This window comes from Loxodonta africana, chromosome 1 (genome assembly GCF_030014295.1).
Source record: "Loxodonta africana isolate mLoxAfr1 chromosome 1, mLoxAfr1.hap2, whole genome shotgun sequence".
In the NCBI taxonomy this organism is placed as follows: Eukaryota; Metazoa; Chordata; class Mammalia; order Proboscidea; family Elephantidae; genus Loxodonta; species Loxodonta africana.
Window position 1 is genome coordinate 32,800,885 of NC_087342.1, and position 144,179 is coordinate 32,945,063.

Below are 144,179 nucleotides of genomic sequence, written 5' to 3' on the forward strand. Positions count from 1 at the left end.
TCCCTATAAACAAAAGTAGACCGTGCTGTCACCAGCCAGACACACCAGCTAATTGGAGCTGTCGACAGACACAATATTCTATGTCAACAGCTCTAGTTACAGTTTGAACAGCAATGATATGTTGGTCGATGGTGAGGATGACACATAGGTCTCTAATAGCATGCTAGAAATCTGACATAACTAGAAAAGAACTACCAAAATGAGATTCCTGGCCTCTGGTTTTCCTGTTCAGCTCACCAATCTCTACAGAGGTTGGGGGTGGGGGTGTTGGAATACGTCCTTCTCTGTATCATTTCACATGCTGACAGCTTAATTTGATACTCATAATGCCTAACTTTAAAATTAATCTTGCTAAAAAGATTTGTTTCAACAAGCCACCAAATCTTAAAATCTTTTGGGAACGCATTAAGGCAAAAAAAAAAAGAAAAAAAAATTTTTTTTTAAATTTGTGTGGCTTTCTCAGTTGAGACTGAAATGGAGGAGAGACATTTTGTCCATTAACCATTTATGTGACTATAGATTCATACTGATCTTCAGGAAAGTAAATTTTTTTTTCCGAGTTAAATGTATATACACACTCACGAGCGGCCATCTAAGATACTCCACTGGTCTCACCCCTCCAGGAGCGAGAGAGAATGAAGAAAACTAAAGACACAAGGCAAGGATTAGTCCAAAGGACTAATGGACCACATCTACCACAGCCTCCACCAGACTGAGTCCAATACAACTAAATGGTACCTGGCTACCACCACTGACTGCTCTGACAGGGATCACAATAGAGGGTCCCAGACAAAGCTGGAAAAAATGTAGAACAAAATTCTAACCCATAAAAAAAAAAAAAAGACAAGACTTACTAGCCTGACAGAGGCTGGAGAAACCCTGAGCGTATAGCCCCCGGACATCCTTTTACCTCAGTAATGAAGTCACTCCTGAGGTTCTTAGACAGGCCCATAAAACAAAAGGAGACTAAAGGGCACACCAGCCTAGAGGCAAGGACTAGAAAGCGGGAGGGAACAGGAAAGCTGGTAATAGGGAACCCAAGGTCTAAAAGGGAGAGTGTTGACATGCCATGGGTTTGTTAACCAGTGTCATAAAACAATACACGTACTAACTGTTTAAAGAAAAGCTAGTTTGTTCTGTAAACCTTCTCTAATGTAAAATTAAAAAAAAGAAAAGAAAAAAAGTATTACACACTCACTGATGTGGAGTGTTCTTGAACTTCATTTCATCATAGACAAAAGATTCAATGGCTCAAAACAGAGTTTTGACAAAGCTTTGAAACATAAATGCATATTACATATTAATCTCTATGTAAATTGTACCTGCTAGGACAGCCTTATATTATACATTATATCAATGAAAAGTCAGGAAGTCCCTTTTTTCCTTTCCAATAATTTTATTTATCTTCTGAATAATTTAATCACTTGTCTGTCCAGGTTTGAATTTTAGCTCAGACACTTACTAGCTTGAACAAGTTAGTAAACCTCTCTGCGCCTTTATTTTCTCTGTAAATCTCTCTATAAAATGGAAATGAAGATAGTATCTTCCTCACAGCATCCTAAGGATTAAATGGGTAATTACATGCAAAGTGCTTAGAACAGTGCCAGGTACATCACATAGCAAGCAGTCAATAAATGATATTGTTTCATTATGACTACAACTACTGATGGCTTATTTCCAAGGAGAGCTCTTGGTGATAAATGAGAGCAAGAAAATAAATCAAAACAGTTCAAATGCCAAAGGACAAAGGCTTGGGAGTCAAATAGGCCTGGGTATGAATCCTTGCTCTGCCATTTACTAGGCTTTGTGACATTGGGAAAGTCACTTAATCTCTCTGAAGCTTGCTTCTTTATCAGCAAAGGAGTTTATAATACCTGCCTTAAAAAGATAGTGTGAAGATTTAAGATAATTTATTTAAAGTGCCCAACACAATACCTAAATACACTAGATATGCCATAGATTATAGCAAGACTTATTACTACTACCTTGCATTGTAGAGCACTTTGATTTTTAGATTACCCCATCTTATCCCCTTATTTATTCCGTGAAGTAAAATATGATGAGCACTTTATAAAGGTAAGAGTGGTGCTCAGAATGGTAACACAGAGGTCCAGTAGATACGGAGTCATTAAGTCTAGGGGCTGAGGTTAGGTCACTGTCTTCCAGTTCTGGGGCCAGCCAGCTCTTTCCATTGCCTCTTTGCCAGATGACCAAATAACTAAAAGCCTCTTCTTTTTAATCCATTCAGGCCCCAACATTTGATGTCTTCAGAGACCTCGGCCCCTCATATTTAGAACCAGCATTAACCATAAATTACACAAACCTCATCAATCTTTCCATATTCCTTCACCCCTTATAAAGATGAGTAAACTGAGGCACCACCAACAACAGCAACAGCAACACAAATGTGTATGCACATTGGACTTGAATCATCCTGCTCTTTGAAGATATGAGAGAGATAAAGAAAAAAGCTTTTTCTGATAGGCCTGGTAAGATACTTTTATAGCAAATACACCCCAAAGGATTCCATGTAAAAAGCATTTCCAGTGATTTGGATCCACAATCAACGCCCAGTGATTTGGATCCACAATCAACGCCCATGGAAGCAGCAGTCAAGAAATCAAACGATGGATTACATTGGGCAAATCTGCCACAAAGGACTTCTTTAAAGTGTTGAAAAGCAAAGATGTCACCTTGAGGACTAAGGTGAGCTGACCCAAGCCATGGTGTTTTCAGTCACCTCATATGCATGCAAAAGCTGGACAATGAATAAGGAAGACCAAAGAAGAATTGATGCCTTTGAATTATAGTGTTGGCAAAAAATTGAATATACCATGGACTGCCAAAAGAACAAACAAATCTGTCTTGGAAGAAGTACAGTCAGAATGCTCCTTAGAAAGGAGGATAATGAGACTTTGTCTCAGGTACTTTGGACATGTTAACAGGAGGGACCATTCCCTGGAGAAGGACATCATGCTTGGGAAAGTAGAGGATCAACAAAAAAGAGGAAGACCCTCAACAGGATGGATTGACACAGTGGCTGCAACAATGGGCTCAAACATACAACAATTGTGAGGATGGTGCAGGATATGGCAGTGTTTCATTCTGTTTTACACAGGGTCACTACGATTGAGAACCTACTTGAAGGCACTTAACAACAATAACAATAGTCAATGACCTATAATAACAATATACTCTTCCTAAATCTTTATGCTGCCAAATGTAAGTGAATAATAAAATAACCTTACGCAACAGAGCTTTGTCCATTCAGTTGTTCATGTCACATTCCCTCACAAACATGAAATGTTTAACCATCTCTTCCAGTGATTAAGATGGTAACAGAGCTCTGCCCTCTGATGTGCTAGACCGGCAGCTGAGCTATGACCACAAGACCTGCTTTCTGGAATTAGCTGGGGCTGGTTTTTGAAAGTGTGAGCAGAGCAAAGTTAACCTTTCTACCTGGGAATTAAGGCTTCTTACTGGGTTTCTTCTTTCACCATGCCTGCGTCTCCTGAACCTGCCAGCTGAGCTGCTGCCACCAGGGCACCTGCTTGTTGCTTCTATCCATAGAGTTTTGTTACTCCATCCCTAGATTTTCCCACCTTTGGGATTTTATTCATAGCCCCTGCCTGACCTACTGGTTCTTTCATATCTCCAAATGACCAAAGACATCAAACCCCATCTGTCCTTCAAGGACCCCACTACAGTGGCTGCCCCTTCTGGAAGCTTTCCCTATTTTTCATCATACCTGCCCCAAGCTATGGGTAAATCTCTCCCTCTTCTGAATTCTCCTTCTTATAGCATTATAATTTTCTCCCATGCATTTTAATTAGTTATATGCAAGCTTATTTTTCTTCCTGCACTATTAGCTCCTTGATAGAAGGATTCAGGCCAGGTTCATTTCTGTTTCCATATGGAGTTTAGTTTGTAGTAGGCACTCTCTCTATAGATTTGGTGTTTACTTGAATGAATAAATAAATAAATTCCCCCATCCCTTTTCATTTCAGATACTTGAACTGCATATGCTTAAATGGATAAAACAAAAACCACCCAACACACCCAGGAGAAGGAAAGGGTTATGGTGGTGATTTAACCTCCACGGCTTAAGGTACTTTTTTCACATCAGTGCCATTCCTTCCTGGGCAGCTTGAGAATATGGTTTGTAGCAATGTATCTGCTTTAACCAGCTCCATTATTCCAAAATAACCAGAATGCTTTAACTTCTAAAAGAATTTTTCACCTGTATGGTCATTAAAGGAGCCCTAGTATTTTTTTTTTTTTTAGTGGTGCAGTGATTAAGAGCTCGGCTGCTAACCAAAAGGTTGGCAGTTTGAATCCACCAGCCACTCCTTGGAAACACTATGGTGCAGTTCTGTTGTGTCCTATAGGATGACTACTATAAGTCAGAATCAACTCGACTGCAATGGGTTTGGTTTGGTTTTGGTTTATGGTCATTAAAACTCATTCACATTAGTGTGACATCTTGGTTAATTACTCATATAAAAGTAGTTAAGTAAGCGTAAGCCTTGGCAAATCACTTTGCTTTTCTACACATAATCTGTAACTGAAGAATGAATCTGGAAAATGCAATTAATGCCACTGAATTATACACGTAAAAAATGTTGAAATGGCAAATATTTTGTCGTATATGTTTTACCACAAATGAAAAAAAGAACAAATCTGAGGTAAATGGCTTTCAGGAAATGGAGCAGAGGCGCACATGGCACAACTCTAGGGGGCTTCATTCCACAGAGCACAATGCGAGTGGCACCCCTGGAGTTGCACAGCACCAACCCTGCATGGCTGTATGAAGGTCCCTGAGTGGGGGGAAATCTCAGAGAAATAAACTTAGCCCATAGGACATAAAGCATTTTCATTCCCATGTTGTTTTACTTATCTGGTGCTGCCAAAACAGAAATACCACAAGTGAATGGCTTTAACAGAGATTTATTCTCAGTGTAGGAACTCTGGGTCCAAAGGACATGCTCTGCTCCAGGGGCTGCTTTCTTGGTGTTATGAGGTCCCCATGTCTCTCTGCTCACTTCTCTCTTTTATATCTCAAAAGAGATTGACTTCAGAGACAACCTAATCTTGTAGACCAAGTCATGCCTCATTAACATAACTGCTGCTAATCCCACCTCATTAACATCATAGAAGTAGGATTTACAACACATAGGAAAATCACATCAGATGATGAAATGGTGGACAACCACACAATGCTAGGAATTATGGACCAGCCAAGTTGACAGATATTTTTGGGAACCTCATACCACCATGAAAGCAACACCAGGAGCAGAGCATGTCCTTTGGACCTGAGGTTCCTGTACTGAGAAACTCCTAGTCCAGGGGAAGATTGACAACAAGGATCTTCCTCCAAAGGCAACAGAGAAAGAACGATTTCCCTTAGAGCTGACACCCTGAATTCAGGCTTCTAGCCTACTAGACTGTGAGAGAATAAACTTCTGCTTGTTAAAGACATCCACTTTTGGTGTTTCTGTTATAGCAGCACTAGATGACCGAGACATATAACAAGGAAAAAAAAAAAAAAAACTCATTGTAAACATTTTAAAAAGTACAGGCAAATGAGTAGCACATAATTCCTTATCTTAGAGATCATCACTGTTAATGTTAAAGTGTGTTGTATTCCCTCCCAATCCATCTATATTCACATAAGAAAAAAATATATATGCATACTTGAGAGCATACTCTCTATGCTACTTTAAAAAAATTAACATTATATAAAAGAGCATTTCTCAAACTAATCTGTTGAATAGAATAATCTGAGGAACTTGTTGAAAACACAGATCTTGCAGAACTCAGTTCAGCAGGTCTGAGGTGGGGCCCAAGGATTGGTGTTTTAACAGCCATCCCCCACCACGTGATGTTTATGCTCAGACAAGTTTGAGGAACGCTGATTTAACGGATATATCCTCAGGTGTACAGGTGATTTCTGAGCAGAGGAAAACAGTTTAACCAACTCCTCCAACCCTCTCAGGTATGCGGATAAGATATAGCAATCTTGTAAAACCAGAAACTTGAGAGTGCTGGACAAACAAGGACATGGTTCCAATGATCCAACTCTTCTTAATATTCTACCCCGGCCCTAGGGCAGGATAGACTCTCCAGTGGTCCAGATATTCTTCATGAAGATGGATAGGCCAGAGATGATGTTGGATATACCCCTTGGAGCCACACTTCAGCGATTCTCCAGACAAAATCAGTCCCCTTAGGTAGGTTGGTGACCATAGGTGCCAGTTTACCTGTTCAGTCGTCCCAGTCGATACCTGTTGTTTTCGTGGTTGTTATTATTAATAATATCTTCTTTTACTCAGAAAAGTGCCCTAGTTTGGACAATAAATTATACGGTCACCTACTTGTAGGATTACCTCCAACCTCCTCTCTGAACTAACTTTCCCAGTATTGTCACATCGGAAGTAGAGCTTGCTTCTTATTGGCTCTTTCATGTCTAAGACCCTCCCTTTCTTTTTATTTTCCAAGTGGAAATCTTATTAATGAATCAACCACTCTTTTGAGTAGAAGAACAATACTTAATGACACTGGAAACCAAACCATTATAGTGAGGTCTCCCTGACCAGTTGAAGGCTATTATTTTTGTCTTTTTCTTAAAGCACTTGCAGTTCATCAACAGGTTAAGACGTGCTCTCCTTACCTCATCGCTCCCAGGAAGATAAACCAAATTTCAAGAAATCTAAATGCTCCGCTATCAAAAATTCTGCAGTAATTCCATTTTAATTGCTACGAGATATTCCACTGAACATAACCATTTCCTGCTATAAACAACCAGTTATTTAACTTTCACTACGATAAATATTTCATTCTGTTATACATAAGGCTGCCATAACTGGAGCCCACATAATGGCAGCTGGAAACCCTGGTGGTGTAGTGGGTAAGTGCTATGGCTGCTAACCAAAGGTTTGGCAGTTCAAATCCACCAGGCACTCCTTAGAAACTCTATGGGGCAGTTCTACTCTGTCCTATAGGGTCGCTATGAGTCGGAATTGACTCGATGGCAGCGTGTTTTTTTTTTTTTTAATGGCAACTAACATGACAAGGTGATAAATATAATTATTATTAATATCTCCATTCATGGATCTTCGATGTTTTAAAGGAACGCTCCTTCGTCAAAGCAAAACTTTTTTTTTCTTTTTTCGGTTAGTGATGGTTACAAAGAATTCAGGACACAAAATTATCTACTACTTTCAAGATTAATAACTTACCACAAGAATTGGGTTAATGGAAATAACCTGCAAAACTAAAGTTTAAGGTTTAAAAGTCACTTCTGTCATTGGCTGTGCCTAAGAAAATACGGTGGACACAGATGAAATCCAGATGTTTCTGCTAAAATCTGGGGCCACAGAAATATCAATCTTGCCCTTAACACACCAGGAATGTGAGTCATGTTGCTGTCCAACAAACGTGACAGCTCCTGGGTCTTCCCTCTGCTTTTTCAGATGGAATACAAAGGAATGACTGGATCTGCCCTGAAGTGGCTGCACTGGAGAGTGGCTGCTCACCATTGTCCTTCTGATTGCTGGAGATGGGATTCTATAGCCACAGAAAGGTCAGGATGAGGCATAACGCAGGCATGGAAAACCAGCTGCCATTGGGTCCATTCTGACTCATGGTGACCTCATGTGTGTCAGAGTAGAAATGTGCTTCATAAGGATTTCAATGCCTGATTTTTCAAAGGTGGCTCTCCAGACTTGAACCTCTAACATTTCAGTTAGCAGCCAAGTTGATTAACCATTTACATGACCCCGGTACTTCCCCAAGCACAGAAGGATTAGTAAAATCAAATGAGGATCGATGTTCAGACATGGTGCAACCAGTTAATGGGAGAAAGGTCACTTTTTTTTTTTTTAATTGTGATAAAAGCATATGCAACAAAAATTTGCTCTTTCAACATTTTTACATGTAAGGTCAGTGACATTAATCACCTTCATCGTGCTGTGAGAATATCTGCCTTTAAGTAGCTGCAATTAAAATAAGAATGAGAACAATTACTCATTCACTATTCATTCATTCATTCCTTCAACAAACATTTATTGAGCACCAACTATGCATAGACACCATTCTAGGCAGTGGGAACAGAGTAGTGAAAAAAACAGACTAAAATCACTGCCTTCCTGGAAACTACATTCAAGTGGGAGAGATGGGTTTAAACAAGATACCAAGAAAATACAACCCACTGCCATGGAGTCCGTTCCAACTCATAACGATCCTGTAGGACACAGTAGAACTGCTCCCATAGGGTTTCCGAGGCTGTAAATCTTTACTGAAGCAGACTGCCACATCTTTCTCCCGCAGAGAGTGGCTGGTGGGATCGAACCGCTGACCTTTTGGTCAGTAGCTGAGCTCTTCAACCACTGTGCCACCAAGGCTCCTAAAACAAGATAAAGAAGTAAAATATTTAAGATGTTAGTGACAAGTGTGAAGGAGAAAAAAAAAGAGAGAGAGAGAGCAGGGAAGGAGAATATGAAGACTGGGAGGTGAGGTTGGAATTTCAGTTAGGGTTTCCAGGGAAGATTCCGCTGAGAAAGTGACCTTTGAGTAAACACCTGAGGAAGTGAGGGAGCTAGCGAGGTTGCTATGGGAGGAAGAGCATTTCAGGAAGAGGTACTAGAAAGAGCAAACACTCTGTGGCAGGAATGTGCCTAGGGTGTTCAAAGGACTGCTGTCGTGGGGGCGGGGGGGAGCATGTGGCAGGGAATTAGGCCGGAGAGGTAAGGGGCAATTGTGTGGGCCTTTGTAAAGATGCTCTGAGTTTTACTGGAGGGTTTTGAGTGGAAGAGTAACATGATTTTACATCTATTGTAACAGGTCCCTTCTGCTTTGAGAGTAGAACTGCAGAGGAGGGAGTAGGATGGAGGTGGAGAGCAGAAGCAGAGAAATTAGCTAGAAGGTTAATTTGCAATAAGGCAGCCCAGTGGTGCAGTGGTTAAGTGCTAGGTTGTTAACCAAAAGGTTGGTGGTTCAAACCCACCAGCTGCTCTGTGGGAGAAAGACATGGCAGTCTGCTCCGTTAAAGATTACAGCCTTGGAAACCCTATGGGACAGTTCTACTCTGTCCTACAGGGTTGCCATGAGTCAGAATCCACTCCACAGCAGTGGGGGCAGGGGGGGTAATTTGCAATAAACCAGATGATGATGACTTGGACAAGGTGGTGGCCGTGGATGTGGTGAGAAGCTGATGAATCTAGGTCTATTTTGAAGACTAAACCCAGCGGATGTGCTGACAGACAAGATGTGGTACGGCAGAAAATGGGAAGAATCAAGAATGACACTGGGGTTTTTGTCTTGAGCAACTAGAACGATGGATGTGCCACTACCTGAGATAAGCCTATGAGAGCTCAGTTATATACAGGCAGTCCCCAACTTACTACGCGGTTTTCTGTTCCGACGACTCAACTCTAACATAAGTCGAATTCCTCTTTGTTTTTTAAATTTTCATTATTTTAAATTTTCATTATTGCCTTTTATTATCAGTATTCTTATAAATCATAACATTGAACGTCTGCAAGTAAACATCTGAGAATGATAACGTCAGCAAACTACACCCTGCAACATTATACGCAATACATATTACTATAAGATGTACAAAAACAAAAAAAAAGACAGTGATAACTGTGGTTCAGGGTGAAGTCTGGACTTCCTGTACATGTTTGGTTGAGATGCCTATTAAGACATCTGAGTGGAGACTGCAAGCAGGCAGGTGAACACAGAGGTTCTGGAATTCAAGGGAGTGGTCAGGACTGAGGAGGTACTTTTGAGCATCATTAGCATATGAATAAGCGCTTAAAGGCATTCACTTGAAGAGAGCACCAGGAGAATGAGCCTAGACAGAAAAGAAGACCATCTGAGGACATGCTAACACTAGGGTGAAGTCAGAGGCTAAGTTTTAAAACAGAAAACAAAGAAAGGTATTTTTCTTGTGCACGTGCGTAGTATGTTTCTCAGGGGTATTAGCTAGGGTGCATGCTGGGTGCAGGAAGCGAATGACTCACAGTTATGTCGCCCACAACATCAAGCATAAAGACTTGAACACAGTAAGCTCTTGATAAAGATCTGTTGGGTTGAACTGAATTGAATTGGCAAAATAAATATCATATTGATTTATGGATTCACTTTCCCTTTTCTCTACCTGGAATTCTTAAATTTCAAATTTCAGAATTCAAAACAGTTGTTGGTAAAATCATTCAAGTACAATGACTCTCACATAACCCAAAACTTTAGAATGTGAAATAATTAAATACTTTCATAAGGCTCTGTAGGGATTTCACAGCTGCTGCAATCTGAAGTTGGACTGTTTTTCATCGGGGCTTCACCCAGGCTGACCTTAAATGACCAATGATCAGATTTTTAGAAGCTTGCTTTAAAAAATTATAAAAAGAAAAAAAAAATTCATGGTTGTCCTGAAATAGTATAGACATATTAAGAACTGAAATAGTATAGACATATTAAGAAACTGTAGATCTTAACTGGCCCATTAAAAAAAAAGAATGTTGTAAAATAGACATATCAGACTATGCTGTAAAAATAAGAGCCTCAAACATCATTTGGGGAGTACTGATTAGGGTCAAAAAATAAATAAAATGAATGTGATTGGTTCCCAAAACAAAAAACCCATTGCCATCGAGTTGATTCTGACTCATAGCAACCCTATAGGACAGAGTAGAACTGCCTTACAGGGTTTCCAAGGAGCGCCTGGTAGATTCGAAAGGCCAGCCTTTTGGTTAGCAGCCGTAGCACTTAACCACTGCACCATCAGGGTTTCCTTGATTGGTTCAGAGCCTATAAATTGAATATTTCTATTGCAAGGGGTAAAGTATCACTATAAAGGGGAAATATTCCCCTGGATAATCTGCAGCCTCAACTGGTCCAGAAAAGGTAACTCTGACTTTAAATTTGGCATGTAAACTGTATTCCTGGGAATAAGGAAAGTTTTTTAAAAATCAAAAGTACGAGAATAGAGAAAAGAAAATTCATGCAAATCTGTTGTAATCTGTTTTAGCATAAGTTTGCTGATCAACCCTCCATTAATTGCTGTCCCTCTACCTTTTAAGATGTTATAAAACTGATGTATTAGATTTATAAACAGTGTGACTGATGACATTTGAAAATAATCTTTAAATGTGGAAATAAAAATTGTCTAAACTATGAAGTTTTTCACGTAATTGTTTTTAAGCAGTGAATATATTTAGAAAACATATTCACAGTCTAAAGATTAGTCAATTGAATTAGACGACGTCAAGATAATAATGAGCATCCCTCTCCATCTGCAAATCTCCCTCCATCATTAGACTCTGAAGCACGGATTTACGCTAACAGAGTGATGTGCATTTTCCCACAAGTGTTTGTTCATGATGTCCGAAGATGCAAGCAAAGATTCCAACTCAACGATTTTCTCCCTGGAGTTGTGCAGCAGGCTACAGAAGGCCCCAGGCGGAATCAGCGTAAACACTGTGACCGTTATTTACCCTAACTGGGACTCCAGCAGCTGGGCTGTTTGCATGATATGCAAATGGCCATATCCTTCCAGGAAGAAAGGATGAATGCCCTGGCACTTGCAGGGCAAACATGAACTGCGGTGGGAAAGGGGCCAGTAAAAGGGAAACCAGACAGAAGCGGGTGGGTGGTGAGGGGCAGGACGAGAAGCATCTTCCAAAGAGGCAAATTCTGGGGGCAGACCCTGCTTGCTGGGAACTGTTGAGCCTTCTCAGCCTCAGTAAACACCAGATGGGTGTGCCGCAGCCGTCTCCTGCAGGAAAACTGCGTTCTTCTCCCCAGTTTCTCCCTCTGGGTCCCATTCAGAAAACACTTTATATGTTGAAATCTTCTGAGGCATAAAAAAAAACGCATTGCCGTTGGGTTGATTCCAACTTATAACGACCCTACAGAAGCAGACTGCCACATCTTTCTCCCACAGAGCAGCTGGTGGGTTCGAACCGCTGACCTTCCAGTTAGCAGCCGAGCGCTTTAACCGCTGCACCACCAGGCTCCTACCGAGAGGTGTACGGGGAAGACACTGGCTGAAAGAGCAAAGACAAGAAAAGAATATGTCTGGTGTCAGACAGACTTCAGTACGAATCTCAATTCTACAACTTAACAGCTCTGTCTCAGCTTCCTGATCTGTAAGATGGCCGTAATAGTAGGATCACTGCCAGATTTAATAGACCTTCTTGAAGCAAAGTGCCTCCTACCAACAGGACACTAACTGGTTAGAATCAGAGCCGAGACTTGAATTATTCTGGTTTTCTGGCCCAAAGTAATTGCTCCTTTCCCCATGTCACCCTGAGGTGTAGCCGTCCCAAGGAAATCTAGAAAGCTGGAGATTGTGGGGACCCCAAGGAAGTAATCCTGTGGCTATCCTACTTCTTAAAGGCTGCTTGGTTCAACAGGGAATATTTACATTGTTCTGACGCAACTCTGGAGCCTGGTGGCGCAGTGGTTAAACGTTTGGCTACTAACCAAAAAGATTGGCAGTTTGAATCCACCAGCCGCTCCTTGGAAACCCTATGGGGCAGTTCTATTGTGTCCTATAGGGTCCCTATGAGTTGGAATCGACTCAACAGCAAGGTTTTTTTTTTTTTTTTTCTGGATTGAAACAATGATACTTGCAAACAAATAACAGGACCTGTGGGTGAAATCCACTTTTTTAAAACTAGCTTAAGCTCCTCGTAGAAACTTACAGGCTCCGATGCATTCGTTGCTTCAGTTACACCCATGTGCAATGTGTAAAGAAAGGGAATGCATCTAGAATGAACATCTGTGTGCCCACCAACACTACACGTGCACACCTTCCGGCCCTGCCTACTCAGGAGTAAATCCTCCTGAATTGTGTTCTTATAACTCTTTATAGTCTTTAAACTTTTACCTCATATTTTGTATCCATAAATAATGTTACCTAGTTTCACAAGTTTCCAAAATGTATATAAATAGATTCATAGTGAATATGAGTGTACATTTTTGACACTTGGCTGTTTTGGCTCAACATTAGGTTTTGAAATACGTATTATAGATGACCTATTTTGATTGCTTCTATAATATTCACCTACATAAATACTCAGGGGTCCCTGGGTGGCACAAATCATTAAGCGCTCAACTGCTAATCAAAAGGTTGATGGTTCAAACCCACCCAGAGGCGCCTCAGAAGACAGACCTGGTCATCTACTTCTGAAAGGTCACAGCCTTGCAAACCCCACGGAGCAGTTCTGCTCTGCACACATGGGGTCGCCATGAGTTGGCATCGACTCAACAACAGCTAATAACAACAATAACATACAAATATTCAGCAATTTATTATCCAGTTTTTTTGTTGATGTACAGCTAAGGTTTTCTGTTTCTTTGCTTTGTTGTGTCATTGTTTCTTCCTACTACAAATTTTATTATGTCGCTGTCAGCACTCTTGTAAATGTCTCCTACTTCAAGAGTTTCTCGAGGCTATAAGCCTTGAGTGGGGTTGCTGAGTAGTTGGATATTTAATTCGATGAGTTTTTCTCTGCGTCGGGCACTGTTTTATATTCTACACATTTAGGCTTTTTCACATTCATGAAAAAAAAAGGGTAAAATCTCTGCCGTGATTGTGCGCACATTCCAGAGAGAGTTAACGACAATAAGCAAAATAAATATGTAAATAATAGCTGTTGGAAGGTGATACACATTATGAAGAAAAATGAGGCAGGGAGGAGAGATGGGAAGTGCTCAGGGAGCTTCTAATTTTAAATAGGGTGGTCAGGACAAGCGAAGCAATGACGAAGCGACAGGTGAACAAAAACTTGAAGGAGATGAGGCAGAAGCCACACAGATCCCAGGGGGACAGTGTTCCAGAATGTGTACATCGTTCATTTTATTAGATAACGCAAAATTGTTTACCAAAATGGTTGTATCAGTCTGTATTCTTGCCAGAAAGGCATAAGAGTTCCCAAAGCCCCAGATCCTTGCTACCTCTTGATATCGTCAAACTTTTTACATTCTGCAAATCTAATAAGTAGTATGGGGACTCTCATGGTTTTGAGTTTTCTCATCACTAATGAGCCTGAGCATCTTTGCCAATGTTTGGAAAGTGCCTCTTCAACTCTTCTTTTCTCTATGTTTTCTACCTACTTAACAGATTTATGGAAATCCTGGTGGCGTAGTGGTTAAGAGGTGCAAAGGTCAGCAGTTTGAATCTACCAGGCAGGTGCTTCTTGGAAACCATATGGGACAATTCAACTCTGTCGTATAGGGTCACTATGAGTTGGAATGGACTTGATGGCAGTGGGTATGGATTTATAGAAGTTCTTGTGTGTTTTTCATTATTAATCTTTTGTCAATCATGCATGTTACTAACATCCTCTCTCACTTTGTGGCTTATCTTTTCACTTTGTTTATTGTGTCTTTTGATGAACAGAGTACCTTAGGTTTCATGCAGTTGAATTTGTCTTTATTGTGGTTAGTGTTCTTTGCTATTTTTTAAAATCCTTTCCTACCCTTACCTATCTTGTGTTAGGTAGGGAGTCCAATTTAATTTTGTTCTGTGTGCATTATCCCAGCACCAAGTATTGAAAAGCTGGTTATTTCTTCACTGGTCTGTAACACAAGTATTTTTTACAAACCAAGTTTCCATATATGTGTTATTCTTTTTTCTAGGGTCTCTGTTCTGTACCATTGATCTATTTCTAACCTCAGGACATTATCGCACTTTCTTAATTGGTATGACATTTAAAAATTTTAGAACTCTGGTTAGGCAAACGTCCTCATCTTATTTTTTTCTTCAGAAGTAACTTGGACATTCTTGATCTTTGTTCTTCCATATAAATTTTAAAATCAGGTTGTCAAGTTCCACAGAAAAAATGTTGGAATTTTTACCAGAATTTCATTGAGTCTAAAAATCATTTTAGGGAGAAATTACATCTTTAAAACCTTGAGTCTTCCCAGCCATAAACTTGGTATATTTCTCCATTTACTTAGTTTTTTGTTTTTTAATGTTTTCCAGTGAAATTGTATCCTTCTCTGCATAAATGTCTGACACACCAGAAGCTATTTTTAACTTAATTGTATTTTCTGACGTTATTATAAATGATATTTTTAAATTAAATGTTTAACTGCTGCTTGTTTATAGAAATGTATGGGTTTTTGTTTATTGATTTTTGTATCTGTTGCTGGGTCCTGCGCCATCCTCACAATTGTTGCTATGTTTGAGCCCGTCGTTGTTTGGTTGTTCTACTAATTACTGAGACCAATCCGTCTCATGCAGGGTCTTCCTCTTTTTTGATGACCCTCTACTTTACCAGATATGATATCCTTCTCCAAGAACTGGTCCCTTCTGATAACATGTCCAAAGTATGTGAGATGAAGTCATGCCATCCTCGCTTCTAAGGAACATTCTGGCTGTACTTCTTTCCAGACAGATTTGTTCATTCTTTCAGCAGTCCATGGTCTAGTCCGCCAACACCATAAATCAAATGTACCAATTCCCCTTTAAAATGCACCAAATTTCCCTTTATATACCAAATTTTTAAGTTGTGCTTTCATTATACTTTATTTCTAATGTTTATTATTTCTTCTTTCATCCAGACAGTACTTAGAGCATATTTCAAAATTTATGAAGTTTTTCTGTATTTTTTGAAGTTTATTTATTGTTCACTTAATTCCATTGTGTCCAGAGAATATAATCTGTATGATACCAATCTTTAGAATTTGATGAACTAGTTTTATAAATTACAATGTGTTTAGTTTCCTAGATATTGCACGTGTGATTGAAAAGACTGCATACTTTCCATTTATTGGTTACAATATTCTATACGTGTTCATTGGGAATAGTTTGCTATTTACACTGCTCTAATTTTCTATAAGCCTTATTTATGTTTTGTTTGGTTGTTCTACTAATTACTGAGACCAATGAATTAAATTTCTCCAACTATGGTGGTGGATTTATTTGTATCTTCTTGCAGTGTTATCAATTTTATTTTATGTATTTTGAGGCTATAGTATTAAATGTATACTAGTTTTTTTTTTTTTTTTTTTTTTGGCAATACCAATACTTCTTTTTAGCTCCCCTGCACCATCTTTTTCCTAATGGCTGGCAATTTTATTTTTTCTCCAAATTTTACTTATTTTGTTGTTGTTGAGAATATACATAGTAAAACATATACCCATTCAATGGTTTCTACATGTACAATTTAGCGTACATGATTACATTCTTCAAGTTGTGCAACCATTCTCACCCTCATTTTCTGAGTTGTTCCCCCCTCTTTAACATAAACTCATTGCCTGCTAAGGTTCCTATCTAACCTTTCAAGTTGCTGTTGACATTTTGATCCCATATAGATTGTTCTTAAAAGAGCATACTGCAGGCCTTTTGTTTAATAGTTAAGCTAAACTACTGTTTGGTTTTAAGATGCAAAAATAAAGAAAGTTAAAATAAATTACAAAATGAAGCGATCACTTGATCACTTCGCATACCTCTAGGGTGCATGTAGGCCCTTCAGTTGTCTCTGGTGATAGAAGTCTAGGGATTCAAAGGGGATTTCTGGCTTTTCACTGATTGGGGGTAAATAACCATAAGCAACAGACATAAATATAATGAACTAAGGGGCACTGGTGGCTCAGTGGTAGAATTCTTGCCTTCCATGCATGAGACCCAGGTTTAATTCCAGCCAATGCACCTGATGCACAGCCACCACCAGTCTGTCTGTGGAGGCTTGCGTGTTGCTATGATGCTGAACAGGTTTCAGTGGAGCTACCAGACTAAGATAGACTAGGAAGAAAGGCCTGGTGATCTACTTCTGAAAAATCAGCCATTGAAAAACCCTGCGAAGCACAGTTCTACTCTGACACACATGGGGTCACCATGAGTCGGAAACAACTCAACGGCAGCCTTTTAAGAGAAGCTTGCAAAGAACACTAGGGAATGGTAAACAGTGGCAGAGTGTCGTTGTTGTTGTTGTTGTCTCAGTCTGGAGGACTGTTGTCTCAGATGAGAAGAAAGTCGTTTAAGGTAGTCCAAAAAAAAAAAACCCCCACTGCCTACTCAAGGTAGTTAGAGACACGCAGACAAAAGGCGGGCAAGCAGAGCTGTGTAACTTCTACTTTCACTTCCTGCCCGCTCCATTCCTTCTAGTATTATGGGAGAAATAACATGCTTGGACTGACCTGAAGGTTAAAAGGGGTTGGTAAGGTCTACTTGGTAGAAAGTAGATTGCATACTGTTGGCTTAAAAAAAAAAAAAAAAAATTTTTTTTTACCTCCTTGAAATTGAAAAGTAGTAACATTTAACACAGTACCAAGCTGACAGTAGGTGTGGGAAAGGACTCAAATCACATTTGTTTGTTGAATTCTTTTCTTTTTTTCTTCCTAAGTGTGTACCTTTTATTAAGAGAGAAATATAGATTTGAGATGGGGTGGGGGTGGAGGGTGGAGGGTGAGGGGTGAACAAGGGATGGTGGAGAGGGAGACAGAAGGAACCGTTTGCTTGAAAACCTAGTGTCTATTACGACAAAAAAAAAAAAAAAATTTTTTTTTTTTTTTTTTATTACGACGCTTCTCTAGCTATTGTTGCTCCTCATGTATCAAGAAATCAATACGATTCTACACTGGATTCAGTCAATCAATCTTTCCTGGGCATATGTTCTGTGTGACTTTACAAAGCTGAAATAGCTTTCCTTTCAGCACATAGGATTTCTTCATCGGAGGGCTATGGGTCTTTAAAAGGTTTACATGAAGAAGTTTATATAAATGGTATCTGGTCTTGACAAACTTTAAAAAGTTTGACACGGGTTACAGTTCCTTACAATAAGCAGGTTGGTGGAACTTTTTTTTTTTAACTTGAAAAAAAAAAAGGCACACAAATATACACAGAAACACCGGAAAGATAAAAATTGTGCACTGACAAACAACAAAAATAGTCTTTTTAAATATTTGCTGGGTGCTTATAACATTGATTAAATTACCTTTCGCATGCAGTATGCCTTTTACTTAAACACAAATTCTGAGAGTATAATACTTACCACGCTTTGTAATTACAGTTGATGTTTAGAGTAATCTACTCATGAATTTCAAAGGCAAAGACACTATTTCCTGGCCATGGGTATAAAGAGAATCAACACTGAGGACAAGGAAGGATCTGAAGGGTCAAGTCGGTCAACGCCTTACAAGGCTTGAAAACGGAAATGGTAAAGGACTTGGAGCAAAAACAGCGGCTCCCTTCTCCAAAAAGATAAGTTGTTCTGAAAGCCCAACTATAAATGAGAACAAAATGCCAATTCAAACAAAAATGCCTTCAAGTCTAGTGCCAATAATGAATTTTATATAGATATTCCTACCAATAAAGGGTTTTTTTTAGAGATCTGAGTTAACATATTAGATTCTTATTATATTTAAAATTCACCGCCTAATATATAGAGGACAAAACAGGTCAAATCAATTCAGAACTTCTCTCTGTTCTCATATAATTTCTGGCCCTTTCCCCCAACCAAATGAGTCTCATAAGTTTTAGACAAGCGATTTATCTTCCGGGTATTTACTGAAGTCACAGCAGTTCCTTTCACATACTACCCGGTATCCAACAAAATTTAGCATGTTCATCTAGTAAAAAGAGCTGATAAGTGTCTTGAAGAATGACAGGCAGAAAGGAAATATTTATATGACTAATTTTTTTAAAGATTGCTAGGAACAAAGCAAGGACGGCATACCTTTGATCTGGACAAGTGACCCTAGAGGCCAGCAGCTTACTCAGTTTAAAAAGCACTGTGTGAGAATCAAGCTTGGGTAGAATCCTGCCTTTTCTAAACAAACTGTACCACTGAGGAACAAAATGAGGGCAACTGTCTCTGCAGAGATGTATTTCAGCTAATAAACGGAGAAGGAATGAGAGAATGTACTTTTCTCAACCTCTAATTAATTAACAAATCTAGGCAATGAGCACCCATTCCTGTTAACACCACAGAAACAACTAAGTATTATGTACTCTGGATGGAAGCACACACCATTTTCTCTGAAATCTAAACAGAATCTTTTCAAGCCTCTGGATCCAACTACCAGTTTAGAGCAAATACAGAGGACGGGAGAATCCCAGGAATACAATCAGCAAAATCCTGACTGTGGGAAACTCAACAGGACAAACAACCTGGTTTCTTCAACAAATAAATTGCAAAGGAGGTAAAAAAAAAAAAAAAAAGAATAGAGAGGGAACCTGTAGATTAAAAGAGACTTAAAAGAGACCAACCAATCACAATATGTGGGCATTATTTTTAATTCCTTATTAAATGTGAAAGTTTTTTAAAAATTATGACATTTACGAGAATTGGGAATTTGAATGGATATCCAGTCACATTTTTTAAAAAGGTCATTTTTTGGAGCGATGGTGGCATTTAGTTAGGGTTTTTGTTTGTCGATTTGGAATTCCCTATCTTTTAGAGATACATACTGATATATTTATAAATGAAATGATACGGTGTCTGGGGTTTGTTTCAAAGCAATTTGAGGGAGTGGGGAATAGATGGGGTTAAATAACCTTGGTCTTGAGTTGAGTATTAAAAGTGGGTGATGGATTCTTGGGAATTCATTACACTATTCTGTCTACTTTTATATATATTTGAAAGTTTCCATTATAAAACTTTTCTCTTAAAAACTACGTCAGGTGAGCTAAGATCAGAAAAAGATATAAAGAAATCTCAATCAGCAATGTGCTGGTAAATCTTTAACACTTGGCTGCAGGGTGAGAGGGGGGACCTGATTTGTAGTGCTTGCTGATTTCTGTGGTGTAAATACTCCCCCTGCCCAGTCTGAGCAAGGCAAAGGATGGACAGAATCAGCTCTCACACCCCCTGCGAGTAACCCCACCCTACTGTTTTCTTGCTAGGCTTCCTGTGTGTTTAGAATATTTGAGGTACAGGAAGCCAGTTTGTCAGAAAGAAGCATCCATATGCAGAAGGCGTGACTAGCATTTATACGCAGTTACAAGCCTGAAAATAAACCATCGTTTAGAAAATGGGGACTCATCCAGGTGACCCCAAATGAAGCTACATTCTTAAGTAAATATTAAGTGACTTAACCATAGAGACTTTCTTCATATTGTGAAATATTAAATCCTGTGAAAGCATGGAACTTTCTACCGTTCAAAAGCAGCACCGTGACCATTTGCACCAAAGTAGTCCTTGATTTTTCTAGAAATTGCTTCTTATCTTTCTCTTTCTACCTACATGAATTTTCTTTATAACTGAACTTCACCTTTTTAGATAACCAAACTTCTCAGTAACTTATTTTTTTGACAGAGATCTTTCTAAAATGCATTTGACACTTCTCTGTATTCTTTAACAGAAGATATTGAACAGAAATTTCCTCAACAAACTTCTCTATTTTGGGCTGAGTAAAAAAGAATTAACACTGCTTTGATATAGTGGGATAATTCTTATAAACTGATTATTATAGCCACTCTCAGGGGTGGTTCAGGTCTGTAAGGGATTTGTCTCTACAAAATGTGTGGTTTTTGCTTTTTTGTGTTTGATTTTTGTAGCCTGTCTCTTTCAGCTCTTGCTATTAGGCCATCGCTCCCTCCTTCTAATCTTCTATGGGCTTGAGAGGCAAACATTGAGCGTCCTCAAGTTTTGTGATGTCTGACATTTGTACACTGGCTGCCTTCCATCAATACACGTTGACAAAGTTAACTGTGTGTTTAACATGGACTTTTGTACCTCAGGTAATAAATGACTATTTCTATTTAGTAATATTATCTGCTAAGCAAGAATTGGAACCATGGTGGCACAGTGATTGAGAGCTATGGCTGTTAACCAAAAGGTCAGTAGTTCAAATCCACCAGCCACTCCTTAGAGACCTTATGGGGCAATTCTACTGTGTCCTATAGGGTTGCTATGAGTTGGAAATCAACTCAAGGGCAATGGGTTTGGTTTCCTGGAAGCAAGAATTAAGGTGCCTGGTGGCTCAGGCAGTTTGCAATTAGCTGCTAACCTAAAAGTTGGCAGTTCAAACCCACCCAGAGGCTCTGTGTGCCTCTGGCAAATTGCTAACATATAGATTACAACCAAGAAAGCCCTATTGAGCAGTTCTACTCTGTAATAGAAAACCCCATGGGGCGGTTCTACTCTGTAACACATAAATTCGAACCAACTATGGCAACCAACAACAACAACAAGCAAGAATGGGGTTTCAGCAGCATTGTCTTTGCGTGGCAGGATTTATGCAATTATTTAATTATGTGATCATTTAAATTTTTATTGTATTTAACACATAATATCATTTAGAAATCTGAAAATGGAAGTGTGAAAGTGCTGATGCTAGTGATAAGTGTAGTTCTCATAAGTACAACACGAATGATAAAATGACTACATGAACTATGACCATAACAGAGATGAAGCATACACATTCCCAATTTTTTAAATGTCATTAGGGTTCTGCTTATAATTAGTGTTGTGATTTCTATCGATATGAACAAGAATGGCAAAGTAAAAATGGCGTATCCTTCGTGCAGCTATTTAATGTTGTTCCTGGTTTACTAAATGTCTGTCAGCTGTGCGAAGACAAGCCCTTTAAGAGAACTAGCAGAACCTGGGATTAATTCCATGAAATTCAGCTAATCTGTGCTCTAGGTCTGACATTCTAAATGATTTAACTACTCCTTATTCCCACATATCTTTTAAACGGGAATAACTTTATAAGTCTTGACTAAATTAATTGTTTAATCTTCTCTTCGTTTGACATTGGACTTTTGTCATGATGGCCAGGCCTTGAGCCCTGAGAGAAAAGGTTCCATTTGAAAACATTTGAATATCATTAAGGCCCTTCCACTGAAATATCCTTAAAGCTATTCATTTCCACTTTATTGTTCTTGCTGAGGTGAGAAGGGAGCTTGCTCTCCCACACCTGAGTCACTATTAGGCATTGAATCAGCTTCTCCTTACACTCAACACATACTCGCTGCCATTGAGACAGTTCTGACTCATAGTGACCCTATAGGAAAGAGTAAAACTGCCCCATAGAGTTTCCAAGGAGTGGCTAGTGGATTCAAACTGTTGACCTTTTGGTTAGCAGCTGAATGCTTAACCACTGTGCGACCAGGGCTCCCTAGTGTGTGTGTGTGTGTGTGTGTGTGTGTGTGTGTGTGTGTGTGTGTGTGTCCATTTATATATATGTGTAAATTTATATATGTATCCATTTATATATATATATATTATATATATACATTATTCATTTGACTAATTTTAATTTTTTGCCAGCATGGGCATTGTGATAAAGCACGCCCCCTCAGAACAGTCACCCTCCAACTGCCACTTACTTGGGGTTATTTTCGGCAGCCACTAAGTATCAAAAAAGTGCCTATGGGTAGGAGGTAGGGGCGAGGGGTGTGGTTAGATGGTAAGAGAGCTCGTTCTCTTTCAGATGCAATGACCATTCTCTCTAGCACGTTCCTGTGATACAATCCGCAATACAGCAAAGAGCCCTTCCAAAAGAAGCAGAGCGAGAAGCAGCAAGAGCGGACTCGGAAGACTTAGCCTGCATAGAAGGCCATCCTGCCATTAACTCTCTGAACTGGAGCAAGTCACTTAGCTCCTTCGGGTCTCAGTACCCTCAGCTGTGAACTGAAGAGACTACCCTCTGCCCAGCAGACCCCAGGAGACCTTGGTGAGACTCAAGTGAGCTAACGTGCATTCTGCGTGCTCAAACTTGCTAAACCCAGGGCACTATTACCATGGTTTCTGAGTTGTTTGTTTTTTAGGAATTCCAAATTGAAGCACCAATCAACATCCCAGCATCTGCCATGCAATATTCTGGTCTTTGTTATTTGAAGGGTGATTCCAGGCCAAAGCAGCCTCCCTCTCTCTCTCCCACAGGCCCTCATGGACACAGACACACACACGCACATTGTTTCCCTACAAAAAGAGAGTTATTTTCTGACTTCGCTAAAGGACCTTCCCCTCTTCAGATGACACTCGCCCTCCAGTCTCCTGAACCACCAACTTCACTGCTGGCCCCAGATGCTGCCTGCAGAATCCCTCTAATTGGTCATCTTACTCAGCTGAGTCTTTGGTCCAAGCAGCACCTTCTGGGCTCTACTCTGGGCATCCTTGAGAAGCCCCTGTCCCTAAAACCTGCCCCCTCTCCTATGTGGCACAGAGGTTCTGTTCCCTTGTGTACGTTCCCTCTGCCTCCCGTTTCCCGAGACCCATTTCCTCACCTGAGTCTCTGGCCCATCATTTCTCTCCACAGAACCTGAGCTTTAGCTTTATCACATCTGCGTTTAATCACAATGCCATTTTTCTCTGGCTCAAGTTTCCCTGTACACACCCAGACACCTCAGTGGTTTTTGGAGAGTTGCTGGAAGCAAATACCCTTAGTAACATTACCCCAGTTTGAATCTGTCTTCTGTCCACTGGAGGCATCCCTTCAGATCACTTGTCACAAGGCAAAGCCCCGTGAGTCTCAAAATCAGGAAGGGCTGTGCTCTCCTCAGGAATTGCTCTCATTTTCACTCTTGGACACGTGGATTGTGCAATTGGTCAGCTGTCCCTGCTCATGTTAGTGGCAAGAAAGCTTAGAATCAAATTTTTCCCCAGTCTTCACCCTTAGCAAGTACAGAGATCTTTATGATGTTGTTGCTAGGCACGGTCAAGTTCGCTCCAACTCACTGCCACTCCATGTACCACAGAATGAAACACTGCCCAGCCCTGTGCCATCCTCACAATCCTTGTTATGCCTGAGCCCACTGGAGCAGCCACTGTGTCAATCCATCTCATTTAGGGTCTTCCTCTTTTTCGCTGACCTCTGTAGAACATGTATTTATCCTGACCTGATCCCTGTTTTATTTCTCTTCTTTTTATTCCTTCCCACTTATATTTAATGTAATCTAATCTACTGCATTCTGTGTAGTTCTGTGAGCCAGCTTACACCCTCTAGAATGAGGAAGGCTGTAATCAAACCACAAACAATCTACCCCTTGGACACTATCACTTTTTTCTCAGGGCTCTGATCTTCACTACAATGAATAGATGATGCCAGGAACCTTGGTATATATGAAGCAAATTCGTGGGACCAATTTTTTGCTAAGCTTTTTATAGGATAAATTTGGACTGTGTATACCAAATATGGAAACCCTGGTGGCGTAGTGGTTAATTGCTACAGCTGCTAACCAAAAGGTCGGCAGTTTGAATCCACCAGGCGCTCCTTGGAAACTCTATGGGGCAGTTCTACTCCGGCCTATAGGGTTGCTATGAGTTGAAATTGACTTGACAGCAATGGGTTTGGTTTTTTCATTATACCAAATATTCTACTGGCATCTTCACAGGACTCCGTTATTCCTCCTATTATTCTTATTGCTTTATCTTTAGTAAAAATTAACACTCGGTGCCAGATTCATCGATGAACATTTTAAAGCAGCTCTGGAGCTGACTTCTAATTGTCTTTTATAGGATGATGGAAGGTAGGTTTTTTCATAAGAAGTATAAGATGTCAATGGTGTGGGAGACAAAAAGGAAATGGGAGGATCATTTCAGCAGGAGAAATAAGGCAGAAGAAGGGGATAGAGAGACACAGCCTTTTTATGGAGGTTTGTGGAGAAGTGGTTTAGCTCCCAGCCCTGTGTGCACCTTGAAAGGCCTTAACCCCTCCAATCTCGGCAATGATACTCATGGATACCTGTTGGTTCGTACAAAGTATAGCTGCAACAGTGGCTGGTGCAGGCTACACACGGCACCATTTGTGAATAGCACACACACGATCAGCTGTTGCACAAATTTGTTTCCAATATGTTTGTGGGGCAAAAGTACTCCTCAGAGCAGCAACTGTTGTTGTTTGTTAATGACCCAGTCATTAGAGTGTTCTGCAGAAATTATCATCAAGGCATACAGTGTGCCAAAGCCACCTTTCTTTAAGAGATAATATTGGTTCACAGAGATGCTGCAACAATTTCCTTTTGGATTAAAAAAAAAAAGGTAGGCTTGCTACTGCTATAAACTTCCAAGTAATTTTGTCTTAAACCAGGTGTAATTTTTAAATAGGGCCATGGGACAGGGTAGCCACACCCAAACATGTATCATGAAGCTGCTTCTTTCTCTTTCCAATGTTTCGCTAGAATTTTCTACCTCATTGTGTGTAATAATGCCTACCAGACTGTATTATACTAAACCGTGTTCTTTTCTTTCCTCCAGCTGTGGTAATGGAAAATAAACAAGGCTGATATTTACAACTCCATTTTCTTACTTACTGAAATATTCTGTGATTTTGTTCCCTGATTGGATTCACACAATTACTGGTTTGCTATTTTCCAAGCTATTGAGCTCAGGTTGCAGCTAGATCAGAATTTGACAGCCAGGGTTGCTCACTGAAACTCTATCTTCCTGCGGCATAACCCCCACATTAGGGTCACTGATTTCCGATAGCAAAGGGCAACCCAAGTTTTATTTAGAGCTCAGAACCCACTTACATACGTATACCCCACCAAATGCGCAAGATTTGTTTGCAAAGAAACTATAAGGAAGCAAGGGAATATTTGTTCATGCATACATCACCCACATTGTTCCTTAGGATGTTCCTGCTTCTTCCCAAAGTGGAAAACTATGTGGATCTACACATATTTTATTCTGACATTCCGATACCATAAATTTTGGGCAAATGGGGTGATTCGGCACTCACACAGAGCTTGAACAAATAGCATTACCTTGTTCTGGATATGCACAAACTGTTTGTACTAAATGCCATAGGTAAAGCCCTGTTATGTCTACAGAGATGAATTTGTCACATTTGTAGTAAAAGGGTGCTGTTCTTCAAACTTGCTATATACTTTGGTGTTGAGAAAGACACTTTCGGGAGACTTCTAGGTGGCAGGAATAATTGTGGTGTGTGTGTGTGTGTGTGTCAGTTTTGAGATGACTGAAAGAGTCAATATTGCTGAAATATATGCATCTCTTCTTTGCCGCCAGGTTGACTTTAGAAAATGGGTAAAAAAACTTAAAATTAGAGCTTGAAGTTACAAATAGAAATGAAGCTGAGTAGCTATCTCTACTCAGGCAGATTTGGAAAACGCTATTGTTTGGTCCACTAGACGCTGAAGGACATGGTGTACTTTTGTTGGTATGACGAGCCTGGCTTTGTTCGAGGGTTCTGAGGAACTGTCCAGCACTCTTTGAAGTCCTGAGTGGCATCAGTTCATCTCAAAGATCACTTGTGTCTAGTGGCTAAAGGTCCAAAAGTCAACTTCTGATATATGTAACTTTAAACTGCAAAAGAAATGAACTGTCTTCATTCCGGGGCTCATGTGGGGTTATCTAAATGCTCTGATACACTCTTGAGTCAGTATGATCTTTACAATGTCTTCAGTGATGAGGCTGAGAAAAGCAGCAAAAATGCCACCGAAAACATTGAACGCCTATTCTTTTACTTTTTTAGTGTGCTGTAGCGTGATCTGCAAGTGCATTTCATATCATACCAAGAGTTACTTGATATTGTTAGAATCCTCCCCTCGGTTTTTAAGATTTCATGACATAGGTTCTTCTTCCCAGACCCTCCTAAGCCCTAATTCCCATTCTCACAATCCCCAAATTTAAATTTCAAGCCATAGGTATCCACAAACTTCAAAATAAGAAAGTCTATTTCATGTCCTTGAGTAGAAACACCACCATCAACCAAGGTTTTTCATTTACACACTTCAAAGTCTGCTAAAAACCAGTATTTCCCCAAGTGGAAGAAATAGAAAATCATAATTTCTGAGTTGGTGGTAGCCCCTTCAACTCCCATAGTTCTGAATTTATTGCTTATTCTGCATTTTTAAAGCTTTTGATTCAGTTGCCAAAAAAAATGCACTGACAGAAATAAATCCTTCTTATAAGTCCCCTTAGTCTCCATCATGAGCACTTGAAACAATCAAATTTCCCTGAGAGTGTATTTTTCCATTGTTATTGGGAGAAATGGGTAAAATAAGAAATAGGAGGAAAAATCAAAATAATTAAAATCAGTTGTCTTAAACCATACATTTTTAGAACGCATTTCCAAAAATTTCATAAGTAGCATTAGTTTTTAACTTCCCAATTTTAAAAGAAAGATGTTGTACATCCTGCACAGGCCTTCATAATCTGAAGGTGCTACAGACAGTATTGTTTTCTATGTCAGACTTTCCGTCATCCAAATTCATTATCTTATGCTCATTACAGGATGATGGTGTTTCCTGAAAAAATACAATCTGCTCTATTATCACGTATACTTAAAAAAAAACAGGTCTGCATTGTGAGATCTGACAAATAGCCCTATGAATAAACTGCTTGTCATAGATTGAATTGTATCCCCCCTAAAATATGTGTATCAGTTGGCTGGGCCATGATTTCCAGCATCACGTGGTTGTCCTGCATTTTGTGATTGTAATTTTATGTTTAAAAGGGTTAGGGTGGGATTGTAACACCCTTACCCAGGTGACATCCCTGATCCAATGCAAAGAGAGTTTCCCCGGGGTATGGCCTGCAACACCGTTTATCTCTCAAGAGATAAAAGGAAAGGGAAGCGAACAGAGAATGGGGACCTTATACCACCAAGAAAGCAGCACCAGGAGCAGAGGGCGTCCTTTGAACACGGGGTCCCTGTGCCTGAGAAGCTCCTTGACCAGGGGAAGACTGAGGACAAGGACCTTCCTCCAGAAACGACAGAGAGAAAAAGGCTTCCCCTGGAGCCAATGCCTTGAATTTGGACTTGTAATCTACTAGATTGTGAGAAAATAAATTTCTCTTGGTTAAAGCCATCCACTTGTGGTATTTCTGTTATGGCAGCACTAGAAAACCAAGACACAGCTCCTTGGGGCAGGATCTGTGTTTTATTCATAATTGTAATGCCACCCCTAGCTTCTTGTGTGTAGGCCCTCAATACTTATTTTTTGAGTGAGTAAGTCAGTCCTGTTTTTATCTATAACATCCTAACCTAATTGCTAAAGCTATCTTCTTAACTTGAACTACGTATATTTGTATTTTTCCTCCAAGATTTTACACAAATTTGACATTTTCTTAGCTTGGGATTAAATTCAAAAATCTAAAAACTCTTGGGAAACATTATGGTTTTACAGGAAGATTTCTCTGCAGACAATTTTCCCAAGTTGTTACAGTAAAAGTTTTCATTTGCCTTAGTGGACCTTTGATCAACTTGACATGGCGTTCTTCTGTGTCAATTTTCATGCTCCCTCTTGAGAACAAGATGGGTGATGTTATTAAAAGGCTTCCGGTTAATTCATAACCTTTGAAAGCCACTGGGTCTCAAATACAGTGACCATGTCCCTAGAATTCTGCTTTTTGATCTACAATACATTTTATAATTAATTGGCACAGAATAAAAGATAAGCATTCAAATCAAGTCTTTCTGCATATGCAAACTAAGTAAGAAAAAAAGTTCAAATTAAATAATCTAACGTTCTTCACTGAATCAACTACAGCCAATTGCAAACTACAGTATTCAAAACGGTCAAATCATCAAAAAAAAAGAAAGAAAGAAATCAACACTAAGTATAGTGAGATACAATTATGGAAAACTTGAATTATTGTCTCAGTAAGGAAAAACCCTTTGATATTACAAACAAACAAAAACTCTGTTGAGTAACAAAGACTTTAAAGTTGTTGAGTTTTTTTCTGCCTTTACTTTCATGTATTAGATTCCCTGAATAACAAAACTAATATCTTATTAATATGAAAGCACTAATGCCATAATGAGTGTTATGAAGTATTAAAATCATTATTCACTGAGAGAATGCTAGATAATCACCAAGCTGAGTGAATGCTTCAGCGTCAATCAATAGTGTGTGCGGTACATCCATCTGGGAAGATTGGTCCCGCGTGGTTATGGCCTATTTCTACAGCATGTTTCCATGACAAAGCCCCCAAATAAGCAGAAATGACCATCTTTATCTTATCTCTTAAGCCTTTTGTGAACCAATTATTTTCTGCTTTGAGTTTTTTGTTGATACCATGTGTTTTCATTAACGGAAGCATGCTAAATCACTGAGTGTATCTGAATTTTTGGTAGTAGTATGGATTTTTTTTTTCCTTGTCCCCTCCCACAAGCCTACCCTAAGTGTTCACTAGTGCCTAAAAGTACCTGTGGAGCCCTGGTGGTGCAGCGGTTAAGAGCTACAGCTGCTAACGAAAAGGTTGGCAGTTTGAATCTACCAGCTGCTCCTTGGAAACCCTATGGGGCAGTTCTATTCTGTCCTATAGGGTCTCTGTGAGTCAGAATCAATTCGAAGGCAGTGGGTTTGATTTCGGGGTGTTATGAAGTACCTGTAATTATACCCCAGAGTCTTCACGGGGTCCACTGATACATATGTGTAACAAAAAAATTTTTTCAGAATTTCTATTTTTCCTACCACAAATTCAGACACCTCATACAATACCCTGTAAAAACAGTAATTTGTGGCACACGCCCATTTCTTTGGTTTCTAACAGTCATAAAAGCCCCGGCCTAGAGCAGCACGCACTGTCAGTGGTACAGCAGCTGCCCAATAAACCTGCAGAGGCAGAAAAACTGCTTAATCCCTAGAGGTACCCGTGAGCAGGAAAGGTTAAGGGAATGATAAGCAGAAAAGCATGATTCACTTACCAGTACTCATAGGACCAGGAGAAGACTAAATTTGTAATGAAAGCAGTTGCTTGGTTCAGGGCAACTGGTTGACTGTTTTTTCTTTTTGTTTTAGTCTTCCAGATACAAGACAGAGTTTAAGGCAGAGCACTGCTGCTTGACTTTGGAAATTAGATGACACAAATGGAAGCTGACAGCGATTCTGAATGCTACAGCCTCACGAAGCATCGTTTACGCGTTCTGCTCTTACTAACACTGTTACACCTCTCAGTAGGCCAGAATTCCCTTTCAGGCGAGCAGAAGTGTCCTGTGACATCCCGGTCAACCCTGTCCTACTGGTGCCTCCATTTCCTCAGGTAAAATGGTCATTTGTTCCACATGGCACTACAGGCTAAGGAAACCAACAACTAGGGGGCAACTGGGACTTTGAAGTCAATAAGTTTTGCCTGTAAGCAAATTTCTGAGAACATCACTTGTGCCCTGACATAATGCCTTAAATCTCTCTCTCTTTCTTTTTTTTTTTTTCTTTCTCTCTCTCTCTATCTAGGGAGACTTGCTGGCACAGAGGTTAACAGCTATGGTGAGCCATGGCTGCTAACCAAAAGGTTGGCAGTTTGAATCCACTAGCCACTCCTTGGAAGCCCTATAGGGCTGTTTTACTCTGTCATATATATGGTATGGTCACTACAAGTTGGAGTTGACTCAAAAGCACCGGGTTATCTATCTATTTATGCATATAATGTATATAATGACACCCTGGGTGTTGCAAACAGTTTATACCCATCTACTAACCCACCCAGGGGTGCCATGGAAGAAAGGCCTGGCGATCTGCTACCATAAAGATTACAGCCAAGAAAACCCTATGGAACAGCTCTACTGTGTAACATATGGGGGTCATCATCGACTCTACAGCAACAGTTTAATATAATGTTAAAAGTAACTTAATAGTTCTACTTATACATCAGAGCTAATAGCACATTTTATATTTTACAATTAAAAAGATTCTAATACACTGAAGCTTTTTACACAGTGTCATAAAAATTTAAAGGCCTAACAGAGACTACAGAAACCCTGAGAGTACGACCCCTGGACACCCTTTTAACTCAGTACTGAAGTCACTCCTGAAGTTCACCATTCAGCCAAAGATTAGACAGGACCATAAAACAAATAAGAACACAAGTAGTTCAACCATGTAGATGACACTCAGTGGGCACACCAGCCCAAAAGCAAAGACGAGAAGGCAGGAGGGGACAGGAAAACTGGACCAATAGAAATGGGAAATCTGAGGTCGAGAAGGGGAGAGTGTTGACACATCGCAGGGTTGGCAACCAAGGTCACAAAACAACTTGTGGATTGTTTAATGAAAAACCAATTTGCTCCACAAACCCTCACCTAAAGTACAAAAAAAAAAAAAAAAATTGAAGTCCAGCTTTTGTTTTGAGATAATTTATGCTACAGTGAATATTTGCATGATGTTTCTTCCCATCTTCTACTAAAGAGTTCACATTTAATATTGTGTGAGATTATTGGCAAAGGGAGAATGATGAAATTGAACCACTTAGCTGGAAAAGTTGAGGCCAAAGTTGTCTTCCTCTCAATTTTTGGAACTTTTCCCACTGTCTCTATGTTTCATTTGGGGGGGAAAAAAAAAAAAAAACCTACTTATTATATAACACAGAGCCTCTTACAAAGTGTCTACAGATGAAGCGTATAAATCCTTTAGGGAATTCTTGTTCCCTTCAGCAAACCTTAAGTCAGGCAATATTTACCACGGTCAGAAATTGTTGCTGCATTCTCACAATGGACGAGCCACGTAAAACACTGCCGGTCATAAAGCAAAGAGTGGAATTGTAAATATTTGAGTTCGCTCAGAAATCAGAACTGAGGAGGAGGCTAAGCTCCCTGTTGAACACTTCCAAGCACTGGATTAGCCGTTAAAATGAGAATCACACTTTGAGCGTGTGGGAACACGTGGTTACAGCCCCGAGGCTTTGAGTCATGTAGGTTTTACCACTTCCTTTCACTCTGTAATTTCGTATTTTTGACACGAGAAAAATAGACCCCTAACAAAAAACACTTGCTTTTAAGCAAATCCGGTCTATTTTCAGAGATTTCTGCTGGTCTCTCACATCTGACTTATTATAAATGACAATAACAACTTGGGTTAATGTCCCTCTCCCCCTCCCCGCCCCGATTCTGCCAGGAAGCTGACAAATTCTGAAGGCACTGGAGTGCACTGTGATACCACACCTTTAGCTGCCAACTGAGATTTACCCCATTGCAGGTTTTCTACAAACTGCCTGAATGTCCACGGCTCCTGTCACTCATTGTGCTTACATTTTTTTCTTTTCCTCTTTTGTTTTCTTTGTTTGTTTTTGCAACACTTAAGTAAAAGGTCTTTACCACTGCCTAGCCTTTTGTCATAATTACCTGCACCCAACAATGTTCACTTTGGTCCTTACTTTCTGTACTTTTGGGCACTCAGTTCTTATATGAGAGGGTGTGTTTTGTTTTTAGGTGCATGCTTTTTTATACTTTTTTTGATGCTGGGTATATTTTAACTTTTTGGATTAAAAATATAAATTTATTTTTTTAGAGGGAGCTAGGCTAAGTCAAAAAAACAAAACAAAACAAACCCTTTGCCGTCGAGTTAATTCCAACTCATGGCGACCCTATAGGACAGAGTAGAAGTGCCCCATAGAGTTTCAAAAGGAGCGCCTGGTGGATTCAAACTGCCAACCTTCTGGTTAGCAGTTGTAGCACCTAACCACTGCACCACCAGGGTTTTCTCAGCTAAGTAGATGGAGGGAAATGGGATTACACTCCCCTTTCAGAATGTTTCACTCAGGGACAGGAAATGAGAGGGAAGTTCAGAGAGGCATTGCCCAGAGAGCAGAAGACCAGTGTAGAGAAGGCTGAACACAGCAGTCAGACCCCTGGTGCTTTCTCAGTTGCCTCAGTCGTTTTGCGGCTCTAGCAGTTTCTCTCAGTTTTGCTCACATTGTTTATTTTATTAGTTAGCATTTTCACTTCATCTGGTTTCACTCAATACTGCCATTCCAGCCAATCTCATCACTGATCAAGAAGCCAGGGAGATAGATGAACTGACCAAAAGGTTTTAGAGGGTAGTGGGACTAACATCAGAGTCACATGTTCCCATACTAGAGTTTTAAATGACACTTGTATGCTTATGGAGCCCTGGTGGTACAGTGATTAAGCATTTGACTGCTAACCAAAAGTTCAGCAGTTCAAACTCACCAGCCGTTCCTTGGAAACCGTGTGGGCAGTTCTACTCTGTCCTATGGAATCACTATGAGTTAGAATCAACTCTATGGCAAGGGGTTTGGTTTTGGTTGGTTTAACATACTCATACCATACAAAACAAGATAGATTTAGATTCATCTAGATATTCAACGGAGCCCTGGGGGAGCAGTGGTTAAGAGCTTCTGCTGCTATCCAAAAGGTTGGCATTTTGAATCCACAAGCTGCTCCTTGGAAATCCTATTGGGCCGTTCTACTCTGTCCTATAGAGTCATTACGAGTTGGAAAAGACTTGACGGCAGCAGGAGGTATTCACTATATCCTCAACCACCCATCCCACCTTGGCTGTTGTGTCATTTCCTGGGAATTGTGAAACAATTGGGTTCTATCCCTTATAATTATGGTGACCAGGCATCCAGTATTGTCCGATAGTTCCAATTTATAACATTCAGTTCAGTCTCCACAACTGTATTATGATCAACATTTCAAAACACACAACAAACAGACACACTGTCAATATGTAGCTTGAATAGTACCGTCAGCATAAAAGCAGTCCTTTCTCTTGAGAAACGACTTACGAGCTTACTTCCCACCCCTCTGTGGGGATCCTGCAGCTCACCATGGAACAAGGGAGACCAAATAGAACTAAGACGATCACATAGCGATCAGGAGCATCTTAAAAGCACCTTAGGACTGGATAGACCTGGGTTTAAATTCCCACTTTTCACTTACAATTATGCGAACTTGGCCTTGTTACTTATTCTCTGAACTTTATCAATCTGTTAACTAGGAGTACCAACCTCTGCCTTATGATGTTATGGGCATTAAATGAGAAAATAGATACAAAGGACAGTGCCTCACAGAGTAAATGAAAATTAAAGCTACAATTAATTCTCTAAAATGAAATAATCTCAAATTTATGAAGAACTGAAAAGGCCTATTTATCGGGGAATATGATAGAGCTTTTCAGGCAGCTTTATGCAAGCTCATCATGCAAACAGTGCTCCTTCTCATCTTTGCCCCACCACCATTTTGGGGATGAGAAGAAATGAAACATTTGAACCCCATTTAGTCACCTGCCCCTCCTATGCTAACACTAGCGGAAGTGCCCACTTTTTAAAAATAGGAAGAAGCAGGCAACGGGAAGTGTTCAGTGGTGGCTGGCAGCCTCAGGTAAAGGCAATATTCTGTTACCCTAAACACAAAACAAAAAAAAACCAAGCCTATTGCCATCCAGTCGATTCCCACTCACAGTGCCCTGGAGGACAGAGTAGAACTGCCCCCTAGGGTTTCCATGGCCGTGAACTTTATGGAAGCAGACTGCCACACCTTTCTCCCGAGGAGCAACTGGTGGGTTCAAACTGCCGATCTTTCAGCTAGCGGTGGAGTGCTTAACCTCTGCACCACCAGGCCCTCTCACACTAGGGGTTAAATTCTCAACACCCTAATAAAACCCCCCACACATACAACCTTGTAACTAATCGCAACCTCCGGTAGCTGCAGACATATCCTATCTTAAACTTTATGAATTTAAACCTAGGCAGCTAGACTCACACCGCAGCAGAAAGCTGGTCCACAGATGCCTTCTGTGCTGATGCAAAGCCTTCGCGGAGAGTTTCGATAGCAGAAGGCTTTACTGTCATGCTTGTTATCGTCTTGCTCCAGTACACAGAAAAATTGATTCTTTTAGCAGGTCAAATTATTTTTGTATTTTTCTGTTTTCATGCACCATAGCCCCATTCTTTTACCTGGTCAGTTCCTTTAAGAAAGATTCGGTTAGAGGAGCTGCATATTATTATCTTCTGCCGCCAATGCATGGTGCAAAGACAGTTTAATTCCTAAGGAGAGAATTATTTAAGTGTGACCTATTGTGTGAGCCTGGATGCTTTTCATATCAAGCACGGGGAGTTAAGGAGGTCTTTAATTTGTCTAAACCACATCGATAATTTACATTGAACTTAAAGCACCCACTGGCTTTTCCAATCAGCTCGGCTATTCCCAAATCTAAAGTGCATTTTAAATAATACAAAATCTCCAGTTAATGTCTCTAAAAAAGATGTCTGGACTGACACAATGGCTCATAGGAAGACTGTCACATGGCTAAAATGGTTCTCCAAAATTGTACGCTAATTTTACCTGAAAAATGTTCCACCTAACTAGGCCTCTTAGAATTTAACTTCAGCTGGCCTGTATTCACCCGTTAACTGCATCGTTGATGTTGACCAAATACACAAAAACTGTATAATCCAAGAACTCTGGCCCCTGAGTGCGGTTTTGGTGCAATACTGCACTTCCTGGATGAATAATCTGTTATGAAACCAAAACCAGTTGCCACTGAGTGGAGCCGACTCTGACTCATGGCGACCCTGTGTGTGTCAGAGTAGAACTGTGCTCTACAGAGCTTTCAGTGGCTGATATTTTGAAAGCAGACCAACAGGCCTTTCTCTGCGGTGTTTGTACCACCCAGGGATTCCAGATATGTTCTTACCAACCCTAATGAAGAAAACAATGAAACCCTTATGGAAAAGGAGTGATAGCAACACGATTGGTAATAGATGTAGAATCCACCTGCCCATAAGTCATAACTGATCCTTTGGAATATAGGAGGGTTAGCAGAAAAGCATAATAATAATAAGAAGAAGAGCTCTGGCTGCTAACCAAGAGGTTGGCAGTTCGAATACACCAGCTGCTCCTTGGAAACCTTATGGGGCAGTTCTATTCTGTCCCATAGGGTCGCTATGAATCGGAATTGACTTAACGGAGACAGCTTTGGTTTCTGGTTTAATATTATTGAGCACTTACTGTGACAGATGTTTTATCAACACTATGTTATTGAATCCTCAAGATGCCTGGGAAATATATACTATTTTTACTCCCATTGGAAAGTGAGTCTCAGAGAGAATTGAGCTGCCCAAACTTCCAAAGATAGGAAGAAGTAGAGCCAAGATTAAGGCCCATTTGATGTCAATGTCCATGCCTGAACCCACAATGCCAAACAGCCAGTGTGAACTCTGGGACCTTGGTGTGCACAACCCAGCTTCTGTTTGTAAACACCGACGGCAGTGGGCTAGATCAAACGTGGTACATGGTCCTAAGTCATACACCTAGTAACTGTAATGCACCTTCATCTAGCACGACCCTGAAGAAATTTGCCAGGTATGTTTGCTTCTCCGCCAAGAAGGAGCTGTCGCGTTGTGCTTCCTGGTGATTCCTCCACAGCAGCTTCATTTAATTTGAATCAGTTATTGTGACTGAGATAAACATCAAAACATATTTAAAATAAAGTTGTCTGGGGGAGTTTTGGGCTTTCAAGTTTCTTTTTAAAAAGCCCCTATGGGAGAGTCCCTGATGGAGCAGGAGAAATGTGGGGTGCAGAACTTAAATTCTAGTAAAAAGACCAGTAATGGCCTGACTGAGACTGGAGGAACTCCAGAAGACATGGCCCCTGGGCTCTCTGTTAGCCCAGAACTGAAACCATTCCCAAAGCCAGCTTTTCAGACAAGGATTAGACTCAACTATAAGACAAAATGATACTGGTGAAGAGTGTGCTTCTTAGCTCAAGTAGATACATGAGACTAAATGGGCAGCTCCTGTCTGGAGGCAAGATGAGAAGGTAGAAACGGACAGGAGCTGGTTGAATGGACACGGGAAATACAGAGTGGAAAGGAGGAGTGTGCTGTCACATTATAGGGAGAACGCTAGGGTCACATAACAATGTGTGTATAAATTTTTGTACGAGAAACTAACTCGAACCGTAAACTTTCACTTAAAGCACAATAAAAAAAAAAAAGCCCCTGCGTGCCCACAGCCTGCCATTCATCAGCTGCTGCGGTGTTGTATAATATTGTCATTCAGCTAGTTCTGATACAGGGAGGGTAGACAAGAAGGGGAAAACAATCACGAGAGACCCCAAAATGTCTTCTGCTTACAGTGATCCTCTGGAAAGCTTTCTCATGCAGAGGTTACTTCTGCTAGATGTCAGACGAAAGGATTCAGAGCCAGGCCCTGATATAGCCAGGACATTATCTTTTATTCATTCTCCCCAAAGGTAACAGTAGCCTTTCCTCTCCATGCAGGTCTGTGTTTATATACCAAAAAAAAGAAAAAAAAAAAAGAAAACAAACCCGTTGCTGTTGAGTTGATTCTGACACATAGCAACCCTATAGGACAGAGTAAAACTTCCCCATAGGGTTTCCAAGGAGCAGGTGGTGGATTCAAACTGCCGACCTTTTGGTTAGCAGCCAAGCTCTTAACCACTGTGACTCTGTTGCTCTGATCCAAAAATAATGGAAATAATTAAAACAAGAGCAGGGTTTTAAAAAAATTAACTAGATATCCCAGAAACCAACATAGCTATGGTAAACCTGCCCTGTGTCTAAGGGATCCTTCAGCACTGAAAAGAGTCTAAATGTACTAAGAGATTAAAAAAAAGTAATAATAAAGGCTATAGTTCTGTGGACCACACATGAGGCCCTCAGTAAACAGGCATGGAGCTTCATTTCCATCTCACATCCTCTGGTCGCTCTGAGTTAGAATCAACTCAACGGCAATAAAACCAAACCAAACCCATTGCCGTTGAGTCAATTCTGACTCATAGAGACCCTATAGGACAGAGTAGTACTGCCCCATAAGGTTTCCAAGGATCAGACGGTGGACTTAAGCTGCCCACCTTTTGGTTAGCAGCCGTAGCTCTTAACCATTGCGCCACCAGGGCTCCTCAATGGCAATAGGTACTGGCAATCTTCTAGAATCACCCAGTCCTCAGCCAGCTCCACGAGGATCTGAAGTAGAAGGAGCAGAAAAGCTAAATTCCTACCACCTCCCCCCCTTTCTGGTTCCTCCAGGCTTTATCCATCTTGGGCAAACTCTAAGACTTTTTTTTTTTTTTCTAAGACTGGCAACACTGGAAGGCGAGGGAGGTGCACCTAGTGGGTTCTGATATTTAGATGTTTCTGAAGCCAAGTACTACCATCTTCCAGGTTATTCTTCTAGGTGTGCCCTGGGAGGCAGCTCGACAGGCAGTCTCCCTGGGTGGAAAGCTCAGTGGGCACACTTCACAGGCTGATGTTTGAGAGTGTGAGCAACGCCCTGCACGGCAGGCAGCTGTGCTCTTTTGAGCTTTTACGTGGTTTGGTGTTGCATGGGATCAAACTAGGAGTTTTACGGATCTGTTCAGTAGGGAGCCCTATTCCAATGATATTTGAGCTCTCATCAGATGGCTGCCTCCATCTTATTCTTCAGATCTCAGCTGGAAAGTCAAATCCTGAGAGGATTTTATAGCCCTGGTGGTACAGTGGTTAAGAGCTCAGCTGCTAACCAACAGATCAGCAGTTCGAATCCACCAGCCGCTCCTTGGAAACCCTATGGGGCAGTTCTACTCTGTCCTATGAGTTGGAATCGACTCAACAGCAATGGGCTTGGGTTTTTTTTTGGGGGGGGGGGTGGCTTTTCTAATTTCTTTCTGTTAGAATGAAACCCATATGGAAAAGAAGCGATAGCAACACAATTGATAATAGATACAAATATCATTCGGCCATAACTGGCCCTTTGGAACACACATACAAGCATAATACAATTTCATAATTATTCATTGTTTGTTCTTTCACTTGCTTATGGTCTCTCTTTTCTGCTAGAAAGTAAGCTCCATAAAGGAGGGCATGTCTCTCTTGCTCACCACTTTTTACCAAGACCTGGGATATGGTAGGTGCTCAAAAAATATTTTATCCATAACAAAATTGAAATAACCATTATAATGATGCATTATACTTCTGTGGTCTTTCACATCTAACTTTCACATCCATTATGTGATGTAATTCTCACAATAGCACTATCAAACAGGCTGGACAAACGTTATCTTAATTTTATGAATACAGATCTAAGTAGGGCACTCAGGCTCCTGGTATTCACACTCTTGTGTAGTCTCCTCCCACATTGAATAGGTCTGACGTGTATAACCAATAGGATAGTGCAAAAATGACGAGTGTGACTTCCAAGGCTGGGACATGAAATACATTGAGGCTTTCACCTCCCTTTCTTGGATCACTTGCACTGGGGCAAGCCAACTGCCATGTCATAAGGACCCTCAGCAGTCCTGTGAAAGAGGTCCACGTGGCAAGGAGCTGAGGCTGACTGCCAACAGCCCATACTAATTTATAAGCCATGTACATGAGCGAGCTAGCATGGAAGCAGATTCTCCAGCCCTGATCTTCAATGATCCTGACTGCAAGCCCCCAACAGACCCTGTCCCCATGAATTCCAGATACCTCTCGGCCATGCTCCAGGGAGATAAAGTGGGTAACAAAAGAATTTCAGCTGTACCACTGATAAACCATGTGATCTCAGACACAGTATTTAATTGCCCTGAACCTCAATTTTCTCATCTACAGGCATTTAACTTGCTCACCTCACAGAATCTTGGGAGGATTAAATACGATTGTGTTTGTGAAAGGATTTTTTAAATGAGAGGGAGAAGTATGAGATACATTGCAGTAGTTGAATGTTTCAGTAAAGCTGTGAGCAAGACTTATTAGTGAATAAATGGCAGGCTCTGTAGCAATAAACGTAAGTCCATCTGTCCATCCATCTGGTATTCAGCATCATTAGGAGATGTCATGACTTATCGGTGATGAGGCACATTGATAACATTGCACCCCGATATGATGTGAGGAGAAAGGCCCTTTTCCTCTGAGACCTTCCTACCAAAGACCTATAACTACAATGGAACCAGGAGAAAACATTACAGATAAATAAGTAGACAAAATTGAGGGCTTTCTACAAAATACTTGACCAGTACTTCTCAACACTGTCAGGCTCATCAAAAACCACAGAGTCTGAGAAATGGTCGCAGACCAGAGGAGCTCAAGGAGACATAGTGGCTAAATGTCATGTGTGTCTTAGATGGGACCCTGGAAGAGAAAAGGGACGTTATGTTTAAAACTAGTGAAAGTCGAGCAAAGTTTAGAGTTTAGTTAACAGTGGCGCAAACAGAACTCACCCAGTGTCTCTGCGGGAGAATGACCTGGCAATCTGCTTCCGTAAAGATCACAGCCAAGAAAACCCTAGGAGGGAGTTCTACTCTGTCATATGAGGTTGTTATGAGGTCAGAAGGGACTTGACGGCACCAAACAACAACACCAAAGTACCACGTTGATTCCTTTATTGTGGCCAATGGGCCATTGTAAGTAATTTAATGTAAGATATTCCCAGCAGGGGAGACTGGATGCAGAACACATGGGAGCTCTCTGTGCTATCTTTGCAACTTCTCTGTAAACCTAAAACTATTCCAAAATTACAACTTTATTTTAATTTAACAACAAAAAGTAAGTCAGTTGTTTTTGGTCCCAAAGCCCTCAAGCAGTGTAAGATCTTCAACTCTGACACGTTATAAAAATGAAGGTCTATCCATTCATAAACCTGAATTCTAAAGCGTTTAAGGTCACGGTCAAGCAATATCTTTGGTAGGCAGTACAGGCAATGACTAAAAAAAACTTCAGTTACAATGAAAACAATTCCTTCAGTTGAATCTAACCTGGCTGAAGTGTAATTTCCTCTAAGAAATTGTCTTGGGGTGGGGTGAAAGGGTTAAGTCTGTGAAGCGCTCCATTTTTCAGCCACTAGCTGTGGTATCCTGGGTAATTACTGCAGCTTAAGGTGACCACGCCTTAGATAAACCTGTAATGCTGGAGTTTTCTGCAAACATTTTCTTTCCTGCAAGCTGTGGCTTGTCTCTTTCATATATTTGTCCTATGTTTTCAACTTGATTTTCCAGTGGCTAATACTTGGCTGAGCCGACAAATCAGGGTCTGTTGATTTAACTTCATATCTTCTTGGTGCTTGCATGAGACAGCCATGCCAGCTATGTGGTCATGAGCACAGTCAGGCAGGATGAATTATTTTCCTACTACAGGAATAAAGTTATTTTATTTATTTTTTTTTTTAAGGAGAAACTTGTCAGGTAAAGGTTATGATTTAAATTTCCTTGGGACTGCAGTTTTATTTTCATTTCTCTTCTTAAATGAGTTATTTTTCCTTTTCTTCACATTGAGAAATGCTGGTTTATAAACCAAGCCCAATATAAGAACAGAGTCGAAAGACAAGGCATGTACTTGGGGTGACAAAGGTGAGCGTGTCCTCGAGGGAGGCCAAGTCTCCAACATGTTACTTTATGGAGAATGGAATGGGGGTCATGTCGGTCTACAAAGGGCACGAGGCAAAGTAGTTCCTGTTCTAGATTTTAGTAGTTACCAACTACCAGTTACCTCCTGCAGCTGCATGTCCCTTTGAGAAAAGAAAAACTAATGTAACATCTAGCTCAATGGGGACATATCTTCTTCCTTTGTACAGAAGGTGGTGTTCCTTTCTCTCTGTCTCCCTGCACCTCCCCCCCCACCCCCCACCAGAGCTGGGAGAAAAATGCAGCAAATAACCACAGACTAAAAAAAAAAGTCTTTTCAAAGCATTTCAGTCTTGTGGGGTAACCGAGACTGGAAGTATTATTTTCTCAGTTTTGCACGTAAGAGGAAAAATGAGGCCACAGCTACAGACCTTGGTGCTCTGAGTGACTGTGATGGCTAACAGCGATAGTGGGACGGGATTATCACCAGGCTCACGTGTTCTCCAGGACGCCCTCTGGCCACTCTTTAAGAAAATTGTCAATGTCAACATCACCCACATTAGTGGAATTACCTTAACCAAACAGTTTGATCACTATCTAGCTGAGAAGGCAGTATTCGGGAAATAGAAATTTTGACCTTGCTGGGGTAAAACGAAGAATCCAGAAGGCCGGGGATGGGGGGCAGGGAGGAGGAAATCGTGTATATTAACTTTTCTTAATTTCAAAAGTAATATATGTTTAATGTAACAAGTAAAAGATCCAAAGATACATAGACTCTTTAGTGAGTAATATCCCTCCACCCCATGGCCACTCCCCTGTATCTTTCATGTCTTAAAAATCCACAGAGGAAAACACAGACAGAATGAAGAAAAAGGAGGAAGAGGCAGGAGGAAAAGGGATAAAGATTCAGGAGGAGAGGTGGGAAAGCCCCCTCTAACAATTTGCACTCAAGCTGTGCTCTGGCCATAGCAGGATGCTGAATTCTGTGTTCAGGTGTGTGGCAGGGCTAGTTGGGAAGGCTGTAATTTCGGTTTCCCTTAGGTCAGCCTGTGTGCCCCACTCGTCCTGGTTTAAACCAAAAAAAAAAAGTCGCCATCAAGTCAATTCCAACTCATAGTGACCCTGTAGGGCAGGGTAGAACCGCCCCACAGGGTTTCCAAGGAGTGGCTGGTGGGTTTGAACTGCTGACCTTTTGGTTAGCAGCCAAACTCTTAACCACTGCACCACCAGGGCTTGTGAAATCCATCTTCTCCGTTTGAGCCCATGTTCTCCCAATCTCATCTCTGCTCTGCCCTCCTCCCACACACTCGCCTAATATCCCACCACCACCCATGAGGACAGAAAAACAGAAAGTGACAAGTGACAGATCATGGTTCTCTTACGCTATTCTCTGAAAGGAGTATGTTGGGGCAGCGAGCTTCCTCGGGTCAAGCTAAGACCTTGACACACTCGCCTTGGAATTTCAGGGTTTGCTGTTTCCCAAAATCAGGGTGGTCACAAAAGTCTGATGGAATGCTGCTCATTGTGTTTGCAGGCCAAACGCTTCAGGCCCTGGTGGGGCCTGGCCCTTTAGCAGAGTTACCAAGCCCAAAACGTTACCTTGGGATTGTTGGTCATTGAATTGTGGTTGTTTCTGGAAAAGTTTTTGGTGATCAGTTTCAGAGTGAGCTGGCATATCCACCACCACCACCCACACACACACATCCACCCACACACAACACAACTTTGAGCAATCTGCCTTCCTTGCTGCTACAGATCTGGATTTGATTTGCCCTCTTGTAAAACACCACTTCAGACTTCAGCCCATCTGCCAAGTCTTGGGCAACCGCTGGAAGACATGGTTCTTTTGTAGCAGGTTGTTCAGGACTAGACAGGGCAGTGAAGGAGCTATGAACTGATGACAAGATCCTGAGAAACTCAGAATGCGTCCTTGAGCCTAGAGGGGAGCTGCCAGCTGAGACTCGTGTTGACTTTTTGGGAGCCCAGATGATGACAAGCCCCCAGAACCAAGCCCAGTTAAACTCATACTTTTCTTACTGGCGTGTAGGTGGTGCCAGAGCAGGGCAAGCCAACGCCCCTGAGAAGTGCTGCACTGGATTGTCTCTGCAGAATAAATTCAATAAAGGAGGGAGACCCTTCCATAGCAATCCATGTTCTGGAGTATATTGCGTATCACACACTGGACAGCAGAGCAGCTACATGAGCAGTGGTTGGCATGGCCTTCCACTTCCCCCTCATTTTGATTTGAACAAAATCTAGAGGCTTGCTTTAGCAGTCTTACAATTGCTTTTATTTATTCAGTGCTTCCTTCTTACTATGCCGGAAACTCTGGTAGTGTAATGGTTAAGAGCTATGGCTGCTAACCAAAAGGTTGGCAGTTTGAATTCACCAGGCGCTCCTTGGAAACTCTGTGGGGCAGTTCTACTCTGTCCTTTAAGGTCGCTGTGAGTAGGAATTGACTCGACGGCAACGGGTTTGGTTTGTTTTTTTTTTTTAGTGTGCCAGGTTCTGTAGTCAGCACTTCACAAACATTGAATTGTTTAATCCTATCCGACCTTTGTAAAAAGCTCACAATTTGTCCATAAAGTCAGGGGCAAGTTCATTAGACCCTGAGTTTGGGGAACTTGGGTGAACACTTTACAAGCATCAAACTACTCTTCTTATTTTAAGACTGGTTATTTATTCCAGCCTCTGCTCTGACACTGGGTGCTGGAGTGAATATCGTATTCATTCTCTTGATGGTTGTTTGTCTGCTGAAAACCTTGGCCTTGCCAAGTCTCCCAAAGTCTGCCTGGAAGAATGACGTATGCGGTAAAGGAGGGAATCTAGCTCAAAAAAGCAAGGAGATCAAAAGTTCTGATGAAGCCCAAAACTAGATGGTGCCCAGCTCCCACCACTAACCACTCTGACAGGGATCACGATAAAGGGTCCTGGACAGGCGGATGAAACATATAGAACAAAACACTAATTCACACACACACACACACACACACAAATATATTTACTGGTCTGGTAGACACTGGAGGAACCCCTGAGACTATGGCCCCTGGACACTCTGCTAACTTAGAACTGAAGTCACTCCCAAAGTTCACCTTTCAGTCAAAGATTAGACAGGCCTATAAAACAAACAATAACACAAGTGAGGAACATGCTTCTTAGTTTAGTCAAGTATACGAGACCAAATGGGCAACACCTGCCTGAACGCAAAGACAAGAAGGCAGAAAGGGACAGGAAAACTGGATGAATGGACATGGGGAACCCGGGGTGGAAAGGGAAAGAGGGAGTGTGCTGACACCTTGCAGGGATTACAACCAATGTCACGAAACAATTTGTGTATAAATTTTTGAATGAAAAACAACTAATTTGTGCTATAAACTTTCACCTAAAAACAATAAAATTTTTTTTAAAAGTTCCGATGATACAGTGACTTATTACTTTATTTTAAAATAATAATCATGTTAATTAGAATTCTTAATCTGTAAAAGTTAAAGCTTGAAATAAACCAAAAAGAAACACGTGTCATAGCCATTTTCCTCAAACAGTGACTTTCAAAAAGCAAATTAGTTATTTTCCGAAAACCTTGCAAATACCTAAAAATACTTACAAAAAACAGGTGGCTCTCATTTGGACAACAACTTATTCCTTGCATTTTAATTTTACGTAAGAGTGTAAGGGCGTTTTTCATCAGGTCATGATGCTGGTGCCATCATGGTGGACACCTCAACAACAGGCGACAAGCAGAGTTCTCTGCCCATGGAAATAATCTTTTGAAACCACCTCTTTCTTAGATGTCAGCCGATTCATAGGGCAACCTGGGCAGTATTCACATTTATGATTGTGAAGGTATCTTCAAATGTTTTAACCTGGCCACTGCACTGGGTGAACAAACAGAACTTGTTAAAGAGCTGTACTACCTCGTTGCTCTGGTCTACACTTGCTGTTAGGATATTCTGCAATCTCCTGGTGGCACAATTGTTTAAGCACTCAGCTACTAACCAAAAAGGTTGGTGGTTCAAATCTACCCAGAGGCACCTTAGAAGAAAGGCCTGGTGATCTATTTCTAAAAATCAGCCATTGAAAACCCTACAGAGCACAGTTCTCCTCTGACACACATGGGGTCCCCATGAGTTGTGATTGACTCTATGGCAACTGGTTGGTTAGATCCGAACTTTTAAAAATTTTATTCATCCTCTTCCACCTCCTCACAATTAGCCCAAATAAGTGGAATTTTACCATAAATCTGAAATGAGGAAAACAGAACACATCCTGGTTAGAAATATTGGCAGTTCATTCCTTTGTGCAGAGAATTCTGACTCCCAGGGGCGTTAAGTAGGTGTGACTAAAATGGCATTTGACGGAGAGTGATGGAAAACCTGGTGAGGGCCCAGAGAGAACACTCAGCACAGGGGGGTTGGGTCAAGGGATGGTCCAGGGAGCAGCTCACTTGCCTGGACCTGTGCCTCCTTCCTGACCTGGGATAGGGCTGTGCGCACACGCAGACACAGCCTGCCGGAGGCCTTTAAAACCCCAGTGATCCTAAGGCGATAAAGTCAACACACCAGCCTGCCAAAGTGAGCAGCCTGAGACGGACCTATTATTTTTCACCGCACACATGAAGATACCATTCCTGTTCAAATATTTATTTGGGCTTGGACTCCAAAAACACTTATTCCTCTGTTAGGTTTAGGCACTTCCCCATTCCTTTCTCTCTCTTTTTAAGGTCGTCTGAGGATTTCCTTATCATCCATCCTAAGGGGCTTATATTTTTTATCCGCTGAAATGGTAGCTGGAGCCTGCAGGCAGTGAATTCAGGGACACATAAATTAAAGGTTGTAAAAGTTTACCTTATCCAACATACCCAAGCCATGTAGTGAAAGCCTCAACTTGCCATTCTAAAAGTTTGCCTTTTTTTTTTTTTTTTTTTTATACTTAAGAGTGCTCTGTAAGATTTTACACCATTAATTTCTCACTTGAAACTTCACTTGGGATAAACTTTTTCCCCTTAAGATTAAATTCTTTAAGAGCAAATTAGCTTTTAATATGAATAGTACCACTCCAGGTATAAAAAAGCTACAGCTACACAGCACTCCCTGCCCAAAAAAAAAAAAACCCTCATGAGGAGGGAGTACATTTTAACTCATCGCCGCCCCATGTGTTACAGAGTAGAACTGCTCCATAGGCTTTTCTTGGCTGTGATCTTTAAGGAAGACAATGTCAGGACTTTCTTCCATGGTGCCGCTGGGTGGGCTCCGCCAACCTTTAGGTTGGCAAATAAGCACGAACTGTTTGCTCCACCCGAGATCTTTTACATCTGCATGACAAACCAAAACCCGCTGCCTTGGAGTGGATTCTGACTCACAGCCACCCTGTAGGACAGAGTAGAACTGCCTCGTAGGGTTTCCAAGGCTGTAAATCTTTATGGAAGCAGACTGCCACATCTTTCTCCCAAAGAGCTGCTGGTGGGTTCCAACCGCCAACCTTTCACTTAGCAGCCCAGCACTTAACCACTGCGCTACCGGGGCTCCAGCTGCATGATAGATTGCAGAAATGATTCAAGAATTAGCTCAGAATTATAGAAATTATGCAAACATGAGCTTTCAGGTAATGCGATTGTTAAAATTGTGCGTCTAACTTTTTTTTTTTTTAACTTGGCTGGGCCATGATTCTCGGTGTTTATATGTGATCACCCCCATGATGGAAGCTGTTGTGAGTAGCCAATCAGTCGAAAGGGAGTTTCCTTGGGCCTGTAGCCTGCCTCCGAATATAAGTGGATGTTCTGGCTCTTGCCCTCCCTAGATCCTGCAGCTGCCTCCTGTTCGTCTGACCTCCGGTTCTTGGGACTTGAGCTAGCAGCTTACCTGCTGATCCTGTGATTCCTCAGTCTTCACAGTCTGTGAATAAAAGCCCTGCTCTCTGACCTGCCGATCTTGGGTTCGCCAGCCCCCGTGGCTACATGAATCAGGAGGAGCCTCTATTCTGATCCACAGGCTTGGGATGTTCCAGCCTCTACAACCGAGTGAGCCATTTCCTTGATATAAATCTCTATATCTGGAAGTCCTGCTGACGTAGTGGTTAGGACCCACAGCTGCTAACCAAAAAGTCGGCAGTTTGAATCTAGCAGGTGCTCCTTGGAAACTCTATGGGCAGTTCTATTCTGTTCTATAGGGTCGTTATGTGTCGGAATCCACCTGACAGCAATGGTTTTTGTGTGCGTTTGTGTGTTCTATGTATGTTTATACGCTCTACTGGTTTTGCTTCTCTAGAGAGCCCAGCCTAAAACAGTTAAGAATCTTAAATGGCCCTTACACAGGGACTTCTGGATGCTTTGGCTAAAAAAGAAAATAAAGGACAAAGTATTTAGCATTCTCTCCAAGACATTGGTCATTTAATTCTTATAGTTAATCTGTGATGAAGGCACTGTTATTCCTAGTTTACAGGTAGGATTACTGAGGTCAAATGATTTGTCAAAATTGCAGAGCCAAGAAAGCACCAGGTGATTCATTACTTAAATCAAATCTTCTGATTCAAAAATTGATATTCTTTTCTCCACATTTTAGTGCCTTTTAGGTATGAAAGGAGCCCCGGTGGTGCAGTGGTTAAGACCTCGGCTGCTAGCCAAAAGACTGGCAATTTGAATCCACCCGCCACTCCTTAGAAACCTTATGAGGTAGTTCTACTGTGTCCTATAGGGTTGCTATGAGTCAGCATTGACTCCATGGCAACAGCTTTGGTTCTAGGCATGAACATTAAAAATTCTAATGGTTGCTTTTGAATTGAGAATTAATTTAAATTTGCACTTTCCCATATGCCACCCTGGATATGTTCTTCAGTTAGTGATTAAATTGCAATGTAGAGAAAGTGGTCTTTCCTTAAAAAAGGGGGATTCCCTAAGTCCTTTTTGAAAACAAAGTGGCATAGAAATAAATATTCAGAAAATTAAAGTAAAACTTATAAATTGTCTCAAGATAAAATGGAGTTATATGTTATCTGTGAATCGTTAAAATGCTAGAGGAGGTTCCCAAGGGAATATAACCCTGAATGGAATATAATTTTAGCTATCACCAAGAATCCTAATCTAAAGATCCTAATCCAATCCTAATCCAAGGATCCCAATCCAATAATCATAATCCAAGAATCCTAATCCTAATGAAAGAATTCTAATTCTAATCCAAGAATCCTAATCCTAATGAAAGAATTCTAATTCTAATCCAAGAATCCTAATCATAACCCAAGAATTCTAATTCTAACCCAATAATCAAAGGGCTTTGGAGAAACTTTGCTGCTTTGGGTTTTTTTTTTTAATATATGCCCTTGAAATAAATATGCCAGTGCAATAAATGTTGACCAAAGCCTGTTGGCTTTGCAGTTATGCTTTGCTGTAAAGTTAAGATGAATCCTGATGAACTGTGCAGAAATACAACCTCATAACTAGGTAGGTAACGATACGGTCAACTGCAAAGCACCACCCTCAGTGAGAGCTCAGGCTTCAAGTTTGACATTTTATTCCTTTGTTCCATGTGTTTATTCTTTGAATTTCTTAAAGACTATTAGAGGAAGTAAGTTAATATCCTTCAATATTCATTGGCTCCAAGCAATGGCCGTTTATGTTCCCCTGATGTGTTTGGTTTGGTTCAAGCGATACAAATAAAAAGCGGGCTGTTCCACCCTGTCAACAATAGCAATTTGAGTGTTGTCTGTGGGTGGGTGAGTGTAAATGCATTTGCAAAGAATTATTGGAAATAAGTGTTACTTATTAGAATATGAGTCAAGGTAGATTTAGTAGGGCTTGTGGGGGAAATATGGCCAGGAAAGAAATGTCAGTAGGAGCAATGGCAAAGCAACATGTGGTGCCAGGGCTACGCCATTTTAAGCAAATATTTCACAGGTAGTTTAAGTTGTTTCACTTAAGGCTCATGTGCAACTAATATATCCCTTGATGAGGTTAGCTCCTCAGCCGCCTTACTGCCCTGGGTCTTAACCCCTCCACAGATTTCACAGGTTTATTCATTTATGTGGTGAAGCATTTTTCATACTCCACTATCCCATGGCTCATCGTGATGTAAGCGGTTAGCACTTCTCATCTCCAAAGCAAAGCTCTCAACAGCAGCTAACTAACATAAACAACCCCCTTAGGAGATAAATTAACCACACTATAACCGTGCCCATTTTACCAATTGAGGAGCTAAGGTAAAGAGGCTACCGTAATTGGCCTGAAGCCATTGAGAAAACAAAATTTGAATTTTGAAGGTGATAGTGGCCTGAGGAACTGAGTTTCTCAAATTTTAATAAAATGTGTGCTTTTCTAATTAGTCTTTTGTATGTCACACACAATGCATTCAACCAGTAGCTTTCTCCAGATGGCTTCACGTAAACAAGGGCTTGTTCTATGACCTATGGCAAGAGTGTCAGCTTTATTCTCTACAGCATGAACATCACTGATCTTAAAGAAGTTAAAAATCTTATCACCCTCAAATCGCAGTCTTCAGAAAGAATTTTGCCTTCGTTTACCTGATCCCATCAAATCAGTCCAGAGATCTCTATGTCTAAATCTGATGGCAAAGATCTGGTCTCAAGTTAATTTAAAATGAAAGTTAAAAGATATAGCAGATCAATAATTTGTCCACACCGCCAAACTCCTAGAATTGTGTCAAATTTAGACTGACTTAGCTGAACTCCCTTGGGATACTGACATTGTTTAGAGTTTCGATCAAATCACACCAGATAATTTTCAATGAATAATATACAATCGAATCAATATATTCAATGCACTATTTGATGTCATTTGCGTGAAGCTAGTAAATGAGAGGCCAAATTTGTACCCTTGTCTGAATCATGACAGTCAGAGTGAACTTGTGGCTTTGAATTTTGCGTTTTGACAATAAAACAGAAATCTTAAAATACCTCAAGCTATTCTTGAATATCTACGAAATGAAGTCTATAAAAAAAACAACTTTATTAACAAGGTAAAAAATAAATCTGGGCATTATCATATTAAAAACACTGGACATTTTACCTATATTCAACAGTAATGACTTTTTCTAATTGTCACTCCAACAGAAACTATGTGAACCCACACTTGTATAGATCAATTCATTTGTTAGCCAGGATAACGGTCCTCTTCTCTCTTTGTTTTAGAAAAGTAGGAAATAGATAACAGAGGACTCGTTTTAAACAAACAAACAAAAGGAAAAGATAGTTTTTTTTTTCAACACATCCTGTTCGAAAAATAAAACATTATACCTGCTTTTATTGGCACCTAAAATCATGAGCCGTATTTTTAAGAAATGAAACATCTTAATCACACTAGGGAAACCGAGTGAAAGGTAGACGGGCACTGTTTTAGTCACGTGGTGTACTGGTTACGAACTTGGCTGCTAACCAAAAGATCAGCAGTTCGAATCCACCAACTGCTCTTTGGAAATCTTATGGGGCAGTTCTACTCTGTCCTATAGGGTCACTATGAGTCGGAATCAATTTGATGGCAATTGGTTTGGTTTTTCTTTTTTTTTGGTTAGTTATCTAGTACTGCAGTAACAGAAATAACACAAGTGGATGGCTTTAACAGACAGGAGTTAATTTTCTCACAGCTTAGGAGGCTAGAAGTCCAAATTCAGGGTGCTGGCTCTAGGGAAAGTTTTCTTTCTCTGTCAGCTCTGGAGGAAGGTTCTTATATCTTCTGCGCTTCTGCTCCTGGGAAATCTTCACATGGCTGGGCATCTCTCTTCCCAACCTATTTTTTGGGGGACACAATTCAATCCATAACAGGGACCCTCTGTCTGTTAAAGACATCCACTTGTGGTATTCCTGGCACAAACAGTTAATGCACTTGACTATCAACCAAAAAGTTGGAGATTCAAGTCCACCCAGAGGCACCTCTGAAGAAAAGCCTGGCAATCTACTTTTGAAAAATCAGCCATAGAAAACCCTGTGGAGCACAGTTCTACTCTGACACACACGGGTTGCCATGTGACAGGTCAGCAAGATGATAACCGAAGATTCTTGTTTCTTTCCAGTCATCTTCATGGCTGATATGGAATCGATCCTTTACAACTTTGCAGTGGTTCTTACCAGTACTATTCAGCCATATCCATTCACTTCTCAGACACAGAGTCTGAATTTCTTAGCAGGTCGTTTAAACGTTCTGGAAAGGCTGATTTCTTAGCATGTTTAACTCCTCATGCTCTAAGACGAAGAATGAGCAAAAAAAAATAAATGAAATAAAACAGCAAAGCATGGAATCGGTCAAAAGGAAATGTTTGTATTTTTTACTTAAACTAAAATTAACTAGAAACATCTAGTCTATTTCTAATGAGAAAGCTTAAAATAATGAAGGGAGGGGATTACTTATAGAAAAGGATTGCTGAGGAGTTAGATGATAATGCAGCATATTAAAATCAATGTCTTGCCCACTCAGCAAGAGATTGCTTCCTGTAAGTGGGAGAAAAAGGTGAAGAGGTGAATCTCTGAATGATGATTTTCCTTGAAACCAGCCAATACTAGCGAAGTAAGGAAATGTCTTCGTAGATAAATAATATCAATCAGAGAAAATATCATACGAAACATGTTGAGCTCTGATCCCACGTGTGTGCACACACTCACACACACATTTGCACATACGCAAAACACCAACCTTGAAGGTCAACAAATACTGGTAGAGAATGTGATTTGTAGCTTGATGCTTAATAACTAGGCTATTATTTTAGCTGTTATATTTCAGCACTTAATATATGGAAAAGGACGTAATTATTGACCTAAGGTCTTTATAGTAAAATAAACTTTTTTTTTTTTTTTTTTTTTGAGTAAGAGGGTGCCTACTTGAGGAGGGGAGATGAAGGAAATTAGAGGAAGTGAGAAGTGGGATTTAATTTTTCGTAGACAGAACAGCCCCAAAGAGCCTGTCAGCTCGGTGAGGGCAGGAATCATTCTGTCTTGCTTACCATAATGTCCTCAGCAATTAGTGAATGGGTAAATGACTAAACGACTATTTCCATCTCACCAAATACCCACTAGGTCCAAAAAGAGATTATGAGGGCTTGACATAGAGTGTTGATGATAGAAATAGAGACAGAGGACTGGATCTGAGAAATACTGTCACCAATGAAAGAAAGTCTCCATCGAGTGGTGGGGTGGAGCCAGAATGCTGTGTTGCCGGATGGAAGTGTAGAGTCAACAAGAGTGGTCTGTTCTTTAAAAAGTACAGATATGAGGAAGGGGAGAAAGGAGATGAGGTGTGGCTAGAGAAGGTTACTGGATCAGGAAAGAGTTTACTTGTTTAGAGAGAAGATAGAGTAGAAAGAAGAGTAAAGACAAAGAAAAGAGAATGATTCCTGAGGAACCTGGTTGAGACCTACACACACACACACACACACACACACAATTGTATCAGCTTAGAACCACATATTTGACTGAAGGACCAGAGGAAGGAAGATACAAAGGCCCATGTGCCAGCTCTGCTTTTGGTGATCATTCACCAACTGAGCAAGCTTTATCATCTGTGCAATAAAAGGATGCAAAAATCCACTATAAGAGACAAAACAAACAAACAACAACAACAACAAAAAACCTAACCCATTGCCATCAAGTCATTTCAGACTCATGGTGACTCAATAGAACAGAGTAGAACTGCCCCATAGGGTTTCTAAGGAGTGCCTGGTGGATTCAAACTGCCAACCTTTTGGTTAGCAGCCATAGCACTTGGCTAAGATGCCACCAGGGTTTCCATTCGTCATTAGGGAGATGCAATAAGAGACAAAGAAGGCATTATATAATGATTAAAGGGTCAAATTAACCAGAAGGACATAACCATAATAAATATTTATGCACCCAATGACAGAGCTCCAAAATAAAACAAGCTCTAACAGAATTAAAAAGAGAAAGAGACAGTTTTACAATAATATAGGAGACTGTAACACACCACTTTCAATGATAGGCTGAACAACTAGAAAGATACTCTTCAAAGATACAGAAGATCTAAATAACACAATGAACAAACTTGACCTCAGAGACATTTACAGAACACACCTCCCAACAGCAGCACAGTACACATTCTTCTCCAATGCATATGGATCATTCTGCAGAATAGACCAATTTTAGGCCACAAGGCAAGCCTCAATAAATTGAAAAACATCAAAATAATACACAGCATCTTATCTGACCATAGGCACTATAAAACTAGAAATCAAAAACAGAAAGAACAAGGAAGAAAAAAAAATACACAGAAACTGAATAACACCTTATTTAAAAACTATTGGGTAATTGAATTTACCCAATTTATTAAAATGAGATTAATAAATTCTTAGAATCAAATGAGAATGAAAACACACATACCAAAACCATTGGCATAGAGCAAAAGCAGTACTTAGAGGAGAATTTATAGCAATAAATGCACATGTCAAAAAAGAAGAAAGGGTCAAAATCAATAATTTAACCCTACAACTCTAACAAATAGAAAAGGAGCAGCAAAAGAAGTCCACAGTCATCAAAGAAAGGAAGTAATAAAGATCAGAACAGAAATAAATGAAATAGAAAACAGAAAGACATAGAAAGAATCAAACAAGACTAGAAGTTGGTTTTTTGAGAGGACCAATAAAATTGACAAACCACTGGTCAAAATGGCAAAGGAATAAAATGAGAAGATGCAAATAACCAAAATAAGAAATGAAATGAGTGATAGTACAACAGAACCAACTGAGATTAAAAGGATCAAAACAGAATATCTAGAAAAATTGTACTCTAACAAATTTGAAAACCTAGAAGAAACAAATTTCTAGAAACACACTACCTACCTAAACTGACACAAGCAGAGGCCAAAAAAAAAAAAAAACTAAATAGGCCAATAACAAAAGAAGAAATTGAAGATGCCATTAAAAACAAATAAACAAACAAAAACTCCCAACAAAAAAAGCCCCAGCCCAAATGGCTTCATTGGAGAATTCCACCAAACATTCAAGTGTTGACATCCATTCCACTCAAACTATTCCAGAACATAGAAAAGGCAAGAATGCTCCCTGACTCAATTGATGAAGCCAGCATAATCCTGATACCAAAGCCAGACAAAGACACCACAAAAAAAAAAAAAAAAAAAAATACAGACCAATACAGATGCAAATATTCTCAACAAAATTCTAGCCAACAGAATTCAACAGCATAACAAAAAACAACACATGACAGTCAAGTGGGATTCATACTAGGGATGCAAAGATGGCTTAACGTTAGAAAATCAATCAATGTAATTCACCACATAAATAAAACAAAATAATTACACGATCATCTCAATTGATGAGGAAAAGGCATTTGATAAAATTCAACACCCTTTCCTGAAAAAAACTCTCAGCAAAATAGGAATAAAAAGCAAATTCCTCAACATAATAAAGGGCGTTTATACAAAACCAATAGCCAACATCATCCTAAATGGAGAGAGTCTGAAAGCATTTCCCTTGAGAATGGGAATGAGACAAGGAAACTCATTATTACTCTTTTTCAATGTTGTACTAGAAGTCCTAGCCAGAACAACAAGGCAAGAAAGGGAAATAAAGGGCATCCAAATTGGTAAGAAAGAAGTAAAACTATCTCTATTTGCAGATGATATGATTCCATACACAGAAAATCCCAGAGATGCCACAAGAAAATTACTGGAACTAATAGAAGGGTTCAACAAAGTGGCAGAGTACAAGATCAACATACAAAAATCAGCTGTATTTCTCTACACTAACAAGGAGAACTCCAAAAAGGAAATCAAGAAAACAATACCATTTACCAAAGCTCCCAAAAGGATAAAATACCTAGGAATAAATCTAACCAGGGACATAAAAGTCTTATACGAGGAAAACTATGAAATGCTACTCCAAGAAACCAAAGGAGACCTACATAAATGGAAAAACATACCATGTTCATAGATTGGAAGACTTAACATTGAGAAAATGTAAATATTACCTAAAGCAATCTATAGATATTTTGATGGTTAAGGTTGTGTGTCAAATTGGCTGAGTCATGATCCTCAGTATTTTGGCAGTTAAGATGTAGTCTGGCAACTTTTTAAAGATGTAATCACTTCCATAATGAGACCTGATGTAATGTGATCACCTCTCTGATGAAATCTGTTGTGAGGAGTCAATCAGTTAAAAGATTGCTTCCTTGGGGGTGTGGCCAGCATCCAGTATAGATGGACTTTCTGGTAAGGCTGGCTGGCTTTTAGTGATTCTGGATCCTGCAGCTTGCTCCTGGTCATCTGACCTCTAATTCTTGGGACTTGAGTTAGCAGCTTACCTGCTGTCTTACCTGCTGATCTTGAGATTCGCTGGCCTCCACAGCCTGTGAGCAACAAGCCTCCTATCTGACCTTCTGACGTTGAGTTCACCAGCACCTGCAGCTACGTGAGTCAGGAGATGCCTCCAGCCTGACCCACAGACTTGGGACTTTCCAGCTTCTACAACCACATGAGCCACTTCCTTTATATAAATCTCTCTCTATGTATACTTATATGTTGAACTGGTTTTTAGTCTCTAGAGAACCCAGCCTAAGACAGATATAATGCAATCCTGATCCAAATTCCAACAACATTCTTTAACGAAATGGAAAAACTAATCTCCATCTTTGTATGGAAAGAGACTCCAAATAGTTAAAGCATTATTGAAGAAGAAAAACAAAGTAGGAGGCCTCACAGTTCCAGATCTCAGAACTTATTATACAACCATGGTAGTCAAAACAGCCTGTACTGGTTCAGTGAGAGACACATAGACCAATGGAACAGAATTAAGAACCCAGAAGTAAATCCATGCAGCTACGGACAGTTGATCTTTGACAAAAGGTCAAAGTCCATTCAACGGGAAAGAGATAGTCTCTTTAACAAATGGTGCTGGCAAAACTGGATATTCATTTGCAGAAAAGTGAGACAAGATCCATACCTCAAACCATACACAAAAGCTAACTCAAAATGGATCAAAGATGTAAACATTAAACCTAAAACTATAAAGTTCCTGAAAGATAACATAGGGACGAAGCTAGGGATCCTTTCAGACATAACTATAAATGCACAAACAACAGAAGATAAACTCGATAACTGAAACTTCCTAAAAATTAAATACTTAGGTTCATCATAAACTTTACAAAAAATAAAAAAAGAACCTACAGATGCGGAAAAAAGTCTTGGCAATGACATATCTGACAAGGGCTTAATCTCTAAAACATACAGAAAACTTCTACACCTTAACAACAAAAAAGACAAACAATCCAATCAAAACATGGGCAAAGGACACTCTTCACCAAGATGACATTCAGGAGGCTAACAAACACATGAAGAGATGCTCACAATCATTAGCCACTAAGCCAAAAAAAAAAAAAAAAAACCCAAACCCAGCGCCGTCGAGTCGATTCTGACTCATAGCGACCCTATTGGACAGAATAGAACTGCCCCATAGAGTTTCCAAGGAGTGCCTGGCAGATTCGAACTGCCGACCCTTTGGTTAGCAGCCATAGCATTTAACCACTACGCCACCAGGGTTTCCACATTAGCCACTAGAGAGATGCAAATCAAAACTACAAGGAGGTGTCATCTCACCTCTGCAAAAGTGGCACTGATCAAAAAAACAGAAAACATATACTGGCAAGGTTGTGGGGAGATTGGAATTTTTATACACTACTGGTTTGTGAAACGGTACAACCACTATGGAAAACAGAATGGTACTTCCTGAAAAAGCTAGAAATAGAAATATACCTTTTGATCTAAAAAAAAAGAAATTTTTTTTTTTTTTTTTATGATCCAGCAATCCCATTCATAGGGATACATCCTAGAGGAATAAGAGGAGTGACACAAATAAACATGCACACCCATGTTCATTGCAGCATTATTCACAATAGCAAAAAGATGGAAACAACCTAAGTGCCCATCAACGGATGAATAGATAAACAAAATGTAGTACACACATACAGTGGGATACTACACAATGATAAAGAATAATGATGGGCCTATGAAACATAACAATCATGAAAGGACAAATATTATATGATACCACCTTTATAAAAAGTCAAGAATAGGCTTACACACAGAAAACATACTTTGATGACTACCAGGGATGGAAGGAGCAGGGAGGGAGATTCTGGTGAAGGGAAAGTCTATACACAATACGGGGGAAGTCAGTACAGCATGATCAAGTTAAATGAAGACACTGCGAGGTATGCAAGAAAAAAGGACAGCTACAGTAAATGCTATAACATATAAAAAAAACATATACAATTCAGTAATAGCAACCAAAAATTTGTGAGTCGTTCCGGCCTCACTCCATCTGAAGCAAGGGAGAATGAAGAAAACCAAAGACACAAGGGAAAGATTAGTCCAAAGGACTAATAGACCACAACTACCACAGCCTCCACCAGACTAAACCCAGTGCAACTAGATGGTGCCCGGCTGCCACTGACTGCTCTGACAGGAGTCCCAACAGAGGGTCCCAGACAGAGCTGGAGAAAAATGTAGAACAAAATTCTAACTCACAAAAATAGACCAGACTTATGGCCTGACAGAGACTGGAGAAACCCCAAGAGTATGGCTCCCCCATATCCTTTTAGCTCAATAATGAAGTCACTCTCGAGGCTCGCCCTTCAGCCAAAGATTAGACAGGCCTATAAAACAAAATGAGGGTAAAGGGGCACACCAGCCCAGGGGTAAGGACTAGAAGGCAGGAGGCGAAGGAAAGCTGGTAATAGGGAACCCAAGGTTGAGAAGGGAGAGTGGTGACATGTCGTGGGGTTGGTAACCAATGTCACAAAGCAGTATGCATGTTAATTTTTTAACGAGAAGCTAGTTTGTTCTGTAAAGCTTCATCTAAAGTACAATAATAAAAAGAAAATAAACATCTCTATTAGAAAAAACACCATAAACAATCTTAAAATAAATGACATAAATACCAGCCAGACATAAACAGGAGAAGCAAAAAAAAAAAAAAGATAAAATTTACTTAAAAAAAAAAGTTTAAGTTCTATCTAAAAAAAATAACAGATTACATAGGTAGATACGTATGCTATATAGGTGTGAGAGGACATATGGGAGTACACACAAACACAAGTACATATATAGGTATAGTTGTGGGCATTTGTATATACATATTTGTATGTGCTACATATGTATTCATACACATAACAGCACATAGGGAGCACAGTTATGGAGACTTCTTAGACATGTCCAAACACCTCGTGAAACCGAGTTACTGAGCTTGAAGACTAAGGACCATAGTCCCTGGGGACATCTAGGTCATCTGGCATAACACAATTCATAAAGATAATGTTCTACATCCTAATTTGGTGAGTAGCATCTGGGGTCTTAAAAGCTTGCAAGTGGCCATGTGAGATACAACTATTGGTCTCTTCCCATCTGGAGCAAAGAAGAGTGAAGGAAATCAAAGACTCAATGAAGCAATTAGTCCACAGGACTAATGGCCCACACAAACCACAGCCTCCACAGACCAGAAGAACTACATGGTGCCCCACTACCACTAACGGTGACCAGGGACACAACAGAAGGTCCGGGTTAAAATGGGAGAAAAATGTAGAACAAAACTCAAATTCATAAAGAAGACCAGACTTATTGGACTGATAGAGTCTAGAGGAACCCCGGAGACTATCTCCCTAAGACACCCTTTTAACCTGGAACTGAAGCCACTCCCAGAGGTCACCTTTCAGCCAAACAATAGGTTGGTGTGTAAATAAACAATAACATCCATAAAGAATGTACTCCTTAGAACAACCAACTGTACGAGACCAAAAGGCAACATTTGCCCAAAAGCAAAGATGAGAATGCAAGGAGGGGCAAGGAAACTACGGGGACGGAAACAGGGGAGGCAGAGTGGAAATGGGGAGAGTGCTGACACATGGAGGGGATAGCAACTGATGTCATGGAACAAAAATGTGCTGTGTAAACTTTCATGTAAAACACAATTTAAAAAAAAAGGATGGGAAAAAACGCAATTATTTTCCCTTTTTTCATCAGAAATTGACAAAGAGGAAAGAGGTTTAAGAAAACACGGGATAGGAAGCCACATGAAGCACTGTTGGATGGCACCAGATGGGAGCTGTTTATGCAGCATCACCAGTGTCTGTGCACCTAGGGTGAGCTAGCATTTTCCAAGCGGAAGCACTGTTGGAATGCACCAGAAGAGAACTGTTTACGCAGTATCACCAGTGTCTGTGCGCCCAGGGTGAGTTAGCAATTTTCACACTGGACAGAACTGCAGACCCACCCATTTCAGTAGCCTCATTGTTCACTTCATCATTGTCCTTTTCTGCACTGACTTGGCTTAGCAGGCTGCCAGGGCAACTCTGTTTTCTAAGCCAGAAATAACAAGCTGAGTGGTGCTATCGGTCCCTTTGTATCAAGATTTAGCAATCAGCAAATTAATAAAGTCTCAAAGATTAGTATCAGTTTAAAGGCAAAATTCCCACAAAACAATTAATGAAGGGCATTAAAACAAATGTGTTGCTGAGTATGGAATAAGATCCAGGAGACAAAACGGGTTAAAACATTGAAAAAAAAAAAAAAAGACGCTAATTGAAAACTGGCAGCAGAAGACAGTATAGTTAAAACAGTATCTTATCAGAAAATTAGCAAAACGTAATTTTTATTGGGTTTTACAGATGTTATTTTTAACCACATCAAAAATCCTAGCTCGTGGCTATTGGCACAAATTGTCATAATTACTATAATTTGAAGTCTGTGCAATGGAATGGCTGTTGAGATAGTTATCTTATCCTCAGACTAAGTCTGCAGTAGTTAAGCAGCCAGGAGAAGGAGCTTATGTTTTTGTACTTGGACTGGACTTCATTTGTGTCCTTTATCCAATCTCATTCTTAGGCATATTGAAGAATAATTTTTTTTTTCCACCTGAAACACTGGAGAAAATCAAGAGGTTAATATTGAGAGTGCTGAGGTCACCTTTAATTAACATACCAATCACCTCCAATCTGCAAGCAAAGTGCTGTATTCTGTTCTATTTTTACATTTCCTGGTGAACTCTATCATATTTAATGCGTATACTACTAAATTCTGGGCATAATATATTCAGTTACTACATAAGCATGGCTGATGATGCCAACCAAGCTAAAAAAAAAAAAAAGCTTTTAGTACCCATGATCTCCAATTTAACATATTCCCACTGCCACTTGGGGGGGGGGCTAAAATATGACTAAACATTCCTAAAATACATCTGACTTACAAATCAGAAAATAAAATCAAGAAATGCCTTAAAGGAAATTCTGTGGGTAACTTGTATCCACATATTCACAGTGACATCTAATAATGAAAACTATTATGATCATGTTATAATTTAGATTTGGGGCTAGATGAGTGGAAGCTAAGAGACTGTTGGAACACTCAGCCAATATGAAGAAGGGCGTCTCAACAAGAGAATAAACACAACCAAATCTAAGGAAGAACTTTCAAACGATAAAGAAAAGCAAAGGCTAACATGGGTTTTAGTGATGGTCCAATCACTATGAGTCCTATCATTGCCATTTTAGGTCATGGAAAACTTTCAAATGCTCAACCGTGGTACTGTATGAAGAAAAAACCTGGATTAAATTCACACATTCAGCAAATAGTGTGGGCCAGTGATGTGCTAGGCCATGGAGGGACAGTAGTGAACTGGAAGTAGAGTAACACAGACAATAAAAATATAGACAACAAACATATAAGTTTGTAATATAATGCCACGAATATCCTCTTGTTCTGTTCAGAACAAAACAAGAACAGAACAAGGGGGTAGTCAGTGATTTAAAATCAGAAAAGATGTGTGTCAGGGTTGCATCCTTTCACCCTATTTATTCAACCTGTATGCTGAGCAAATAATCCCAGAACCTGGACTATATGAAGAAGAACAGGGCATCAGGATTGGAGGAAGACTCATTAACAACCTGCATGGTGCAGATGACACAACCTTGATGGCTGAAAGTGAAGAGGACTTCAAGCACTTACTGGTGAAGATCAAAGACTACAGCCTTCAGTATGGATTACATCTCAACATAAAGAAAACAAATATCCTCACAACTGGACCAATCAGCAACATCATGATAAATGGAGAAAATAGTGTAGTTATCAAGGATTCCATTTTACTTGGATCCACAATCAACACCCATGGAAGCAGCACTTCAGAAACCAAACAATGTATTGCATTGGGCAAATACGCTGCAAAAGACCTCTATAAAATCTTAAAAAGCAAAGATCTCACTTTGATGCCTAACGTGTGCCTTCAGCCCAACCTATGGTCTTTTCAATTGCCTCATATACATGCAAAGGCTGGACAATGAAAAAGGAAGGTGGAAGAAGAACTGATGCATTTGAACGATGGTTTTGGCAAAGAATATTGAATATACCACAGACTTCCAGAAGAATAAACAAATCTATCTTGGAAGAAATGCTCCTTAGAAGCGATGAAGGATATCGTGCTTGGTAAAGTAGAAGGTAGGCAAAAAAAGAAGCCCCTCAAAGAGATAGATTGACCCAGTGCTTTCAACAGCGAGCTTGAACGTACCTACAATTGTGAGGATGGCATAGGACCAGGCAACGTTTCATCTAGTTGGACACAGGGTCACTATGAGCCAGAACTGGCTGGACGGCACCTAACAACAACTTTATATAATGCCAAGTAATATACATGTTTTAAAGATAAGTCAAGCAGGGTAAGGGATCAGAGAGCAATGGAGGGTGGTGGTTTAGATTGAAAGCCCTCTCAAATAAGGCAATACATGAGCAGAGACCTGAAAGAAGTGAAGGGGGGAGCCAAGGGATATCTGGGAGGAGGCCATTCCAGACAGAAGAAACTGCAAGTGCAAAGGCCCTGAGGTAGGAACATGCTAGGAGCTTGGTGGACACGGGAAGAGTCATAGGATATGAGGCGGGAGAGGTAGGCAGGACCACATCGAATAGGCCATGGTGAGGACTTCAGGCTTTGTTCTAGGCATGACTGGAAGCCCCCAGCAGACCTCCAGCAATGGAGTAATACAATCAGACTTACACTGTAAGCCAGAAGGCTATTGCGGTAACTAATCAAGGATGACAGTGGCTTGGTAGCATGGTAATAGTGGAGGGGTTGAGAAGTGGTCGGATTCAGAATATATTTTGGTTATTATACCAACAGGACTTGCTAATAGACTAGATTAAAGGATAGCAGAATGAAAGGGATTTGAAGTGATACCTAGGTTCTTGGCCTGAGAAAATGAGTGGATGTCATACCACTTATTGGACTGGGGAAGACTTGAAGAAGTACGGGTTTTAGATGTTGTAACAGAAACTAAGAATTACATTTCAGTCATGGTAAGTGTGAGATGCACGGTAGATGTTCAAATGGAGATGTAGGTAATTGAACGTACAGATTTGAACCCAGATGAGCAATCTGGCCAGACTTGTCAGCTTATAGATCGCATTTAAAATCCTGGGACTGGATATGCTCACCTGGAAGGAGTGTGGATACAAAATAGAATCCAGGCCATGTGGGGGAAAAGCAGAAGAATTTCTCAGAAGTGACTGAGAGAGATTACTTGATCTCCTTAGGACCTTTTCAATAGCACGATTCATAATGAAACAGGCTGGTTTTGAATAAGTAAGCAGGATAAATCAGGGGCTCAGAGTGGGCCACAATCTAAATTTAGCTATTGATAGGATACCTACCTTATTATTGTCATTACTTTTATATTTATTCAAGGTCAGATACTGGATTAACAAATATACCAAGTGGCAATTTTGAGGTATTTTTCCCTCATAATAAATAACTGAATAAGTCTGATTCTGATGCAGGTGATCCTTGAACATTATTTTGAGAAATGCTGCTCTAATGTACATTTTGGAAAGGAACAACAATTAGGCATAAAATAAGCAGGCTTATATGTAAGTCCTAAAAAGTAGAGGTTAAAAATATATATAACAAGTTTTTGGCTCAAAGAGTAACAGACTAAAGGAGTCGCCCAGTTTTTGAAGAGATGAACTAAGATTATCAGTAAGTGAAAAGCCTGTGCTTTCACTGAGAATTGTGCAGTAAAGAAAAGACAAAAATCACTGTAGGAAATAACTGTCAGAAGCATGTCCAAATGTAAGGTCGTGAGATAGTAAAAATGAAGATTTTGAGAGTCTTGGAAAAATTTTAAGGAAAAGGAAGAAGAATCTTATCCTAAGATGATTTAAAATTTTCCAGAATCACTTGGAATGAATTTGGTAATTTTACAATGTTCATTCTGTTTTTCCTTTACAAAGCTGAATTATACTTGTGTCTTAGGCTGGGTTTTCTAGAGAAGCAAAACCACTCAAGCATATAAATATATAGAGAGAGAGAGTGTTACGTTAAGGAATTGACTCACGTGGCTGTAGAGGCTGGAACATCCCAAGTTCGTGGATCAGGATAGAGGCTTCTCCTGATTTACTTAGCCGCAGGGGCTGGTAAACCCAAGATCGGCACGTCAGGCAACAGGGCTCTGGGTCACAGGCTACGGAGACTGAAGAATCCCAAGATTGGTAGTCAAGACGGCAGGTAAGCTACTAGCTCAAGTCTCTAGAACAGGAGCCAGCTGCAGGAGCCAGCTGCAGGATCCAGAGCGAGCAAAAACAAACAAAAAAAAAAAACCAGTGAGCCTTGTCAAAAAGTCCACTTATATTGGATGCAGGCCACGCCCCCAAGGAAACTCCCTTTCAACTGATTGCCTACTCACAGCAGATTCCAGCATGGAGGTGATCACATTATATCCAGCCTCATCATGGAGGTAATCACATCATCAAAAGACTGCCAAACTACATCATAACTACCAAACCACTGAGAGTCATGGCACAGCCAAGTTGACACAGAACCTTAACTATCACAACTTGTTTTTCCATTAGATAAAAAAATTAATTTTAAGGAATCATTTGAGATAGAAATCAATTTGGGTAATACCTCTCTCTGCTAAAAAGCAGCTATCTGGAAATTTTAAGCATCCAGTTTAAACGTTCAAAGTGAAATCGAGTCTAGAGTTTTGTTTTGTTTTTAAATAGGAAAAAAAGTAAACAAACATTTGAAAAATAAACAGTAATGAAACCAGTCAAAACCAAAGCATTTGATTTAAGAACTAACAATGGCTAAACTACCAAGAAGAGAAGAGACAGGCAGGCTGTTGGAAGCGGCAAAGAGATACAAGTGATCCTGACATTAGGAGTCAGCTCAAAGGACCCAAAAGATTCCACAACAGCTCTAGAGATCCAGCACCAACCATGCATCTCATTCCAGGAGCTTGTTAAAGGGAACATAAACTATGATGATTCAGGATTGTACATGTATGCCCTACATTTGGAGGGTTTAAGAACCTCTGTGGCTTATTATAATGGTAAGTCAAAGTGATGGAAGTGTTCATCGTTATTATTTTTGTTAAACTAAGAAGGTTTTTCTTTTTTAAGAAGGGAGGGAATGTATGTTCTATTTTTAGATGGCTTACATTAAATGGTTGAAATCTACCTGTGTATGAGGGGCGGCATAAGGGATTGGAAGTCAAAGGTGAGTCTGATGGACCTCCAACCTTCAGGAGGAAAACGAAAGGAGGCAGATAATGACAGATGAGGAAAACAGACAGTGACAATACTAAATGGTATTGTCGGATGGCCTCAAGTTGGTTCCAACTCATAGTGACCTTATGTCCTCACAGAAGCAGATAGCCAGGGTCACTGGATGGGTTCAAATACCAATCTTTCAGGGAGCAGCCAGCCCACAACCATTGTGCCACCTCAAAAACCAAACCCACTGCCACTGAGTCGATTCCAACTCATCACGGCGCTGTAGGACAGGGTAGCAAGGCCCCCATGGGGTTTCCAAGACTAAATCTTTATGAAAGCAGACTGCCACATCTTTCTCCCTCAAAGCAGCTAGAGAGTTGGAACCACCTGCTTTTCTGTTAGCAGCCAAGTGCTTTATCGACTGTGCCACCAGGGCTCCTTAAAAAAAGAGATAGAAAAGAGAGACCGTTAGCCCTGACCAGGACTGGCAGAGAGGTTAGGGAAGGATTTTCAGAAAAAATGATGTTGAGTTGACCCTTGAACGATAAATTAGAGTTCTCAGTTTGAGAAAAAGTCAAAGATTTGATCTTCAGTTATTTGGAAAAAATTAATTTTTGGAAACACCTCATCCTTCTAATGGCACTAAATAACTGAGGTATTATTCCATATAAATCAATTCAAATGAACTTAAATCAAGAGAATATCTGGCAGCTTTTATTGTCACACCAAAATTTAGAATACTGAATCTGCTTTGAAAATTAATCAAGCATCTACAGCAGGCAGGTAAGCCACATATTAGAAATATAATTTGCATTCAGTATAGAGCCAAGTGAAATGCTTTTAGCCTAGAAAAAAGGTACAATGAAAAACAAGTTATCCAGCAGCTTTGCTAGGAGTCAGGATTCTAATTGGGAAATATTTAGGATACAAAAAAATATGCTTCATGTTTTCATATTCCAACTTCTAACAAAACTAAGCACAAAAATACAGAGAACTCTAAACTTTTTCAAATCTCAGAGGTATTTTATTTTCTGTTCTCTCTTATAATCTCTTTCTCCAGTTGTCTGTTAAAGATGGACTGGCTGCCCCATTTTTCCTTTTTAAATCGGGTTTACATGTGCTGAGAAACAAATAAAATAACAAACACAAAGAAAATTTCCACAAAAATGTGACTAATGAATTAGAACGTGCTATTCAGTGACTTGTGAACATTTCACAATATTGTAAGCCTGTTTCCCTCACTAAGATATTCCCAAAACAAAACCCCAAAAAAGGAAAATTTCACTGTAGAAGCCTGACATGTGACAACTAGTAAGAACAATTATAATCATTTTCCTTAGAATACAGCAACTATGAAGGACACACGTAAATAGATTCAATATACTCACTTAATGTTACTGATAATTAATGTGAGCACTAAATTAGAACTGCCTTTATCAGCCCGAGCTGTGAAGTGCTGCACCAGGCTGGAGATTACTAGGAGGGTGGGTACCTGGGTGAAGGATATACCCAGCCTCCTGATAATGGAGTGTGCAGGCTTTTAATTCCATAAATAAATACAGCGTTTTTAAGCATCGGACTTCATCAAAATTTAGCTGAATTAATTAGTAAACACACACTGCGTGTTTGCCTAAACCCTTTCACTCCTTGCAGGAGCTAAATACTTTCCCCTTTTGTGTCTGTCAGACTATACAATTGTGCTGGTTTTAAAATCTGAACGGGTCCCACACGATGCACTGTCAGTGACTTCTGTGGAGAATTTACAGTTACATAAAGTGGTAAAGAGATTCGTTCAACACACTTCTTTGCCTTTCTCCCAAATACCATCAGAAAAATAAACAAGGTTTTAAGCTTAGAAAAGGTGTTAAAAAACAAGTCATCCACAACATTGTGAATGTACTAAACACCACTGAGTTGTACACTTTAAAATCGTTAAAATGGTAAATGTTATGTGCTTTATACTACAATTTTTTTTAAATAATAATAATTTATTCCATAGCTCTCTGAAAACTCTCTCTTATGTTAAAAATAACATGGAAGAACAATTCTGAAATGAACTAAACTGGCCTGAAACTGACCAGATTTGTGATAGGCGTAAAAGTTGCAAATGTATGCATCATACGCAACTTGACCTGACAATTAGCTTTAAAAATGCCAATGCCTAATAATATTAGAATACCTGGCTTGTCGTAGGTGCTCAATAATGCTTACTGAATGAAGCAAGTCCAGTGGATTTTTTTAAGTGAGCTCCTGCCTTGAAAAAAAAATTAAATTAAGGGTTCTGAATAGACATCACTTATTATTTCTTTAGAGTCCCTGAGTGATGCAAACAGTTAATACACTAGGCTGCTCACCAAAAGGTTGGCAGTTTGAGCCCACCCAGAGGACCCTGGGAAGAAGGGCCTGGAACTCTAATTCCAAAAAAAACAGTTATTGGAAACCCTATGGAGCGCAGTAAGTTGGAATCAACTCGTCAGCAACTGGCTTATTATTTCTTTAGAGTAACAAAAGAATGTTTTGTAAGCTTGCCAATTTTAGTATCTCACAAATCCAAATACTTATTTCTCTTCTTTGGATACTACTTAATGCAGGTCATCACCATCTCATTCCTGGGTGACTAAAACAGTCTCAACAACTTCCTGCCCCACTTCCTCCCCTCTCCCCATCCATTTTCCATTTCCTAAGCAGAGTGATCTTTCCAAGCCCTTTCAGTATTCCCCCATTCCCTCAGTATAAAGCTGCTTTGTAGCCCAGCCACAGCCAATCTCCCCGGCCTGGTTCATCCCCACCACTCGTCCTTCAGCACTTGGTGTTCCAGCCATATTCAATGCTGTGCTTTTTTTCTACAGGCCACTCTCTCACCCCAGGACATTTGGACATGCTGTTCCCACTTTTGAAAACGGTTACTCTTCCCGTCACTCTTGCCCCTTTAGTCTTTCATCTGTATCAAAATGGTGAGGCTGAGGCGTTTGACCTCCTCTAACTTCACAAGGAAGAAGAGTCCTTATCAGCAACCACAGCTCAAGCCTGATTGCTATGAGGCAGAGGTGAGATACGCCTCCACCTTCCAACCTTTTTACCAATTCTGACACCATCTGCCCCGCGCATGGCACTCTCTACTTCTCTGTGGGGTTAGATAATTCATTGCAATGGCCACAGAGAATTCACAGACCATACTCATGGTTCTGGGGTTTATTAGGGAAGTAACAGGTTACAATTCAGATTCAGAAACATTCAGGGTACAGTCTTTCCATCAGAACAGCTCAGTCTCTGACCCCTTGGCCTCTTGGCCCCTCAGCCCGGCCTCTGCCATCAGTAAGCTTCAAACCCAGTGGCATTCAGCTTTCTCTTACCGTGGGCATGGGAGCCCCATGCAGCTGTCTCACACTGTCCTCTCTTTCTGTCTTCCATGTTACAGCTCCTCTCTCTGTCTCCTGGATCTCGGAGCTTCGCAGTGCAGGGATCCCAGGTCCAAAGGATGCACTCCACTCCTGGCTCTCCTTTCTTGGTTGCATTGAAATCCTCCCTTCCTGCCTCTGGGATGGCTCATTTTAAGCCTAGTGGGATGGCAAAACTGAACAATCCCCTCCTTAGGATTCCATATACCTTATTTGCATGGTCCGACTCCCACAAGGGTGCCATACACCTTATTTACATTATTAGCAGTTATCCAATCCTCTTGGTGGGCCACGAGTGCCTCATTTGCATAGTTCCACCTTGTCGTTTGGTGGGAGTTACAAAAACTATGGCTAGAAGGGGCGTATAAATTCACTGCACTGCAATCTGGCTTGCCCCTACTTGTCCTTAAGATTTTAGCTGAGACACTCTCTACTCCAGGAATCTTCCAGACCACCCCGCCCCACACACATCTCTCAAGACTGGATCAGTGTTGTACCACCCTCTGCTTTCATTTAGCTGATGACTCATAAAATCGGCTTGTGAGTTATTATCTATTAATAAAGTCCCTTAGCCCCGACACCTAACACAATGCCTGGGGCAAATAACAGACATTCAATAAGTATTCTATGAACAAATCGGGAAAACCTCCAAAACCTGAGTAACCTTCTTTGAAGAAGTTCATCTACTAATAATTTATATTATGCATAATAATACAGTGAAAGGAGAAGGGTACCAAAAGTTAAGATACCTGAATCATCATCCTGGCCCTGTCATTAGCTCTAAACAAATTCTCTGAGCCCCACCCATCCTACCTCACAAGAGGATCCAGAGAGACAAGGGAAAGTGATTTGGGAAATATAAAACCATAGATATGTAAGGTATTATCATTATTATTAAATGCCTAAAATGTCATTGTGACTCTTGTATTCCTGCTCAAAAGCCTGCGGTACCTCAGTCCTCTCGCCCCACCCACCCACTCCCATTCTCATCCCCATCCCTCTCCAACAGTGTGTTCCAAAGCATGGCTATGTGAATGGTGGTCAGTGTCATGGACATTTGTGTGCTTCAGTTGGGTTTGCTCCAAGGGAACTACACCTCCCACAGTCTTGGACCAAGTGCTTTGCCTAAAGCTGACTCTGCCCCAGAACTCCAGAGGTGGAGCCTGTGACTCTAACTGGGCCAATGAGCACCCCGTGTTCTCCTGGCCTCCCTACTCCTGCCCAATTAGAGTGAACTTTAGGTCCTCCACAAGGAACGCTGGGGCAAGAATGGCCACATTCATCTGCTGGGTCAACCAGAAAACAAACAACCCAGGGAGTAGCTGGCAGTCATCTTGCAACAATAAGTAAAGTGCCCTAGGATAAAGCCAACACCATAGAAGGCAGGACAGAGACATAAAGAAAAAAAAAAAATCTGTTCCTTTATGCCACTCTTGAGCTACTGCTCCAAGCCTCGCCTGATGTTAGCACTACCCGGCAGTAACCAGCGACTGACAGAGCATTTCTGCATCTTGACACTAGATGTGACATCTTCCAGTTTCTCCTCCTAGAAAACGGGTAAAACAACCTTCTTTTTCCTTACAACGATACCTTGAAAATGAATTAAAATGGAAATCCATATTCAACTAATGTTTACGGAGCAATGAGGTCAAACTTTTAAGAACAGTGTTGAGTCTTTGTAAGTAAGAGGTTTTATGAATTCCAAGTGTTAACGGTAAGTAGAATTACCATCATTGATTTGATTACTCGCCTTACTTCTAGTTCAGCTTCAGGTCTCCAATGTTATTAAAATACGAAGTTAATGCATAGGAAAATGGTTTGTTTTCTACAAAATGAGTATCCAAGGGGTGGAGGGGTGGGGAAGAAAATAAAATCCATGTCATTTAGGAAAAGCAACTTTAAGAAGCATTTTTATTGTGAAAATTTCCATCCTGTCTTTTCAATCTAAATCTTTCAAAAACCTTTTGGGCTCTACAGTTTTGATAAGATCCAGGTTAACTCAAGCTTGTCAGAATTGCTTTCTTCAGAAGTAAGCACTTAGATCAGGAAATAAACCACAAAAATTCCTTAATTGGTAGTCATCTAAGTAAGATCTTATACTTTGGCTGAGAAAATAAACCAAAGGAAAGGAATACCCAGCTATCTTTTTCTGGGCATTTTGTTGTTCACACAAGGTAAGAAAAACATCATAACCAGCAAAGGAGTGAAAAGAATAGAGAGGAGATAGCTCTTCAAACCTTCTTTTCTAGGTAGAATCAGCCATTTAAGCTTTGTCCACATTAGCATTAAGCTGGTGAGGCTAGAGAGTGACAAGTAAGATCATTTTGCCAATGTGTTTATTTAATATTAATCCTTTATGTCTTAGGAATTTGTCTGAACCAAACTATATTGGAATTGCTTCCAAAAAGACTAAATCATGCCCCAGGAGCATCTTAACACTATTTATTATAGTAACATATTTAATAGTAATTTATTTCAGATTTATAATGGATTTTTACCACTTAAAGAAGGTCAACGTGTCATTAGATGGTTGACCATGTTTCAGCTCTCATGTGTGCTCACCTTTAGTTCCCAGCCCTAGACAGAATAAATCTTTTACAGAAGTTCAGATAAGTAGTTCATGTTTAATGTGTTCATGGTTCAGATACAAGCATCAACAAGATCAGTCAATGAGCCAATAGAGACTAAAAATGACAACAAAGTTGCCATTTTTTATCACTTTTTATGGGGCAGACTTGGCAGTTGGAATCCACCCGGAATCCACCCAGAATCCACCATGAAAGAAAGGCCTGGTGAACTGCTTTTGTGAGGATTACAGTCAAACCCTATGGAGCAGTTCTACTCCGTAACACATGGGGCTGCTATGAATTGGGGGCTGACTCAAGAGCAGCTAACAGCAACAAAGGCATCATGGTCCAGGTCAAAAATATATCCTCTAATAAGAAGGTCAGATAATGAATAAGGAAGACTGAAGAAGAATTGATGCCTTTGAATTATGACGTTGGTGAAGAATATTGAATATACCACGGACTGCCAGAAGAACAAACAGGTCTGTCTTGGAAGAAGTACAGCCAGATGCTCCTTAGAAGCGAGGATGGCAAGACTTTGTCTCACATACTTTGGACATGTTATCAGGAGGGACAAGTCCCTGGAGAAGGACATCATACTTGATAAAGCAGAGGGTCGGCGAAAAAGAGGAAGACTTCCAATGAGATGGACTGACACAGTGGCTCAACAGTGGGCTCAAGTATAATGGTTGTGAGGATGGCGCAGGACCATCCTGTTGGACATAGGGTCTGTATAAGCCAGCATCAACTTATCGGCACCTAAAAACAACAGGAAGATCAAAAATATACCTTCTAATTCTTACAACACTCTGCAAGGTAAGTTTTATTATACCCATTTTACAGAGGAAGAAGTTACAGGTTGGAGAGGCTAAGTGACTTTCCAAAGTTATTCAAGTTTGACTTAGAACATCCCTATGCAGCAGGAGTTACATAGCTATCCCTCTGGCAGAGCTAACACGCAGAATTTAGCTTTGCTGTTGACTTTTCTGGTTGTCATGGCTTATTTCTATGCTTTCCTTTCATAATGTTTAACAATGTATATTTAGATGGCTAAAAATCAGCTTAGTACTTTAAGATTAGGATAGAATTTGAAATTAGCCTTGAATTCCAAGCACAGCTCTCATGGAATTATTGATGAAACTGGAACTTTCTTCAAATAAAGCTTCTAGGATAAAGCCTTGTCATTGAATACCAAAAATCCATTGTCCTTGAGTTGATTCTGACCCACAGTGGCTTGAGTTACAGAGTACAACTACTCCATAGGGCTTTCTTGGTTGTAATCTTGATGAAATCAGATTGCCAGGACTATCTTCTGCAGTACCTCTGGGTGTGTTCAACCTGCCAACCTTCATGTTAGTAGCAGTTGAGCGCAAACATTTGTGCCAGCCAGGTGCTCCGTACTCATTGAATAAATTACAGTAAAGGAGGCTTAGAGGAGAACACTGAGCCCCTCTGCTAGTGATGGAACCCGCTAGCTGCAAAGATGAAGTTTGAGGAACTCAAGAAGGACATGGGAGTCCTCTGGTCTGTCTGGCTGCCCCTCTAGATGGACCATGCTGAGTGGCCACAGGTGTTCTAAGACAGCAGTTGGTAACCGGGAATATGATACAATTTCTTAGTCTAGGATGCATTAATTGTGTGGTTGGTATGTGCATCATCACCCTGCTTACTGCAGCCTATGTTTTTATAGCATTCGAGACAGTCAAGGACTGGACTAGAAATGGACGGGGCACCTTTTGAAGGTCTTTCATCAGCATGTTTCGGGTGCTTTCCTATTTGCTCAGACTCCTCAAGAAGAGAATTTGCCCTTCTGTAGGACTGACCGCAGCCACTCTCACTTGGCTGGTCGTCAACAGACAAGCATCAGCTGGCTCCAAGGGACAGCTTTTCGGCTGCTGAGGAAAGGCGCTTCCTTCAAGTTGCTTCACCTCCGTTTCAATGCCAGGTAGGGCTTTCACTGCAAACACTTCAGTGCCTTTCCTGACAAAGACAGCTACCTGCCTTAATAAGAACATCTCAGGTTTACAACCAGGTAAAATATTACAATACCCTTCTCATCAGAACATTTGGTGCTAGAACTCTGGAATATTAACATGAAATATGTCTTGTGAGTAAAAACCGTCATATAAGTAAATACTACACAGATTATAAGAAAGAAGCTACAGAAGATGAGTGTATTTTCTAAAACTTTTCAGTCAAGTTAAGGGAAAAGTGGAAACCCCCAAACCCTCTGCTTACAGGATTGAGGCCTGTGGGACCCATGGGGAACCTCAGCCATGGTGCAGCCCGTCAGCTGGGAACCATGCCCTGGAGAGGCCTGGATGTCCACCCACACCTGACTCTGATCGGGGGGTACCCCAAAGCCTCAGTGGGGCCCCTCCCTCAATGGCCACAGCTGCTGTGTTTCTGTTTCACTTAAAGGTTGGATTCTGCGTTGGATGAAAAGGGGGTTTCTGTACCTAAGAAGTAAAGTAATAAATTTGAATCCCATTGGTGACCGGTATGATATCCTACTTTTATAAGTGCGGCAGCTGAGGCCCAGGGATACAAGGGGCATATGCTGGGGTCTCCCCGCTAATTAATGACGAAGGTTTCCTGTCTCCATCTATTACTCTTTCCACCTAACGATGTGACTAATAGCTCTGTTCATGTCACCTTTCTGTGTATTTCAGCTTTACCTTGCCTTCAGCTTCCTGGAAATCACAAGTCTATAACTCACACTTGGTTAGGAAGCATAAATGTGCTAAAGAATTCCAAGGACAATGTTCCCATAGCTTAGGGGCTCCTCTCTCATGTTTGCGTTATTATAATCGGTCAAAACCCAATGCTCCCAGAAATAGCAGTTACTCCTCATACTTTCCGATTGAGGAACGCACATTTGATCACTCAAGCCTGCTGGCAAGAGGGGAAAGTGTGCCTCCTGTGTGCCTTGGCTTGTCACGTGGCAGGTGGATCATGGTGACAATATTTACAATGGAACTTTCTGATAAATGGCTTCTGGGGCTCTTATACATTAGAATTTGTTTTGAAAGAGCAAACCTCTGACAGAGTACTCGACAAACTGGACACCATAAACCTTGATCTCCGAATTGTCATAGTGACCCAAATGAGCTCTCTGCTGGTCCCAGAACACACACTCCAGTCTTCGTTTATGTCATTTCCTTCTGATCCTGTCTGAGTCTCCAAGGTTCAGGTTCCTCACGTCCCACCCCTCCTAGAAGCTTCCTTGGCCTCCTGGATTGGGAGGGGTGCCTTCCTGTTATCATTCCCATTTCACTTAATATGAGCCACTCAGCATACTTACCATTGCTTACGGGTTTCTAATAATAATAGTAAAAATAACAACCACCAGAGAGGAGTCCCGGGGTGGAGGAAATGGTCAAGCGTTGGGCAACTAACCAAACGTTGGAGGTTCAAACCATCTCAGAGGCATCTTGGAAGAAAGGCCTGACAATCTGCTGCCAAAAGGTCACAATCCCGAAAACACTACAGAGTGCAGTTCTACTCTGAAACACACGGGGTCACAACGAGTTGAAGCTGACTCAACAACAACTGGTTTGGTTTTGGATGTGCAAAAAAATATTTCTTAGAAGTAGGTATTATCCCTATTTTGTAGACGAGGAAACAAAGCTTAATGAAAAGAATAAATTCACCCAAGATCAAACAGACAGTAAATGACCGTCATGGATTGAATTGTGTCACCAAAAAATATCTGTCAACTTGGCTAGGCCATGATTCCTGATATTGTGTGGTTGTCCTCTATTTTGTGATCTGATATGATTATCCTACGTGTTGTAAATTCTAACCTCTATGATGTTAATGAGGCAGGATTAGAGGTAGTTATGCTAATGAGGCAGGACACAATCTACAGGATTAGGTTGTATTTTGAGTCAGTCTTTTCTGAGATATAAAAGAGAGAAGCAAGCAGAGAGGAGAAGGACCTCCTTACCACCAAGCAAGAAGAGCCAGGAGCAGAGCACATCCTTTGGACCCAGGGTCCCTGTGTTGAGAAGCTCCTAGACCAGGGGAAGATTGACTACAAGGATCTTCTCCCAGAGCCAACAAAGAGAGAAAGCCTTCCCCTGGAGCTGGCACCCTGAATTCGGACTTCTAGCGTCCTAAACTGTGAGAGAATAAACTTCCGTTTGCTAAAGCCATCCACTTGTGGTATTTCTGTTATGGCAGCACTAGATGACTAAGACAATGACATAATACAGACTTGAACCCAGAATTCTATAGCCTGAGCTCTTACCCCTTAGGTTTTACATCACTGTCTCTCCTGGGTTACAAGCCACTTGAAGATGTGATCGCTTTCTTTTCTCCAACCACCATGACAGAATGGGGCCTCCTCAATAAAGAAGTATCATTATAAGTCAGAAGACCATGTTCTGCCACCACAGAACACCTCAGCGCTGGAAGCCACCGTCTGACTACACACAGACGCACACACAAGCACAATTCCCACCTTCCGCCCATCTGCAACAGTTGGCTCTCTCTGCGGCGTCTGCAGCAGCTCGGCGGTCCTAGTATCTGATGGATTAGTGCTGATCTACGCTGATTGCTCACACCTGCAATTCAAACTAACCCCTGTTCCGCTTTGTGCAATCAGCCATGCCCAGGTAAGACCATCAGCTTCCCAAATGACAGGCAAACAGAGACCCACTTGACAGGTCTGACCAGACACCTGTGAGACCTGAAGAGTGGGAAGGAAGGGGGAAGGGAAAGGCGGAATGGCAAAGTTAAAGCCCGAATGTAAAAGTTAAAAGAATGAGTGTTTCGTCTGTTTTTCAGAAAGATTAGAAACCTTGTAGATGGAAGACATCAAAGGTCTTCAGCTAATGAGCATGGAGCAGTAACTGGCGATGGAATTTTTACAGGCTCTAAAAAAAACCAAACCAAACCTGTTGCTGTCAAGGCAATTCCAACTCATAGAGATCCTATAGGACAGAGTAGAACTGCCACCTAAGATTTCCAAGAAGCAGCTGGTGGATTCAAACTGCTGACTTTTTGGTTAGCATCAAACAAACACTTAACCATTGCGCCACCAGGGCCCCTTACAGGTACCAAGAGCTGATATTTGTGTCTCCATGTACAGGAAGCTTTAGTCAGGAAAGTTAGATAGACCTTAGATTATCAAAAGTGCCGAACATGATTATGCTTTGATTTCCAGCGCCACCTCCTACCAGCAAGCTCTAGATAACATTTGCTAACATTGTCCTAATAATTCTCGTAACATTCTCTACTGGAGGTAAAGGGTGTAGGTGGAGAAATACCCACACAGGGCTAGTCCATGTAGGCTCTGAGCATCTGCAGCCAGTCCAGAAAAGTGTAGCTGTTCTCCATGAAAAGGGTCTCATTTTGTCAGTTGTTTCTGTTCTGAATATCTGTCTCCTTTTTCAATATGTAATAACTTATGAAAAATAAGTGAAGATATACGTGTGTGTGTGCATATCGTATGTGTGTGTATGTTTATAGCGATCCTATTGGACAGAGTAGAACTGTCCCACAGAGTTTCCAAGGAGCGCCTGGTGGATTTGAGCTGCTGACGTTCTGGTTTGCAGCCATAGCTCTTAACCACTATGCCACCATAGTCACAGAAGTAAAAGCATGTCCCCATTCATCACATTCTCCTCGTCCTTGGCAGTCCACATTGCCTTCTCAAGGGAATAAATGTAGAATTGTGTGTAACTGGAATAGTTCCAGTTACAACCATAAATAATTGGATCTTGGTTTATTTCCTTCTCTGAGGAAAAAAAAAGAAATCCCTCTCTAATTTTTCTAAGTGTCAGATTTTTGTAATATAATTTCGCTGTATTTGTTCAAGTGCTATAACGATGTTTCTCAAAATGCATGTGAAGAAATATCAGACAGGCAAAGTTGAAGCCCTTGTTTGAGTTTTAAGGCATTGTTCTCCAAATACAGCAGTTATCAGTCACAATATCTACCATAAAACAGTTGCCATTTTTCCTGCTGCCAATGATATTTATTAAAACACTGAACCAGGGAGTTTTTTTGTTTGTTTTTCATTCAAGGTTTAGTATGAGGTTTGGTAAGCTGAAGCTTACAAGCCTATAAGCAATGTTTGTTCGGAAAAGTTAGTGATAAGTTGGGGCAACTGTCTTGGAAACAACTTCTATTCCCCTACAAATCCTTCCAGGAAACTTCTTTAAAGTTTGAGAACCAACTTGTCCAAAATTATACAACTTTGAAGTAATGAAACCAAGATTCAAAGGCTTATGTTCTTTTCACTTTGCAAGCTATAAATTCGGTCCCAGAAAGGAATTGCATGTTTTCTCCCACGGTTCTGAGCACCCATCGCTGGAGTAAGTGTTCTTCTGTCTCCACGCTCCCAAACCTGGTTTCTTTTTTTCAGCATAGCTGCCCCTGCCTGAGCCTTGCTATCAGAATCTTCTGGGTTTTTATTTTGTTGTTGTTGTTTTGTTTTGTTTTCCCAGACCCAGACTCACACAGTAGTAATATCCTGGGAGTGGTGAGAGGTGGAAGACTGTACTATGATCAGAAACAGTCATTATTTGATCGGTGACATTTCCATCCAGGCACTCCCTCTATGCTATATCCAAAATACAGTAAAAAGCAGTTAATTGGTACATAATTTTTCCTCCCTCCTCCCAAATCTAGGAGGACACAGATTGCAAGCTTAAAAATAAGTCTAGGTCTCTCTCAGTTTTGCTAGGTCTAGCACAGATGAAGGAACTCTGGTGACACAGTGATTACAGTGCTTGGCTGCCCACCAAAGGTTGGCAGTTTGAACCCACCAGCCACTCCTCGGGAGAAAAATGTGGCAGTCTGCTTCCGTAAAGATTACAGACTTGGAAACCCAATGGGGCAGTCCTACTCTGTCCTATAAGGTCGCTCTGAGTCGGAATCAACTCAATGGCAGTGGGTTAGGACAGACGAAAAGTGTAGAGGCAGAGACAAAGGCCCTCTGAAGTCAAGAACATTTCCAGACACTATACCTGTTGCCATTGAGTCGATTTCGACTCATAGCGACCCTATAGGACAGAGTAGAACTGCCCCATATGGTTTCCAAGGAGTGGCTGGTGGGATTTGAACTGCCGATCTTTTGGTTAGCAGCCAAGCTCTTAACCACTGAGCCACCAGTGCTCCAGATGCTGTAGACAGGGGGATACAACATTGCTATCTTGGAGCCAGAGATCTCAGGCCAGACAGTGTGTTTTCATGAAGAGATGGATTAATAGGTAAAAACAGTAATTGATGTAACTGAAAAACAATTCTGATCCTTGAGTCAACATTCCTTCTCATCTCTTTTATTGGAAACGATGCCCCCACTAACACACACTGCATTTTCTGGACACCATGGCTCTTTGTTGGTTGGACATACGGTAGGAGCTGGGTCCTGTCTTCATGGCAGTTTAACAGTTCCAACTGTCTCCTGTCACTGGATCTTAATGCCAATCTTCAGAGACTCTGGAGAACAGCTTAGTAACTGAAGCTTCAAAAGAATGAGATCCGTTTATTTAACAAGACAGCTAGAACTGGGTAGAAAGTTTCAGGATGAAACATAAAGAATACGGCAAACCCATTTTACCTTTAGTCCAAAGTCTCCATCATCGTCTCCATTTCTACATAAGTCATCGTTCTTCCAACTCCCCATTACCTTTCCCTGAACTCATAGACCTGATCTGTCCTGAAATCATGAAACCATCAAAACCTGAGCCAGTCAAGGATAATAATCACCTATCCTTGGCCCAGTCCATGGTACAGATACAAAGCCCATGACCAAGGTCCCTGTCATGGATTGAATTATGTCCCCCCAAAAATGTGTGTAGCAATTTCGCTGGGCCATGATTCCAGTATTGTGCGATTTTCCTATATGTTATAAATCCTGCCTCTGTGATGTTAATGAGGAAGGATGGGCAGCAGTTGTGTTAGTGAGGGCAGGACTCAACCTACAAGATTGGACTGTGTCTTGAGGCAATCTCTTGAGATATAAAAGAGAGAAGTGAGCAGAGAGACAGGGGGACCTCATATCACCGAAAAAGCAGTGCACGGGGACAAATTTCTTCACCTTTTCTTCCTGCTGACTTCCTTCTGCCACCTCAGTGACCAAATGAACTAATTCAGGACATGGTCTGGGGATCAAGTTTAATCCTCTGCCAGAAGACATTTGAACTAATACAGAGAACTACCTCTAAAGTGGAGGGTCCTTAAAAACCAACACAATGTGCTCTAGGCCAGCAACCGCCCTATTAGACATTCCTTCTGGACTTTGGGGTCAACATGAACGAGCCGACAGTGAAGGATGGATCCCACTGTACTGCATGGCAAGTCCTGCCATGGCCCTCTGTGTACAATTGGTAGACAGTGGTGGTGTCATTTTTATTTCAACCATCAGCGATGCTGAAATTGCTGCAAACAAATGTGGAGTGGTGATCCAGGTTTTATGTGGTGGGCAAGAGAAGCTGGGCATGGTGAATAGGAACATGGCATACATGCTATGGCATGACAAGGCCCAGAAGAGCAAAGCACTTGCTTTCTATGGAGGAGGTAGCCGCACTGTCCTGAGCTTGATATTGAACGATGAGCTGAATTGACCGTGTACTCCCCAAGAAGCCCAGACGGCCACAGGCCCCAGACCTGCTGTGGCTACCTACCACGTACCAAACCCAGGAGGCAAATCTATCTGAATCTTTCCCAGGGAAAAAGAGGAAGGATGGCTATCTTGCCATATGCCAGAAGTTACTGAAAATATCTCCTCTGCGAACCCATCTGAGGACTAAAGCCAGAGGATTTTCATTTTCATGGTAAAAAAAAAAAAAAGTCTAAAAAGTGAAATAGCTACAATTGATCAATTAAGGCCCTTTCTTTAACATTCCAATAAAAGTTGGAGGTACTTTTCACTTAAGAATAACTAAGGGCAAATAAAACTCAGTCTTTGAGACAACCAACTCAGGTATGAATAAGGAACACCATAATTAACTGCCTCTTGGTCGCCAATAGCTAAGTCAAAACTTCCTACTGACCTCTCCCTAAGGCCGTAACTCTCCCCCTCCAAAAGCTACTGTAGACATATCTAACCCCCAGAGCCAATTATCTTGTCAATTAATGTAAGCAAAGAGCCTTATCCACTTTATCCCCCTTCTTCACTTGGCACACAAAGCCTTCCTTCTTTTGTTACCAAAGGATTCCTGAATAGAAACATCTATTCTGTGACCTTACAAAACTCAGATGTACTGCTATGTTCTAGTCTCACCGTGACTGTTCCCAGATTTGGGGTGCCCTATTTCCTATTTTGTTGCTTGAGACTGTCTGCCTTCCTTACAAGCTGATTAATCTCAGGTGCCTGGAGTGAAGGCCATAAGGTCGTGAAATATTAAGGCATCAAGAAAAGTTCAATAAGTGTTTTAATGTATTTGAAAAACCCGAAATTAGGACATCTTCCTTCGCGTTTGATTCGACAGCCCTATTTTTCAGCTACAGTTTACAGTTCTTCCCCTCTAACAACCTGAGTTAATTCCTACTCTGAAAGAAGTCAGAAGCAAAGGGGTTAAGGCACAGCTGAGACTTGAGACAGATCTAGGGAGGTAAAAGCACAATGGTGAAGCAAAGCAGAGGCCCTTGATGGTGGTTTTCAGCAGCTGAGGTATGGCCGCATGGAGAATGTCAGACCAATGACGGCTGAAGAGCTGAAGAGACGTGGAGACGTGCTCCTCAGTGACAACAGTGGGGAGAGGCTCAGGTGGGGACCTCCAAAACATAGGATAAGAGAAGAGCCAGAGGCTGTGATGATCTACAAGCTAACTCCTCCTCCTAAAGCCATTTAATGTGCTACAACCTCTCTCAAACACCAAACCCACTGTCATCAAGTCAATTCCAACTCATAGTGACCCTATAGAACAGAGCAGAACTGCCCCACAGAGTTTCCAAGGAGCGCCTGGTGGATTTGAACTGCCGACATTTTGGTTAGCAGCCGTAGCATGCAGCCACTACACCACCAGGGTTCCCGTAACATCTCCAATACTCTGAAAATAAGGCAATTTGGAATACTGACTATATGTACATGCCTGTTTATATAATAAAATTTTTTACTATACCTTTCAAAGTTACAAAAATTTTGAAAAAAATTTTTTTACTGAGGTATAGACACTTAAGTTTTATTCTTATGACCTAAATATAATTTATAAACATATGTATAAGTCCATTGCACTGCACCATGACCATCACGTTCAAGCATCAACTACATTAACTAGAGGTGAAAAGTCATTACTGCATTAACCTTTACGGTGGGAATGTGACAATCTCGAACGCGTTTATCACGAAGCTGATAGAACTCAAGCTTCAGGTCCCCTCACTTGCACAGAATCCCTCCAAGGCTTGGGAGCAGTCCTGACAATGGAACACATGGTCATTTGCTTTTGTGAATTTTGAAAAAGACTTTTTAATTCAATCAGTTAACACTCTGTTCTTTCTACTCTGACCTGTGTTCTGCCGCATTTCTCCTGTGTCAGCTAGCCTTGGCAGAGGCGTCACTAGGTGGGTGCGGGGGTGTAGACCATACCAGGTGACACTGTCAGAGAGGGTGACACCAGAATGAATGTTTGTAAAATTTTTGCACAGTGTTCCAGCAGAAATTTTTTTTTTAATAAAAATATTGCTGTACTTATATACCAACAAAAAAAAATTTTCATAAACCCAGCTTACTCGTATCAGTACCTCTACAAGGCTAAAACTCTATGCTAATTTACTTTTTGAAACTTCTAATATGCTCCTGTCAGAGCTGTTATTATTATCCAATTGCAATGACGCTTTGAATCTCACGGTTTCATCTGCACAGCTACACGCATGCACTGTTGTTTTCGTTGCTGTGTTTTTATACTCGTTGATTTTGTCAAGTTTTCTGGTGTTTTAGCTACAACATTGTGGTACTTAGCATGGGGAAGAGGAGACACCAACCCTAGTGATGCCACTGAGCCTTGGAGTCGATGTATTTTGGGGATACAATTAAGGGGAAGTAAGTTTGGGGATACATCTATTTTGGATTTAATGGGTATTGTCTTAGTTATCTAGTGCTGCTACAATAGAAATACCACAGATGGGTGGCTTTAACAGACAGAAATTTTTTTCTGGCAATTAGAAGCCAAGAAGTCCAAATTCAGGGTGCCAGCTCTAGGGGAAGGCTTTCTCTGTCGGCTCTGGGGAAAGGTCCTTTTCTCTTCAGCTTCTATCCCTTGGCTCCTTGGTGATCTCTATGTGACATGGCATCTGTCTTTCTCTTCTCTGCTTGCTTCCCTGTGCCTAATCTGCTCTTAATATATCTCAGTAGTGATTGGTTTAAAACACACCCTACACTGATATGGCCTCTTAACAAAGAAAACTCATTCCCAAATGGGATTATAACCACAGGTATAGGGGTTAGGACTTATAATACATCATTCTGGGGGGACACATCAACCTTTCGGCTAGTACCTAGTCAAGCGTTAAACCATTAGCTCCACCCAGGGACTCCTAGAAATACCATTTAGGATCCACTAATTACCCAATCAAAAGGCAAAAGAAAGCAATTGAGGCCAGAAACCACCAGTTTAACTGTCCTTCTTTCTATTTTACAGGGTTTTTTTTATTGTTATATCTGTTGCTAAAATTTCTTAGATTATCTTTCTCACATCCTTCAACACTTCTGAATTGACAAGCTATTATTGCAGCATTTAATTATGGCAATATGAAATGGACAGATAATGGGTATCACATACCCAAAACAATTATAGTCTAATCTCGTGTTTAATTTATAGTTGCCTGTGTCAAATATAATTTTTCTGCTAAAATCTCAAGATCTTTATTTTTTAATTATGTCTATTCCAAATTTATAGTAGACTGTGTGAGCAATCACATGCAGAACATAACTGTGTGACTGTATCTCCAGGTTACATGCTGTGTCAAACGTCACATCACATTGTGTTAAGCATCAACTTATCCTAAAATTGTTCAGTAATAAATGAACAATGTGATTTGCCCCCTTGCTGTGCGGTGTCTTTTGGCACACAATCTCCAGCTGTTACCTGCTTGATCGCGCTCAGCATACCTGGCTAGATGCTCTCAAAGTTATCAGTCAAACATGGAGGAAGCGAAGTCTGGCTTGAGTTTCCTGCTTGAGCCAACAGGAAGTAAAAAAAATAGTCCTCTGCTATTTTGTCCTGTTTTAAAATAAAATTTTAAAAAATCTTAAATACATGGGAAGCAAGCAAAAGCCTCGTGCTAACACAATTGATGGAGCCTACACAACAATTAATGACTTGAAACCAACTCAAAGAGCAGGTTAATTTTAAAGTGCTCGTCGACACTGGTTTTTTTTTTTTTTGTATCAGAGGGGTATAAACACAACAAATACATTAGTATTCAATTGAAACTGAGGATCAGTGAAGGGTCCAAAGTGGTGGAGGAAAAAAATCCATATTGCCTTGTTTTCATTTTCTAGTAGGCCACAGGAGAGTATATCGAATGTTCCTTTTACAAGGACTTTCTGTCAACCTTTGCTTCTTAAAAGGAGCAAAGGTTACCCTCAGGGAGCCAAGGTTCAGGAAAGGTTCGGTCTACCCACATCAAGATTCCCATCCCAAGTTTATTTGAATTGTTATCTCTTTGAACACTTTGAACCTCTACTTCTTTCTGCCCAAACATGGTGATAATGATATGGCCTTTAAAAATCAGAATACAAGAAGGCCAGGTGAGTGATGTTGGGCACTGATTTCTTGAGTGAACAAATGAAGTTCTTAGAGGGAGGTTATTTCTCCCCAAAAAACATGGTATTCAAGTGGGTAGACACTGCCCCTCTGTCTCCCCCCCCCCCCCCATTCTTTCACTTCCATCTCATCTTCCCCATCTCAAAAATAGTGGCTAGGGGAAGGATCACAGGACAGGAGAATCTTCAGAGTAAGGGCAGCCATTAGTTTTCCTTTTTTATGTAGCTGAGGTAGTGCACTGTTTAGAGAAAAAACAAAAAAATCCTGGCCTATGGAATCGAAGCGCTCTGGATTTAAAACCAGGCTCAGTTCATCCCCACAACCCATTTTTACTTCTAGATCTACAACTAGACTTAAGTCCCAGTGAGTTCCAAAAGGCGAAATACAAAGTATGATCCAGGAGGCGGTATGCTACACTACAAAAAAACTGCTTGACTTTTCTAACAGGTACAAACTGAAACCTGGGGAATATATGTGGGAATGGCTATTAAACGGGGATAATGGTGCAAGGAACATAAAAATGGATCAGTCTGAGTTTATTGATATGGGCCCACTAAGTACAGATTCTTCATTCAGTGTTTCAACTTAAGAGGTTGAGAAAGAATCTAAGTTTATTTGGCTGGGTTGCTGAAGTATGGATTACATGATGGCCTACACTAAATCAAACTGAAGTACCAGACCTGCCTTGGTATCTGTAGAAGAAGGTTTCCAAAAGCTTAGGGAAATTGGCATGCTACAGTGGATTTATCAGGTTAGACCCACAGACCCACACACGGAGTGCCCAGAGGACACAGCTTTTACCGTAACAGTAAGGAACAAATTTGTGAAGGGAGCCCCAGCATCCTTGAAGACTGCTGTGATTTCTATTTTATGTGAAAGTCAGATTTAACAGTAGGAATTGCCTTAACGGAATTAAGACACCTAACTACAATTTTTTTAACTACAATGGGACTGATTGGACCCTGTGGTGGTAGGGGCCAAGAGGCAGCACTTGATCAACAAAGACAAGGTGGGCGGGGTTACTGTAATGGACAGTGAAGGAGTCAAAGCAGTAATCAGAATAATCTGACTTATAAGGACTTGTGGCATTGGCTACTTAGTCATGGTGTCCCTAGGAGTGAAACAGATAGGAAATCTACTAAATATTTACTGGATCTGTACAAGCAAAATTATAGGTCAAGTGAATGGCAGTCTAACTCAAATCACCAGAATAGAGAGTCTTGACCCCTCAATCAATTCTCAGACATGAGCCAGTTTATAGACCTACAACCCCTTGAATGAAGGGGAGGCTGGGTCCCCTTAAGGAAGGACCCCACTACACTGCCAAAAATTTATACTATTAATCTTTCTCCAGGCCTTCCCCAAAGGGATCTATGGCTTTTTACAAGTGACTGTTCATCGGAGAAAGGAAATAATCAAGTTTTGGGGATTACTGGATACTGGCTCTGAACTGACTCTAATTCCAGGAGACACAAACATCACTGTGGCCTATTAGTCAGAGTGTGGGCATTTAGAAGTCAAGTTATTAACGGAGCCTTGGCTCAGGTTCATCTCACAGTGGGTCCAGTGGGTCCCTGAAATCATGCTGTGGTGATTTCCCCCTTTCCAGAAGGCATAATTGGAATAGACATACTCAACTACTGGCAGAACCCCCACATTGGATCCCTGATGTGTGGAGTAAGGGCTATTAGGGCAGGAAAGGCCAAGTGGAAGCCACTAGAACTGGCCCTACCTAGGAAAATAGTAAACCAAAAGCAGTGCCACATTTCTGAAGGGATTGCAGAGATTACTGCCACCATCAAGGACTTGAAGGATGCAGCAGTGGTGATTCCCATCGCATACCCATTCAACTCAGCTTTTTGGCCTGTGCAAAAAACAGAAAGATCTTGGAGAATGACAGTGGATTATCCTGAACTTAACCAGGTGGTGACTACAATTGCAGCTGCTGTTCCAGATGTGGTTTCACTGCTTGAACAAATTAATATATCTCTGGTACCTGGTGCCTAGCTATTGATCTGGCCAATGCCTTTTTCTTGATTCTGATCTTGAAGGAACACCAGAAGCAATTTACCTTCAGCTGGAAAGCCCAGGAATACACCTTTTACTGTACTATCCTATAGCAATGCTCCAGCTGTATATCATAATTTAGTCTGCAGCAATCTTGATTGCCTTTATCATCCACAAGACATCACACTGGTCCATTACATTGATGACATTGTGCTGATTGGACCTAGTAAGGAAGAAGCATCAACAACTCTGGACTTATTGATAAAATATTTGTGTGCTAAAAAGGATAGGAAATTAATCCAACAAAAATTCAGGCGCCTTCCAACTCAGTGAAATTTCTAGGGATCCAGTGTTGTGAAGCATGTCAAGATATTTCTTCAAAAGTGAACGATAAATTATTGCATCTGGCCCATCCCACAACTGAAAAGGAAGTACAATGTCTGGTGGGCCTCTTTGGGTTTTGGGTGTGCTACTCCAACCTATTTATCAAGTTACTTGAAAAGCTGCTATTCTTGAGTAGGTCCCACAACAAGAGACGGCTCTGTAACAGATTCAGGCTGCCGTGAAAGTGGCTCTGCCACCTGGCCATATGATCCAGTTGATCCAACAGTGCTTGAAGTGTCAGTGGCAGATACAGATGCTGTTGGGAGTCTTTGGCAGGGCCCTATTGGTGAATCACAGCGCAGACCTTTAAGATTTGGGGGCAAAGCCCTGTCATCTTCTGCAGACAACTACTCTCCTTTTGAAAAACAGCCATTAGCTTGTTACTGGGCCTTAGTAGAGACTGAACACTTAACCGTGGGCCACCAAATCACCATGCGGCCTGAGCTGCCCATCATGAGCTGGGTGTTGTCTGGGCCACAGAGTCATAAAGTCAAATGTGCCCAGCAGCATGCCATCATTAAATGCAAGCGGTATGTACAAGCTCAGGCCTGAGCAGGACCTGAAGGCACAAGTAAGTTGCATGAGGAAGTGGTCCAAATGCCCATGGTCTCCACTCCCATCACATTACCTGCACTCTCCCAGTCTGCACCTGTGGCCTCTTGGGGAGTTCCTTATGATCAGTTGACTGAAGAAGAGAAAACTCGTGGCTGGTTTACAGACATTTCTGCGCGATATGCAGGCACCACTCAAAAGTGAACAGCGGCAGCACTACAGCCCCTTTCTGGGACCTCCTTGAAGGACAATGGTGAAGGGAAACCCTCCCAATGGGCAGAACTTTGAGCAATTCACCTGGTTGTTCACTTTGCTTGGAAGGAGAAATGGCAGGATGTGCAATTGTATACTGATTCACGGGCTGTGGCCAACGGTTTGGCTGGATGATCAGGGACTTAAAAGGAACATGATTGGAAAACTGGAGGCAAGGTGGCATGGGGAAGAGGTATTGGATAGACCTCTCTGTATGGGCCAAAGAAGTGAAGATATTTCTGTCTCATGTGAATGCTCACCAAAGGGTAATATTGACAGAGGAGGATTTTAACAATCAAGTGAATAAGATGAATTCTTTGGAAACCAGTCATCCCTTCCCCAGACACTTCTGTCATTGCCAACGGGCTCATGAACAAAGCGATCATGGTGTCAGAGAAAGAGGTTATGCATGGGCTCACTGACATGTGCTTCCACTCATCAAGGCTGACCTGGTTATAGCTACTGTTGAGTAACCAATCTGCCAGTAGCAGAGACCAATACTGAGTCTCTGATATGGCACCATTCCTCGAGTTGATCAGCCAGCAACCTGGTGACAGGTTGATTATATTGCACTGCTTCCATCATGCAAAGGGAAGCATTTTGTTCTTACTGGAATAGACACTTACACTGGATATGGATTTGCCTTCCCTGCATGCAATGCTCCTTCCAAAACTATCATCCACTGACTTACAGGATGCCTTATCCATTATCATGGTATTCCACATAGCATTGCCTTAAACCAGGGACTCATTTCACAGCAAATAAAATGTAGCTATGGGCCCATGCTCATGGCACTGGTCTTACCATGTTCGCCATCATCCTGAAGCAGTTGGTTTGATAGAACAATGGAATGGCCTTCTAAAGACACAGTTACAGTGCCAGGTAGGTGGCAGTACCTTGCAGAGGTTGGGGCAGTGTTCTCCAGGAGGCTGTATATGCTCCAAACCAGCATCCAATATATGGTGCTGTTTCTCCTATAGCTGGGATTCATGGGTCCAGGAATCAAGGGGTGGAAATAGGAGTGGCACCACTCATTATTACCCCTACTGACCCACTTGTAAAATTTTTGCTTCCTTTCCCCATGACCCTATGCTGTGCAGGTCTAGAGGTTTTAGTTCTAAACAGAGGAATGCTCCCACAAGGAGATACAACACAGATTCCATTGAACTAGAAGTTAAGAATGCCACCTCTTCACTTTGGGCTCCTCATGCCACTGGATCAACATGCAAAGAAGCGAGTTACTGTATTTGCTGGTGTGATTGATCCTGACTACCAAGGGGAAGTTGGATCAATATTACATAATGGAGGTAAAGAAGAGTGTATCTGGAATAGAGGTGATCCCTTAGGCCATCTCTTAGTACTACCATGCCTTGTGATAAAGTCAATGGAAAACTACAGCAACCCAATTCTGATATGACTACTAATTGTCCAGACCCTTCAGGAATGAAGTTTTGGGTCACACCAGCAGGCAAAGAACCTCGACCAGCTGAGGTACTTGCTGAGGGCAAATAGAATACAGAGTGGGTGGTGGAAGAAGGTAGCTCTAAATACCCATTACGACCATGTGACCAGTTGCAGAAACATGAACTGTAATTGTTATATTGCTTCCTTGTATGTGTGCATCAAATATTTTTGTATTTTTCGCTTATAAAATATAAGATATAAATTGTGCTAGTGTGTTTTCAGTTGTACGCATGTTAGTTGTATCCTGTTAGATGCAAGTATGACTTTGTAATTGCCTTTATTTAGAGATTGTGTATGGTTTAAGGAGATGTGTACAAGTGCCAGGTTGACAAGTGGTGGATTGTGATGGTTAAGGTTGTGTGTCAACTTGGCTGGGCCATGATTCTCAGTAGTTTGGTTATGTAATAATGTCATTTGGCAGTTATGTAATGATGTAGTCATCCTCCATGATGTGATCAGCCAATCAGTTCTAAGTGTAGTTTCCTCAGGTGTGGCCCGCATCCAATATATGTGGACATTCTGACAGAACTCATTGACTTTTGCTTGCTCTGAATTCGGCATCTGACTCATCACCATCGGACCTCCAGCTCTTGGGACTTGAGCCAACAGCCTGCCATATTGCCTGCCAATCCTGGGGTTCATCAGCCTCCACAGTCTGTAAGCCAGCAGCCTCCTGTCTGTCCTGATAATCTTGGATTTGTCAGCCCCTGCAGCTATGCGAGTCAGAAGAAGCCTCCAGCCTGATGCCTGACCCACTGACTTGGGACTTGACAGCCTCTACAGCCATGCGAGACATTTCCTTGAGCTAAATCTCTCTCTCTCTTTATATATATATACACATATATACACTACGGCAGTGGGTTGGGTATGTTTGTGTGTATATATATATATATATATATATATATATATATATATATATATATATATATATATGCACTTCACTTGCTTCTCTAGATAACGCAGCCAAAGACAACCCCGGAGTAGGGGTTAACCCTTCTGGGCCTCAGTTTCCTGATCTATTAAATGGGCATAAAAGACTTTGTGAAGAAAGTGTCTGACACATGGTAGATGATCAATAAATGCTATTAGCCTCCTGTGTGTGCTGAGAGGGTGGTGGGAGGTATAATCTAATGCCTTTAACTTCTCCACAATTAAAAGTATCAGGCGCACATACCATGTGACCCCAGAAGCAATTACAGTTCATCAGGCACAATTTTTTAGATGAGTTCACAAGATCTCGACTAAAAGTGTCCACTGATACCAACTTGTTCATGGTTCTCTCCATAATGCTTTGAGATGTTCCTTCCAATCATAAAGACATTAGAGGTATTTCAAGAGAGACCCAATTCATGCTGTAGAACAAACTCGATATAGTTTTAAATAAACAACTATAATTATGTACATGATTAATACATATTTTTCAATTATAATTCAACCTTTACTGACATAAAGTTGGCAAAAGAATGCATTAGATAAAAAACTGCACAAAGTAGGTGAAAGTAAAACAAAATGAAAATGAAAGTAGAACAGCACCTTTAATTTAGAGAACTACAAAATCTCACGCTGAAGGCCCCTTAAGGGTCATCCAACCTGGGCAAACACCTGAAGCATGTTATTTTTAGATGCACATGGAGATTAGACTCACTATTCTTGTTTCTCAGATCACCTTTTAAAAATATTTAAAATCAATCTTTGGTATATATATTCACACATATGAATATGATCATATATGTGCCTTTTTAGGGTGCCCGTTTTTCTTTTACATTTGTATGATTTCTCCCCCACCATTCTCTTCCAGGTATTTCAGCACCACTCCGCGGCAAAGTAACCCATGTTAACAACTTTATGTCTTTATCCCCCCAAGTGTTTCTCCAAGCTTTAATAATTTTATACAGACACACACACATATACATACATATATACGGAGTTTTCTTCTTCTTCTCATTATTTGCTGTACAGAAATGGTAGCATCTTGTCCACAATATCCAAAAATGTCTTGGTCTATACAGATTCAGTCCAATCTTCATCCGCCTTCTACATCTAATACTAGCAGTTTATGATTTTGGCATACTACCAGAAAAATAAACTAATATACTTTAGAAATATTTTCAAAAGCAATGTTGAAATAAAAGGATTATACAGGTCAGTCTTTTTTGAGGTTGGTGTTTGTCACGTAGCATTTCATCAAGAAGAGCTGGATTTTCAAACCGTTTCTTTGTTTTTACTAGGCTTCTTTTTCGTGCCTGCAGTGTATTGCTCTTTCCACAAGGATGAATTTTCAAGGGTTTCTGGATAAAAGTTTTAGCCAAGGCATGTGTATGTATGTTGTGGGGACAGGGGACAACTACATGAAGGACAAAGGAAAGAGGAAGACAGGGTGTGATGGGTCACCATGAAAGGATGTTTGGGTTGCCAAGAAAGAGGGCCAAAGGCTCCACCTCACACTAGCCCAGTAACTGCCACTTGCCCGTGTCTCAGTAACCATGGCTGTCTTTGGTGTCTCACTTGGTATCACAGGAATAGCCCTCACCAAAATTATCAAGCCCTCATTCTCCCATTCTTCCTCTTAGGGCTTTTTCTTAGGGTATCCTTTCCTCTCTGAGGTTCCTAGTGTCCCCGAGGTCTTACCCTCTTTCCCATCAACACCTGCTGCAAAGAAAAAACCAGAAGGGCACATTCACACTAAAGTCTAAAGAGATGATAAGAGCTTAAAACATTATCCCTCCAGCATTGCTTGCTTTTTTATGGGAACTAAATTCTTATTTAAAAAAAAAAAAATGGAACAGTTGTCAAGCATCAGGACAGCCTAGGAGGAGGTCCCGTGGAGTCCTTCCACACTCCTGAACTCACACACAAGTCTCCATAAATGATGGCCTTGAGAACCCATTACAAGAGCTCTGGGCTGGGAGTCAGAAAATCTGTGGGAGAGGTTCCAGCTCAGGCACATACCAGGCAGGAACTTAACAAGTTACTTGGCCGGTCTGGGTCCCAGTTTCCTCACTTGTAAAATAAACATCTTGAACTAGATGACTGACTTTGAGGTCGCTTCTAGTTCCAACATGCTAGGATTCTATGATTTCAACAGCCTCTCTGAGTGGACCCGCATTATCGTCTGGACTTTTCAAGAAGTTGGACGTTTGCCCCAGTGCCATAAAGGACTTCTAGATTGAAAGCCCTACTCATCACTAGCCACCTCCCTAGCCCTCGCCCCCTACACACACATCCTTAAGGTGGAGAAGCATAGCTCATTTTTAGCTCCAGTTCCATACCCACATTGATCAATCGCTTGACTTCTCATAAGGCCATTCCATTTGTTCTCAGTTTTTCTATCTACAAAAAACTAAACTCCACACTGCTGACAGGGTGATTTTTCAACATGAAAAACTCTTCATGCCAACTCCTGCTCAATCGTCTGCAATACTTCCCCATCACCTACTGTAGCAAACACTGTTGGTGGCCAATCAAGCAAACATGTATCCCCTCTTTTCCCCTGCCAGAAACCCAGTTTTCTTCTAGTATCCTCTACCTGGCCATGTACTTCAGGAGAATTGGGTCCCCCCGCCCCGCTCCAGAGAGTAAATCAGGATTTGCCTGAGCCAGTTATTGTGGTTGCATTCCCCTTGCCAGTGAATGGTTTAGGATTGGGTATGGATGTGCCACTGACCACTGAGACATAAGAATGAATTTGATGGGGGTTTCTTGGAAAAAGTTATCCTCACTGACAAAAAGAGACACATCAAGACACACACACACACACACACACACACAGAAAATAAACTTCTTCAGTCATCTTGTGATCAGGAGAACAATAAGCCTGAGAATAAGCCATCATAACAAGGAGGCAGAGCAGAAAAAATGGAAAGAGCCTGGGTCCTTGATGACAGAGTTGAGCCATTCCACCAAATTTTGCCGTCCTGGAACTGTTCTGCCTTTGGACCTATTATATATGTTAATAAATTTTTCTTAGCGTTTAAGCCAAATGAGTTGGAGATTTCTGTTCCTAACAGCTGAATGTATATCAACCAACATGTCTACAGCATAAAACTGACACACTTTTTGGGGCGTACAAGGCCCTTCATGTTCTGACCACCTCGTCTCCATCACCACACACTAGGTTCTAGCCACTCTGGCCTTTGCCTAAAATATTCTCCCACCACCTGTCCACCCTGGTTACCACCACTTCTCAGCCTTCACATTCCGACAAGAACATCTCCTCCTCATTAAAACCTTGCCCAAACTCCCGGGCAGACTCTGTTATCCTCATTTCCCAAAACATTCCTTACGTGCCTTCAGTATGTTATAACCATCTGCATGCCTGTCAACAGCACTAGACTGTGAACTTCTTGAGGGCAGGAGCCTCAGGGGCCTGCTTCTCTTTATTACCAGCCCCTAGCATATGCCTGGTTCATGGGCACACAACCAATACCTGCGGAATGAACACTTAACACTTGACCTTATCTATCACTTTTGGAACACTGCTGACCCCTAATTTGTAAAGGTTGAATTCCTTTTAATCTCAGTGTGGATCTTGCTCATTAGGCTACTGCTCAAATTCACGGAGTCTGAATAATCGAAGTAACTGAAGTAACATAACCACCAGTTCCTACCTGAGACCTACACAAGCTTTCAGAGGCAGTTCTGGAGTAAATAGTATTTGACAGTCTGACGATAAATCACGTTATTCCATTAAAGAAAGGAACAACAAAGAGAAATGTACTCCAGCTCAGGTCCAAGATGGAGACACGCTAAGGTACAGCGGGGTCACCTGGCTGACTCATCTGGAGAGCACTGATGCAGGAGCAACCAGAACTCTCAAGAGGGGACATGGCATGAGGTGGTTTCAGGCCACAAAGCCCAGATCTAAATTTGTTCAGCTTAAGCTCTCCTACATGTTCAGAAACTGCTCAGCTAAGATGAGACATCTCCTCCTCCACATCACACACTCTGCTGATCCTCTCTGCCTGCTCCACCACTCTCTCTCTCTGTCTCACACACTCACACACACACAGATACCCGGAAAATCAGTTCAACTTCTGCAAATAAATGCAGTTTGTTGTGGTCGCTCTGGTGAGGGAAATTCAAAAGCCCACCTCTGCCCAGATGTGCAACAAGAGACACTCCCGCGTGCAGATGACCAGCCTCTGAGAACTGGAACCAAACATTTTCAGCAATCTCCTCTCTGGGCCAGAAGCACTCCTTGGGAAATGTAGATCACGTTTATCGTGACAGCGGTGAACAATTACACCAGGGTTGAGATGACTCACTTAAAAGAGCATAATCCAAATATCCTATTCATCTTGCAATATAATCAAACTCCTGAGGGGTTGCTATGCTCCTTGCAAGGGGAAAAAAAAGTGACAAAGGGGAAAAACAGAGAAATTACATTGCCTGGATAGGCAGGTACCAGAAGCTGGAGGGAGTCAGGGTGAGCAGGAGGCTGGCCTGCCATAAAAATGAGCAGCGCTCATCAGCCTCCACAGAGCAAATAAGGAAATTACCCTCTACTCTTCCTGAAGTCCTAGGTCCCCACAGACTGCTCACTGTCTGCCTGAAAAATACTTGAATGCTAGGCCAGAGTCATTCCATCATCAAAATGTGCTGAGTACCTACTATGTGCCAGCACTGCGGATGCACAGAGAAGAAAAAATTCTTCTCCTTGAAGATGCCCTTATGAGAGTAGGGAAGCTGTAAAACGCAGCGTGGCCAGTGCTAGAACTGAGCTACTTCCCAGGAGGAATGGATTCTACCTGAGAGTGCCAAGGCAGGCCTCACAGGACTCTTGTTTAAAATGCCTTGAAAGAGGCAAACCTACAGGACAAACAATTAAAATGCCTTGAAAGTGGAGCAGAATTTCTAGGTAAGTGAGGAAAAGCATCCTGTATAAAGGATCAGAAACAAGGAGACGCATCAAGTGGTTGGGAGCTGGGAGGAGTCTGCAGTCTATGGGTAGGAGGACTGGCTAGAGTACATGGGGTGTGTGAGGCTGGTTTTGACATCTCTGTCCAGCCTCAAGCTGCCTCTCCAGCTTTATTTCCTGTCTCTGCTTTCTCCTGGCCTTTCCCCCATCCCTAAACCCCTCTCCACCCCGTTCCAGCCTTTTCCCCCTAAACAGGTGCGCTGTCTTCTGCCTTGTACCCCCGACTCAATTCCCCTTCTTTGCCTGGACTCCTTATCTCTCTGTGAAGCCCTCCCAAATCCCTGGTCAGAATGAGGTGCTCACTCCATTGCACCTCGCATGTGGCCATTTGGTCAAGAGGAACTGCGTCTCCACTTCAAAAAGGAATAGACACTGTCCTTGCCTTCCAAGAGCTTGTGAGCTCAAAGCCCTATCACACAAAGCAAGATGCACAAGCCATGAGAGAAGCGTCAAAACAGTGAGATCACTGGGGACCACATGATCACCCTAAGTCCTGAGCTGCCCCGTTATAAAGGCCCCAGGGAAGGAAGGCCACCTCCTTACGAGAGCTGCACCATGGGCACACTCCTCACCTCTTTCAATTCCGGGGTCCCTCCCTGCGTTGCTCAATCCATGACCCCAATTTTGTTTCATTTCTTGAATGTTCCATTTTGAGGATTGTCCCGTTCTCTTCCTGCCCTACAGCCCATTGTCTTGGGAGACAACATGGCGGTGAGGGAGAGCACTAGTTTCATCTGCAGGCAGAATTGCGCTTGAACCCCAGCTACAGCAGGCTGAGGGCTTGATACGCAGATCTAAGGAGATAAGGACATTGCACTGGTCCAACAGATGAAAGCAGTTAATAAGCCATGACTCTGTGGCTGCTTATTAGCACTAGCCTTGGAGCCATCCATTGCTGAGCCCAGCTCCAAGCTAAGCTTCATACTTGTCCTGAGTTCTACTCATTCTCTCCTGCCCCCCTTTTCACCCTACACAGTCCCTTTTTCCTCAGCAAGAGTGAGAAGTCCTAAACAACTTTAGGACCCCACAAGCTCCAAGAAGGAGGTGATATTTGCAATGGATTTGAAAGACAAATAGCATTTGAACATATGGATTTTGAATAAAGACATGCATACGAAAGAAAGCATGAATCTTGTCATGCAGGGAACCATACGTAGGGTGTGTACCAGTGCAATCTTAGAGATCAGGATGGACAGAGTCTTGAGCTGTCATTTGTGGTTCTGGGGTAACCACAGGCGTGGATACACAGTGAGGCAGGGGTGGCAGTGACTATATTCAGGAAGCACAGGGAAGGGAGGAGACCGAGGCAAAGACTAATCCTCAGGGGTGACTGCCTATCACGAAAAGCCAGAACTGGAACCCAAGATCTGGAACCGATGAGAAGAGTGACCTTGGGACTTCGGTTGGCTCATCTGTAAAATGAGAGGCTTGACCTTCACACGGAGTTGCCCAATTCAAACGCCAGCTTGGCCACTTATCAGAACATGTTGACTTCAAGTAAAATACTGATTTTTTTGATGCCTTCATTTCCCTCATCTGGAAAATGGAGACAAGGATACAATCCTTCCCTTGCCATGCTGCTGCAAACACAAGTGCCTACAACCACACCGGGCACACAGTGTGCAAAAGAAAGGGGGCAGGTGGGGGAAATGGTGGCTGTCAAGTCCTTCCAGCTTAAACAAACAAATAAAAAAGATTCACGGGCCTCTTCCCATTGCAGAAATGTCCATTCAGGGGAAAAAGAAAACCTGGAACCCAACCTGGGATACAACATGAAAATTTCTTTCCAGTCCACTTGGCAAAAAATTGATTTGAGTACATAATCTTTTCCAGATACACAGTGTCTTCAGAAAATGTAAATGTATTAAGAATATAGAAAAGCAACTGTAAAAGTCCTGAAAGCAATAAAACTCAAGTAAGCTTTTGGTTTCTAACTCACACTTAACCTGAATTTTGAAGAGAATGGGCTGTCAAACAGGTATGCAGGTGATCGCTTGTTTTCCCAAGCGATTCCTGGAGACTCTGGAAAGCAAACAGATCGCAGATCTGCAACCAAGTGCTTGCCAAAGTCATTAAAACCTCTTATGTCCCCAAATTTTGTCTATGATAGATCAGTTTGGGCCCCTTCCAGAGTGTGGTGATGAAAAACATATGGCCTATTTCAAGACTCCAGCTAAGGAGGTTCTGCTTTAGTTCCTGCAACAATCCCAGGACTTTCTAGTCCTACTCCACCCTTCCCATACAACTCTACTTACCTACCATTAGGAAAGTATTCATCACATTGCACTTGGGTTTCTGCACTCTTTTCGCCAGAGGCTGTCTCCTTTGCCTTTCTCTCTCCAGTGCCTCGAGTACCACAGTCACAACAGCTACTACAAGTTCTGCCCTATAACGCAGGGCAGCCTGACACCGAAGTACACGCTCTTACGATTTCTCCTTAGTGCCTCTGAAAAGCACGGAAGAAAACCTGGAATGAATGAATTAATGAGCATTCACAACCCATGCCATTCTTTCTTCATGGAAGACCCTGTCCTCTCATTTTCAAGATTTCTCAAGTCTCAAGTACCCTCTAGAAGGCCTTTGAGAATTCTCAAGTCCCGTCTTGGAGCCATTTCCTTATTGATGCCCACTCAATTCTATTTCCTGCCATGGTGCATTTTTTAGCTCTTATGTACTCAGTGCATATTAGAAGAAGTGTCGTCTCTTCTTACTCTTAAGCAGTCTGCTGTACCGAGTAGGCTTCCTCTAGGCTCTGTCCTTATGGCGCCCGTCTACTCTGAAAGCTCCCTGCTTCCCAAGCCTCTCCTATTCCTGCTTTCCTGTCTCCCAAAATGCATTTCTGAGGAGGACAGTGCAGGGCCCAGGTCAGAGATTCTCACCCCTGGCTACTCATTGCAATCATCTGCAGAAGTTCAAAGCAAACAAAAACACATAGACAGGACATGTTCATACACTGTTTATCGTGGAAGGGTCATGAGAAAGGTCACAAGGCTTACCTTTGGAGAGAAGGACCAAGGGTTAGGTGGAGGAGTGCAGAGGCTTTCTTTTCTGTGCTGTTTCAATTTTCACTTTGGGATTATTTTATTTCATTTTTAAAAGAAATGGAAAAACTCAGATGCCCAAGGCTTGATCCTGGAAATTGTTATTCAGTATGTCTGGGGCGGGGGGCGGGGAGGGCCTCAGCGTATGTATTTTGTTTAAAACTCTGGATGATTTTGATGCAAAGGCAAGGCTGGGACTAATGAGACTCAGAGGGGCGTGTGTGTGCGCGCATGTACATGCGTGGCCACACTGCTTGTGTAGGTGTGAATGCACGTGTGTGTGAGAGGGGGCTCCACAGCTAACAAAGCCCAAAACAAAACAAAGCAACTCCTTATGCCCAGCGTGCCTTCCACAGAACTTTCCTGTGCCTTCTTCTCCCCAGGACCTAGATCAGACCACATCGACCCCGGGACAGGAATCTTCTCCCACGGAAGGCCAGACAGAGCACATTCCCCACTGGATGGCTGGTAACTTAGAGGTGAAGAGCATAGACTCAGGAGCCAGTCAGCCCTGGGTCCAGTCCTAGCTCTGTGTGACTTTGGACACTTCTCTCTGCCTCAGTTTCCTCTTCAGGACCCAGCTCATAGGGTTGTGTGAAGATGAAATGTGTTGCTGTGCCCAGACTACTCAGAGCTTTGCCTTGCATGGGGAAAGTACAGTGTAATCATTGGCTATTAGCACAGAGAAAGGAGGTGAGCCCCCGTTATTGCCCAAGGCTTAGCTAGTTATTGCCTCCTTCTTCACCGCTGTAGTGCCCTGTTTCCACCCCTATTGGGTCATGCCATAACCTTCATGTGCCTGTCTATACTACTTTGCCATTCCTTCCCTAAGGAAGGCACTGCATCTCATTTAACTTTTGTCATCCCTTGCTTATAGCACAGTGACCTTTGTGTACCTATACAATTGTGCCAAGTTAAAAAGCCCACCCTGCCACACAGGTAGCACTAAACTGCAATAGAGTAAGCCTGCAACAGAGTAGTAGGGAAGGAAATCCCAGGGGTACAGACACTAGTCCCAATTGTAACAGTCATTCTGAGTTCCCCAAACGGCCACCACCTTACCTCCATCTCCTTTTCTCTGGGGTCAGCTAGATCTCAAATGTTCCTTGAAAAGATCATAAAGGGCTAGAATTTAGTTCTTTACTATCTCTTTTGAAACTCTGAGTAGGGTCGTGCAGACACACACACTCACAAACACATGCTCACACACACACACACACTCACTTCTTCTCTAAAATTAATTATTGTTGCTCTACCTGCTCCAAAAATTAGAATTACCCCATTTTCTGAGCAGGTATCACAGGAAGAGCACAGGGATACTTCAAGGGTCAACTGGGACATCTCCTTCTTCCAGAAAGCCACCCATGACCTGGCCTCCATGGACTCATGGCACCCACCTTCCTCTTGGCCTTTCATCTCCTGGTCTGGGAGCTCCTTGGAGATGCATCAGGGTCTTTTCCTTTCCTGAATTACACACTTCCACATTTCAGGCAATTTCTGGCACAGAGCAGGAGGGCAATAAATATCTGTTGAATCAGATCCTTATCCCCATCTGACCCCAGCTGACATTCTTTGAGGCCCCTACAGAAAGCAAATGAGGTGTTAACTTGGTGTGCATTCTCCCTATCAGTGCAGGAGGGTGGGGTAGACTGGAAGGAAGGCTTATCTGCAAGAGAAGTCTTTTTTAGAAAAGTCTGCAGATATTTGAGAGGAAGTTGTTGTATCCTTCTTCTAAAATCCTAGATAATTTCATTTCATCAGCAGCTTTGCCCTTTGTTCTTTATTAAAACAGCATGGAAATAAACTTGCCATGCTATTGCTACTATTAAGAATGTGTAGGCCTTATCGTATTACATATTGTGTTATGAAAACTGAGTGCCAACACCAGGGAAAACTGATATGAAAAAGCTACCTAACTCCATTGATAAGGGAGCAGACTTCCTCCTGACCCAAGTTAGCTCCATTCTGGGCCCGTGAATAAACTGCAACCTCTTCAGCCCCAACCACCTCTCCTCCCACCCCTCACCCAAATCAAAGGAATTGGTGGCTGACGTTCTGCCAAGTGCTACCCAGCCTTCTAAGGAAGTGGCTCCAATCTGCGCCATGGACAGCAGTTTGTATTCGGAACAACCAGCAGGCCTTTCAAAAGACAGGGATGCTGTCCAATCCACACAGTTTTCGGTTTTCAAAGGGGCATCTTCCCATAACTTTCCACCTTAGTCTTCCAAACCACACTGGGAAATAGGGCGTTGCCCTCGTTTTTCCGGCCTTGTCCTCATTCTGTGTGAACTACAAATTTCTTCTAGATTAAAAAATGGAGGGTGGGGCTGGTGGCAAGAGTCTCCCCAGATACTCCCACACTCTGTCCCCTCGTGGTCGCTGGAGGGGCTTTGCGCTGGGATTTTAGCTGCCTCTTCTAACTGCAGAGTCCCTGAGTTGGCAGCCTGCGGCACCTCATCAGCGGGCAGGGGAAGGTCTCCATCTACAGTTCGTTAAACCCCGCTTTCCAGTTCACACTCTACGCCAGGAATCAGCGTGTCAGAGCAGGGCAATTCTGAGAAGGGACTCTTAGGGGAGTTGCTCCTTAAGGCCTTCTTTTGCCTACAGTCATGAAATGAGGGCTGAAAACAATCTCTCTTTCTGGGAAAACCCTGCCTCAGGACCCATACTGATTTTCCTCATTTCAAATGCAAATTGCGCGCACACACACACACACACACACACACATACACACGCTCGTGCTGTGGAGACTTTTTGTGAGGTGAATGGTAGCGTCCCTGCTAAAGTCCATGCTCAGCACCACTTTGTAACTTGCCATCACCAGGCCTTATCTTTCCAGAAAACAGATGAAAAGGTCTGAGGGAGGGAGGTGATCACAGAGATGGCAATGGCTTTTATTAAAAGAGTGTTTTCCCAGACCTTAACTAAACCTCATCCACTTTTGTCAGCCGGGGCAGACAGCTGAGGGCAATATTCGGGGAGGTAATTGCATGTATCAGTCAACAGCTTTTGTCCCGTGGTCGCTGAGAGTTACAGTAAAGCGGGCACTGGAAAACAGCATAGCGGATTAAAGGCAAAAATGGTCTTTCTCCAGTTTCTCCCTACTCGCCAGCTGTTATGTTCGGCTGTAGAGACAGAAGCAGCAATAATATCTTGGAGAAATCTAGCCTACCACAGTCTGGTGTTTTTTGTTTTTTTTTTTCCTTCTGTTTTCTCTCCACCTTGAAAGTGATTAATCTTTGACTTTAAAGAGAAACTTTCTGAAAAAGCATCCTACCTCACCATAGCAACAAAGCTATTAGCCATATATTAATTTTTCTCCCGTTTAAGTACATGAACACATATAAGCCCCAGCCTTCCACCATTTCTGAGACTGACTACAAAACAATCACCTCAGAGTCTTTGATGCCACTTTGTAGCAGGCCCCAGTTGTTGCTTAAGTCAACAGTGTGTACAGGACATGGACATATTTTATGTGCATTTGATTGTAAATCACACCAAACCAAACTCATGCTGATGAGCGGTTAGCATGGGGGTCTTGTGAGGGCCTGCATCTGGAATCCACCACAGGTAAGTGCCAGCTGAGGTCAGAGGAAGGGGACAGAAGAGAGCTTCCCACTGTGCGTCTGGCACTGGGCTCAAGGGTGCCCATGTTTCAATCCTCACAAATTACCACAAGACAAGCTTTGGTACCCCGGATACCATAGACCACACCTCCCCAAACCAACATTAAAGGAACCTCCTTTTTCTCAACCATGGGAAAATAAGGCTGTCTAACTGCCAGTGGCTTTGGACACAGAAGAGGGTTTGAGGTCCCTTCATAGGACTGAGTTGAGGGTGCTTTAGAGGGAGACCTTGCCTGGCTGACCAGGAAAGAACAGAGACCAACTACAGAGAGACAGCAGGGATCAAAAAAAGGCCAGCCTGAGTGATGCGTGGAAGAGTTGGTGAAATGAGAGACAGGGTTAAGATTAGCCAACTCTACTGGTTTTTTTTTTGTTTGTTTGTTTTTTACCATGGTTCAGACAGAGGCCAGCTGGAACGCTGACGTGGTGGGCCATAGTAAAGCTGTTGTCATTATTGGGTTTGTCATTATTGAGTTTGATCCTTAAAAACTTGAAACCCCATGGCACATCAGGGTAACCAAGGTCAATTTCCTGATGTAAGAGTTATTATTTCTACTTCACAGATGAAAAAACTGAGGGCTTAGAGAGCTTAAATAACTCAACCAAGCTACTGTAGCCAAGGGGTAAGATAGACAGGATTCAACCTCAGCTCTGTCTCCTCCAAAGCCTCTAGAATCGTTTCATATTGGGGAGGGTACATGTCCAGCAGTACTCGAGTGTGGACACCAAGTACACAGGAAGCTACAGGATAAGCACACAGTATTTTCCTGGGGTGTGAAATTTGTTCAAATATTGGTGGATGTCCTGAGTGACAGGATGGTGTTTTGTGATTAAGTGATTGCATTTGTCAGTATTTTAAAACACACTTTTCAAACTAAATTAGAGAGCAGGGTGTAATATTTATACAAAAAAAAAAGTGTTGAATAGGTAAAAATTGACACAGTCCAAAAGTCAAACACCAGAAAATGGTATAAAGTGGGAAGTTACCTTCTCGCTAATCCCTCAGGCCTGATGCTCATCCTCAGAGGAAAATAATCTATTATCTGCTTCTACACATCCCTTCAGAGATATTTTATGCATGTCTACACCCACAGGGTTCTAGGTACATATATATATATTTTTCCTTGTTTAAATGAAAGTAGTAGCCCACTGTGCATGCTTTAGGGTCACTATGAGCCTGAATCAACTCTATGGCAATGGGTTTGGTTTGGTTTGGTTTATGCTTGCTTTTCTGCATGTTGCCTTTTTTCATTGAACAAGAAATCTTAGAGCTCATGTCTGTAAATAAAGTTCTTCCTCGTTCTTGTTTACAGCTGCTTAGTATTTCATTAAATTGATAGATTATTAATGAATTTAGCCAGTCCTCTACTGGTGGATGTGTAGGATGTCCTGAAAACTGCTATTACAAACAATGCCTCGATGAACAACAATATACTTCATGGATCCTTTCACACATATGAATACGTGTACGTGGGATTCATTGCTAGAAGTGGAGCTGCTAGGTCATACGGCACGTGCGTTACTAATTTTCATAGATGTTGACAAATTACTCTGTATAGAAGTTGCACTAATTTACAGAGAGTAATTTCTCAGTTTCATCAAACTCTTACACTTGCCAATCTGATAAGGGAAATGGAATCTCACTGTAGTTTTCATTTTCATTCCTCTTAGGAGTGGAGCCGAGTAGCTTTTCATATGCCTAAGAGCCACTTCTATTTCTTTTTTTGAAAATTGTTGGCTCATATCCTTTGATCAATTTTTATAAGGTTTTCAGCTTTCTTTATGGGTTTACAGAGCTCGTTATGGAGTTCAGAAACTATTCCTTGGTCTGAGATGCGAGCTGCCATTTCTTCAGGCATGAAAATCTGCCCTCTTTTATCAGTCCACACTGACCTCCAGCCCCACAATGGTGCCACCAGCTCCAGTGTCCTGCCATCTTGATGTTGACCTATCCACATCTGCACTCTCCTGAAACCTGTTTGGGCTCCTGGCTGAGCATCCTTCCATAGCCTAGACTCATCCAGCATTCTCCTCTCCTGTGGAGGACACCTACAGTACCCTGGTCTAGCTACTCCACCTCCAGCCCCCGACCCAGAGGGTGTGAGGAGAATGTCGAGAGCTGGCACATATTCTCAACACCAACCCTCCTGCCCATTCTCAGGATTCATGGACACCACTATCTCACATCTGCTAGGCACCCCCAATGTCATGTACAGTGGGGCTTGATAATAGTGATCACTAACATTTAATGAACATTCACTACATTCCAAGCACTGGTCCAAGCCCTCTACATATTTTAACTCATTTCCACCTCAATAAATCCCATGAAGGTTTTGATTATCATCATTTCATTTTACAGATGACAGCACAAGTGACAGAAATGCTAAATAATTCGACAAGGGTCATCAGGCTAGTACGAAGCCAGGATTTGAAGTCAGACAACGTAGTATTAACCCAATCCTACCGCGGCATTGCTAAAACTTCAGCAGATATCCACACTACCACCCAAGTCACATAAATCTGTTTTCTCTCTCTCTCACACACACAAGTACACAATACAAAACAGAGAAATTTCACTAATATTTTGTGAGATTAAGGAAAATATATTATCCTAGTGCCAAAGTGACTTGAGGGTTTTTAGAGTTTATATGTTGTTGTTATTAACTGCCATCTAGTTGATTCCGATTCATGGTGACCCCGTGTGTGAAGAATAGAACTGCTCTGCAGGGTTTTCAAGGCTGTGACCATTTGGAAGCAGATCTCCAGGCCTGTCTTCCAAGGTGCCTCTGGATGGGTTCAAACGGTGAACCTTTCAGCTTTGTTGTTGTTATTAGGTGACGTCGAGTTGGTTCCGACTCATAGCGACCCTATGCACAACAGAACGAAACACTGCCGGGTCCTGAGCCATCCTTACAATTGTTGTTATGCTTGAGCTCATTGTTGCAGCCGCTGTGTCAGTCCACCTCATTGAGGGTCTTCCTCTTTTCCACTGACTCTGTACTTTCCCAAGTGTGATACCTCTCTCCAGGGACTGATCCTTCCTGACAACATGTCCAAAGTATGTAAGGCACAATCTCGCCATCCTTGCTTCTAAGGAGCATTCTGGTTGTACTTCTTTGTTCTTTTGTTCGTTCTGTTGGCAGTCCATGGTATATTCAATATTCTTCACCAACAACCTTTCACCTAGTTGACTGCTTATTGCTAATTGAAGATGTTCTAGACCTTAGGTTACCTGGGTTAAACTGAAAACCAAGTAAATTTCATATAAGTCTGGAGAATATCCAACAACTTCCTAAGAATCAAGGAAATAATATTTGGGAAAAGATGGCTACAGAACTTGTGACCTGGGCTGGTCCCAAGGGCCTACTTAGAAGCAACACTCTCTTACTTAAACTCTCATATCCAAGACAGACAGACATTCTTTCCAACCCTCAGCACATGCATACATGACTCAGGAACACTGACTTGTTCACAATATGGCCATGCCCCAGGTCTGTAAAAACAAACTTCCCATATTCTCCCCGTGAGAAGCGTATAACCTATTGAGAGATTGGAATATACATTTTTACAAAAGGTAATTGCAATTTTGAGGCACTTCTGCTTTGGTGCAGGGAGGCATGTTTGCCTTAGGGAGCCCACAGGATAGCCTTCAGAGCTCCAACTCAGCAAGGTGGAAAAGGACACCCAGGGAAAGTGAAGACTGAGCTGAGGGGTTAGCAGGTCTAGAGGTGGTGAGGAATGTAATCCATGTAGAAGTACCCCACGTGCAAAGGTCTGGAGGTGATAAAGCCTCACCCACTTGAGAGGCTACAAAAAGTTCACTGTGGCTGTGGTTTGAAAGACCAAGGCAGGAAGAGATGAGGATCTAGAGATGAGCAGGGCCAGGCTATAGAGGGCCTTGCATCTATACTAAATGGTCTTTGACCCTGAAAATGGTGAAAAATATATTAAGCAGAAGAACAGCATGACCAAGTTTTGGATTTAGAGAGATCTCTCTGATGGCAGAGTAGAAGTAGCTAAAATTATTAAATACATGACATTCATTTAAAAAAAAAAAACTCATTACTATCAAGTAGATTCTGACTCATAGAAACCCGATAGGACAGGGTAGAACTGCCTCATAGGATTTTCAAGGAGCAACTGGTGGATTCAAACTGCTGCCACTTGATTAGCAGCCAAACACTTAACCACTGCACCACTAGGCCCCAAAACTTATATGGACCCAAAAAAACAAACCTGTTGCCACCAAGTTGATTCCGACTCATAGAGAGTCTGTCGTGGATTGAATTGTGTCCCCCAAATGTACCTGTCAATTTCATTAGGCCATGATTCCCAGTATTGTATGATTGTCTACAATTCTGTCTTCTGATGTGATTTCTCTATGTGCTGTAAATCCTATCACTATGATGTAAAAAACAAGGCTCCAGGAATTGATGGAATATCAATTGAGATGTTTCAACAAATGGATGCAGTGCTGGAGGTGCTCACTCGTCTATGCCAAGAAATATGGAAGACAGCTTCCTGGCCAACTGACTGGAAGAGATCCATATTTATGCCTATTCCCAAGAAAGATGATCCAACCGAATGTGGAAATTATAGAACAATATCATTAATATCACACACAAGCAACATTTTGCTGAAGATCATTCAAAAACGGCCTCAGCAGTATATCGACGGGGAGCTGCCAGAAATTCAGGCTGGTTTCAGAAGAGGACATGGAACCAGGGATATCATTGCTGATGTCAGATGGAGCCTGGCTGAAAGCAGAGAATACCAGAAGGATGTTTGCCTGTGTTTTATTGACTATGCAAAGGCATTCAACTGTGTGGATCATAACAAATTATGGATAACATTGTGAAGAATGGGAATTCCAGAACACTGAATTGTGCTCACAAGGAACCTTTACATAGATCAAGAGGCAGTTGTTCGGACAAAACAAGGGGATAATGATTGGTTTAAAGTCAGGAAAGGTGTGCACCAGGGTTGTATTCTTTCACCATGCCTATTCAATCTGTATGCTGAGCAAATAATCCAAGAAGCTGGACTATATGAAGAAGAATGGGGCATCAGGATTGGAGGAAGACTCATTAACAACTGCGTTATGCAGATGACACAACCTTGCTTGCTGAAAGTGAAGAGGACTTGAAGCACTTACTAATGAAGATCAAAGACCACAGCCTTCAGTATGGATTGCACCTCAACATAAAACAAAAATCCTCACAGCTGAACCAATGAGCAACATCATGATAAATGGAAAAAAGATTGAAGTTGTCAAGGATTTCATTATTTCTTGGATCCACAATCAACAGCCATGGAAGCAGCAGTCAAGAAATCAAAAGACGCGTTGCATTGGATAAATCTGCTGCAAAGGACCTCTTTAAAGTGTTGAAGAGCAAAGGTGTCACCTTGAAGACTAAGGTGCGCCTGACCCAAGCCATGGTATTTTCAATCGCATCATATGCATGTGAAAGCTGGACAATGAGTAAGGAAGACCAAAGAGGAATTGACGCCTTTCAATTGTGGTGTTGGCGAAGAATATTGAATAGACCATGGACTGCCAAAAGAACAAACAAATCTGTCCTGGAAGAAGTACAACCAGAATGCTCCTTAGAGGCAAGGATGGTGAGACTGCATCTTATATACTTTGGACATGTTATCAGGAGGGATCAGTCCCTGGAGAAGGACATCATGCTTGGCAGAGTACAGGGTCAGCGGAAAAGAGGAAGACCCTCAACGAGGTGGATTGACACAGTGGCTGCAACAATGAGCTCAAGCATAAGAACGATTGTAAGGATGGCTCAGGACTGGTCGGTGTTTCGTTCTGTTGTACATAGGGTCGCTATGGGTCAGAACCGACTGGATGGCACCTAACAACAACATGATGTAATGAGATGGATTAGTGGCAGTTATTTGAAGAGGTCTACAAGATTAGATAATGTCTTAAGCCAATGTCTTTTGAGATATAAAAGAGAGAAGCGAGCAGACAGACACAGGGACATCATACCAACAAGAAAGCAGCATTAGGAGCAGAGCATATCCTTTGGACTTGGGGTCCCTGTACCTAAGAAGCTCCTCAACCAGGGGGAAGACTGATGACAAGGACTTTCCTCCAGAGGAGATGTAGAGAGAAAGCCTTCCCTGGAGCTGACAGCCTGAATTTGGACTTGTTACCTACTTGAGAGAATAAATTTCTTTGTAAAAGCCAACCATTTGTGACATTTCTGTTACAGCAGCACTAGATGACTAACACAGAGCCTACAGGGTCATTTATATATTGCCCTCTAATTTCCCTTTTCAGAGTCTTTTCATCTTTTCCCTGACTTCCTCACACCAAAAATGTTCACAAGCCAAAAAAACCCTCTGCTGTCGAGTCAATTTCAACTCGTAGAGACCCTATAGAACAGAATAGAACTGCCCCATACAGTTTCCAAGGAGTACCTGGTGGATTCAAACTGTCTACGTTTTGGTTAGCAGCCATAGCTCTTAACCACTGCACCACCAGGGTTTCCAAAAATGCTCAAGGGGGAAATAATTCATAATAGAGTACAAAGAACTGATGACTTAATTAATTCATACTTTGATAAGAGACAAAATCTTAAGCAAAGGAACGAGCCTCAATGTAGAATTTGACAAAGTCAAATTAAACTGGTGGGATAAGTATCTGAGTGGGAGAGACTCCATTGGCATTTCCCAAATCACGCATTTAGGCAGATCCCTACTGCTTCTTTCATCAGACAAAATAACACACACACACACACACACACACACACACACTGCCTTACTGACCCAAGTAGGGGGCAGGCACTTTTATCCCTGCACATAATGCCTGGGGGGCACGTGACAACCACAAGTGGATAGATTTGACTCATCTCCCCAACCAAAAATATAAGCCCCTGCAAAAGTCTCCCATATGTGTTGGTGAAGGTGTGGGAAGTGGGGACTCTCAGTTGTTACTGGTGAGGGTGGCGTTTGATGCAAATTCTATACAGCACAATTTGACATCGATCAAGATTGCAAATGCGTGTATATCTTGACTCAACACCTCTGCTTCTTGGAATTTCGTGCAGACATGCATGCACGCACACACACACGTGCAAAATCATTTCTATGTAAAATTATTTGTCACAGCATTATTTATAATAGCAAAAATTGAAAACAGCCTAAATGCCCATCAATTTGGGACTGCTTAAATAAATTATAAAATATGCATAAAATGGAATACCATGCAGCTATTTTTTAAAAAAGGGCATGAGAAAACCATCATACAGTATATAAAAAGACGTTCAACATACGGTATTAACTGGAAAATAGAAAACGCGGAACACTGAGTATGCTGCACTGTCATTTTTCCAAAAAAGCTGTTGGTAGCCAAGGGAGGGAGAATATTTATGTGTTTGCTTGTACCTGCGTAAAACAGCTGTGGAAGAATACACAAGACATTGATGACATCTAGTTGCCAGTAGTGAGGGAATATGGGTGACTGGGGCAAGAAGACCTCACTCTGTACATTTTTGTACCTTTGGAATCATGTAAATGTATTACCTATCCAAAACTAAGTAAAATAAAAAGTATGACCCTGTCCTTCAAAACCATATTTTTACACAGATAACACGCACCTTCTACGTTTGTTTGCCAACCATGCCCTCACCTGCGAGGTATTTTCCTAAACGCGTTGTGCTTTTTTTTTTTTTTTTTTTACAGCAACATGTAAAAAAAAAAAAATTGTCATAGTACTTACAGAAACACTTGGGGGGGAGGGTGTTGTTGGCAAAGTTATTTGCATAAAATACAGTCACTCACAGCCAAAACAGGTAAATGATGACTGTATGAAGGAGTGTCATGTAAAATATCTAATAGACTATAATACAGAAGTAAGAAAGGGGATTAAAAAAAAAAAAAACTTGGGAAAAGATCTTACTCCTTCTATTTCAGTCAACATTTCTGTGAGACCAGTGATCTGAAGGCTCACGTATTGCAGGTATATTTAGACCATAACTTTTAGCACCCAAGTGGCTTTTTATTCAGTTCCTGCATTTTATAGATGTGGAAACTGAACCCTGGAAGGTGAAGGGACTTGCCTCAGGCCACACGGGTAGCTGACAGTGTCCTAATTTTCAATCCGCCCCCCCCATTCAGCAGCGCCCACAATGTCCCTTCCACCAGAAGACGCTCACAGCACCAGGAGCCCAACGGGACTGACAGTGCTCTGCATCCAGCTGCTACCTGATTTGGTCTGTGGAGACCGTACTCCTCGGTCCTCTTTGGAGACCCTGAGCAACCCATGCGCTGACAAACCGCCTCTTCCCTCTTCAGCTGAGACTAAACTAAGCCAATCTCTCCCAGGAGCACAGAGGAGTCATTCTCTCCCTTCTGCGAAGGTCGTCAGCAGAAAATGCGTTATTCTGCTCCTTGTCATCTTGTTAGACCAGGATCCCATTTTCTGGAACTTTGAGTTTAGTTGGTCTACACAACAGACAGCGTGGCCCCCTATTGTGCAGTTAACAGACAGAAATCTCAACATTTAACTCTTAGTCTTGCTTCAGAGGAAACAACAATGGTCTATCAGCCCATCATGGTTGCTTCTGTCCTTTAATTTCTCTCTAGCAATAGAGCAGGCTTTCTCACCTGCAAATCCCCACAAACCCCGGCAGCCTTCCTTACCTGTGACTTCAGCAACAGGTTGGGGCTTAGCCTGAGGCGGGCTAAACTTCTTGGTGATTTCAGAGCCCTGACTTGCCAGCATTTCTTTACTTTTTAAACTGAACTGTTCTTCCCATCCAGACCTTAGGCCTGCTCCTGCAACAGTTAGCCCACGATCTCCCTTCTGCCAGCATCATCAGCCTCTTTTGTTCTTTTTGCTCCTTCCTCTGTACTTCAGAGCCACAGCCCCATCCTAAAAATAGTTCCCCCTTGATCCTGTGTGCTCTTTCATCTGTGGTGATATTTCTTTTCCCCCTCACTACCAGGTGCCTTTGGGTGTGAGGGGGGAAGAAATCTCACTTTCGCAAATATGGTAATAAAATAATAATAACAAGTAGCAAATATTTATTGAGCACTTACTTTGTGCCAGGTACTGTGCTACACACTTGGCACACATGACCTCAGAATAAACAAATCTCCTTTGTAAGCTGTTTCTCTCAAGTAATGACCTGTAGAAAAAGACTAGGGTTGATTTCACCACAGTCTACTAACTAAAATGATAACAGGCCGTTGTGCAACGGTCCAACTGCTTTCAAGCAGCCCTTGCCGTGTCTCACAGCCACACTCTGCAAAATCATCTGGTGGCCAGAAATGGGAGAATGGGTAGCCCCTTCCCCCTCCCCAGGGAATCATGAGACAAAACTGTCTTAGTTTCACTCTTACGCCACCAAAACTCAAAGTTCGGTATCTCTCACTATGAACACATCACCTCTGCTTAAAAACATGACCTAAATTTGAAGCTGGGCAAGACAACCCAACAGCCACAGTATTAAGAGTCTGGGAGAGAAAAAAATGTATATGAAGGAAGGTGTGTTCTGAAAATCTCTCCCTTCCACGGCAGAGTTTTTTATCAAATTCAACAGCCTGGGATGAGGACCTTTGATAACATATCCATCATAAGGAAATCTCACTGGAATTTAAAGATCTGGAATATTCGTTGCACCTGATTGTCATTTTTCTTGGTTGACTAGTCACTGAAGACTTACCATCTTAGCCATTGTATTAATATAATATCTGAACCTGGTCTCCTCACCCCCACTCTGTTCCTCCTCTAATCAACCTTCCTTCCACAAGCTACTACGGTGATACTTCTAATACTGATGTTTTAATATAATGAATAAACAGATATATAAATCACTTATCTATTTTGCCCTCTGATGTATCCCAAGACCAGTTGGGTCTTCAATAAATAAGTGTGTAATGGATTAATTAATGAACAAGAAAAGAATACTAAAATAGGAAGCTTATTTTTGCCTATGAAATCAAGATATTTTTTGGTTTGGGTTTTGTTTTTTTACTGATTCTGCCCAGTGTGGTCAATTGAGCACTCTCATATTTTTCATGATGGAGAATTTGACAATACAGTAATTTATCATAGAGACTTCATGCCCTTTCATTCTATGATTTTATTATAAGTTTTAATCCTAAGAAAATGGCCTAAATATGGAGAGATCAAGAAAAAAAAAAAAAGCCTTCTATAGAAAATAGTTCCAGAAATTGAAAACATTTAAGCCTCAGTGATAGTGCAATGTTTAATAAATGAACGTACAGCCACTCAATGAAATATTACGTGGCTATCAAAAATGATGGTGGTTGCAACAATGGGCTCAAGCACAACAACAATTATGAGAATGGCTCAGGACTGGGCAGTGTTTCCTTCTGTTGCGCATAGGGTCACTATGAGTTGTAACCAACTCAACAGCACCTAACAACAACATCAAAAATGATTACTAAATGTATGTAATAACATAGCAAGTGGAAAAAGTAATTTAAAAGAGTGCATTATGATAACACATGTGCAAAATATGCAGAGATTCATGCAGAAAATGCTAATGAGGTATCTTAGTTCCCCCCACTCCCGTGTGGGCTTTTTTCTGTCTAATCTGTTTTTTTTTTTATCTGCTTTTTTTTAAAAGTTCAAAACTGATTAGATTTACCATCTAATTAACATAACAAAGAACACCCCATCTCCAAACAGGATTACACCCACAGGTACAGGAGTTAGGATTCCAACGCAAATATTGGGAGATGTGATCGGTAAGGTTGTATATCAACTTGGCTGGGCCATGATTCTCAGTGGTTTGGCAGTTATGATGTAGTTTGGCAGTCGTATGATGATGTGATCACTTCCATGATGAGATCTGCTGTAAGTAGCCAATCAGCTGAAAGGGAGTTTCCTTGGGGGTGTGACCTGCATTCCATTTAAGTGGACTTTCTGGCAAGACTCATGGGCTTTTGCTCGCTCTGGATCCTACAGCTGGCTCCTGTTCATTTGACCTCCAGTTCTTGGGGCTTGAGCTAGCGACTTATCTGTGGTCTTGCCTGCTGATCTTGGGATTTGTTGGTCTTTGTAGCCTGTGAGCAAGAGCCCTGCTCACTGACCTGTCGATCTTGAATTCGCCAGCCCCTGTAGCTATGTGGATCAGGAGAAGCCTCCAGCCTGACCCATGGATTTGGGATGTTCTGATACAGATAGTTATACTCTTCACTGACTTTGCTTCTCTAGAGAATCCAGCCTAAGACAGGGGGACACAAATTAATCTGCAATTTGGGGGAACTAGATTTCAATTCTGGCCCTCCAGTTTACAAGCCACATCACTTTATGCCTGGACTAATCTCTGTGACCCAGCTTCCTCACATTAATAATAATGTGATGATCATGATAATAACGATAAAATAACAAATTTCATAGGCATGGGGGGGCAGTTAGTGAGTGCTGTGGCTGAAATAGAACAAGCACTCAATAGACAGGACTAATATAGTGATTTTTATGAGGGTGATGGATTTTCAACTTCTAAATCCTCAGTGATGTGCTAATATCACATATATCATGCTCATCATGGTCTCTTCATCTTTCTCCTCCCTCCTCTGGAGAAGTACCTAGATCTGGATCTTTTCAGGCCATGGTTCTCTTGCTCTCATTCTCCTTGGAATTCCCACAGTGCTTCCTGCCTGAAACAATTGCTCGGCAATGTTCTTCTGCTGCCCAGCATAGGTCATTACCCCTTACATGTACATATTACATCCCCAAAGCCCCGACATGGCCCCCTGGAAAGAGGCATATTGGGGTCTTTCAGTATACGACCCAGAGCACCTCAACAGATGCTGGGCTAACTTGATTTTTAAAATACATTGATTTGGTGGTCATACAGACACAAGCACGTACAGTGTCCAGAATTCAATCAACGTTAGCTTGCTTCCGTTTTCTGCTTCATCATATTTTGCTTTCATAGTCATATGACAGCGTAAGAAACAAATAAATCCCTGGGTCGGCTTTACAACTCAGCAGAGCCTGCAGACGGACACATCCTTGTTTCCAAGATTAACTAATTCTGCATCTCTCCTGTACAGAAATAAACGTAATAAGCAAGGTCACTGGTGATTAGTTCCTAGAACAAAAGATGTACCAGGTGGAAAGCCAGAGGATAGGCTGTATCTGACTTCCAGGAACAAACTCTTTTAGAAGGAAGAATTCCACTCAACTACAGTTACAACGATGCTCCCAATCCAAAGGTAGATGGTTCTGCTGAAAGTTTCTGTGCCCACAGTTTCCCTAGAGCAGGATCCCTGCAAGCCGATACCTTTAACTGAGCCAGCTCCTTTTGTGATTTTCAGAGTTAGCTCACCTCCAATTATATAAACACCTACATGATGACAGTCTTTGGTTCTGGAGGTATTACAGGAAAATAAAGTTTACTTTAACTTTGAGAGCTGGTTTTAGGACAAACCAGATTACAGTTTATATGGATGTACAAAACAATAGACTAATGCTATTGTCTACTTCCCTTAAATTATTTTATTAAAAGGGACATATTAATTATAATGAAAGCAAACTTGGACTCTGCAGGTTTCTAAAAAAAACTTCCTTTGTAGCATCGCGGTGGAACTTCCCTCCATTTTTCTTTTTCTGATGAAATTTACTCCCCGTGGTTGGTCAGCAGAATAATCTAATTTTAGCCAACCAGCTTGGGAGCTGCCGTTGACCTCACAAAGGGAGAGAAAGGTATCTGCAGTCATAGCAACCATCCACTCCGCTCTGACCGCCTCTGGACTCTTCCACCTGATGACAGACACCGGCTTGCTTCTTAGATGATTAATCTTTTCCCCTGTGAACCTCCTGGAATACGTTAGCAAACAAGTCTCATAAGTTTGTTTATCCCAAGACAATCATTAGAAAATTACCTGCAAAAGCAATTCTCACTAGAGCAGTTTGTGAATAGGAAGCCATATGGCAGGCGAGAACAGAAATCAGCGAGAAAATCTCTGGCTGCATGTTGCAACAGATTAGGAAAGCTTTTCCCCTTTAAACTTCACCATTTTGCACTACATCACAAAAGTGTGGTGGTCTAAATACCATTTTACATGCACTGAAGAAGCTTTCATACAGTCGCTAGTTATTCCTCTAACCAACCTTGAATGTCTACTGTGTGCCAGGCCCTGGGGATCCACCAAGGAGTATGTGCTATCTCAGCCTCCCACAACCTCACAGTCCAGTGGGAAGAGACAGATGTGCACAGAGATAGTTATGGTACATGATAAGGGCCATAAAAGGCAAGACAGAGAGCCCCGAACCTATTAAAAGGGAATGGGTAGCTGTCTATCTACCAGTGTCAACAAAGACTTCACTGCAGTGACGTTCAGATTAGGCAAGAAAAGATGAACCAGAGTTCTCCAGCAGAGGAGAGTATTCTCAGCGAAGAGAACAGCACTGGGAATGTATGGACATGTGGACGGTTGTGACAGACTCTTGGGCAGCAAAATGTTTGGCACAGCTAGAATACCGGGCATATCCCAGGAAATGAGAATGGAGATGTGGGTTGGGACCAGGTCAAAAAAAGCACCTTGTAAATGGTATGAATGCATTTTCAGGACATCAAGAAGACAAAGACGATGGGGATGGAAAGGAAGGGCCAATGTGGAGGCTCTTTCAAAGGCTGAATCAAGAGAAGATGACTGTTGAGGCACCCTTGTGCAGCTCCTTGTTTGCGCAAAAAATGGGAAGATGATGAGCAGGTGTGCACCCACATTGCTAATAAGGGCCATTTCCATATGCAGCCACTGAATCCACCACCAAAGAGTCAGTTAGTGGGAGACAAGGTGGGTCCTGTGTGGTTGAGAGGTTTAAAATGAGAGATGAGACAACTGTGACTACTCTGGTGTGGTTATCAGTGTGAACAGAGCCTGCGATTTTCCCTACGGGCATTTACAAACCAAGACTGGACAAGTCCGTTAAAACCAGCGGCTGGAGATCGGAAGGCTGGACCAGTAACGGAGGCAGTCTCAGTCTGGATGGTGATTCTAGAAGTGGTCGGACAACTGAGTCCGTGCCAGAGATTCCAGAGCATTAGCTGGTTCCACGAAAGCAGGCTTCAGACACACAAACTGGAAGGGAAGGTGCCCCATAACTGGGCCCATAATAATGTTCTCCAAACCAATCCAGAAGCCTCAGCAGGAGATGTGCTCCAGGCCCAGACGGAGGCCCCAGGACAGAGCATTTCTACCTCTGCAGCTCCGTCTGGGATCCCTGTCCTGGCCTCTAATTTTTTCATGGTTTCCATGAGTGTCGCCCACCTCAAAGTTTCTCCACAAGAGCGCTCTTTGACTTCCCTCACTGATGCACCTTGGAAAGCAGCCAGTCATCTAAGGCAAGGAGCCTGTGTTTTCTAAATTTTCCAACAGTAACAGATATTAGTTTTGTAATGAAGATTTTTTAAAAAGTTAGAAATTACAAAATAAATTACCACTAATGCCATGTCGAGGAGCCCTGGTGACGCAGTTGTTAAGTGTTCAGCTGCTAACCAAAAGGTCAGTGGTTCAAATTCACCAGCTGTTCCACGGGACAAAGATGTGGCAGTTGGCTCCCATAAAGATTATGGGTATTAGAACCCAATCCTCTTCAGTTTCTTCATCTGTATAACGAATGAAATTAAGCCCCCATTATAAGGTTGTTAGGAGCCATGGTGGTGCAGTGGTTAAGTGCTTGGCTACTAGCCAAAAGGTCAGCAGTTCAAACTGACTGCTCCATGGGAGAAAACTCTTCCATAAAGGTTTTCGGCCTTGGAAACCCTATGGAGCAGTTCTACTCTGTCCTACAGGGCCCACTATGAGTTGGAATCCACTCGATGACACACAACAACAACAATGCTATGTCTCTGTAATAGCAAAGACTCAGCAAATTGGGCATAACCATCACAGACACTCGCTTTGTAGCAGGCCCAGGCCTTGAGTCATTCAATCCTTACAGCAGCAGATGAGTGAACAGAGCTGGAATTGTTCATCTTTAAGAAACATATAAATGCAATTATCATTTCAGATAGCCTCTTAAAAAAAGAAGAAAAAGAAAACCTTTGTCAAGATTCAAGATTTTAAAGACAATGTTGCCTTGAAGCTATTACTGTAAACACCAAAAACTAAAACCAGAAAATGCCATCCAGAGATGGTATTCTGACACCTGTGTGGCAGGCTGGGGAAAACAAGGTGAAGCACACGATCTGATGGCAGAGGCAGGCTCGTGGACGGCCAAGTATGAGATAGTGTGATGGAAGCCACAGAGCAGTTGTGCAAAGGGTACAGGGGCACAGAGGAGGCAGACTTCAGCCCCGGCCAGCTCTGAGCAAGGACATGGGAGGGGCAGCTCCCACTCGCCAAGCGTCAGGCCCCATGCTGGAGCTGGATGGACAGTAAAACTAGACCCATCACCATTGAATTGACTCCCACTCATGGCAGCTGCATACGTTACAGAGGGTAACAGAAGCAGATCGCCAGGTCTTTCTTCTGTGGTGCCACTGGATGAATCCCAACAGCCAGCACTTAGGTTAGTAGCCCTGCACAAACCGTTTGTGCCCCCACAACAACCGCAGGGGGTGCTATTTTTCCCTGGCATTTTACAGATGAAGAAGATAGAGCTCAGCAGCCAGGAACTTATCCAACATCACAGTTATTAAATGACGGAGCTAAGATTTAAACCCAGGTCTGTAGAATGTCAAAGCTCAAATGCTTTTCACGACATTGTAAAGTCACAAAAATGCACTCCAAGCCCCTTCTGCAAGTTCAGATTCTTTACCGTGAGACGGTCAACCTGCATTCAGAAACAAATACTCACACTTGCACAGTAAAGCATACTTCCCTAAGTATGCTTCCTTTATTGCTGTTTCCACGTCTTACTCTTTCTTCCCCAACCCAGGCAGACCTAGAGACAGCACTTCCGGAGGACCAGGCCACAGGATGCCACTGTTCAGGGAGAGAACCTGTGTTTCAATTCTGGGACAAAAGCTGCACATCTAATTTTTTCTTTGGATATTTCCAGATGCTGGACATTTGTTGGAGACATCATTCTTCCTTTCTCCCTTTCTGTACTTTTCATGCTGCAAGTCCATGTTCAGGAGCCCTGGTGGCACAGTGGTGAAAGTGTTTGGCTGCTAACCAAAAGGTCAGCAGTTCGAACCACTAGCTGCCCTTCGGGAGGAAGATGGCAGTCTGGTTCCAGAAAGAGTACAGCCTTGGAAATCCCATGGGGCAGTTCTACTCTGTCCTAGAGGGTCACCATGAGTCAGAGTCGACTCCAGGGCAGTGGGGTGGGGTGGGGTGGGTTGGGTTGGGTTGGGTTGGGTTGGGTTTGATAAGACCCTACTCTACCTTTTCACAAAGGAGCTCTCCACTAATAATAGGGCTTCTGTTCTTTTTCTGCTCTGAAGCCTAAGGATTGGAACTATTGACCTCAGTCTTACCCCTGTAAAGGATATACGATGTGTTAGGACTCAAGGAGACAAGAGGCCTGTGTGAGGATAAGAAGGCCTAATCCGTTCACCCAGAACTGCTGCAAACCCTAAGGAGTATAAGGTCAAGAAAAAATTGGGCCCTCTGTACAATGTGACCTTTTCCATAGACTTTCTTGGCATTAGCCAGAGGAGTTAACTTTTAAGAGAATCTATCTAGGCAGAATGTCTAAGTTTCTCAGTGGCCAGTGTGCAATTACTGGACATCTGAAGACCCAGCAACCACCCCTGTGGACAGGCAATGATGGGGCTGCAGTTGGATGTCAGGAGGGGGCTCCACCAGCCTCCCCTGGACAGACTGAGACTCAGCCACCACCAAAACCAAACCTGCTGCCATTGAGTCAATTCCAATTCATGGCGACCCTATATGACAGAGTAGAACTGCCTCATAAGGTTTCCAAAGAGTGGCTGGTGGATTCTAACTACCATCCTTTTGGTTAGCAGCCAAGCATTAACCACTACACCATTGGAGCTCACAAAAAAAAAAAAAAAACCAGCAGGGGTTAATTCAGGCAGTTAGGAGACGCAAAGGTGGGCAAGATGGTGCTAGCCTGCATCTGTATCCTCTTGTTTACCCAGAAATGACCCCATGGGAAATCACAAGGCAGCAGAGGCGCTGGACACCCCATGGGGATGTAGGGATTGCAGAGCAACAGAGCCAGCAGAACGAGGATGTTTTGATTCCAGGGCAGGGTCCATCTGTGTTGGACAAAGGACCTGACCAGTGGTTGGGAGTGTCTGACAAAGATCAGACCCTCTGGGACAGGAGGATTGATTGACAGCCCCTGGCAAGCATGCTGAGGTCCATACAGGACCACCATTTCCAGCAGTGACCTGGAGAGAAAGCCAGGGACCAGAATAGAAACCTAGACAGACCACACTAGTGTCTCTGGAACAATCTCCCGTCCTGCTCCCCCAGCCCTTATAGTTTCTTCTAAATCCCGATGTGTATCATTGACAGATAATTGATTGTTTCACTCCCGTAATCAAGAAACTACTGTCTAGCTCCCTGTTACCTCCTATCACTGAAGTGACTACACATGCTGGTTTGCTCAGACAGTCCTGGCTTACATTTGTTATCCTCATGTCATTATTAATGGCCTCTCCTATCACCTTCAAAAGTATTGCAGTTTGGATGATTAATTATGTGGTCCCCATATCTTCTACCTAATTCCAACTCCTCTGCCCAGTTTTCTGTGCTCTTTTAAAATTAGCTCAGTAGTTCTCAAATCATTTAATGTTCACAGTGATACATTTACAGGGATTCAGTTGGATCCACTCTTACCACTTGGTTCTAATCTTCGATGCTGAGTAGAACTATTAACTACCCTGACTGCACTGATGGTCCAGTAAGTGCATGTTCAATACCTTACATGTTCTGTTAATATCAAACTGTGTTTTGGAGCTGTAAAGTTAAACATGGGTGGGTTGGAATCCTGACTTTTCTCCTTGCAAACCGTATGGTCATGAACGAATTAGTATATTCTTCCTCAAATCTGTTTCCTCATCTGTAAATATACGGACAATCACGGAACCTATCTTACAGGGTTAGTAACACGCACATGTTAGCTAATGGGGGGAGGGCAGTACCACTCCCACTTCTCACAGCCCACTCGCCATGGTGCTGCCTGACAGATGGCTCCACAACACAGCATGTCCTCACTTGTAGCAATGACACACAACACACATCCCTCACAATTTTTTGTCTTAGGTCAGGTTCTCTAGAAGCAGAACCTGGGATAGGAATTCTTGTTCAAGTGATTCAATGGGGGAGTGCTCTCAGGAGAGGAGGAATGATGGCTACAGGAGAGTGAGGGTGGGGTAGGGAGACGGAGAGGATAAGGTAAGCAAGAACGTGGTCTCAGCTTCAGATGAACTTCAGTCTGAGCTCATGGAGAAGATCTGGAGCGTAAATTACATCACAAAGTCAGTCCCAGCTTGAGACAAGGGGGCTGGCCTTTGGTACCACATGCAAACTGGTTACTGACCAGGGTCTGAAGAGGTGTGTCTTCATGGGAATGAACCCAGAATTGGGTGCACCAGCTGGTAAAGTAGATGCTTTTGTGAGCACCAGGAGCACTCATTAGTTTGTGATATCCATGTGGACCCATGGTGCACCCCCACTATGTCTAGACAAACTCATGAAGACTTTGGAGCTTTGTCTGTTTAATATGTGTGACTCTGGGCAAGTCACTTGATTTCTCTAAACCTCAGTTCCCTCATTTGCAAAATGGAGATGGTAATAGTTATACTGTAGGTTATTGTCTGCATTTAGAAAAAACACATTCCTGACCCTAACAGTAAATGGACTGGAGTTGCACGTCTTCTCTCCCGTCAGCCGGATTTCTCTGAGCATCACGCACAGTACCTGCATAGTCTTACTTGCATACCTTTGCTCTTGCTATCCCCCCCGCCAGTGTCTGGGAAAGTAGTACCTGAACACAAGCAAACAAGCACAAGCACAGCATCCTCACGTTTCCCTTCAGCCTGCTCCCTCTCCAGAGTAACCTCCTGTCTATCCTCTGCTTCAAGCTTCCCATTTCCACACTCTGCTTCACGTTCTACCTCTTCCCTTAGGCTCATTCACTTCCTCAAACTCACACATTTAATTGATTTCAGATTGTTCAGTGTTTGTTTCCTCTCTTCCAATCAGATTTTAAATTTCTATTCCTCCATCCCTACCCCAGCCCAGGACTCAGGCCAGGGCTAGGCATTTAGGGAGGCTTCAATGTATCTTTGTGGATACATTAAGAATTGTTTCTTGATCAGAACGAAGAGAACATACTTTGGCTGACCATTTCAATTCTCAGGATTCTCAAGGCTAGCAAAATCCTTCCCTGTGATCCAGGGGTGTTCAGCTGCCAACCTGGACCAACAGTGCATGTGAAATGAATGATAATGGCTTCTCCTGTAATTTAGCTCACAGATGAATTCTAGGTGAGATTTTTCTATTGGGTTCTAGCAGTTTCTGAAAATTGGTTCCCTCGGAGGTGCAAAGTGGAATGGCCAACAGAGCTCTGATTATCAGCCGCAGCCTATGCATGCATTGCAATAATGGCGGGGCCAGGCTGCTTTCAGCACTCTAAAACCCCTTATAAAATAAAGCCATGTTGTACAAGTACAGGTGTGTCCTCATTGATACAATAGGTATGTTCTTGGAAAGTTGATAGAAATTTAATTGGAGGGGGGGAGGAGGGGATGAAAGGATCAAATTATATTAGAAATTCCCTTGGGGTACTCTCTCATTGATGGTATTATGCTATGGAGAACTTTTCCTGTAAATAAAATTATCTGTTATTTGTTTAGTTGGTTAGTTTTAACATACAGTGTTGGGTCTTCCCAAATCAAGAAACCAAACCAAAAAAAAAAAAAAAAAAACCCAGTGCCGTCGAGTCGATTCAAGATATACTTATATTTTCCCTCTTGGGCTTTCAGAGAAATAAATAAAACTGAAAAAACTATCATGATTCAATGTGATTTCCTTTTTGGCATTTTCCCTTTTAGTACAAAACAGGTTATTTTATTTGTTTAGTTTAAAGCACCACCCATTTTTATGACATAATCCCTAGTGAGTGAAGAGCCTGGGCTGGAATCCAGCAACCCCAAGGCCCAATATAAGACTCTCTGCACTATACCTTTCAGCCCATAACCTTTCTGTCTATATTCCTAGCTACGTGTTGTTTGTTGAGCTATTTTAAGAGTAACACATTACACAGATTTAAGGTAAATAGGCATTTTTACAATACAATCACATTTGTGGATTCTGTAAGGATCCCACATACTTCAAAATGGAGGTATGAATCTATTTGAAGAGATGAATCTATTTAGATTTAACGTTCCTACTCTATCCTAAGCAAGTGTACCCTCTCCAGCATGTTTACCCTACACTTTCCAGTCTTGAGACCATGATCCTCACTAGAAAAGGAGTTTGAGCATCTGTCTTCTCTCTACCTTCTATTAGTATTAATTTCTACTTTATATGACCCACAATCAGCTCTGCAGTAGAAAAGACCTGGTAATCTGCTCCTGTAAAGATTACAGCCCAAAAAATCTTATGGGACAGTTCTACTCTGTCATACAGGGACACTATGTGTCAGATTTGACTTGACAGCACACAACAGCTTACTTTCTACTCATTAGTTGGGAAAGTAGTATCACTTTTCTCAAGTAGTAAAGTAATATTACCTTTCGAAGTAATGCATCTTTTTCTTCTTGTTCTGCATGTGACTAAAACGTCTACTTGTAGCCTTCGGCATTCCACGAGGCTCAGCACATTTTAAAAATAACCCTTCTCAGAGGGTAGCTACGAGTCGAAATCGACTAGACAGCAACTAGTTATACTCTCTAAGGAAACCCTGGTGGCATACTGGTTAAGAGCTACAGCTGCTAACCAAAAGATAGGCAGTCCAAATCCACCAGGTGCAGTTCTATTCTGTCCAATAGGGTTGCTATGCGTCGAAATCAACTCGACAGCAATGGGTTTGGGTTTTTTTTTTTTTTTTTTAATACTCTTTAAACAAGACTGTGCCTTTTTTTGTGTTAATCCTCATTTATGTAGCCATTCTTGTCTCACAAGTCCATGGCCCCTTAAAAATTCAGCTCATTGAAGAATTCTCTGGGCAGTCACCTTTAGACACCTCCTGTAATATTTTTAACTGCTTATTCAAGATTCTGGGACAAGATCTTGTCCTCCTGTTTTTATCTCAAATGACTTCAAATAAAAAAAGTATACTTGCCTCACAGATTTATACATATTTGGGAAATATTATGCCATATTTTAAGAGTTTGTCTGCTTTCTTAACTTATGCAACAATTTACATAAAAGCTGAATATTTTAGAAGAGCTTATCGGATCTCATCAATAACCACAACTTTGCTTTTATTTTATATTTTGTCATGTTTTTGTGTTTTTATCACATTGCTTTTTTTCATATATTTCATATAATTACTCTATGAAATATATAACTTTGAGATTATTGCTTTTAATTTGTAGATCTGAGATATTAGCTTTAACATATTAACATAAATACAGAATAATCCATCCAATTAAAACTTGTATATAATTTCAAACAAACCCTGGTGGTGCAGTGGTTAAGCCTCAGGTGCTAACTGAAAAGTCTGTGGTTTGAACCCAGCAGCAGCTCCACAGGAGAAAAGGCCTGGCAATCTGCTCCTGTAAAGACTACAGCCTTGGAAACCCGATGGACAATTCTGCTCTGTTCTATAGGATCGCTAAGAGTTGGAATTACCTTGACAGCGCACAACAAAAACACAGTATATTATTTTAACAGACACTGTCCCACTTAAATAGCGACCCTATAGGACAGAGTGGAACTGCCCCATAGAGTTTCCAGGGAGCACCTGGAGGATTTGAACTGCTGACCTTTTGGTTAGCAGCCATAGCACTTAATCACTACGCCACCAGGGTTTCCACTTAAATAGTACATTAGTAATTCCAGTCACATTTTCAGCTCAACAAAATGTTTGAAACTCTAAAAGTTTGGGAGCTCAGCAAAAGACAAAACATATTTTGCCAATGCATTTAGCTTTAGTTTTTAAATCCATGTGAGCCCTAAGAAAAATTTAGCTTATCTGTCTTTTATTAGTTTATCCTAAACTCACCATTATAGTGTTAGAATAACTACTTGATGTTCCCAGACTTTAAAGTTTTTAATCACTTTCTTGGAATTACAATAAGTAGGAATCAACTCCCAAGCATTTTAAATTTGTTTCAAAATGGATAATTATGCACATGAAACCTTAATTAAAACTGCTCACTGCAGACGCTTACTAAGGTTGAGGACTTAAAGGCAAACAATGAGTTCTTTTACCCTTCACTCTAGAAAGCTGAAGCAGTATTTACTCAAAGAAGTCAATATATATAAGCAAAAGCAACCAACTCGTGCTTCTGGCCACTCCTCTCGCCATGTACTTGACATGAACGTCAACATGCAGAAAGATTTAGGCTGAGGCGCACTGGGACTCAGAGATACAGTCCAACTATTGATCATACCAAGCACTGTGGAGAAGGAACATTGGGAAACAAGGCTGACCATTGGCTCGGTCGATGCCCTATTTTTGGTGATCTGCGTGTTCTTGTTGCCCGTATCGTTGTTACTGTTGTTGCCAGTTGCCATAGAGTCAGCTCTGACTCATGGTGACCTCATGGATAACAGAATGAAATGTTGCCCAGTCCTGCACCATCCTCACAGTGGTTGCTATGTTTGAGCCCATTGTTGTAGCTATTGTGTCAATCCATCTCATCGAGGGTTTCCCTCTTTTTTGCTGGTCCCCCTACTTTACCAGGCATGATGTCCTTTTCTAGTGATTGGTCTATATTGACGACATGTTCAAAGCGAACAAGATGAAGTCTCGCTATCATAACTTCTAAGGATAATTCTGGCTGTACTTCCTCCAAGCTGATTCTTCTGGCAGTCCATGGTGTATTCAACGTTCTTCACCAGCACTACAATTTGAATGTGTTAATTCTTCTTCGGTCTTCCTTTTTTATTATCCAGCTTTTGCATGCCTATTAGGCTATTGAAAATACCATGCGCATTGATAAATAATCATGAAACTAATGTACTAACATGAATGAATGGATGGATGAATGAGTGAATGACCTTATGGTCCACTAGTTGGTGGATTTGAGCCTGCCAACAGACTTCTTGCAAAGATCAGGAGTGATTCTGGACCTAGGTAAGGCTGAGCCTACAGGAGGAGTGCATTACTGATACTGCCAAGAGGTGACAAGCATTTGTGCAAAGGAGGATAATGAGTGGTGGGCTAGAAATTTTTAAGAACCAGCTTACCAGTAAAGAAAATCCCTGATTTGTGATATTTGTCAATTTTCACAGTAGAAATATTCCCACCGTGGCCAATTTCAAACTACCAATGTGATGTCACCGAATGTGGAGTTGAGAAGAGAAACACACAATTGGTTCTCCCTGAGCCGGCACCAGCTGGCTTCAGCACACCAGTCAACCACTCAGGACACCAGCAGTATCCACCATTTACACATAGGTTCTGACCCCTTTTCCTTTGCATTTGTGTGCATATAATTTTATTCAAATAAAAAACAAATCAGATTAAATTCTTAAATCTCCAACTATACAAAACCAAAACCAAACCAAACCTGTTGCTGTCAAGTCGATTCAACTCATATCAACCCTATAGAACAGAGTAGAACTGCCCCATAGGGTTTTCAAGGAGTGCCTGGTGGATTCGAACCGTCAACCTTTTGGTTAGCAGCCATAGCTCTGAATCACTATGCCACCAGGGTTTCCCCAACTATACAGGGTTCATTAAATAAATGATAGTGGATCCTTACAGTAGAAATGAAGTCATTTAAATTGACATTGTAGATGAACATTTACTGACATGGGAAGGCAGCCCATTATCAATATAGGAAGTAATGTCAAAACAGCAATATACTCTAGCACTTTATTGAAAATATAAGTACACACCCAAATCTATACCCAAAGCAGTTCAGAGTGAAACTGAAAGTTATCAAAGAAAAAGATCAAACATCAAAAGTAATCAGGGAAAATAGACATCTTATCTACAAAGGAATATTTGAGTATCTCATTAGCAATAGAAAAGACCAGAAAACTGTTGGACAATATCTCAAAGTGTGAGAGACTATAGCTGTCAACTTAGAATTCTATAACCATCTAAACTATCATTCAAAAACGTAAGACAAAGGCAGGGCCAAGATGGCCGACTAGGCAGAAGCTACCTTGGATCCCTCTTGCAACAAAGACTCGGAAAAACAAGTGAATCGATCAAATACATGACAATCTACGAACCCTGACCATCAAACACAGGTCTAAAGAGTTGACCTGAGTGACGGAGACTGAGAACAAACAACCATGGGGAAGCAGCGACTGTTTTCAGAGCCTGGAGCCAGCGTCCCAGTCAGGAAACCATGGTGCCGGGCTTTGCACTGGGTGCAGGGGTGCTGAGCACGGCATCCTGAGACGGCACAAACACGGGACACAGCCCTAGGCCCCAGAAGTGACCTCGGGGGAGGCCCAGCCAGTGCACGCAGGCAGCGCAGTGACGTGGCTGACAGGAGGAGAAGTCACCAGGAGGCAGCGACAGGTTTTGGAGCCTGGAGTGCAGTGTCCCAGCCGGGGAACCTTGGCGCTGGGCTTTGGACTGAGAGCGGAGGAACTGACCATGGCTTCCGAGACAGCACAAGCACAGAACGTGGGCCTGACCCTCAGGGGCAATCTCCACCCAGCCAGTGCACACAGTCAACACACCTCTCTGAAATCTCAGATAAAACAGTCATCCCAAGCAAGATAAGTAACTCTGTCTATATTCCGGGGTGCTACTCTCTCCTATTTATCTGAACTCTCCCCTCCCCTTCCCAGGCACCTTCATTAACATTGGAATTTCCTGAGCGAGAGAGTGAAGTGCACTGTGGTTTTTCTTTCTTTTTTCTTTTTTTTGGTCTTTTTCTAACCTATTCTCCTGGCCCGAGAAGCAGCTACAAAAAACCCATGGACCAAAAGTCCTTCCCTAATTGGACTAAAAACACAGAACCAGCTCCAGCAAAACATATGTGATCCACAGTCTTGGGCTTTCATCCCTACAGGGAACAAGGTGGCTATTATAATGCAAAGGCATTTCTGATAGGGATCTGACTGTAATTGTTTTAACAGGTTACTGGAAAGACAAGTTTCCCAGGTCTGATATCTCTGCGTATTCAACAGAGCCCTCACTGACCCACAACAGGGAACTGAGGGCTGAAGCTCCCCCCAGACCACCTAGCTTCCTGCCTTAGGGGTCTAAGGAGGGTGACACCTACCAGTCTGTAGAGGTACTTGCATTGGGTGCCTAAGGTACAGCTGCAGAGCCCACCCACCAAAGTGCTTTAGGAATAGAGACACACCTACCTCACTGGCACGTGGGGGAAGCCTGTCAGCATCCTGTCCCCCCTGGAGTGTGAAACCCTGCTGCTACTAGAATCTGGTGCACACAACTATCACCACTACTTCTCTAGGTGGACAGGTGACAGTCTGCACCACACACTCGATGACCCAAAATCAGATTCTACTCAAGAACAGTGAATGGACTCTTAGGCTTATATATCTGGTAACAGCCCAAACCAGCTGGTCATAGGACATAAGTGATTCAAGGGCTACAACAATCAAGACAGCGCAATCTAGTAGCCCATCTACATATATTGAAAGAAAACAAAACAAGATAAGTCTCAGTGAGCAAATATAGAATAAATCACTACAATATCTTATAGACGGCTCGGAAAGAGCAGTCGATATCAAACCACATAAAGAAGCAGACCATGATTGCTTCTACAACTCCCCAAACTAAAGAATCAAAATCTTTCCCAAATGAAGATACAATCCTGGAATTGCCAGATGCAGAATATAAAAAGCTAATTTACAGAATGCTTCAAGACATCAGGGATGACCTCAGAAATGAAATAAGGCAATCTACAGAAAAAGCCAAGGAAGACACTGATAAAGCATTTGAAGAAATCAAAAAGATCATTCAAAACCATAGTGGAAAAATTAATAAGCTGCAAGAATCCATAGAGAGACAGCATTCAGAAATCCAAAAGATTAACAGTAAAATTACAGAATTAGACAACTCAATGGGAAGTCAGAGGAGCAGACTCGAGCAATTGAAATGCAGGGTGGGGGATCTGCAGGACAAGGGAATTGACACCAATATAGCTGAAAAAAATCAGATAAAAGAATTAAAAAAAATGAAGAAACCCTAAGAATCATGTGGGACTCTATCAAGAAGAATAACTTGCGTGTGATTGGAGTCCCAGAACAGGGAGGGATAACACAAAATACAGACAGAGTAGTTGAAGATCTGTTGGCAGAAAACTTCCCTGACTTCATGAAAGACGAAAGGATATCTATCCAAGACGCTCATCGAACCCCATTTAAGATTGACCCAAAAAGAAAATCACCAAGATACATTATCATCAAACTTGCCAAAACCAAAGATAAAGAGAAAATTTTAAAAGCAGCCAGGGATAAAAGAAAGGTCTCCTACAATGGAGAATCAATAAGAATAAGTTCAGGCTACTCAGCAGAAACCATGCAGACAAGAAGGCAATGGGGATGACATATACAGAGCACTGAAGGAGAAAAACTGCCAGCCAAGGATCATATATCCAACAAAACTCTCTCTAAAATATGAAGGCAAAATTAAAACATTTACAGATAAACACAAGCTTAGAGAATTTGCAAAAACCAAACCAAAGCTACAAGAAATACTAAAGGAAATTGTTTGGTCAGAAAACCAATAATATCAGATACTAGCACAACACAAGGTCACAAAACAGAACATCCTGGTATCAATTCAAATAGGGAAATCACAAAAACAAATTAAGATTAATTTTAAAAAGAAAAAAAACGCTCAAAACAGGGAATCATTGGAGTCAATATGTAAAAGATCACAATAATAAAAAAGAGGGACTAAATACAGGTGGCATAGAACTGCCATACGGAGAGGGAAACAAGGCGATATAGGGCAATACAAGTTAGGTTTTTACTTAGAAAAATAGGGGCAAATATTAAGGTAACCACAAAGAGGTATAACAACTCCATGACTCAAAATAAAAACCAAGAAAAACATAACGACTAAGCAAACATAAAGTCAAATACTATGAAAATGAGGAACACACAATTTACAAAGAAAAACATCTCAGCACAAAAAAGTAAGTGGAAAAATGAAATTGTCAACAACACACATAAAAAGGCATCAAAATGACAGCACTAAACACATACTTATCTATAATTACACTGAATGTAAATGGACTAAATGCACCAATAAAGAGACAGAGAGTCTCAGACTGGATAAAGAAACACGATCCATCTATATGCTGCCTACAAGAGACACACCTTAGACTTAGAGACACAAACTAAAACTCAAAGGATGGAAAAAATATATCAAGCAAACAAGCAAAAAGGAGCAGGACTAGCAATATTAATTTCCGACAAAATAGACTTTAAAGTTAAATCCACCACAAAGGATAAAGAAGGACACTACATAATGATTAAAGGGACAATTGACCAGGAAGATATAACCATATTAAATATTTATGCACCCAATGACAGGGCTACAAGATACATAAAACAAACTTTAACACAACTGAAAAGTGAGATAGACACCTCCACAATTATAGTAGGAGACTTCAACACACCACTTTCGGAGAAGGACAGGACTTCCAGTAAGAAGCTCAATAGGGACACGGAAGACTTAATTGCTACAATCAACCAACTTGACCTCACAGACTTATACAGAACACTCTACCCAACTGCTGCAAAGTATACTTTTTTTTTCTAGCGCACATGGAACATTCTCTAGAATAGACCACATATTAGGTCATAAAACAAACCTTTGCAGAATCCAAAACATCAAAATATTACAAAGCATCTTCTCAGACCACAAGGCCATAAAAGTGGAAATCAATAAGAGAAAAATCAGGGAAAAGAAATCAAATATTGGAAACTGAACAGTACCCTGCTCAAAAAAGACTGGGTTATAGAAGACATCAAGGAGGGAATAAGTAAATTCATAGAATGCAACGAGAATGAAAACACTTCCTATCAAAACCTCTGGGACACAGCAAAAGCAGTGCTCAGAGGCCAATTTATATCGATAAATGCACACATACAAAAAGAAGAAAGAGCCAAAAGCAGAGAACTGTCCCTACAACTTGAACAAATAGAAAGTGAGCAACAAAAGAAGCCATCAGGCACCAGAAGAAAACAAATAATAAAAATTAGAGCTGGACTAAATGAATTAGAGAACAGAAAAACAATTGAAAGAATTAACAAAGCCAAAAGCTGGTTCTTTGAAAAAGTTAACAAAATTGATAAACCATTGGCTAGACTGACTAAAGAAAAACAGGAAAGGAAACAAATAACCCGAATAAGAAACAAGAAGGACCACATCACAACAGAGCCAAATGAAATTAAAAGAATCATTTCAGATTAGTACGAAAAATTGTACTCTAACAAATTTGCAAACCTAGAAGAAATGGATGAATTCCTAGAAAAACACTACCTACCTAAACTAACACAATCAGAAGTAGAACAACTAAATAGACCCATAACAAAAAAAAGAGATTGAAATGGTAATCAAAAAACTCCCAACAAAAAAAAGCCCTGGCCCGAACGGCTTCACTGCAGAGTTCTACCAAACTTTCAGAGGAGAGTTAACACCACTACTACTAAAGGTATTTCAAAGCATAGAAAATGATGGAATACTACCTAACTCATTCTGTGAAGCCACCATATCCCTGATACCAAAACCAGGTAAAGACATCACAAAAAAAGAAAATTACAGACCTATATCCCTCATGAACATAGATGCAAAAATCCTCAACAAAATTCTAGCCAATAGAATTCAACAACATATCAAAAAAATAATCCACCACGACCAAGTGGGATTTATACCAGGTATGCAAGGCTGGTTTTTATGCAAGGCTGGTTTAATATTAGAAAAACACTAATGTAATCCACCATATAAATAAAACAAAAGACAAAAACCACATGATCTTATCAATTGATGCAGAAAAGGCATTTGACAAAGTCCAACACCCATTCATCATAAAAACTCTCAGCAAAATAGGAATTGAAGGAAAATTCCTGAACATAATAAAGGGCATCTATGCAAAGCCAACAGCCAATATCACTCTAAATGGAGAGAACCTGAAAGCATTTCCCTTGAGAACGGGAACCAGACAAGGATGCCCTTTATCACCGCTCTTATTCAGCATTGTGCTAGAGGTCCTAGCCAGAGCAGTTAGGTTAGACAAATAAACAAAGGGCATCCGGGTTGGCAAGGAGGAAGTAAAATCTGTTTGCAGATGGCATGAGCTTATACACAGAAAACCCTAAGGAATCCTCCAGAAAACTACTGAAACTAATAGAAGAGTTTGGCAGAGTCTCAGGTTATAAGATAAACATACAAAAATCACTTGGATTCCTCTACATCAACAAAAAGAACATCGAAGAGGAAATCACCAAATCAATACCATTCACAGTAGCCCCCAAGAAGATAAAATACTTAAGAATAAATCTTACCAAAGATGTAAAAGACCCATACAAAGAAAACTACAAAGTACTACTGCAAGAAACTAAAAAGGACCTACTATAGTGCAAAAACATACCTTGCTCATGGATAGGAAGACTTAACATAGTAAAAATGCCTATTCTACCAAAAGCCATCTATACATACAATGCACTTCCGATCCAAATTCCAATGATATTTTTTAATGTGATGGAGAAACAAATCACCAACTTCATATGGAAGGGAAAGAAGTCCCGGATAAGTAAAGCATTACTGAAAAAGAAGAAGAAAGTGGGAGGCCTCACTCTACCTGATTTTGGAACATATTATACCGCCACAGTAGTCAAAACAGCCTGGTACTGGTACAACAACAGGCACATAGATCAATGGAACAGAATTGAGAACCCAGATAGAAATCCATCCACATATGAGCAGCTGATATTTGCCAAAGGCCCAGTGTCAGTTAACTGGGGAAAAGATAGCCTTTTTAACAAGTGGTGCTGGCGTAACTGGATATCCACTTGCAAAAACATGAAACAGGACCCATACCTCACACCCTGCACAAAAACTAACTCCAAGTGGATCAAAGACCTAAACATAAAGACTAAAACGGTAAAGATCATGGAAGAAAAAATAGAGACAACGTTAGAAGCCCTAATACAAGGCATAAACAGAATACAAAACATTACCAAAAATGACGAAGAGAAACCAGATAACTGGGAGCTCCTAAAAATCGAACACCTATGCTCATCTAAAGACTTCACCAAAAGAGTAAAAAGACCACCTTCAGATTGGGAAAGAATTTTCAGTTATGACATCTTCGACCAGTGCCTGATCTCTAAAATCTACATGATTCTGTTAAAACTCAACCACAAAAAGACAAACAACCCAATCAAGAAGTGGGCAAAGGATATGAACACACAATTCCCTAAAGAAGATATTCAGGCCGCTAACAGATACATGAGAAAATGCTCTCGATCATTAGCCATTAGAAAAATGCAAATTAAAACTACGATGAGATTCCATCTCACTCCAACAAGGCTGGCATTAATCCAAAAAACACAAAATAATAAATGTTGGAGAGGCTGCGGAGAGATTGGAACTCTTATACACTTTTGTTGGGAATGTAAATGGTACAACCACTTTGGAAATCTATCTGGCGTTTTCCTAAAAAGTGAGAAATAGAACTACCATACAACCCAGAAATCCCACTCCTCGGAATATATCCTAGAGAAATAAGAGCCTTTACAAGAACAGATATATGCAAACCCATGTTTATTGCAGCTCTGTTTACAATAGCAAAAACCTGGAAGCAACCAAGGTGTCCATCAACAGATGAATGGTTAAATAAATTACGGTATATTCACACAATGGAATACTACGCATCGATAAAGAACAGTGACGAATCTGTGAAACATTTCATAACATGGAGGAACCTGGAAGGCATTATGCTGAGTGAAATTAGTCAGAGGCAAAAGGACAAATATTGTATAAGACCACTATTAGAAGATCTTGAGAAATAGTATAAACTGAGAAGAACACATACTTTTGTGGTTACGAGGGGGGGAGGGAGGGAGGGTGGGAGAGGGTTATTACTGATTAGTTAGTAAATAAGAACTACTTTAGGCGAAGGGAAGGACAATACTCAACACAGGGAAGGTCAGCTCAACTGGACTGGACCAAAAACGAAGAAGTTTCTGGGATAAACTGAATGCTTCAAAGGTCAGCGGAGCAAAGGCAGGGGTTTGGGGACTATGGCATAAGGGGACTTCTAAGTCAATTGGCAAAATAATTCTGTTATGAAAACATTCTGCATCCCACTTTAAAATGTGGCGTCTGGAGTCTTCAATGCTAACAAGCGACCATCTAAGATGCATCAATTGGTCTCAACCCACCTGGATCAAGGGAGAATGAAGAGCACCAAGATCACACGGTAACTAAGAGCCCAAGAGACAAAAAGGGCCACATGAACCAGAGACCTACATCATCCTGAGACCAGAAGAACTAGATGGTACCCGGCCACAACCGATGACTGCCCTGACAGGGAGCGCAACAGAGAACCCCTGAGGGATCAGGAGATCAGTGGGATGCAGACCCCAAATTCTCACAAAAAGACCAGACTTAATGGTCTGACTGAGACTAGAGGAATCCCGGCGGTCATGGTCCCCAAACCTTCTGTTGGCCCAGGACAGGAACCATCCCCGAAGACAACTCATCAGACATGGAAGGGACGGGACAATAGGTTGGAGAGAGATGCTGATGAAGAGTGAGCTACTTGTATCAGGTGGACACTTGAGACTGTGTTGGCATCTCCTGTCTGGAGGGGAGATGGGAGGGTAGAGAGAGTTGGAAGCTGGCAAAATTGTCACGAAAGGAGAGACTGGAAGGGCTGACTCATTAGGGGGAGAGTAAGTGGGAGTATGGAATAAGGTGTATATAAGTTTATATGTGACAGACTGACTTGATTTGTAAATGTTCACTTAAAGCTCAATAAAAATGATTTTAAAAAATGTGAGACAAATCAGGGCTGAAACAGTATAATATTCACAAATCATCACTGAAATAAGTGCCAAAGGAATCTGAAAAAACTGCTTTAAGAAAATTAATTCAGATGGAAGTACCCAACTAGCCTCCATGGATGGGCCCCAGTGTACAAACCTATAGTGGCAAGGTAAACAAAAAGTGTTGCTAGAAGGAAAGGTGTTGAGTGTGTCCCAGGCTGCCTTGCCAGGTTGTGGCAGAAGCAGGACACAGAGTCGGGGCTCCCCTGCCCAGCCCTCCTGCAGGGTGGGTCATCAGGCATCCTCCACACCATTGGTGCACTCCTTGCCAGCAGATACCCAAACCAAACCAGACCCACTGCCGCTGAGTCAATTCCAACTCATAGTGACCCTATAGGACAGAGTAGAACTGTCCCATAGGGTTTCCAAAGAGAAGCTCGTGGATTCAAACTGCCAACCTTTTGGCTAGAAGACATAGTTCTTAACCATTTCACCACCAGGGTTTCTGGCCAACAGAAAAAGCTTCTGAAACAAATGGGGGAACCTGATTAAAATGCCAGATGATAGCCCCTTCTATTTCCCTCTTCTTGGGGGCAACTTTAAATGAAATCATAGGCCAAATGATGAGTTAACTGTTAGCTCAATGAATACAGAGGGTTGTATGGCCCAAATTATGATGAAAGAATCATCACAATGTGTGTTGTGTTTACAGGCCTTGAAAATATCGTACCTTAAAAATGAATCATGGACATAAAAAAAAAAAAAAAAAAAACTTGAAGCAATTAGTGTAAAACATGTTGGTCTCTCAAATTATAACTCCTTTTAATAAGGGGCTCCCTGGCACAGTGGTTAAGACTTCGGCTGCTAACCAAAAGGTCAGCAGTTCGAATCCACCAGCTCCTCCTCTCAAACCATATGGAGCAGTTCTACCCTGTTCTGTAGGGTTGCTATGAGTCAGAATTGACTCGAATTCAGTGGTGGCCTTGGTTTGGAAACAAGCCCTGAGTCTCACTCTGTCCAGGGGAGGCTCATTCCACTATGAGTCGGGATAGACTCGACAGCAACGGGTTTGGTTTTTGGTTTTAGGTGTTGGAAAGTTATATCTTTTTAAAGCACTTTGAGCCATCGGGGAAATTCAGTTTATGACTATAAATCGTTAGTAATAATAACACATGTATCTTTAACTTAGTAAAGATGGAATTGATCTTCCACTAGTTCATGTGAGGCTAGTGAGAAGTGTTCTCAAGATTTTTTTAAATAAGGGCTTAGGTAAAGGATCGTGGCTAGGGAGATGGAAACAAGAAAATCTCCTCTGGTTTTAGAAGCTGCATTATATCCCTTTCAAAACCTGCTTCAAAAGTTAACTTTTTATACTTTGTTTTCATTAACTGAGAAGTACAGATGTTTGATTAAAATGACCCTAACTTTTTATGAGAGCTGAGGTAAGCAAAGAAATAGTTTTCTGCTTGAGTTATTAAAATAGTCCAGCATTCTATGGGATGTGTTAAAGGTGGGGAGGAAATTAACATTTATGTTCCCCAATAAATTTGAAGGACGCTGTTTTGAGCCATGGCCTATTGGTTTATCGACATTGACATCTAGTCCTGAAGGTCCATCCCATTGTCAGAAAGAGATGCCACATGTGGGAAATTCTGTGACTGATTGGATACAGAGACAAATACAAGCTCTAATACTGCTACTCTCAACTCAATTTCTGAACCTTCCGTATTAGACCAGTGAATCTAAAATGTGCTAGGTTGGGTCAGATTGTTTGCGTGACACGGCTCGTCCAAGACTAGATAGACTCTTCTCCACCTGATCGTAAATCCTGTGTTGGCAGGGCCTTGGAATTGCTCCTGGCCGTGTCCCTGGCACCTGGCACAAAATGTGAGAAGATATTTATTGGACCAATACGCGAACGTATAAATTTTTCCTGGTGTAATTGTGTTTTTTTATTTGAAGCATTTAGGCTAAACCATCTGGAACAATTTATTTAAAGCTCTCTCTCTTTTTTTAAGACAGTCGTCAAACAAGAGTGAGGAGGAAAAAGAGAGGCACTCAAACATGTCAAAATGCGATGCAAAAATCCAGCTCATTGTGTCGGGAATGGTGATATTTCGTTTTAAAATGTGCACATGAGAGTTCTTACAGTTACCTGGGCCTGGTTGGAATCGACTCGACCGCAGTGGGTTTGGTTTTATGGGTAGACTTTCGCCTGGACAAGAGCATGAATTGAATAAGGAAAGAACAAAGGACACAAAAGCCTGACTCACAGGAAGGCCATGCCATCAACAGCATCTATTTCAGACCTTTGCCACCTCTTGCCCTCTCCCGGGTCATTCACTATTACATCATTCAGTAGTACACCTTGCTCGATTTTTGGCCTCTGTACTTCTCCTTCAGCACCACCTAGAATTTTGATCCCCATGCATATGCTTGGTTCCCTCCTCCTGTTTCTGGAGCCTCTGGCATGAGGTATTCCAGGAACTGTCTTCTCAATGCTCTGTCTATGAAGACTGGAAGACCACACAGCAATTTTCCCATCTTTGTGTATTTGGGGAAGTCATTGACTACATGTAACTGTGCACACGTGGGCTTGTGCGTGAGTACACATGCTGGCATACACATACATATGTGTACACACACACACACACACCTCACATAACCAGGTCATGCAAGCTGACATGTGGATTGCAAGCTCCGCAATAAACCATTTCTCTAGCAATAAATGTCTAAAAATCTTAAATGACCAATTTTTTCATGTGGCAGCATTGCAATCATTAGCATTTATATTGACGACACTAGGACATTGCAAGATAGCAGTATGCTTTATGATATAGTAAACGTTCAATCATTTCCGAAGAGTTTTAGTGGTCAATGAATTTGAATGGACTTCTTGAACCAGGTGGAATTTGGCAATCCCTGCCTGAAGGGTGCTTGCATGTCTGACTTCATGTAGACGCTGGCATGGCTGCCAAATGCCTATTAGTTCCTGAGGACTGAGGCTTCTCTTCCTAATGACACCTGAAGGAGGTCTTTAACCCATGTCTAAAAGGAATTAATTGAAAATAATGAAATTAACCCTATTAACGGTAACATAATTTCCTTGTCTGTGTATCTATAAATCATTACCATATATAAAGATGTAAAACTGCCTGCCATTGTGTGCTGTCAAGTCGATTCTGACTCATAGCTACCCTACGTGACAGAGTAGAATTTCCCCCCAAAGAGTTTCTTTTCTAGGCTGAAATCTTTACGGGAGCAAATCACCAGGTCTTTTCTCCCACAGAGCCACTGGTGGGTAGGAACCACCAACCTTTTGGTTAGCAGCCAAGTGCTTTAACCATTGTGCCACCAGGGCTCCGATGCCTGCCACATAGTAAGTGCAAATAAGTGTCTGCTGTAATAACATAGAAAGGGTGCCATGGGCACAACTTACATCTCTTTGGATAATGTGGCCGTCACCAAGGTCTGAATTTTCTCCTCCTGTCATCTGTCCCTGCCTCATTCAGCATTGACTCCTTTTTGCTTTCCATGTTGCTTGATCTGGACTAGCCTTGTCTTCTGTATCCACACTGGAAAAACCAAAAACACAGCACACTAGGCGAATACTCAAAGTTCAATCGATAGACTATTAGGATGTTTTCACCTTAATTCTAAGAATATCTTCACTCTTTTCACTGCTATCGCTGCTATGTAAATCCCTATACCCAGAATGTACTTGTTTCACACCTTGCAGCAACCCTCCCCAAACTTCTCACGCAGACCTCCTCGGGACGCCCTTGCAAGCCCATAACCAGTCTCCCCCATTGAGGGTGGAAGGCACTGTTTACAGTCCTCAGTGGGCTTAGAAAGGGAAGGCGATCATCCTGGCAGAGCCCACAAGCCTCAATGCCCTTTCCTCTAATGTGCGTTTCCTGTGTCTCCCACTTCCAAAAGGTGCAACTCAAAGATACAGTTTGCTCTCTGCCAGAGGGGAGAATGGAGACAACGTTATTTCAATTGTTACATATGTGCTACGCATTGAACAACTGTCAGCTTGGTTTATCTTTGTATCTCAGCATCATAAAGTTCCAAATTAACGTCTGTTTAATAAACGAATGAAGGTCAGTAAAATAGACTTAACTCACCAACACATCTTACTCCTATATCCTTCTAATATAGAAGAAAGTTTATTGCATGCAACACAGCTGCTTCATGTTACGTCATGGACAGCGGAACAAAATCATAGGGTATCCAGCACCTGAAACCAATGTGTATCGCAATAGATCCCTGACAAAAGTCACTTATGGAACTGAGTTAGTTCAGAGAGGACATTTACACAGAACTCCATTCCAGCATGATCTTTTCCTCACACCTTAGTCAAAGGGTCTTTCCCTCCTACAGCAAGTATCAGATCTCCAGGGGTAAACCAAGATTCACCCTGTGGTATTTGCCCACCAGTTAGGTAACTAATCTTTAGATAGACAATATCCAAAATACTCTAGTAGTTCCTTTCCTTTTCAATTAAGGCAATGCGTGAAGTCTGACTTTTAAAATTAACAAATAAAAATCAGAATTCATACATTTTCATTGGAAAGAAAATGCCATAGAATATGCAGTAACTGTTTTCCTAAGTGTAATCTAGCTAGAAAAATTGAAATGGAGAATTTTGAGAAAATTAAAGAAATGCTGTTGTTGTTAGCAGCTATTGGGTCAGTCCTGACTTACAGGACCCCAACCCTTGGAGACCCTATGCACGACAGAATGAAATGCTTCCTGGTCCATCCCCATGATCAGTTGTAGGACTAATTTTAGTCTTGCCTTCCTTTTATTCAAATAATAGTTTCTCTTATTTAATATCTTCGTATCTAGGCTAGGCAAGTGTATAGAGACCAAAGTTTGTTAGTGGTTACCAGGAACGGGTGGAAGAGAGAGGGAAAGGAAGATGCAATGCTTAGGGGAGATTGAGTTTCTGTTAAAGATTTTGGAAAAATTCAGGAATGGTTAATGGTGATGACTGAACAACATGGTGAACATAATGTCACTGAACTATACCTGTGAAGATTATAGCAATGACAAATGTTACCTACAGATTTACTTCAATAAAAAAATAAATAAATGAACTACAGCTTTATCCACCTCCCTCTCCCCCCACCCAAAAAAATCTTATTTCTCCAATAACAACAACAACAAAAAAAAAAACCTGCATCAGGTGACATGAGCATTGTGCTCTAAGGAGAGTGGAGAAACCTGGGGTTTTCACCTAGAAACTCGGAGCTTAGAAACCATCCAGTCTAGAGGTCACAAACCAACAGCCTGTGAGCTGAGTCTGGCCCAGTGCTGTGGCCAGGAAGAGCACATTAGACACCAACATTTAAAAAATCATGACTTCCTGTGGAAAAATCCACATTTCTTGTTTCTCAAAAAAACTGGATCCTGGATGTTTCCTCCTTTCTTGTGGGATGTTGAAACTGGCAGATCTTAGGCCTCCCCAAGTATCCACAGCCTTGCTCACATCCTCCATCCTGCTGTGGACGTAACTAAGCTCAGCCCAACTTGTCCTTCTTACCAGTCCTGAGACTGAGACCAGAAATGAACTAAAATCCAGATGCAAAGGGATATGATTCTGCCATTTTGAATTTCTGTTCATTCATCTATTTCACAAGCAGCATGAGCACGTAACAAAACTAATTCCAAAAACTGTTCTTATCACACAATAGCATTAATGGCCACACTTCAAGCTATTCTTGTATTTGAATGATATTCAAACTGAAACATTGTTACTGTTGGTTAGAGGTTGGTAGGCTAGCAAACCTCACCAGGTTTTGAATTCTTTGAGTGGAGGGAGATCTAAGCCAGTCCCTCTTAAATCATCACAGCCCTGCAGGCTGATGAATACTTAGGAATAATCAGAGGCTGGCCAAGTCTCTGCAGGGAGGAGTCAAAGTTGGAATAAAAAAACTTGTTACCTTCACTTTAATATATAAGGAAATGACACTTTAAGGTTTTGATTAAGCACAAAGTAAGCTAAAAACAATTGAGGTCAGTTTCCAGAAAACTTAAATTATATCGTTATTTTACAAAATAGGCTTCAGAGTCCAAGTTATGTCAGTGACGCCTTCATTCTCCACTTGACTACCTACATGTATCAACCGTCAATTTATGAAGAAAATAAACAGTCAGGAATGAAATATTTCTCCACAATAATTGGTTTTCTTTATTCTTTATGTGGTTGAAATCACTGATAATTTTCATTTATGAAAAGAAACCCAACTTTCAATGAACATAAACGTGTTTAAGAACTGGGATCATTTCAATATGAAATGGAAAAAGCTTTAAGGAATTCATGAAAACAAAAACAAAAATCATTAAGTATTCAAAACCCGAAACAAATTTGTTTTATGAATCAAAATGCGCAGATTCAAACATTTTCTAGCAATAAAGCATAATTTTCCCTAGGGAGTTTGTAAAATTCCATCCAGAGTTCTAACTGATAAGCCTTAACAAGAGAAAGACTGCTTTTGGAGGTAGTAAATCGTCTACTGACATACTCCACACAAAGCTTCACTGTTTAATGCCAGGCTGCGGGGATATGAGTACAAAGCCATCAGTTATCTCAAAATGGATTGGGGAGAGTCCAGTTCAGTTATTAGTTCTTTAAGCTATGTCCACAGGGGATGGCAAGAAATAGAGATTTCGCGATCAGCTAGTTAATTTGATCACTGTAGACAACTGCACTGTATAATTTAGTTCAGAAATACACCCTGACCTGGAGTTTCTAATTTAAAACATTCGTCAAATTAATCGAATAATTGCCAATTCTCAATTTCACTGTACCCTGTACACTGATCCCCATTAACCATGACCAAGTTTTCACTTAAAATTGTAAACAAAATGGCGACATTCCATTATCTGGGCTTCTGTGCCTTTTAGATGATGTCCCAGTGCATTTTCTGCATATTTCTTCTAAACCATCTTCCTTCTCCCCAACCTGAACATCAACCTACTTACCCTTTCTCTCAAGAGTAATGATAATCTTGCCTACTAGCATAGGAAGAAAATGGGGGCCATTAGCTAGGAGCTTCCTCAGCTCCCCGTGCCCAACACACACACACACACACACACGTACTATTTGTAGCCGCTTATTCTTAACTCCTGGATCAACAGGAGAACTTTGTCTTCTTTTACAAAACTAACTTCTAGCATCTTCTCTAGATCCCATCAATTCTACTTCTCAGGGATCTCGTTTCATCTTTTTTTTTTTTTTTATCTTCAATCTTCCCCTTTGCAGTGCTTCATTCAACTCATAGTAACAAATGAACCCTCTCTCAGGTAATAAAGGCAGCTTTGTACGCCATTGTTAAGAGTTTCAACCAGTAGAATCTTTCTAGGAAACAATCTGACAACAGGTATCTAGATGCCTTAAAAATTTCCAGATCCTTTGACACTATAAATTCCTTTTCTAGGAATCAGTCCTATCAAAATATACATAATATGGGCTAAGCTTTATGTTCAAAGATGTCCCAGCAGAAATATTATGGGGAAAAAAGAAAAACTAAGCAGTCAACATCAGCCTTTAAGAGTAATATTTATGAAAAGTTTCAATTTTGGGAGAAAATATCATTAAGTGAGAAAGCCACATGAATGGACCTTGAGAGTTTGTCTGTGAGGTCTAGTGGGGAGTGCTGTACCTCTGTACCACAGACACAGGTCACATCCTTCTGCAAAGGACACTGTTAAAACACCGTGAGGTCAGAATGTGTCTGTCTTATTCACTGCTCTGTCCCTCAGCAGCCTACACAGGGCACATGATGGAAATTAGTATTTGTTGAATGAGAGAAGTTTTATTCCTGACTACTTGAACAACTTCATATGGAGAAACACCCATGGAGCAGTGAGGGAGGACTAGGATGCCCATCTAGCCAATGACTTCAACCAAATCAATCCCAGTGATCAATGCAGTGACATATGCTGGTGCCAATTCCTCCGTGAGTCATTCAGACTTTTCTCAAGTGGGTTAAAATGCATGGAAAAGACTGGGGAGGAATGATAAAAAATGCCAGTACTGTTTGGATTAAGGTGGTAGAATTATGGATGATCTTTTCTGCTCTTTAATACTTTTCTGTACTGTCCCAATTTCCTACAAACCTGTAATTTGTGAGTTTAAAAATAAAATCCTGCCTTGGCTCTTCATACTCCTGCAGCTATTTGCTTCTTCTTTTTACAAGCAAGCTCCTTGACAGGGTCTGGTGTCTACTTCCTCACCCTCAGAGTCATCTCTTGACCCACCACTGCACTGAAATTGCCATTGCTAGGGTCACAAAAGACCTCACAGTTGTTGAATTCAGTGGCCGCTTCCATCTTATTGGGCATTTGGCAGCAGTTGGCACTGTTGGCCTCTACAACCTGATGGAAATTCTTTCCTCCTGACCTAATGTTGAGAAGGGAGAGTGTTGACATGTCGTGGGATTGTTAACCAATGTCATAAAAAAACATGTGTACTGTTTAAGGAGAAACTATTGTTCTGCAAATCTTCATATAAAGCACAATACAAATAAAATTAAAAAAAAGAAAAAGAAAGAAATTCTTTCCTCCTTTGGACTCCAGGACAACATTCCGATTTTTTATCCTTCACTTGCCGCTCTTTCCTCTCCCCCTTCCCACACACTAAATGATGGTCCTCCCAGGGTTCTATTTTTTTTTTTTTTTGGCCCTCTCTTCACTATAGCTTATCTTTCAGTGATCTCATCACACCCTTAACTTCAACCACCCCGTGTGCTGATGACTCCCTGAACTTACTTCTCCAGGCTACTGTAAGCACCAACCCGTGTATGCAACCACTTACTCTGTGTCCCACAAAACCTCACTGCCATGTCCGAAAATGAAAACCTGCTCTTTTGCCTATTCTCCCTGCCTTCTGCTGATTGTACTCAATCCAGACATCTGAGATTCTTTTAGGTACCTGTCTCCCTCACTGCCCTAACTCATGTAAACCATCACCAAGGCTCTCAGGTGTTTACCAAGCGCACTGCCTCCTGAACATCTGTTTACTCATTCAGCATTCTTTGTGTTGCTGTGGGTAAGAATTCAATTAGATACATCTTGCCCTCAAGGTCCCACAGCCTAGTAAGAAGGCGAGATAAACAAATTAGTCATGATGGCAAATTCAATTATATGGAGCCCTGGGAGCACAATGGTTAAAAGCTGAACTGCTAACCAAAAGGTCAGTGGTTCAAACCCACCAGCTGCTCTACAGGAAAAAGATGTGGCAGTCTGCTCCTGTAGAGATTAGAGCCTCGGAAACCATATGGGGCAGTTCTACTCTGTCCTATAGGATCACTGTGAGTCGGGATCAGCTCTGCGGCAACCGTTTGGGTTCCCCCCCACCTCAGTTTATTCTCTCTCCAGACTCATTCTTGCCTGTGCACCCCATTCCAGGCTCAACTGGGACCCTCAGCCTGGTTGTTTGGGCTTGGTCCCATGGTATATGAGTCTTCCCTCTCCTTCCTGGCCTTTGACTCTGACTTGCCTCATGGAACCACCATGGCTCCAGCCTCGTCAGAACCCAACCTCCAGATTCAAACAACTACTGGCAGAAGGATTCTGAAGCAGAGGGCAAGACCTCTCAAGATTTGCTGGTTGTGAGCAATCAGGGGCCCCTCTCTAGGCTGCTAAGCTCAGGATGTTAGAACATAACACTAATGAGACCAAGATCACAGGCTTTTTCCTAAACAAGTCAGTCAGCTTTGACCTTGCCTAGGGGACAAAAAAGATTTCAAGTCTCTTCTCGCTGGCCCCATCTGAGGTAAATTTGTACTAAAAAAAAAAAAATTTGTACTGGGAGATATTAAATGTCCCTCCGGGTGGCTAGAGGAACCGGGCGGAAGGCAGATTTTCACATTGTGTCAATAATGCATTACCTATTCCCAAAGTATCCTATTTTAAAAATAAAACTAAACGTAAGCGTGCTGACCTCAGGGGCAGGGGGTGACTTGGAACCCAGATGGTCAGGAGCTCCAGCATGAGTACTCGTCACTGCCACCCTCCCTCCCGGCACACTCCTGGCTCCCTGCCTCCTTCACCCATATGTCTGCAGCTCTCTACATTGATAAGTTCCTACTGCCTGGCACAGTTGTTTTGCACTTGAATTGCGCATAATTTGCTTACAAAATGGTGATTGATTTTTAAATCTTTTTAAAGCAAACCGACTCCGTATAGGACAGAGTAGAACCGCCCCATAGGTTTCCAAGGAGCAACTGCTGGTTAGCAGCCGAGCTCTTAACCACTGTACCACCGGGGCTCCAAACCATTTTATAGAGCCAAGTAATATACAGTTTTAGTGTCGGCCAAGTGTCTTACAGTATATCCCTTTGGTCACAAAACAGACAACATAAGAATATGGAGATATGGAGACAGCTCCTGGGATCCTTAGCTCTGGAACATGAAAGACACCAAATGTTCATCTGTTTAACGAACATCATGAGCCCCTCTCACACACGACCTTGAAGTGGGCGTGCCCATTTCATCTCCCTAGGTTATACAAGCATCGATCCAGTAATTCAGCAAGGATCTGTTGAAGGTCCATGTTGTGGCAGGCGCTGAGCTGATGTACAAAGTTAAACAAGACATGGTCCCTGTCAGTTCTGGCTGTTTGGGGAACTGCTGGACTGCTTATTCTCCTGGTGTCTATGTGCCTAAAAGGGTGTGCATGGAGTTTTTTGTTTGTTTTTGTTTTTTGTCTCTAAAGGAAAGAGGAGTAGTACATGCAAGGAACTGGAAAGAAAAAGGGGGAGGGGAGAGAACAGGTGGGGACAATGGAGGGACAGCATGATGTCATTTGCCCACCCCCTCATACAGCCTAAGGAGCTGGCTTAGGTCCACTATGGTAAGGGAAATGAGAGTGAGAATTTGAAGAACATTTTCTCCTGAGAGCATGCATTCGGTCACTCTGGGTACAAGAAGGACAGGTATGGCACCCAGCGGAAGAAGTGCACACAGAGCTGAGGAGGGCCTCATTCTTCCCCAAACTCTGCCACAGACCACAGCACCACCTGGGTGCCCTAAAAGCTCAGCAGAGAAACCTACGCCAAGGAAGCAGTGCTGTCACGCAGACCTGCTGCTGAGTCAGGGGCAAAGTAGCATGGCAAGTTACCATACTGGGAAACCAAGGGTGGGCTTGTTCCCACTCTGGAAACTGGAGGAGACTTTGAGGAACAGTCTGGGTCCTACGATGATGTAACAGGGCATAAAAAGCCACTGTAATTTGATCCATAATCTCAATAGGACCTCATTGATACTCCAAAGCTCATAATTTCGGATCGTTTGGGTTGTATTTAAATTGAGCTAAAAGCTATCTCCCTGGAATTTTACGCTTCGACCTTGGTTCTGTCCCTAGTGTTATTAGATTAAAAGAAAAAAAAATATATATATGGCTTACTAGGCTACAAGCTCCTTGAGGACAAAAACGTCATCTCCTTTATCTCTAGACCCATAATTCTGGCTATAATGACTAAGTTAAGTGTAACAAATGTCGAGCTATCCTAAACGACACCATCAGCTCCATAGGAAAAATAGTTCACATTTGCATTTAAAAGTTAACAAATAGCTATTCTTCATATTCGAAAGGATAGCCCGTTAGTTAGTTTGGTTACATATTCTACTAATTGACTTTTATTAGTAAAAAATTTGAAAATAGGCTCAGTTCGAAGGATTTTCAAAGCTGGCGGAGTATGTACATAAACAAAAGACAGACCATACAATCATAAAGAAGAGACTGAGAAAACCTCTCTGCCTTAGAAATGAAGCTGCCCTA